Here is a 121,896-nt window from a genome sequence, read left to right as displayed (position 1 = left end):
ATAACACACACACACACACACATACACATATATAAAATTTAAGAAACATATTTCTTAAAACACGAGTGCTTTACTGGGAAATACACCACTCATGTTTTTCATATGAAATACATCCCGGACCTGAGTAACACATTTTCCAATATCTTCATTTGTGACAAAATCGATACATTTTGATTAACTTACATAGTTTGTGAATGTGGGCCCGTTTACACGAGGACGCTGTCGGGTAAAAACGACTAAATATTTTATCGGAAGTGTCTTTCGTCTACACGGGGACGGCGTTTCCAAGGCTGAAAAACGGAAAAAATTGAAAACGCCTTCCAGAGTGGATAAGTTAAAAACAGCCCCCGTTGCATATCCGTCTAAACTACCCAATACGTGAAACTCTGCTCGGATCTGCTCACGTCGGGTCCGCGTTTACGTCATACATATGTCATATACTGTACATGCCATCCCGGGAAGTAAGAAAGTAAGTAAAAAAGTAAGAACATGTCTGATTACATTGATCCAACGGACCTTCAAGCTGCTCTGGCAGCTTTAATAAACGTCCAGGAGTCCTTCGAACATCTACCGGTATACCGAATCTGCACATATACAGTTAATGAACAGAGGCGGGTATAGTATGCTCTTACTTTTTTACTTACTTTCTTACTTACCATAGCCAGAGTAGTCAAAGTTTTCGTGGCGCAGATGTGCAGATCAGACAAGATGGAAGACGTTGCGCATGCGTGCAGACATAGCGGAGGTCTTTCACAGCACCACCTAGCCGCCTGGCATGCACATCCAATTGAATTCCACACATTTATGCGTCACCGTATAGACACGGATTTCCACCTTGAAACCGGTCGTGTAGACGCGGAAAAAAAGTGAGAACGAAAACGGACTTTTGCGTTTTTGTTTCAGACCGTCCCCGTGTAAAGTGGGCCTGTGTCTAATAAAAAAAAATACACAGTGGCTTGAAGTTATGATGTTTATCTTCTCGTATTGAAAAACTTGTATTTTTGATACAAAATACATCGCAGGTACGAGTGAAACATTTTCCCGATATTTCACTCTGATGGCGTCACTCCTCCCAGTGTTTTCCTGCTGACTAGACACGTGTTGTCAAAATGGCAAACCGGTTCAAAATTAAAATTCTTTTGATTAACTTGTGTAGTTTTTTGTGGATGTCTATATAATAAGAACAATATTACACGGTAGCGTGAAGATATGAAGCTTATCTTCTCGTGTTGAAAAAATATTTCATGAGCGAGTGCAGCTCATCTGTGATGTTTGCCACTTGGAGACAAACTTTGTGTCTTTGTCCCACCATGTAATCTCTCTCTCTCTCTCTCTCTCTCTCTCTCTCTCTCTCTCTCTCTCTCCACTCAATTATATAATATTAGTTATTCCCTGAAATCAAGTCGTACGTGAGCTGATAGCCGACGAGGTGCGTAGCAGCAAGTTGGCTATAAGCCATGTACAATGAGATTGAGTGGAATGACTGTTTTATTCTATCCACATTTCACTGGATTTAGAGAAATGGAGCATTTTTATTTTTTGCAAATTTGATAAATAAAAGCTTTATACAAAATGGCCGACAAAATCATTTCCGCTTAGAATGTAAACAAACCAGCGAAATGACAGTAGCAATTTGTGAAAAATGCGATAATTCTTGAAAAATAAATATGTTCTTACCATCAAATACTTTTATTCCAAATTTTGCTTTTTTTTGTTTTAGTATTTTTTGGGGTTTTGTTTTCGAGTAGAGTTTTTATTTCATCCTCTGTTGGTTCAGCAACACACACTGCTGTTTTCTTCTTCTTTAGTTTTTTTATTTTTGCCGGTTGGCAAACCAACTTAAAGGTGCATTACTTCCACTGACTGGGCTGGAGTCTGGAACAGGAGATATGGGGGGGGGGACTATTTTTTCCAATTGTTTGTTTCTTTTAAATACTTAGTGAGATATCTGACTTGATGTGCTCTGCCATTCTGTTTTTCTCTACTCACGGTATATGAGCTGATATCCTAGTCGTAGAGTAGCCGATCAGAGTGCGCGATTGCTCATATCCAGTGAGTGTGGATAGAATATAAATTTTGTTTTTGTGGTTTTATATTTTGTTGAATGAGATTTGGAAGAAAGACCATTCCTGAAGCTCCACTTTCACTGTTTGTTTTAACCATTTATGTGCTGTTTTGGGATGTCTCCTTAGCTGTTGACGGTTCCACCTATGGCCTAAACCACCTGGCAGATGCAGCAAAATTTCTGCCCGAAATATGCAATCAGTCTCCTGAAGAGCCCCTGAATCAGCTATTAAACAAAACTAAAATATTTAAGCCCTTTCTTTTCCCCCTTCTTCACCGTCCTCTGCACTGTGGAGTGGCTGTGCGTGTACTCATGGGACCAATTCTTGGCAGTTCTGCTTCAAACGTAGAACTTTTTGTTATGGCACTAATTGTGTTTTCATTCTATTTATTTATTTTTTTGTGTGTGGGGGGGGGATTTTTTTTTTTACATCTACGACCTGATTTGTGCAGGTCAATAACGGTCTGTTTTGAATTGAATGTAAAAGAATTGAATGTCTAAAGGAGTTTACATGTGTGCAACTTCATATTTACAGCAACAACAAAGTGTTTTGGGACTGAAAGTAAATTAAAATATTTTTAAAAAATGCTTTTTAAGAACTGTCCTTTGTTCCTCTATTGGTTTTGAAATATTCCTTAAAGGTGCTATATGTAGGATTTGGCCATCTGTCAAATTCATTCTCAACACTCCAAACAAATGGGGGTAATAATAGATCACCAGAAAGTTGGGTTGTCCACCTCCATTATAAGAAAAGAGGAAATGCACAGCCCTCTGCAATGTTGTGGGTTTAGCATCAAACTCCATCCCTTTACTGGCCAAGAGCAGTCAGCAGTGGTGGGAAACATCATTGTTTTGCTTCCATTTCTGTCAATTTATTTTTATCACCAAACATGGGTTCTCGCTGGGAACAGATGCTGTTTGATCATGTTCACTTGAGCTATTATTGCATTTATTGACTAGCTGTCCTTAATAACTGGGGGTTGTACCTTCAACATGATTGAGAAGAGGCTAGAATCTCATCTCATTATCTCTAGCCGCTTTATCCTGTTCCACAGGGTCGCAGGCAAACTGGAGCCTATCCCAGCTGACTACGGGCGAAAGGCGGGGTACACCCTGGACAAGTCGCCAGGTCATCACAGGGCTGACACATAGACACAGACAACCATTCACACTCACATTCACACCTACGCTCAATTTAGAGTCACCAGTTAACCTAACCTGCATGTCTTTGGACTGTGGGGGAGACCGGAGCACCCGGAGGAAACCCACGCGGACACGGGGAGAACATGCAAACTCCGCACAGAAAGGCCCTCGCCGGCCACGGGGCTCGAACCCGGACCTTCTTGCTATGAGGCAACAGTGCTAACCACTACACCACCGTGCCGCCCCAGAGGCTAGAATATGAGACTTTATTTCAGAAGATTGTTGTTAACCAGTTCAGCTCACGTTAATCTTACACTGGCCCTTCAGTCTATCCGGGCTGAAGCACTAACTATGCAACAACAACACATTTATTCATCATACCTACACTTAAGCACAGTGAAATTAGTCCTCTGCATTTAACCCATCTGAAGCAGTGAACACGAACACGCACACATGCATACCCAGAGCGGTGGGCAGCGATGCTACAGCACCCAGGGAGCAGCTGGGGGGTTAGGTTAGGTGCCTTCAGCCCAAGGGTGAGGGGAAACCCACACAAACATGGGGAGAACATGCAAACTCCACACAGAAAGGCCCCTGTTGGCTGCTGGGCTCAAACCCAGAACCTTTTTGCTGGGAAGCAACAGTGCTAATCACTACACCACCGTGCCACCCAATATGCTCTTGGGGCAGTGCCATTTCACCATCTCATGTTGGACCTAAGTGAAGAATGAAAGCTAGAGTCAGTGACTATCACCTCTTCTAAAGTGGTATTATGAGATTGGACTGGCCAGGGCTAGCTAGTTAGCATGCTAACATCAGTAGATGTCATTGCAACACCGTACATCGATGTCTTTGGCATAACGTCAAAACTTATTTCTTCACGTCCTGTTGATAATTTTAGTTATGCTTTTAAACTGAAATTCATACATTTTAGCACCTTTTTAAATGTGGTAGTCCGATATTTTTGAGCACATATAGTTGAGATAATACAATAAAATGTTGAAGCATGATGGGAATTGTGTGTGTTATAATTCCTAATGGAGCAGAGTCCAAAATATTACAGATAGATAGATAGATAGATAGATAGATAAACTTTATTTCAATAGGGTGGTCCATTCAGCACAGCTGGTACCCATAGGGGCTGTGCAAAACCAACAACGCAATACAAAATTAGACTCATTCATTACAATTTCAAAAATATATTGCAACCATCTTGAAAGTCTCATTAACATGATCCATCTGTTAGCCATAGCTGCTTATTCTGTGCAGGGTTGTAGGCAAGCTGGAGCCTATCCCAGCTGATTATGGGCGAAAGGCGGGGTTCATCCTGGACAAGTCGCCAGATCATCACAGGGCTGACATATAAACAACCATTCACACACCTTCGGTCAATTTAGAGCCACCAATTAGCCTAACCTGCATGTCTTTGGACTGTGGGGGAAACCGGAGCACCTGGAGGAAACCCACGCGGACACCATGCAAACTCCACACAGAAAGGCCCCTGTCGGCCACTGGGCTCGAACCCAGAACCTTCTTGCTGTGAGGCAACAGTGCTAACCACTACACCACCGTTAATCATTAAAGGAGAACTGAAGGCAAATTTTTATCAAAATTGTATTTCTCTCATTTTATTAAATATAGGAATGCATTTTTGATCGCTATTTTGTCGCTGGGGCGGCACGGTGGTGTAGTGGTTAGCGCTGTCGCCTCACAGCAAGAAGGTCCTGGGTTCGAGCCCCGGGGTCGGCGAGGGCCTTTCTGTGCGGAGTTTGCATGTTCTCCCCGTGTCCGCGTGGGTTTCCTCCGGGTGCTCCGGTTTCCCCCACAGTCCAAAGACATGCAGGTTAGGTTAACTGGTGACTCTAAATTGACCGTAGGTGTGAATGTGAGTGTGAATGGTTGTCTGTGTCTATGTGTCAGCCCTGTGATGACCTGGCGACTTGTCCAGGGTGTACCCTGCCTTTCGCCTGTAGTCAGCTGGGATAGGCTCCAGCTTGCCTGCGACCCTGTAGAAGGATAAAGCGGCTAGAGATAATGAGATGAGATGAGATTTTGTCGCTGCTATAGCAAGTTATGAGTGTTTTGAAATATGCTCTGTAATATATCAGTCCATATGTCAAAGCAATGGCCGTAAACGCGATTCGTTGAGACCTGTGCGAGACATCGTAGGACGGAAGTAAAACATACAGCGGAAATCAAAGTGACCAACATCTGCCAACGTTGTCAAAAGACGCGCGTGCCCTCTTTCGAATGCTGATGTAATCAAGCCGGAAGTTTTGTTTGTTTTGATAGCAATCAGGAAAGTTTGAAAAAAGTAGGCAGTAATCGTCATTTAAACTCGTTTTTGTGCAATATTTCGTTTGGAAAACAGTTCATTTGGTGGAATAAATGTGACACGAGTATGTGTTTTGCACCTAGTTGTGGTCTGGCTGACACTTCACGTTTCGAAGTCTCGTGAAGATCGCGTGGATAAACGACGCCTACTGTGGACCAAACGAACTACATTCAACACGGCTAAAAACCGAATAGGCCGATAAGTATAATATTTAATTGCAATTAGTTGCCAATACAAGTCATGATATAAAGTTACTAGAACCGAAAACGTAATTGAATAACACGTTCTCATCTCATTATCTCATTATCTCTAGCCGCTTTATCCTGTTGTACAGGGTTGCAGGCAAGCTGGAGCCTATCCCAGCTGACTACGGGCGAAAGGCGGGGTACACCCTGGACAAGTCGCCAGGTCATCACAGGGCTGACACGTAGACACAGACAACCATTCACACTCACTTTAGAGTCACCAGTTAACCTAACCTGCATGTCTTTGGACTGTGGGGGAAACCGGAGCACCCGGAGGAAACCCACGCGGACACGGGGAGAACATGCAAACTCCACACAGAAAGGCCCTCGCCGGCCCCGGGGCTCGAACCCAGACCTTCTTGCTGTGAGGCGACAGCGCTAACCGCTACACCACCGTGCTGCCTGAATAACACGTTAATTAAGAAATAAAGCAAGTTTAAAAATGACTTCAGTTTCCCTTTAATCCAAAACTTCAATTAAAACTACCACCATGGTCTGAAAAGGAAGAAAAAAAACTACACATACACAACAAAAACCTCAAGAAAAATTTGTTTAGATGCCGCTAAACATACGAAAGTGTTTTTTTTTTTTTCTTCTTCTCTGAAGCACCTTTCCTAAAGTATCACATCATGTGTTAGAAAAGCTGCAGTGTTTGCATCCAGGCGTTGTGTGAGATTGATATGATCTACCGTACATGCCATCTTGCCAGTTTGTAAAGTAAAGCTGCTCGTTGTCCGGAGCGTTCTTTGAAATAAGCCCTGGATAAATATGGGCATCTGGGGTCAAACAGGAACCACCTTCATTTTGTGGCTCTGTATTCAGTTGAATCAGGTCAAGGTGCTGGTCAGTGATGAGGTCGTGAACAGGAGCTCACTGATGATGGTGATCAGGCAGCAGAGGGCAGTGTGTCATTTCAGTGTGTGAAAAGTGCACCGTGTGTGTGATCCCACTGATAGTAATTGTACAGAAACAAAAGGAACATGCTGGATTTGACTTTAATCGCAGGGAAAATCCATTTAGAGAAACGGCTATAAGAAAACAGCTGATTTTTACCCACATAAATAAGATGAAGCAAGAAATTGTGGGATAAAATTGTGCCATTAAGTCAAACAGAAAGCTGACATTTCAGATGAAACAGAAACTACACACAGGAATTAAAGTAAAAACCCCTGTAGGAAGCTAAGACTCCTGCATCCAGAGGATATGAGTGAGGAGATGTCAGGGCGGTGTGATGCAGCTACACACACATTGGCCAACGCTAACAGTTTATTTATTGAAATAAAATGTATATTTGATCCATTTCTACTGTGATGTTATTGAACGTCCATGAGACAAGGTAGTTCCTGTTAATTGTGTTTATTCACTCTTTTTGCATATCCCATAATCCACTGTGCAGTTAGGAACCTCCGGTGGCCACGCCCAGGCTGCTAATCACAGTACAAAAACCAATACTGGGCTACCTACAGTGGTGCTTGAAAGTTTGTGAACGCTTTAGAATTTTCTATATTTCTGCATAAATGTGACCTAAAACATCATCAGATTTTCACACAAGTCCTAAAAGTAGATAAAGAGAACCCAGTTAAACAAATGAGACAAAAAGATATTATACTTGGTCATTTATTTATTGAGGAAAATGATCCAATATTACGTATCTGTGAGTGGCAAAAGTATGTGAACCTCTAGGATTAGCAGTTAATTTGAAGGTGAAATTAGAGTCAGGTGTTTTCAATCAATGGGATGACAATCAGGTGTGAGTGGGCACCCGGTTTTATTTAAAGAACAGGGATCTATCAAAGTCTGATCTTCACAACACGTTTGTGGAAGTGTATCATGGCACGAACAAAGGAGATTTCTGAGGACCTCAGAAAAAGCATTGTTGATGCTCATCAGGCTGGAAAAGGTTACAAAACCATCTCTAAAGAGTTTGGACTCCACCAATCCACAGTCAGACAGATTGTGTACAAATGGAGGAAATTCAAGACCATTGTTCCCCTCCCCAGGAGTGGTCGACCAACAAAAATCACTCCAAGAGCAAGGCGTGTAATAGTCGGCGAGGTCACAAAGGACCCCAGGGTAACTTCTAAGCAATTGAAGGCCTCTCTCACATTGGCTAATGTTAATGTTCATGAGTCCACCATCAGGAGAACACTGAACAACAATGGTGTGCATGGCAGGGTTGCAAGGAGAAAGCCACTGCTCTCCAAAAAGAACATTGCTGCTCGTCTGTAGTTTGCTGAAGATCACATAGGTGGGGTTTACATTAGACCCTATCAGCGGATCATCAGATTAACGCTTTTAAAACGATTCGCGTGCACACAGCAACGCCAATACATGATTCGCGTGCACACAGCAACGCCAATACACGGATACGCTCGGCTCCGCAGGCATCCTGCGCTCCAAATCACTCCGCCCTGAACAGCGAGTGCCCTCTGGAGGGTGCGCACTCCGGCCCTGCGCAGCTCACAGAGCGCGCGAGTGAAGCGCACGAACAGTGATTCAGGACTGAGCCGCTGTGTGTGTGATCTCAGTGCATGTCGGGCATGCGCGTCACTTACCACTTGCAAGTGGAAGGATGGCAAGCCTAAAGACAATCATAACTACACAATGGGCAGTATTTGCATCAGTATTTGCAGTATTTTCATACTTTTATACTCTTTAATGAAAGGTGATACAAGGTGGAAGTCCGCGCCGTTTTTCAGCAGTCGCGTCACATGACCAACGCCAGCGAATCAGGAAGGTGGATGTCACAGTGACGTTGTCCAATGACGACGCCAGGTAGAGCTCAGCACAGCGTATCCGCGTATTCTCAATGTTTACACAGCACCGGACCAGACACGATCTGGATTGAATACGTGGACCCTGGCGGATTCCCGTTTCCGGGCGTTTCCAGGCGTTTTAATGTAAACGGACAGTGCATCCGCGAAGAAAACGAGACAGATACGGTCTAATGTAAACCTGGCCATAGACAAGCCAGAAGGCTATTGGAAAAATGTTTTGTGGACGGATGAGACCAAAATAGAACTTTTTGGTTTAAATGAGATGCGTTATGTTTGGAGAAAGGAAAACACTGCATTCCAGCATAAGAACCTTATCCCATCTGTGAAACATGGTGGTGGTAGTATCATGGTTTGGGCCTGTTTTGCTGCATCTGGGCCAGGCCGGCTTGCCATCATTGATGAAACAATGAATTCTGAATTATACCAGCGAATTCTAAAGGAAAATGTCAGGACATCTGTCCATGAACTGAATCTCAAGAGAAGGTGGGTCATGCAGCAAGACAATGACCCAAAGCACACAAGTCATTCTACCAAAGAATGGTTAAAGAAGAATGAAGTTAATGTTTTGGAATGGCCAAGTCAAAGTCCTGACCTTAATCCAATCAAAATGCTGTGGAAGGACCTGAAGCGAGCAGTTCATGTGAGGAAACCCACCAACATCCCAGAGTTGAAGCTGTTCTGTACGGAGGAACGGGCTAAAATTCCTCCAAGCCGGTGTGCAGGACTGATCAACAGTTACCGCAAACGTTTAGTTGCAGTTATTGCTGCACAAGGGGGTCACACCAGATACTGAAAGCAAAGGTTCACATACTTTTGCCACTCACAGATATGTAATATTGGATCATTTTCCTCAATAAATAAATGACCACGTATAATATTTTTGTCTCATTTGTTTAACTGGGTTCTCTTTATCTACTTTTAGGACTTGTGTGAAAATCTGATGATGTTTTAGGTCACATTTATGCAGAAATATAGAAAATTCTAAAGGGTTCACAAACTTTCAAGCACCACTGTATCACGATGACCACATTTCAGAGGGAATTAAATTTCACCAATTTTATGAAATCGAAAGGCCGTCTAGCTTTAATCTTATTTTCGAAGGGCACATGGGCTGCATGTTGATTTCTGCCATTACGACAAACTTGCAACATTATTCAGTTTTCATCGAAAGGTTGAATTGGCAGTTTCTGAACTACACACACACACACACACACACACGCACACCAAGATGTCTATCTGTCTCACCCAAATTTCAAGTAATGTAGAAAGGAAAGGCTGTATGAGCAAAATACGGTGCTTTTTTTTTCCCCAATTTTTATTTTAACATGACAAAAATGGAACATTTTAAAATAAAGTCACTTCTTTATTGTTAAACATTTGTTCATCCGTGTTTTGAGTGTGGGCTTATAGTTATATGGTATAGCCCTGATACTGATTCATAAATATTGTGTTCATAGTCCACATAGTTCCAAGAAAACTAACAAACATTCGTAGTAAAGAGCATTTTCACAATTTATTAAAATATATTTTGGCCATTCAGTGCATCTTTCTTTAGGAGAGATTATAAAAAAATTAGAAACTCAATTAAAAAAAATCATACTAGAAAATGGAAATAAATAAATACTTCTAGGGAATAGTCACAAGTTTTGCAGTGTACAAATATACTGAAATAACATGATTAAAGGAGGAGTAATTATTGATCTCATTCTTCCCATAAACTCCTAAATACAGAAAAGAGAGAGAGAGAGAGACTGTCTATTCTATGTGAGCATATTTTTTGTGCACGTGAACCTTAACCCATCTGTGTTTGTACAGTAATTGTGTGCTTCATCAGAAGTGCAAGCTTCATTAGTGACCACAGTGGTGGAAGTGACACGGCCCGCTCTGAATAAACCATCACCTGTCCTGTGACTCTCCGACAAACATGGGAAAATCCAGTCGAAAAGATTTTTGGTCTGGTAGCAGCTGTGTCTATGCCCATCGTTTGGAATAACTAACGAAAGGATTTTTTTTTAAATAAAGGCCGCTCTTGGATATTCACAACCAAATTGCTGTGTTTTCTGAAGCAGGCTTCTCCTGTGAACCAGAAAGCAATAACAGTCAGCACAAAGTCACGTTACGACACACAAAAGTTCTAAGGACGAGTCACTATACCCTTTGCTGCTGGATGTAGACAACAGCATCGTGGACTGTGACGAAGATGTGCTGCGGGTTCATGTAGCTCATCAGGCCACTCGCTGTAAGAATCTCCAGGACGCTCTCTAGAAAAACAGAAGATTAACCTGCTCTGTTAAATGCCTTCATTCGAGGTTCCAGGCTTACACTGGTGTAATTTGGCGTATATACGGTACAACGATAAATACTCATACATATTTATGACAATTAGAAATCAATAACATTTAAAAAATGAATCGGGATTTTATCAAACTGTGTAATCTTAGTTTTTCCTAGCTGTAAGTGCGCTGTTTGGACAGCAGAACCCGAGGCGGAAGTAACACAGCTCTAATATTGCGGAAACAGACACAAAAAAGATCTAAAAATATGACAAAGAGCTGTTCTGTGATTGTACAAACAAGATCAACTGTGAGCTACTGCTCACTTCCGTATCCCCCCGCTCTCGCTTATATCAGAACGCAAGCAATCGAAGGAATAGGACACTTATTATGAATGTTGACTTCAACAAATAATGAACCCTGAAACAAGTAAGTAAAGAGCCGTGTCTCTCCTCAGGGATTTCAAATAGCATCCTGGGAAACTGTCATTTTGAAATAGCATTTTGCTTTTTGAAATGGCGTCAAAATCCACCCTATAGGTTTCGTAAATACATTCAGTCGGTAAACAGGAAGTCGATGTGCGACAGACCTGAAAACGGTACACACGGTATGGACCCTTTTCACGTGACGTCACGACAAACGCGGCCGCCATTTTGGACATGTACTACCAGTAGTTTACCACAGCCAACATTGAGGAACGGCAGCAAAGAAAGTGTTCATTTTCAGCAAGACTTCCATCATGCCACTATATTGTTGTGCGCCTGGATGTAGTAACCATCAACAAACAAGGCAAGGGTTATCATTTTATCGGATCCCGGTAGATGCTGACCGACGGAGAAGATGGATAGCGGCATACCAACGCTTGTGTAGTGACCACTTTGTTGGAGGTAAAACGAATAAAATTAGCCAGAAAAGGCATTACATTGCTGTTAACATTCCATTCTAGTTTACTGTAATTATGATCTGGCAGCTATTTACACCGGATCCAGTGTAAATAGCTGCCGGAGCCAACGTCCGAGGTTCCGGAGCGCGCTAGCTCGCGGCCGGCCGGCGCGCGCTCCGGCAAGCTCAGACGTTGGCTCCGGCAGCCATTTACACTGGATCCGGTGTAAATAGCTGCCAGATCATAATTACAGTAAACTAGTCAATACAGTTTTCTGCATCTCGCTCCTTTTTCTTTTATGTTTGTCGCCTTCCTCGCATTCAAACCGATTCGAGCCGAAGTCCACTACATGTCCAAAATGGCGGTCGCGTTTACGAAGGTCACGTGACTGAAAAGGGTCTATAGAACCCCAAGCTGAAGTGGCTATGATTTGTGGTTGCTGAGAAAAAAGGGTGTTTCGGACAGACGGAGATACGGCTGGACGAACAGAGGTAAACCAGTATAACCCCTCCCTCGGAGCAGGGGTATAATAAATTTAACAAGAAATCGGAGCGCTCTCTTTTTACAGGCTGCCGAAAGCTAAAGAAAAGAGAAGAAAATTGAAGTAGAACAAATTTTCCTACAAAAAGTTTATTAAAAAAAGGCCTATTTGTTAACATTTTTCAATTTTAATAAAAGGAGTATTTTAGTCAATATGCTATTGTTAGCTCACCAGCCGTAGGGTGATGAGCTGTTGTCATCACACGGCGTTCGTCATCCAGCCACCATTCAACAATAATCGCTGCTCCTCTCTCCCGGAGTCTTCAGTGGATATTGATTCGGATTGTTTTGTTTGGAAGATCAAATTGTTTTTATGGTTCTCTTGAAGAGCAACTCAGCTAATTATAAACGAGTCCGGTTTCTCATGGTACGGCCGTGTGAGCGCCTGCGTCGCTGACGCTCTGGTATTTTACTCCAACTTTTACAAAATGTCTGTAAATAATTACTGTTGGTTATTAGGAACATTTTTTTTTAATTTAACAAAATGAATATTTAAGTTGAAAGAAGAGAAAAATAAATAAATATTGCAATTTTTGGTAATATTATTTTTCTCCCCAAAAAAATATCAGGAATCGAATCCTAAATAGAGTGAATTGTTATATACCTAATATACAGTAACTATACCACAGAAGTTGTTGATTAATTTTCTATAACAGCAGCTCAGACAACAGTGTGCTCACTGTAATATGCTATCGTTCCTTTCTCACAGTCAGAGGTATCGAGTCGTGCTGCAAGTTTTAAGTCTTTAGGACAGAGGACTTTTTTTAATACATTAAACATAATTAGTATAGATACAGAGATTATTATAGGAAAATCGCGCGCACTGATTGGTCGAGAAATTCAGACTATTTCTCGATAATCCCCTTGAGTGACTCAGCAAAAGGGCGGCTCATCGCTTCGTCACTGTAAGTGAGGCAAGGCAAGTTTATTTCTATAGCGCATTTCATACACAGTGGCAGTTCAATGTGCTTTACAGAGGTAAAGGCAAAACAGTAAACAATAGAAAATAAAATTACATAAAATAAAGGGGGAAGAAGAGAGAAAAATAAAAATAATATAAGAATTAAACAATAGTAGAAATAAAATAATAAAATGAAGTAAAAGTTCAGTAAAAAACAGCAGAATAAAAGTTAAGTAAAGTTTAAAACATGCAAGGACTGTAAAAGTTAAGTAAAGTTTAAAACGTAAAGATGACGATATTTATCAGTAGCAGAAAGCATCTGAGAACAGCTTGGTATTTAGTCTAGATTTGAAGCTGCCAACAGCAGGAGCATTTTTGATGTCCTCTGGGAATTGGTTCCATAGCTGTACTGCATAGTAGCTAAAAGCTGCTTCACCACAGTCAGTGCGTTTACATGCACATAGAGAGAATCGAATTTCTGCCGTTGCTCGACTGAAATCAAAGTTCAAAATGCCATGTATACACCTTAATTCGGCTGAAATTGAACCGAACTTGATTTCTCGGAATCGAGCTACGCGGCCTAGATTATGCGATTTCTGCCGAGCTACTTAGTGCATGTAAACCCTATTGAGCTACGTAGTCGAGCTACTTACTTCAGCACCGCCCCTTCAGGAAGTGACGAGTGACGAGACCACAAGCGGGAAACACAACAGCCTCGGTCGGCATGACAACGAATCATGACAACGGCATGAATCTTTTCTTTTTGTGGCATTGTTTGCACTGTTAAAATTTAGCTCACTTACTGTATCACCAAATACATCTGTACAGCTGTTGCATAGCTGTGAATTGTGTACATCTCATCTCATTATCTCTAGCCGCTTTATCCTTCTACAGGGTCACAGGCAAGCTGGAGCCTATCCCAGCTGACTACGGGCGAAAGGCGGGGTACACCCTGGACAAGTCGCCAGGTCATCACAGGGCTGACACATAGACACAGACAACCATTCACACTCACATTCACACCTACGGTCAATTTAGAGTCACCAGTTAACCTAACCTGCATGTCTTTGGACTGTGGGGGAAACCGGAGCACCCGGAGGAAACCCACACGGACACGGGGAGAACATGCAAACTCCACACAGAAAGGCCCTCGCCGGCCACGGGGCTCGAACCCGGACCTTCTTGCTGTGAGGCGACAGCGCTAACCACTACACCACCGTGCCGCCTGAATTGTGTACATAAACAAGTCATTGTATTTGTGTGTGTGTATATATGTCCAACATCTGAAGAATGTCAAAAACAAAACAATTGAACTTTTTGTGTGTTTATTAAGACATAAGTTAAATTGTAAGCAAAAAAAAACTTTTTTGTAAGCAAAAAATGGACTTTAGAAAAATATACAATTGTGCAAAATAAGTTGTCTTACAAAACAGTGGTCTGCGCAGGACAGTTTGTAGCCATACAGTCTGTTAGAGCAAGCCTAACAGCTTGAGCACGGAACTTGTGAACACGGAACTGCCAGTGTTGCCAGATTGAGCGGTTTTAAGTGCATTTTGGCGGGTTTGAACATGTTTTGGGCTGGAAAACATCAGCAGTATCTGGCAACACTGCTGATAACTTTGTTTATACTCTTGAATAGCTCTTCTTCATGACGACAACCGGAAGTGTACCAACACGATGGGGCATGTAGCGCCACCTGTGGCTCGGGTGCACAATGTACCTCACACAATAGCTCGATTTCCTTGTGTGCATGTAGGATTGGATTTCTCTGGCACCCCTGCTGGGACCCTTAGCTCGATTACCGACAGTAGCTCGATTTGGATGTGCATGTAAACGCACTGACTTTGTTTTAACAACAGGTTTTACCAGTAAATTTTGCTGCTGCGATCTGGTAGATCTGATTGGGTTATGCCGCTGCAACATATCAGAGAAGTAATTGGGCCCTGTACCATTTAGAGATTTGTACACCAGCAGCAATGCTTTAAAGTCAATTCTGTAGCTTACTGGAAGCCAGTGAAGGGACCTTAGAATTGGAGTAATGTGCTCTGTTCTTTTTGTTCGTGTGAGAACCCTAGCCGCTGCATTTTGAATCACCTGAAGTCGTTTGATGGTCTTTTTTGGCAGGCCTGTGAAAAGGCCATTGCAGTAGTCAACCCTACTAGAGATGAAGGCATGTATAAGTTTTTCCAGATCATTTTTTGACACAAGTCCTCTTAGTTTGGAAATATTTTTTAGGTGATAAAATGACGATTTAGTGATTGCTTTCATGTGACTGTCAAAGTTTAGCTCGCTGTCAATGAAAACACCAAGATTTTTAACCATATCTTTTGTTTTAATCCCCTTTGTGTCAAGAATAGTGGTAATCCTGAGTCTTTCATCTTTTTTCCCAAATAGAATTACTTCTGTTTTATCTGTGTTCAGCTGGAGAAAATTTTCTGACATCCAGTTGTTGATTTGGTTGATACACTGGTAGAGACATTCAAGGGGGGCATAATCATAAGGTGATAGAGCAAAATAAATTTGGGTGTCATCTGCATAGCAGTGATACAAAATTGAGTTGTTCTTGATAATTTGGAAGTGAGGATAGATAAGCGATAAGGAAGAATAAGATAAGTGAGGAAGAATTACACACGATGAAAGAAAACGCTGTTCCTAAAAGCACTAACGATGCTATGAAGTTTGGTCTAAAACTATTCAAAGGTAAGGTGGGATTGCGATTTATTTTATCCGTTTCAAAACAAAGGATTTTATGTGAGTCAGCATAGAAAAGTGACACAAGTCTGTATGCACCTTTATTACATTTGCATGCTGCTTTAGAGGTTTGAAATAAATAATTTAATACGATTTAAAAAAAAAAAATCAGCACCTGTGTATTTATACTAAAACAATTCTCCGTTTCAGGCTCAAGCTCAACTTTTTCCTCACTCATCGTTCACCAATATTCATATCACCTTCGGTGAATAATTGTTAATCATAAACAGGTAACAAGTGTGAAAAGTTTTACTTTAATTCATTAAAAAAAGCAATAGTTGACCAACTGCTGTGGAATAATACACTTAGAAATAATCAACTTTGGGGTCAGAAATGGGGTGATGAGGTGTTTTTTTAATAGATGGAACTTGGTATGGTTATGAAACACGATACAAACAGAACACACACACACACACACACACACACACACACACACACACACACACACACACACACACTTACCATTACAGTTAGCCAAGAATATCTGCACTCCCATCTTCTGACAATCAATGCATATCTATAACAAGCAACACACAGCATGAGCAACATGTACTCATAATTTAATTCACCAGCAATAACGAATAATCAGAACACGCCGGAGTGACCCGGTGTACCTGTATGAAGAGCTTGGCTCCAGCAACATCCACAAAAATAACACTGCTGCAATCGATGAGTATGGTCTGGACCTCATTCTCTGCTATTTCTGCAGTAATTCCAATCAAAATAAATAAATAAATAATATATATATATATATATATATATATGCATCAAAAATAACAAAATACACATCAAAGCCCAGCATTTCCCTGATGATCATTAATTACCTGATTTGTGGAAGTCATTCTCAGGGGAAAATGATGTGTTTGCTAGTCCCTGGTCCTGAAAAAAAAAAAAAAAAGGATGAAACTCGACACAACATTCACTACTGCATTAGTATAAATAATGCGTTGAAGTTGTAAAGTGGTTGTGTATGTGGTATTATTCTATCCACATTCACTGGATATGAGAAATCACGCCCTCTGATTGGCTACTCTACGACTAAGGCTACGTTCACACTGCAGGCTGAAGTGACTCAAATCCGATCTTTTCGCCCATATGTGACCTGTATCCGATCTTTTATTGACAATATGAACGACACAGATCCGATTTTTTCAAATCCGATCCAGGCCGTTTGGATATGTGGTCCTAATTCCGATTCCTATCCGCTCTTTTCATATGCGACTTCAGTCTGAACCGCCAGGTCGCATTCATCCGACTTACACGTCATCAACAAGCCACAAACGTCACTATTCTGCGCTGAAGTAGGCGGCGGGTCTCTCAAAAAAAAGTTACAACAACATGGCGCATAATCACGGGCGCAGATAGAGGGGGGGACTCGTCCCACGCAGATTTAAATTCACCTCGCTTGGTCCCCCCCACTTATAGGGAGGAAAAAACGTCTATGCTGTCTTTCTTTGTATAAGGCAAACCTCACGGAAAAATCAAAAGACTAATTACCATTCGGTTTATTGAGGTGCACAGCAGTGTATACATAGTTGCAACAATTCACATAAAACAAAACAAAGACTGATATTCGGTTGGTTGAGCTGCGCAGACTGCACAGGTTGCGAGCTCGAGCTTGGTTGCTATGGTAACCCACAACAAGTTTGACAGGCATATCGGGGTTGGGGTTGGTTTGCTGGCAGCTTTGTCCCCCCCCAGTTTTTTGTCCCCCCCAGTTCAAAAAACGTATCTGCGCCCCTGCGCATGACATCAATGCGAGGGACGCTTCGGGCTGTGAAGGTTCTGAATCTTCTCAATGGAAGGACGCAGAGGTTAGGGAGCTGATTTCCATTTGGGGGGGATGCAGCTATTCAAGCTAGATTGGATGGGTCATACCGCAACCGGGCGGTTTTACTTCCGTAAACACTGGCCATGCTCACTGCGTGTGACGTCGTCGTATCTTGCAATGCGCATGCGGAACACTTTTAGGTCGCTTTTCGTTCATACTGAGGATCACATACAAGTCGCATATATTTGTTAATGTGAACGACCTCACAAAAAAATCGGATTTCACAAAAAAATCGGAATTGAGCATTAAGCCTTGCAGTGTGAACGTAGCGCAAGATATCAGCTCGTATACTGTGAGTAGAGAAAAACAGAATGGCGGAGCGTGTTGCTGAACCAACCAAGGACGAAATAAAAACTCGATTCGAAAACAAAAAAAGCAACAAAATATGGAAGGACTATTTGATGGTAAGAACGTATATGTGTTTTGGGTTTTTTTTTTCAAAAATTATTATTATCGCACTTTTCACAAATTGCTCCTGTCATTTCGCTGGTTTGTTTACATTCTAAGCGGAAATTATTTTGTCGGACGTTTTGTGTAAAGTTTTTAATTTATCGAATTTGCAAAAAGGCGGCACGGTGGTGTAGTGGTTAGCGCTGTCGCCTCACAGCAAGAAGGTCCGGGTTCGAGCCCCGTGGCCGGCGAGGGCCTTTCTGTGTGGAGTTTGCATGTTCTCCCCGTGTCCGCGTGGGTTTCCTCCGGGTGCTCCGGTTTCCCCCACAGTCCAAAGACATGCAGGTTAGGTTAAAGGCCTCTGCATGCTCTTGCGACAAGGCTTTCGCAGATAGCTTTTCGCAGACAGTTGTAATTTATCGTCGAGCGGGGAGTAATAGGCGTGCGCGATGTTATTCACCACCACAACGCAAGGGGGCGCGAAGTCGCGAAATCGCTAGGAGTAGTTGGTGGGTGTGGTTAGTGGAGTGTTTATTCTCCGGTTACTTATAATGACTAGAACTGGAGTCGTATAGATGTACGTACTTCCTCATTTCCTCGATCAACCGCTCTTCGTGCTGCTCCATCTTCGCTCGTGTTTTTAAAAATGGCGGTCGTGAAAACAAACCAAACCGGGAAAGTAGGGAAGCGGAAGTGCGTGTACAGCGGATGTAGAGTGGACCAATCAGAGCCCTCTTGTCTGCGACGCTGTCTGCGAGGCTTCTGCAGTGGTCACAATTTTTGGGAGGTGCGCGCAGAGCGTCTGCGAAGGTGGGAGGGCTACGCAGACGCTATCTGCGACAACGTCTGCGAGGACTGCGTTGTCAGCATAAATTGGCCTTAACTGGTGACTCTAAATTGAGCGTAGGTGTGAGTGTGAATGGTTGTCTGTGTCTATGTGTCAGCCCTGTGATGACCTGGCGACTTGTCCAGGGTGTACCCCGCCTTTCGCCCGTAGTCAGCTGGGATAGGCTCCAGCTTGCCTGCGACCCTGTAGAAGGATAAAGCGGCTAGAGATAATGAGATGAGATGAGATGAATTTGAAAAAAAAAAAAAAAAAAAATGCTCGGTTTCTCCAAATCCAGTGAATGTGGATAGAATAAAACAGTTGTTCCACTCAATCTCATCATACACGGCTTATAGCTATCAGCTCATGTACGACTCGATTTTGTGGAATAACTGTTAAATGTAGATGAAAGCAGTGAGTGCTAACTGACCACAGTATTGATGGACTTTTTTTTCCTCTTTTCCAGCGCCTTCCTAGCCTTCTCACGTTTGCGGATACGCTCAGGTGTGAAACCAAGTAGCCGGTTTATATCTGCCTTAAAGAAACTGCGGTTTCCGTAGTAGATGGGTCCGTTATAGGTCAGAATCTTCACTCCGGGGACTTCATAGCACTATGATACCAAAAAAAAGAAAGATTAGTAGCAAAGAACTCTGACATGAATACAGAACTACCCGTGTCCTCTTAACAAACTGCTTTTATTCATTTGCCAATTTAATGGCCTTTCGATTTCATAAAACCGGTGAAATTTAGTTCCCTCTGAAATTTGGTCGTTATGATGTGTTTATTTCTGTAATAGCTAAAAAAAAAAAAAAAAAGGCCATTCTGTAGCTAGGAAGTTATTTAATTTGAGGGGATTCCCAAGCAAATAATGCACATGAAATCACTTGCTTCGCGCAGTCAAGCAGACAGAGGAAGTCTGTATGCGCATGCGCAGGTTTACCACCTTCTTCTTCTTTTGGGTTTTACTCTACAGCAGCTGGCATCCACAGTGTTGCATTACTGCCATCTACAGGTTTACCTTTGCACGTGCACTGACAGTTCCATCATTCTGTCACTAAACGAACAGCTGATCACACCGAGGTGCTCGCTGAGCGCCGATATTTATTAGTTTGGTCCTGCGTTTCCTTTCCTTCGTATATAACATAACGTCTTTTATTCTCGCTTTCTGTTACTGTAGTCGGTCTTTCACATTTCATTCGCACACTCACGTCCTCCATTTTTCTCTCCCGTTTCAAATTCATATCCCACAATGCCTTGCGCAAATGAGGAAAGCACACCACGTGATGTATCTTAAATTGGGTCATGGTGAAGCAGGAAAAAAAGAGCGGCGAATTTAGGGCCATGTGGAGATAAATTCATTAATTCTTCTATTTAAAAAAAAACAAGTCTGTGATTCGAATTCAGTAGCTTTCGGTCCACTAAACAAAAAGGTGTCGGGGAAAATTTTTTTTACGACCCACACTTGAAAAATCCAAAAGGCAGTACAGCTTTAACCAACATGATTTACAAAAGAAGCAAACAAGCGTAACTGGAGAAGCGTAAAGGGTATTGAACCCATGTCCAATAGTGGTGCACCTTTCTACAGATTTGACAAAACAAGCTGAAAATAATTACTTAACACAGAAAATGGAAAACAAAACGTCCAATCAGATTCTGAGAGTTGCAGTGTTTATATCACATGTTTTATCACAATATTTTACTGCATTATACGGAATGCTGCTGAATTCTCATATCTGATTGGTCAAAAACAATTCCGAGAGTGGTTTCAACACCAAAACAAGTTACAGGACTATTTTAAAGTGTTTGTAATATATCATTATAATCTAATATGTTATTATTTCTATACGAGCATCTCATTCACAGGGAACTGTATGGCAGACACTCCATATAATCCGATAAGAGGTTTTTTTTTTTAATTTAATCTTGTTAATTTCAATACCGAGAAAAAAAATTAGGCTGATGAGGGCGCGGAGGCGGCACGGCGGTGTAGTGGTTAGCGCTGTCACCTCACAGCAAGAAGGTCCTGGGTTCGAGCCCCGTGGCCGGCGAGGGCCTTTCTGTGTGGAGTTTGCATGTTCTCCCCATGTCCGCGTGGGTTTCCTCCGGGTGCTCCGGTTTCCCCCACAGTCCAAAGACATGCAGGTTAGTTTAACTGGTGACTCTAAATTGAGCGTAGGTGTGAATGTGAGTGTGAATGGTTGTCTGTGTCTATGTGTCAGCCCTGTGATGACCTGGCGACTTGTCCAGGGTGTACCCCGCCTTTCGCCCGTAGTCAGCTGGGATAGGCTCCAGCTTGCCTGCGACCCTGTAGAACAGGATAAAGCGGCTAGAGATGAGATGATGAGGGTGCAACTATTTATACCTACTATAACATAAGTAATAACATTAAGCAACTTGGCCTAATGGCTAGAGAAGCAGCTTTAGGACCAAAAGGTCACTGGTTCGATTCCCTGGACCAGCAGGAATGGCTGAAGTGCCCTTGAGCAAGGCACCCATGTTGTATGTATATTGCTCTTGATAAGAGCGTCTGCTAAAATGCTTGTAATGTAATTAACATTAAACACAGCAATAATAAAAAAAAAAAAGTATGGCATGTTATTCATTAACTAATAAAACCTGTAACTGCTGGCAAATTACCGTGGATGATAAATAAAATAAAACACTTCTCAACATGCTGTTATCAGAAAATGATCACCCTCGCTGTTGATTATTTTCCTATAACAGCATGCTCGTCGTGTTTTATTCCTTACCCATCATGTGGCCCAATTTAAATTTCTTTACCAAGAGTGTGAAGGCATGCAGTACAGTTTGCAGAAAAGACATTTGCTATGAGTTTGTCAGGTTAAATTACCTTACTGTGATGGTTGATGGACCGATAGATCTCTGTATTCGAGGCTCTTCCCAACACTGTGCAGTTAGTTCTGGAGAAAGAGTTGAGGAAGAGTTCAAGTGAATATTTATATCTTTACTTTATAAACTTCATCTCCTTATGGCTATGTAACTGTTTTTATTCTATCCACGTTCACTGGATATGAGCAATCGTGCGCTCTGATTGGCTACTCTACTACTAGGCTATCAGCTCATATTGCTGGGTTTCAGTCACGTGACTTTTCTTAGCGGTTTTACCGGAAGTGAAATAGCTGGTGGTCTAAACGGCTGCCGTAGTGCAAACAACCAGCGATAACTTATCAGAGTACGCTCGTAATCTAGAAGCCACTGCTGGCTTTAGATATATTCAGAAGATTGCTGTGTGCAATGGAATCGACCTCTACAGTCTGGGAAAGAAGGATTTGTCATACGATCTTGAAAACTACCCTTCAGTCGAGTTCCCCGACATCTCGAACTATATGGTGTTGCAGACGTCCTTCTACACCGCAAAACAGATGAAAGCGTGGAAGAGTATAGAGGCTTACGACTTTTTTGTATGTGGCTGGGTAAAGGACCTCGGGATCAAGTCACTGCCGAATGAATCCTGGATTGTTTTTGCCCGTGTAAGTATGGGTCATTTTTAAGCTTTTCGTTTGCGTCTTTACAACGAAGTGCTGCAAGTTGAAGTGTAAACAAACAGTTGGCTTGATTCTCACTTGTGTTGGCTCTTATCTCTCAGCTAAATCATTCACAAAGATCATCAGAAACCCCTTTAAAGACCTGGATCTGAGTTAAACAAGACGGAGAAGTGATCACGGTGCATTGTAACTGTACGGCTGGGGAAGAATTTTGTCGCGACCTTCATGCATATGGACTTTGTGAGGAGGAAACAAAGAAACAGCTGGGGATTTTAGCGCTTCATGACTTAAAAAAGTACCGTAAAATAACGACACATAGCAAGAAAAGTACTTGGAAAACACTAAGGACGTAGCTGAGAGGGAAATACAAACCTTTCACCAAGTGATCACTGCAAACTCGAGCACGCTTCGACTCGGCTCCCTTCGATTTCAGTGAGAGGTTCAAAAGCCACCTTTCTCCACATCTTTTTGTGAAATATTGTGTTCGTTCACCCTTTTTTATTAGTTCACGGGGAACCCTGAAGAAACTTTTATCAGTTTCACTCGTTTGATCGATTCGAACAACCTAAAACAACGGAAGGCATTTTTCATGCAAGCAATGCACCTTCTCTGTACAAACGCTTTGTCAGCTGAGCTTTGGTAGACCACCAGCTAAAGTTTTGAATAACTAATGAGGCAGATGTGACGTCATGTGAAACCCAAGAATACCGCAAGTAGAGAAAAACAGAATGGCGGAGCGTGTTGCTGAACCAACCGAGGACGAAATAAAAACTCGATTCGAAAACAAAACCCCAAAAAATTAAAAAGCAACAAAATATGGAATGAAGGTATTTCATCGTAAGAATGTTTGTTTTTTTTCCCCAAGAATTATTATTATTGTCACATTTTTCACAAATGACTCCTGTCATTTCGCCGGTTTGTTTACATTCTAAGCGGAAACGATTTTGTCAGATGTTTTGTATAAAGTTTTATTTACCGAATTTGGAAAAAATAAAAATAAAAATGCTCCGTTTCTCAAAATCCAGTGAATGTGGATAAAATAAAACAGTTATTCCACTCAGTCTCGTCATACGTGGCTTATAGCCAACTCGGTGCTACACACCTCGTCGGCTATCAGCTCATGTACGACTCGATTTTGTGGAATAACTTAAATATCCTTCGGGGGGGGGACATTTTGAATTAGGTTTGAATGAGGTTTGCAATGCATATTAATTCAGTTTTCCCAGACTGCTCCTGAGCTTTGGCATGCAAAAGTAGTTTAAATTAAAAATATAGTTAACACAATTATTATATGTGATAAATGCATAAATATAGTAGCGAAAGCTTCTTGTTACATTGGCAATATGACTGCGTGTGCTCAATATTTGCTTTCAATAGGGCTGCTCTAGTTGGAGAGCTGACGCGGTCGTTTCCTGATGCCAAGAAGGATAACAAATCAAGAAGTGTGAAGAAGCTCTTAGACAGAGCTAAAATGTATTTAATTTGTTGATAATACTTATAAAACTCAAATGTGAACACTACAAGTCCTCTCTAACTGGTCCTGTACATCTTACGAAAGTTTCTGAAATTAGCAGAATAATCCATGGGATTTTTCCACTGCTTATACAGGAATAGCAACTTAATTGTGAATAATAATAGAGGCTCACAGTCTGACTGAGCAAAATGGTCCTCTCATCTCATCTCATTATCTCTAGCCGCTTTATCCTGTTCTACAGGGTCGCAGGCAAGCTGGAGCCTATCCCAGCTGACTACGGGCGAAAGGCGGGGTACACCCTGGACAAGTCGCCAGGTCATCACAGGGCTGACACAGACACAGACAACCATTCACACTCACATTCACACCTACGCTCAATTTAGAGTCACCAGTTAACCTAACCTGCATGTCTTTGGACTGTGGGGGAAACTGGAGCACTCGGAGGAAACCCACGTGGACACGGGGAGAACATGCAAACTCCGCACAGAAAGGCCCTCGCCGGCCACAGGGCTCGAACCCGGACCTTCTTGCTGTGAGGCGACAGCGCTAACCACTACACCACTGTGCCGCCCGGTCCTTTCTTATGATTAGGAAAATTGCAAAAGAAAAAGTTTATAGTATTGTAGGAAACTCGACTGATTGTATTTGACATACCCTGGGGAGCAGTTGGGGGTTAGGTGCCTTGCTCAAGGGCACTTCAGCCATTCCTGCTGGTCCAGGGAATCAAACTGGTGACCTTTGGGCCCCAAAGCTGCTTCACTAACCATTCAGCCATGGCTTCCCCCAAGTATATATGGTACACAAGTATTTGTATCGAGTAGATCTGTACTAGTAGCTTGGCAGTTAAGGCATTGAATTACTACTCAAAAGGTGAGTTCAGATCCCAGCATCGCCAAGCTGCTGGGCCTTTGAGCAAAGCCCTTAAACCGTGAATAAACTTAGTATATTACATTTTCACTTCTGTAAGTCGCTCTGGATAAAGCCATCTGCCAAATGCCATAAATGTAAGAATGTGCTTTAGGTCAATCAACCAGAAGGGAACCGTCAGGGCCTTCAAGGCCTTCAGAGAAGCCCAAACACATCAGCATTTCAAATGTTATATTTAATTTCTTTCATTCTTTCATTATAATTATGCTCTTCTAATTCGGCCTCATTTTCTATCACATTTGCTTCGGAAATGAAAGGGTTACTGTCCTGAAAACATCAAAATCGAGTTATCCAATGAGATTTGTTTGTTTGTTGTCTCTAGGCTGAGAAGAGTTTCGAGCTGCTCACTCATTGGTTAGGACTTCATTGCCGGGACAGAACGCCATGGGAGTGTATGTTTATGTACAACCCCGATTCCAAAAAAGTTGGGACAAAGTAGAAATTGTAAATAAAAACGGAATGCAATGATGTGGAAGTTTCAAAATTCCATATTTTATTCAGAATAGAACATAGATGACATATCAAATGTTTAAACTGAGAAAATGTATCATTTAAAGAGAAAAATTAGGTGAGTTTACATTTCATGACAACAACACATCTCAAAAAAGTTGGGACAAGGCCATGTTTACCACTGTGAGACATCCCCTTTTCTCTTTACAACAGTCTGTAAACGTCTGGGGACTGAGGAGACAAGTTGCTCAAGTTTAGGGATAGGAATGTTAACCCATTCTTGTCTAATGTAGGATTCTAGTTGCTCAACTGTCTTAGGTCTTTTTTGTCGTATCTTCCGTTTTATGATGCGCCAAATGTTTTCTATGGGTGAAAGATCTGGACTGCAGGCTGGCCAGTTCAGTACCCGGACCCTTCTTCTATGCAGCCATGATGCTGTAATTGATGCAGTATGTGGTTTGGCATTGTCATGTTGGAAAATGCAAGGTCTTCCCTGAAAGAGACGTCGTCTGGATGGGAGCATATGTTGCTCTAGAACCTGGATATACCTTTCAGCATTGATGGTGTCTTTCCAGATGTGCAAGCTGCCCATGCCACACGCACGAATGCAAACCCATACCATCAGAGACGCAGGCTTCTGAACTGAGCGCCGATAACAACTCGGGTTGTCCTTCTCCTCTTTAGTCCGAATGACACGGCGTCTCTGATTTCCATAAAGAACTTCAAATTTTGATTCGTCTGACCACAGAACAGTTTTCCACTTTGCCACAGTCCATTTTAAATGAGCCTTGGCCCAGAGAAGACGTCTGCACTTCTGGATCATGTTTAGATACGGCTTCTTCTTTGAACTATAGAGTTTTAGCTGGCAACGGCGGATGGCACGGTGAATTGTGTTCACAGATAATGTTCTCTGGAAATATTCCTGAGCCCATTTTGTGATTTCCAATACAGAAGCATGCCTGTATGTGATGCAGTGCCATCTAAGGGCCCGAAGATCACGGGCACCCAGTATGGTTTTCCGTCCTTGACCCTTATGCACAGACATTCTTCCAGATTCTCTGAATCTTTTGATGACATTATGCACTGTAAATGATATGTTCAAACTCTTTGCAATTTTACACTGTCGAACTCCTTTCTGATATTGCTCCACTATTTGTCGGCGCAGAATTAGGGGGATTGGTGATCCTCTTCCCATCTTTACTTCTGAGAGCCGCTGCCACTCCAAGATGCTCTTTTTATACCCAGTCATGTTAATGACCTATTGCCAATTGACCTAATGAGTTGCAATTTGGTCCTCCAGCTGTTCCTTTTTTGTACCTTTAACTTTTCCAGCCTCTTATTGCCCCTGTCCCAACTTTTTTGAGATGTGTTGCTGTCATGAAATTTCAAATGAGCCAATATTTGGCATGAAATTTCAAAATGTCTCACTTTCGACATTTGATATGTTGTCTATGTTCTATTGTGAATACAATATCAGTTTTTGAGATTTGTAAAATTATTGCATTCTGTTTTTACTTACAATTTGCACTTTGTCCCAACTTTTTGGAATCGGGGTTGTAGGAAGTGACAGATTAATTAACCAATCAGATTTTGATTTATAGTGGGAGGGGCCAAAAATGTATCGCCCTAGACATTCTCAAAGGCCAACGCGAGCTTAACTGCAAGTCAACACCATCAGCGCAGCAGTGAAGTCACCTTCCAGCCGGTGTAGCGTTCATCAGTAGTGTTAGCGAATGCTAATAAAGCAGTCAAGCCAGTGGCACAGGCTAAAGACCGAGAAACTAAGATTTCTGTCTCCAGACTCTTCTTCCACACACGCACTTCACTCAGACTTAAGTATTCATTTCCCTGTGTAATTTACTTAATTACTTTTAAAATCAACATTGACAGCTACACACAACGGTGCGCCCTGGCAGCCTGCCGCTAATCCCTTACAAAATCCTTTACCCTGTTGCCTTTTGGTGTGTGGCTAAGTTTTGGCTGAGCTCAAGTCCCAGCTCTAATAGTAACGGTACTCACCTCTGTGTGCGACAAACGATCGTCATCATGGAAAAAACCACTCCGATGGCCAGACCCAAATCCACGTTTAGGACAACCACCGAAAGCCAGGTCACCATCCACACCACCTGCACACACATTCTGAGAGTTCATATATACTGTAGATACATGTTTACTGGCATGGACATCATCTCGTGGTGATGCAAGTCTTACAAAGTCGATCTTGCTAACCCGCCACAGATCTGGTAGGTCGTGAAACTGCAAGAACATTTGACGCAAACTGGTCAAGTTTATACACGCCAGGATGGCCTGCACAGAGAGACAGAGGAAAAAATGGTTATAAACAGATCTAGGACCAATTAAAGGAAAAACTGATAGCTCTATTAAGTTATGGGAGACTTTTTTTTTTCCCCCTGATATGGTTTGGGTCCACATGACCAATATGGAATTATTTGAGTTTCCTTTACATTCTCACCGTTTTATTCTCTTTATGCTGATTCTTATTATTTGTATGTGCTATCGCGGAGTGTTCTGACCTGATATGCGTCACCATATGATAAGTGGATGGAATGTACGTAAGGAGATGGAGCTCTTTCGATGATAAGGGCTTACAAATGCTATATCCTGGGTTTGTGGTCGTGTAGCATGAATGAGAATAAATAGAAATTCAAACCAAATGTATTTTTGTGCTCAATGGACGTCTGTTAGATAGCATTGATAAAATGAGCAAGGTATCTTGTTTGATTTAAAAAAAAATTTAAATGTCTTCATCAAATAATGCGCGGTTTTGGAGACCCGTTTTGTGACGAAATTGGTGCTGGTATTTCAATCCAGTGTCGCTCTAATGAGATAAAATTAAAATTTGACTCTAGTGTACTGATGGAAAGAAAGGCTTAAATTCAAATTTAAACATGGAAAAATATTTCCATTGTAACTCTTCCCAAATCCACGTGATCAAAAATCGCGTCACGCATGCAACATCCTCTGCCCATCTAAGTTACGATCGTTCAGATAGTGTTTAAAAGGCTATTTTTAAAATTAAATTTAAACAAGTGCTGCCAGGCAAAACAAACCTCGCCTATTTTATACCTATATGTTGATAATGGTAATATTTCTCAGTCATCAGCTGTCAGGCTATAGTCCTATGAAAATCCATGACCTTGATAATAGGTTCAATTTATATAGCGCCTTTCTGAAAGCCCAAGGTCGCTTTGCAATTATAGGCAGGAAAAAAAATAAAAATAAGTCCACCAAATAGAGGTCAGGATGTCATTCCAGTGGTGTAGCAGCCACAGTCCCACCAAAAGGCGCACGAAAACAAGCCCCACACCGCCAGCACAGCCACCGTGACGCCACCAGCAACATCGCTTGGAACACCACACCATGGATCCACAAAGCAAGCACAGAAGCACCGCCACGCAGAGCGCTGGTATGTCCCAAACCACCTGAACAGCCGCTGCGATGCCACCGAGCAACATCGCTCAGAATATCACACCAAGCACTAAAGCACAGAGCGCTGGGCAACCACGATGTTAAAATGAGCAACGAGCTCACTGCAGTCCACAGCTGGGAGCGCAGGCATCACCCACAGCGAACCAAGGCCTGGAGGGAACCGACGCCCAAAACTGGGTCTGGAGCTACACCACAACTGGCGGACAAAACACTCAAACAAACATCAAACAACACAAACACACAGAAAAAATAAAAAATAAAAAAGGAGAGAAAATAAAATAAAAAAGCTCCTTGAGTTTGATATTTCAGAATCATTCTAGGTCAAAGGTCATGGCAGCAACTGAAAGCCCATATGGGACTTCTTATATGTTGATAATGCTAAACATCTGGCTATCATGAACCATTTTAAAAGTTATAGCCCTTTGAAAACCCATGACCTTCAGTTTGACCTTTCAGGGTCACTCAAGGTCAAAGATCATGGTGCCAAATGAAAGCCCGTATGGCACTTCCTACCTGTACAAGTTGATAATGGTAAACATCTGTCTACCATCAACCGTTTAAGTTACAGCCCTCTGAAAATCCATGACCTTGAGTTTGACCTTTCAAGGTTGCTCAAGGTCAAAGATCATGGTGCCAAATGAAAGGTCATATGGGAGTTCCTATATGCTCATCATAGTAAACAGCTGTCTAACGGCAACCGTTTTTCAGCTATAATGGAAAATGTTATGTTGACCAAAAGGTTGACCTTTCCGTTCACCTTGGCCTGATTACCCCCCAAATTTAAATCAGGTAATCTATGGACCATTGCCCACCTACCGTGAAAATTTGAAGTCAATTGGTGTAACCGTCTAGACGCTAGATTATTAACAGACAGACGCACAAACAAACAAATGAAAGTTTGAAAGAAAACTACGAGAGATACCCCGTCACGTAGCACATCATTGGAAGCAGAATTGAAAAATGAACATTTTGGAATTGGTTTGAAGTAAATATGATGAATATGAATGAAGATATCTCATCTCATCTCATTATCTCTAGCCGCTTTATCCTTCTACAGGGTCGCAGGCAAGCTGGAGCCTATCCCAGCTGACTATGGGCGAAAGGCGGGGTACACCCTGGACAAGTCGCCAGGTCATCACAGGGCTGACACATAGACACAGACAAACATTCACACTTACATTCACACCTACGGTCAATTTAGAGTCACCAGTTAACCTAACCTGCATGTCTTTGGACTGTGGGGGAAACCGGAGCACCCGGAGGAAACCCACGCGGACACGGGGAGAACATGCAAACTCCACACAGAAAGGCCCTCGCCGGCCCCGGGGCTCGAACCCGGGACCTTCTTGCTGTGAGGCGACAGCGCTAACCACTACACCACCGTGCCGCCCTGAATGAAGATATCTCGAAAAAAAAAGATTTTGACCTTTTTGGTGACCTTGACCGGATGACCCTCAAAATGGTGGCGGTTCAATTTGAGACCAATGCCCATCTATCCTGAAAGTTTCATGAAAATTGGTCGTTTTCCCGTAATGTTGCTAACAAAAAAAAAAACCTCACCCCCGGTGGACTCTGTCCTGGGCGAGGTAATAAGCTGGGCACGTGTGTGTGTGTGTTAAATAGATATAAATCTGACTGCTATCGAGTTTTTGGGCAAAAAAAATTCTGATAAATTTCTTTCATTTGGATTTAAACGCATGGTTATAACCCTCCGTCTAGCAGTTACGCGAGAAACAGGTGTCCGCTAATTCCTACTTGGAAGTGTTAAGACTGAAGGTCATGCAGATCTCCAGACACACTCCTGCAATGTGATGTCACTGCTCAAGACATCCGGGATGCATGTAATGGTGGCGAGGCGGGTGAAAGTCGTAGTCTGTCCAACGAAATTACCACCATGTTAGACGCGTTATGCACCACTGACTCCTGTAGTTTCAATTCATAAATATTTTATGAATAGAATAAAATTCTTTTTTATTTCTCGGGTTAAACAACAACAACCTTACGAGGTACAGTTTAGTGTGTTATCAGGGTTATACTCCGGCTCCAATAGTTTTTCCTGGGTAACATGTAGATGAAATTTTGTTAAAACGGTTGAAGCCAATTTATGCATTTAAAATTTTTTTTTCTGCATGATATATGAAATTATTTTCTCTCTATTAAGAAGAGTTCCTTTATTATTATTTCCCTATGAGAAATCATGACTATGACCATACTTATAAGTCTTTTGGCTCAAAAATTAGTGTCCAGGTTACACGAGTGACACCAGATTTTCGCAGTTTTCAATGTGGTCAATATGGCACAGTGCAGTGAGAGAGTTATCTCCCCCTTATGATGTATATACCAGCGGACTATAACTATTAATTACAAGAGTGCTTGGAGAGCACAATATCCCCTGCTGGGAACTATGCCATAATCTGGTAAAATGTGACTGAACTGAATGAAACTGCAATATGCGGATTACCGAGATGTAACAAAGAATTCTGTCAAGTTTGGTGAAATTCCTCCAAAAATTGTGAAAGGAGTTGATTTCAGAAGGTGAGCGCCCTTCCCTGGATGGATGGACGGACATCGCCGCAACATAATCCCCATTCAAGTCGTTCAGCCAGCGGGGGATAAACTTGTGAGGGAAGCTGATTTTAGAAAGCAAGCACACCTTGATGAAATTAATAATCAAGGGCATAACTCTGGTAAAATTTGCCCAAATTAAACGAAATTTCAATATGTGTATAACTGTCATATAACAAAGCCTTTTGCCAAGTTTGGTGAAATTCCTCCACAAATTGTGAGAGGAGTTGATTTCAGAAGAACGTACACCCTCATGAAATTGTCAAAGTACAAGTTATTTAATCAAGGGTCACAACTCTGGGAAAATGTTCACAAATGAAATTAAATCGCAATAATAATAATAATAATAAGTTGAATTTATATAGCGCCTTTCAAGAAACCCAAGGACGCTTTACAATTATAAACAAAGGAAAAAAAAAGGAAAAAAATAAGAATAAAAAAAAATAAATTAATAAATAATAAAAAAAGTCCACCAAGTAGGGGTCAGGATGTAATTCCCATGGTGTAGCAGCCACAGTCCCACCAAAAGGCGCATGAAAACGAGTCCCACATCTCCAGCACAGCCGCCGTGACGCCACCAGCCACATCGCTCGAACACCACGCCGTGGATCCACAAAGCGAGCAGAGAAGCTCCACCACGCAGAGCGCTGGTGTGTCCCAAAACGCCTGCACAGCTGCTGCGACGCCACCGAGCATTATCACTCGGAACATCACGCCAAGCGTTAAAGCGCAGAGCGCTGAACAACCACGATGTAAAATGAGCAACGAGCTCACTGCGGTCTACAGCTGGGAGCACAGGCATCACCCACAGCGAACCAAGGCCTGGAGGGAACCGACGCCCAAAACTGGGTCCGGAGCTACACCACAACCGGTGGACAAACACTCAAACAAACATCAAACTACACAAACACACAGAAAAAAAATACATTGAAAAAGAAAGAAAATAAAAATAAAATTTAAAAAGCTCTGGTGAGAAGCGGCAACCAGAATGCGCACGACGTACTCTCAACCGGAAACGGAAACGAAAAAAAAAAATAGATCAAGGCCAAATTGAGGCCATATAACCATCATATAACAAGGCCTTTTGCCAAGCTTCGAGAAATTCATCCAAAAATTGTGAGAGAAGTTGATGTCAGAAGGCGAGCGCACCTTCATGAAATTATGAAAGTACAAGGTTGTTAATGGGCAATTCCATGTAAATGTCAACCTCACCATGCAAAAATAAAGCAACATGTAATACATCAAAACCACTCCCAGAGATATCACCTAGGCCTGTATTTTACAGATGTGAATAAGTTGAACCAATTTGTAACCAACCTAATGTGTCACTGTCAGTCTTTCTTTCTTATAATGTAAAACCCAAGCTAAAATCAACTTTGATCATGTACAATTCTATATTATTGCCACAAGCCACAGAAATGTATGCTAAAATCCACAAAACAGCAAAACAATAGCCATCCTAAATAATATTTAAGAACTTTGATAGTTTTAGCTGATATTTAGAGAGTTTTTCAAAGGGTTATGGTGGTTAAATTGCTGATTTTCTAAACATATGCCATGTCTATTTCAGACGCGTCACATCCATAACGGAATTTCGTCACATCCATAACGCTGACTTTTCCTTCCGAAACTCTGCATGAAATACAAAATATTTTAAACAAAGATTTTTTAATATTCACCTTGGACCCCTCTATCAAATGGATATCTCCATTTCGACATTAGGTTTACAATTTCACAGAGTTTGATAAAAATGTACAGTCACCCAAGAAAAGTGATACTTTTTCTGTCACATCCATAACGCATCTTTTATTGGCGTTTTCTGGCATGCCCTAGATGTACTATGGGAATTGTTCTTGTTCTATCACTTCTCCAGTATGGTACAGCCTTAAAATATGCAACACCTGTTTAAATACTGGGAGACAATAAAACATGCACTGGGTCATTTGTTGCCATTTTGAGTTCAAGTGTCACGTCCATAACGCTGGAATTGCTCTAATCAAGGGCCAGAACTCTGGTAAAATGTGACCGCACTGAACAAAATTACAATATGCGTACTACCGACATAGAACAAGGCCTTTTGTCAAGTTTAGTGAAATTCTTCCAAAAGTTGTGAGAGGAGTTGATTTCAGAAGGAAAACACACTCATGAAATTGTCAAAGTATAATTTTGTTAATCAAGGGCTGTAACTCTGGTAAAATGTGACCCAATTTAATGAAATTGCAATATACATATTACCGTCATCTAACAAAGAATCCTACCAAGTTTCGTGAAATTCCTCCAAAAATTGTGAGAGGAGTTGATTCCAGAAGGTGAGTACCCTTCCCGGGACGGACGGATGGACATTGCCACGGCATAATCCCCCTTCGGGCCTTTTGGCAAGCAGGGGATAATAACCCGTATATAAAGCTCTCCTTGCAGTTTTAAATTCTGAGTGGCATGTCACAAAGTAGTAACCCCTTATCATACATAAGTTGGACATGTTTTCATGTGAATAATCTTTTATCATACTATGAGCTACGCCTCTGAATATGTTATCACATTAATGTTCTAAAAACTTATGTATGCGTATAATTGGGAACGTTTTCACATATTTAGCCTGACAGTTGCATGACCAAGTTGCAAAGCCAAAACAGAACTCCAACTACACTCCTGTATTCTCCATCTGAAGAAGTTGTTCTGCAAATAAAACTGATCTCCTGTGAGGATAAAGAGCCCGTCTTCAGATTTATCCTTCCACACTTTGCATTTGACAGAAGCTTCATGATGGAAGAGGACTCTTCCAGGGTCACCCCACCCCCATCGACAAGGACAAATGGTTTAATGAAGATGCAAATGATGTTAATTCAATTCTATGGGCTTCATGGTCACATACCGTGTCTTGCAAAACTATTCATCCCCCTTGGTGTTTGTCCTGTTTTGTCGCATTACAAGCTGGAATTAAAATGGATTTTTGGAGGGTTAGCACCATTTGATTTACACAACATGCTGACCACTTTAAAGGTGCAAACTGTTGTTTTGTTGTGACACAAACAATAATTAAGATGAAAAAACGAATCTGGAGTGTGCATAGGTATTCACTCCCTTTCGTATGAAACCCCTAAATAAGAGCTGGTCCAACCAATTCACTTCATAAGTCACATAATTACTTGATTAAGATCCACCTGTGTGCAATCAAAGTGTCACATGATTTGTCACATGATGTCTGTATAAATCAACCTGTTCTGGAAGGACCCTGACTCTGCAGCACTACTAAGCAAGCAACATGAAAACCAAGGAGCCTCCAAACAGGTCAGAGACAAAGTTGTGGAGAAGTATAGATCAGGGTTGGGTTATAAAAAATATCCCAAACTTTGAATATCCCACGGAGCACCATTAAATCCATTATAGCAAAATGGAAAGAATATGACACCACTACAAACCTGACAAGAGAAGACCGTCCACCAAAACTCAGACTGGTCAAGAAGGGCATTAATCAGAGATGCAACAAAGACACCAAAGATAACACTGAAGGAGCTGCAAAGATCCACAGCGGAGATGGGAGTATCTGTCCGTAGGACCACTTTAAGCCGTACACTCCACAGAGCGGGGCTTTATGGAAGAGTGGCCAGAAAAAAAGCCATTGCTTAAAGAAAAAAATAATAAGAAAACACGTTTGGAGTTTGCCCAGCAGCATGTGGCAGACTCCCCAAACACATGGAAGATTCTCTGGTTAGATGAAACAAAAATTTAACTTTTTGGCCATTATGGGAAACGACATGTGTGGCGCAAACCCAACACCCTGAGAACACCATTCCTACAGTGAAGCATGGTGGTGGCAGCATCATGCTGTGGGGATGTTTTTCATCTGCAAGTACAGGAAAGCTGGTCAGGACTGAAAGAAAGACGGATGGCACCAAATACAGAGCAATTCTAGAGGAAAACCTGTTTGAGCCGGCCAGAGGTTTGAGACTGGGACGAAGGTTCACGTTCCAGCAGGACAATGACCCTAAACATACTGCTAAAGCTACGCTGGAGTGGTTTAAAGGGAAACATTTATGTGTCTTGGAATGGCCTCGTCAAAGTCCAGACCTCAATCCAATTGAGAGTCTGTGGCATAACTTGAAGATTGCTGAACACCAACGCAACCCATCTAACTTGAAGGAGTCAGAGCAGTTTTGCCTTGAGGAATGGGCAAAAAATCCCAGTAGCTAGATGTGCTAAGCTAATAGAGACATACCCCAAGAGACTTGCAGCTGTAATTGCAACAAAAGGTGGCTCTAAAAGTATTGACTTTGGGGGGGGGGGGGGGGGGGGGAATACCTATGCACACTCCAGATTTCTGTGGGTTTTTTTCCCCCCCATCTTAATTATTGTTTGTGTCACAATAAAAAAAAAAAAACAATTTGTACCTTTAAAGTGGTCGGCATGTTGTATAAATCAAATGGTGCTAACCCTTCAAAAATCAATTTTAATTCCAGCTTGTAATGCGACAAAACAGGCCAAACACCAAAGGGGATGAATACTTTTGCAAGACACTGTATGAACACCTATGTTACATGATGTGCTTTCTACGGTCATCAAAACACCAATCTGGGGAATATCTTTTGGAAGAACCGTACTCCATCCCTTCAGTGCTAAGTTGCAGTGAAGCCGGCCTCGTGGCTTGTTGTGGCTCAACACCTCAACACGTCGTGTTTTCCTTTAATTTGTCACCTGTCTGTAACTGCTGCCTTGTTGCTCACACCAACGTTTGCGATTTGCATGCATATTTTCGTGACCTTATGCTACCACTTACCTTCGGTAAGAAGTAGAACAGAGGGCCAATGAGAAGCAGCACAATCAGGACCACCAGACTTGTGAACAACCCTGAGAGCTAGCAAGTTAAATTAAACAAAGCAGCAAACTTACAGATCAGGATGTGAAAAATGAACAGAAGCAAGCGGTATGATATGTCTGGAGCGTGTAAGGTCTTACGAGTTACCTGTGTACAACCACCAGCACTTTCCAAGATGTGAGTAGTGGCCAGTGTACCTGAACTGGGAAAGCAAGTGAACAGGGAAGATACTGTATTGGAAATGCCATGTGCTAACAGCTCCTGGAAGAAAAGTAGAAAAGTAAAAAAGTAAGCCTTGTTTTGAGGATATAATATTATATACCCAACACTCAAAAATCTAGAACTACTTATGACTGTGGTAAGAAATATAATGAAAAGTTATTCAGCACTTCAAATACTTTGTTGGGCCACTAAAAGGTTATTGAATGATAGACAGTATACTCTAAATCGGGGGTCGGCAACCCTAGGCACGCGTGCCACAACTGGCACGCCGAGGAATTTCCAGTGGCACACTGACGATGATACACAAACCTAATTATTCAACACATTAAAAATGTTCAAACGTCATCTTGAACTGTCATTGGCTGTTGCATGGCGAGCCTGCTCTTTTAGCATGACTACACAACAATATAGCGCCCCCCTCCCAGTGTTGCCAGATACTGCTGACGTTTTCCAGCCCAAAATATGTTCAAAACCCACTAAAATGCACTTAAACCCACCCAATCTGGCAACACTTCCCCCTCCCCATATTTCTCACGAGATGGGCCCACTTGATCCAGCAGTTGCGCTAAGATGGCAAAGAAGCCGATAGTTCGGGCTTTCCTCTCCTCGTGGACCAAAGAATATGGGTTCGTTTCTCAGAGGGACCGTGTTGTGTGTCGAACATCCAGTGTTAAACGTCATTTCGAGGCAAAGCATGAAAAGACTTTCAAAGATCAGGCAGATCGGGACGAATCAATCAATCTCACGCGCAGTGTGCGGATATGGGAAGCAAGCCCACACTTTAAAAGTCTTTACCTCAGCTAAAAACAATGCCACTGAAGCTAGCTATATAATTTCTCACTGCATAGCTAAACATGGAAAGCCATTCACAGACGGTGAATACATTAAGGAGGCCTTTCTCTCCGGCTCGGATAGTCTTTGAGGGGCTGCCAAATAAAGAGACAGTAAAATCAAGAATAAAAGACATGCCCATATCAGCCAGAACTGTTGAACGGCGAATTGGTGAAATGGCAGAAAACGTAAGGGTGCAGCAAACAACTGGCATAAAAGATGCAGCGGTATTTGACGAAAGCGTAGATGTGAATGATGTGGCACGTTTGGCAGTGATGGCAAGATATTGTGATGTGACTGTGAGAGAGGAGCTCTGCTGTTTAAAGCCAATGAATCCTACTGGGCATCTTTACCCGAAAAGTTCAACTGTCTTCGCAATATCGCACTGGCTTTATTGTCAGTGTTCGGATCAACATATCTGTGTGACCAGATATTTTCGCACATGAAGAATGTACTTTGCCCCTCCCGAAGTCATCTGACAACGGGCCATTCGGAAGCATGCGTCCAACTCAAAGTGACCAATTACCATCCCCACATCTCGGAGCCAAGTAAGGGGTAGCAGGGCCAGAGATCACATTGACTGATAGGCAAAACATTTATTTTGTAACAAAGCTACTTCAAATTTGCAGTTTATTGTTAAGCCACTTTATGTAGGCTACTTGTCAATGTTGTCTGACACTCATTATTTAATTTTTTTTCTGTAGTTTTATTATTCATCAGTTCCATTTCCATTAGGCTGCTACGTCTTTATTGTGAATAACTTGGGCCTGTTACCTACTGAAAGATTTTAGATGTTATTTTGTGAATTTGTATAAGCTGCTTGCAATGTTGTTATCCAATGGGGGAGGGGGGTGTTCTTAAACCTTGTGTGTGAGGTTAATGGCATAAAACAAGTGCAATGGTGTTTTACATTTGCTCAGTGCATTAAATATCCATATCCGTCTAAAATGTGTGGTGTCTAATTACACATAGTTAACAACACCTATTTGAATGGCACGCTAACTAACAAGAAAATTTCTAATTGGCACTACATGGCAAAAAGGTTGCCGACCCCTGCTCTAAATCATACAATGAAAGTAATTTCTGTTCAAAGGATGCATGTTTTGGGGTCTTCATCGGCACCATTTGACGGTGGCTGTTGCTGCCTTTATGTGAAAGCGTCTCCAATTTACGAGTCCAAGTCATCAGTGCTCAAGTCCAAGTCAAGTCATGAGTCCTTAAAAGAGGAACTGGTGGAGGAACTAATGATGAGGTCAACGGTATGGGAACGCTGCCTCCAACAGTGGGGAACTGTGCCTGTGATAGTCCTAGCAAGTCATCACAGTATCCCTGCTCATCGAAAACATGAGTACAGATCAGTCTGGGTCTCTCCAATCAAGAAAGCAATAAAGGTTATTGTGGTGTGGAGAAGATAAATGCCCATACACCGGGTCCTCAGGTGGCGGACAGAGTAACGGCCTTCAGATATGAAGTTTAGCTGCGAATATATTGAATAAGCAGTTGCGGACCAAATCCCGGGTTGCCCTCTGGCAAGGCATAGTCCCCGGCAGCCACCTGTCCAGGGTTATGCGAAGATCCATTTAGGAAGCAGGAAGGGTGATTGTGCTGAGAACACCGACAAACAGATGTCTCAGTTTTCAGCAGTGTTGAAGTCAGGTCACTAAACCTCGAGTCCGAGTCCAGTCTCGAGTCCCCAGTGTTCAAGTCCGAGAACAAGACTCCATCAGCACCATTTGACGGTGGCTGTTGCTGCCTTTATATGAAAGCGTCTCTGCTACTGTGTTGGACTAACGTTACTGCTCGACTGCTCCATTTTAGTTAACAGGCTACAGATAAAAAAAAAAAACTTATTCATCGCTCAGCAAGCCCCGCCCACTATCAACAGGGCAAATAACATGAGAGAGGGTTAACACTAGCTAGTTCATCGCTCAGCAAGCCACGCTATCAACAGAGCAACGAACATAGCATGTCACTTCCTTCTCTGGGTGGAGTCTTGCCAAATGACAATTGAAGTTCGAGGTTGTCCCCGTCGTCTCCTCGATAGTTCTTCTACATATGGAACACATTGCAGTGCATTTTTTTCCCACTGCATGAGAAGTCTGTAGAAGCAAAGCAGACAATCCTAGGGGCGTCTCTCCAGGCATTTTAGCGCCATGAACGTTAGTTTGTTCCTGAACATGACGTATGAACAGGCGAATGTGCATTCTCTTGCACGAAATTAGTATAAAAATTAATGTAGATATAAATATCTTATACCAAATTATTATGGCATGTTACAAAAAATACAGAAAAAATCCGAGTCCTCGTCTCCAATTTATGAGTCAGAGTCATCAGTGCTCAAGTTCAAGTCAAGTCACGAGTCCTTAAAGTTAAGGCTCAAGTACTACAAGAGGAAACAGCAGAGGAACTAATCATGAGGTCAACGGTACGGGAACACTGCCTCCAACAGTGGGGAACTGCGCCTGTGATAGTCCTGGCAAGTCATCAGTATTCTTGCTCATCGAAAACATGATGAGTACAGATCAGTCTGGGTCTCTCCGATCAAGAAAGCAATGAAGATGAGACTATTCAAGGCGTCATTTGAGACCATTCTCCTCTACGGTTCCGAGTCATGGTCACCAAAAAACTTTCACGAAGAGAATCGACGGCACATACACTCGCATGCTGAGAAAAGTCCAAAAAGTTTCTTGGAAGGCGCATCACACAATCAGAGTGCTTTACGGGTTAAATCCTTGCCTTTCTGATACCATAAGGCGCCGGCGGTTTGCTTTAGTTGGGCATGTGTCAAGACAGAATGAACCTGCGAGTAGAGTCCTGCTACAGATTGGAGATGTGCTTAGACGAGTTGGGCGACCAAACATCACTTTGAAGAAAGTCCTTGAGAATGACACTGGTCTGGAGGGGAAAAGAACTTCATATGGCTATGTTGGACAGGGCGAGCTGGAGGAAGAACTTCATCATGTCACCGGCTTCCGTTGGATGCAGTTAAGTTTAAGCTGATTATTACTCTTAATAAATCCTGATTCTTTATGCATTCTATGATAGCATATTTTCTCTCTTTATATATATTGTTTTCTCTAAGACTTTACCTCAAATATTTACAGCAACATTTCTGATCCTGGAATAAAATTGTTTATCTAACGATGTTGTGCTGTGGTCTCATCAAATAAGAAGGATATTAGAAATCTAAAATCTAACACAAACCTGGTTTTAAAATGATTAAAGACAGTCATTCCAAAAGTTAATTAGATATTATTATACATATGGGACACTTTTTCCATGGAATAAAAACATGTTCTATTCCCTTCTAGTGAGTTTATTGATGGCATGCAATATTGTTAGTATATCGCTGATCCTCCATGTATTACGCCACTCTCCCCAATGGAGAATGAGCGTACAATATTGTTATAATATTGCGCATTGTCAAGACAACACATCACCACACACTGGAGCTGATGCGAAGATCCAACGACAAAACTTTTCTGCTGCGCAAGTGCACAATAATTTCTTTGTCGGCCAGGAAAGATCGAAGATCCAGTGCGAGGTTTAAGCACTAAATAAATGAACAGAAAGCTTAAACTAAAGACGCGTTGAACACCCAAAAGGCTACCAAAACTTCATTATATATTCTTCATGCATATTTACAAGAGAAAAACATACCAACGGACATCGAAAAACTGGAAAAGAGACACGTCGGAGATGTAAAACCTCTGTGCTAGTGAGTGACTGACAGTTTGTACACAAACATGGCTGCGAGGTTTACTTCATTAAAAGCGGAAGATTGAGATAATTTTGAAAGAGAAAGACACGCTGAACACCTGAAAGGCTATCAAACATTCACTGGATATTCTTCACGCATTTAATCTTCCACATTAAATATATGCAAAAGATGGAAAAGAGACACATCCGAGATGTAAAACTTATGCACTAGCGAGTGACTGTGACAGTTTGTACACAAACATGGCTGCGAGGTTTGCGTCATTAAAAGCGGAAGATTTAGAGAAAATTTTGAAAGCGAAAGACACGCCGAACACCCGAAAAGCTACCAAAACTTCACTATATATTCTTCACACATATTTACAAGAGAAAAACATACCAATGGACATCGAAAAACGGGAAAAGAGACACATCAGAGATGTAAAACTTCCATGCTAGTGAGTGACAGTTTGTACACAAACATGGCTGCGAGATTTGCTTCATTAAAAGCGGAAAATTAAAAGCGGAAGCTACACTACCGTTCCAAAGTTTGGGGTCACCCAGACAATTTTGTGTTTTCCATGAAAAGTCACACTTTTATTTACCAACATAAGTTGTAAAATGAATAGAAAGTATAGTCAAGACATTTTTCTGGCCAGTTTGAGCATTTAATCGACCCCACAAATGTGATGCTCCAGAAACTCAATCTGCTCAAAGGGAGGTCAGTTTTATAGCTTCTCTAAAGAGCTCAACTGTTTTCAGCTGTGCTAACATGATTGTACAAGGGTTTTCTAATCATCCATTAGCCTTCTGAGGCAATGAGCAAACACATTGTACCATTAGAACACTGGAGTGATAGTTGCTGGAAATGGGCCTCTATACACCTATGGAGATATTGCACCAAAAACCAGACATTTGCAGCTAGAATAGTCATTTAGCACATTAGCAATGTATAGAGTGGATTTCTGATTAGTTTAAAGTGATCTTCATTGAAAAGAACAGTGCTTTTCTTTCAAAAATAAGGACATTTCAAAGTGACCCCAAACTTTTGAACGGTAATGTATATTTTGAAAGAGAATTTTGAAAGAGAAAGGCGCGCTGAACACCTGAAAGGCGAACAAAACTTCAATAGATATTTTTCACGCAGATTTAAAAGAGAAAAACATACCAATGGACATCGAAAAACTGGAAGAGAGAGCAATAGAGGAAATATTGTCAAAGTTCTACTTGGAGGTGAGGAAAAGTGACGGAGACTTTTACAAGAGGACTTCACTTGTGGACTTCACTCAGCAAAGCCAAACAACTGCAATGTAACAATGAATTACGATCAAAAGTAACTCTGAACTTGAACTGTCTACCTGTATATAGCTTGTATACAAGTTGAGTTGTTGTTCAGGCTTTTTTGGACTTGTACCATTTTTATTGTTAGAACTTTGACTTTGTACACATGAACACTAGATTGACAAAACATTGAATTACATTCGATCAGAATCAGCATTTAATATTGGTCAGTAACCCCCCTGTTCTTAACTTTTTGTAAAATCTATAATTGCTCCATCGAATGTATTATCTCATCTCATTATCTGTAGCCGCTTCATCCTGTTCTACAGGGTTGCAGGCAAGCTGGAGCCTATCCCAGCTGATTACGGGCGAAAGGCGGGGTACACCCTGGACAAGTCGCCAGGTCATCACAGGGCTGACACATAGACACAGACAACCATTCACACTCACATTCACACCTACGGTCAATTTAGAGTCACCAGTTAACTTAACCTGCATGTCTTTGGACTGTGGGGGAAACCGGAGCACCCGGAGGAAACCCACGCGGACACGGGGAGAACATGCAAACTCCGCACAGAAAGGTCCTCGCCGGCCACGGGGCTCGAACCCGGACCTTCTTGCTGTGAGGCGACAGCGCTAACCACTACACCACCGTGCCGCCTCCGAATGTATTATAATAATAATGGCTGGCGTTGAGTCAGACATATTCAGAAATATCAGATATATTCCATTCAGCTAGCATGATACTGAACTGGTCGAAGATGAGTAGCTGAATGGAATATATCTGATATACCATGAAAAAAAGCCATTATTATTCTCATCTCATCTCATTATCTCTAGCCGCTTTATCCTTCTACAGGGTCGCAGGCAAGCTGGAGCCTATCCCAGCTGACTACGGGTGAAAGGCGGGGTACACCCTGGACAAGTCGCCAGGTCATCACAGGGCTGACACATAGACAACCATTCACACTCACATTCACACCTACGGTCAATTTAGAGTCACCAGTTAACCTAACCTGCATGTCTTTGGACTGTGGGGGAAACCGGAGCACCCGGAGGAAACCCACGCGGACACGGGGAGAACATGCAAACTCCACACAGAAAGGCCCTCGCCGGCCCCGGGGCTCGAACCCAGGACCTTCTTGCTGTGAGGTGACAGCGCTAACCACTACACCACCGTGCCGCCCCGCCATTATTATTATTATTATTATTATTATTATCACCTCATCTCATTATCTCTAGCCGCTTTATCCTGTTCTACAGGGTCGCAGGCAAGCTGGAGCCTATCCCAGCTGACTACGGGTGAAAGGCGGGGTACACCCTGGACAAGTCGCCAGGTCATCACAGGGCTGACACATAGACACAGACAACCATTCACACTCACATTCACACCTACGGTCAATTTAGAGTCACCAGTTAACCTAACCTGCATGTCTTTGGACTGTGGGGGAAACCGGAGCACCTGGAGGAAACCCACGCGGACACAGGGAGAACATGCAAACTCCGCACAGAAAGGCCCTCGCCGGCCACGGGGCTCGAACCCGGAACCTTCTTGCTGTGAGGCGACCGTGCTAACCACTACACCACCGTGCCGCCATTATTATTATTATTATACATGCACATTCTTTTCGGGTGTTCAATGCATCTTTCTCTTTCAAAATTCTCTCAAAATCTTCTGTATTTAATGAAGCAAACCTGGCGGCCATGTTTGTTTACAAATTGTCCCAGTCGCTCGCTAGCATGTTAGTTTTACATCTCCAACGAGTGACGTCATGTTGTCTTGACAGCCATGCAATATCATAAACCATATTCAATGCTCATTCTCCATTGGGTAGAGTGACATAATACATGCAAGATAAGCGATATGCTCACAATATTGCATGCTATCGAACCAAATGAACGAAACCCACTAGAAGGGAACAGAACACGTTTTTATTCCATCGAAAAAGTGTCCTGTATGGATAATACTATATGATATTTTATTTCAGGGCGATTAATGGAGCTTTACCTGATTAGGGTGAATAGAATAGCCGTGCTTATCGGCGTATATCATTGCCAGTGACATAGACAGAGCATAGCCTACAAATGTGATCGCAACCGTGTCACCGGCTATGTCTGGCACCGTGTGCAAAGCAGGCAGCCGAGGCCGAGGAAACCTACAAAACAGAACCAGAGGCAAGGAATTACCAAGGTCTCGTTATAGTAATCGATGTAAACTAGTTCATACAATAAATACTCCGATCTAATAGTCAAAAATAGGACTGACGGTTACCCTGCTGGAATATGACCCACTATCTGGACATCGTATCTGGAATCCAGAGAGGATGCATAAGTGACTCCTGTAGCAATGATCACCTGCGGAGAAACAGAATAAAGCACTGAAGAATAAAAGACAAATCTAAAACACATCGTCTTATCCATCATGTACAGTAGACTATGATGTTGTCTCAAAGCATACAGTGAGAATTTCCACAGGAATGGGAGTGCACAGACGCTGGCGAAACCGTGTGTTCACTTCCTTGATGGGAACGAGCACAGCTAGGCAGAGCAGCGAGATCAGCAGCTCGGCGAGGTTAGCATGGGGCAGGTTCTCCATCACCGAGGCCAGCGTCTGTGGGATAGAGTTAACAAGTCATACGTCACCAGGGTATAGAACATCACTGAAAACTGACATTTTCGCTACGTTCACACTGCAAGGCTTAATGCTCAATTCCGATTTTTTTGTGAAATCCGATTTTTTTGTGAGGTCGTTCACATTAACAAATATATGCGACTTGTATGTGATCCTCAGTATGAACGAAAAGCGACCTAAAAGTGTTCCGCATGCGCATTGCAGGATACGACGGCGTCACACGCAGTGAGCATGGCCAGTGTTTACGGAAGTAAAACCGCCCGGTTGCGGTATGACCCATCCAATCTAGCTTGAATACCTGTATCCCCCCAAATGGAAATCAGCTCCCTAACCTCTGCGTCCTTCCATTGAGAAGATTCAGAACCTTCACAGCCCGAAGCGTCCCTCGCATTGATGTCATGCGCAGGGGCGCAGATACGTTTTTTGAACTGGGGGGGACAAAAAACTGGGGGGGACAAAGCTGCCAGCAAACCAACCCCAACCCCGATATGCCTGTCAAACTTGTTGTGGGTTACCATAGCAACCAAGCTCGAGCTCGCAACCTGTGCAGTCTGTGCAGCTCAACCAACCAAATATCAGTCTTTGTTTTGTTTTATGTGAATTGTTGCAACTATGTATACACTGCTGTGCACCTCAATAAACCGAATGGTAATTAGTCTTTTGATTTTTCTGTGAGGTTTGCCTTATGCAAAGAAAGACAGCATAGACGTTTTTTCCTCCCTATAAGTGGGGGGGACCGAGCGAGGTGAATTTAAATCTGGGTGGGACGAATCCCACCCTCTATCTGCGCCTGTGATTATGCGCCATGTTGTTGTAACTTTTTTTGAGAGACCCGCCGCCTACTTCAGCGCAGAATAGTGACGTTTGTGGCTTGTTGATGACGTGTAAGTCGGATGAATGCGACCTGGCGGTTCAGACTGAAGTCGCATATGAAAAGATCGGATAGGAATCGGAATTAGGACCACATATCCAAACGGCCTGGGTCGGATTTGAAAAAATCGGATCTGTGTCGTTCATATTGTCAATAAAAGATCGGATACAGGTCACATATGGGCGAAAAGATCGGATTTGAGTCACTTCAGCCTGCAGTGTGAACGTAGCCTTTGTCATCAAGTCACTGAACTGGAATCAATTCACTTAGCGCCAATTTATTTCTTATTTCTTTCATACAAAGCAGGAGGCCGCTATCGCTGGGCTAACAGGGCATGGCACACATCGCTCAATTAAAGAAATAAAAACTGCAGAAAAGGACAGACGACAGAAGCACAAGGTTAGTGTTTTTCTGAAGCAGTTTCCCTTATTAGCTCATCCGGCTGACAAGTGATGAGTTTATACCATCATGTGTTGTCCATCGCCGTCCATATTTCACAAAAATCCCTTCTTCTCTCTCTCTCTGTTTTTCAAGTCTTCACTGATTTTTATTCTTTTGGGCAGGAAGGTAGGTATTCCTAGGGTGTATATTGCTTCTACCCAAATTTGCATAAATGCAATTAACAATCAATCCCTAACAAGCAGTTTCCACCCAAATCGCTTCCTCTCCCTCAATTCTTCACTGATTTTGATTCTTTCTGGCATGAACGTAGGAGTACCTAGGTTGCATATAACTTCTACCCAGATTTGCTTAATTACAATTATTAATTAAGTTATGGACTAATTAAGCCTTAATGAGTGAGCAGTTCAACAAAAATCGCTTCTTCTCCCCGTTTTGGATTCTTTCTGGCAAATAGGTCGGTATTCCTAGGGTGGATACCTAACAACCTGTGTTTTCTCTCTCGCTCTCAAATCTGTCCCTCTGAGTTACATGTCGGTCCTGGGATTGAGATGCTGACCTCTTCTGCTCCTCAGACCTGCCTGATCCATCCTGGTGCCATGTCTGGTTGGAGTCTCATCGCATCGCTCCTGTAGAGGACGACCCCATGTGGGCAGTTGAAAGTCACACCTGGAGGACGCTCTGGACTCTTACAGTAATGCTTTTATGGATGAGGACTACAGTTGACTTGCTAACTTTAGGACTGCAGTTGTCATGAACAGTTTTGCACTCAAGTTTCCATCAGTGAAGAGTTTATAACATCAACGAAACTGACTTCATGTTAAAACTGTTAATGTTATAGTCATGTTGTCTGTTGTTGCCCAAATGAGGATGGGTTCCCTTTTGAGTCTGGTTCCTCTCGAGGTTTCTTCCTCATGTCGTCTGAGGGAGTTTTTCCTTGCCACCGTCGCCACAGGCTCGCTCATTGGGGATAGACTAGGGATAAAATTTAGCTCGTGTTTTAAGTCGTTCAAATTGTGTAAAGCTGCTTTGCGACAATGTTTATTGTTAAAAGTGCTATACAAATAAACTTGACTTGAAATCGCGTCTATATATAGCTTGTATATACTGTATATAGCTTGCAACATTTATTGCGCAAGGTGGCCCACTTTAGATCGTTCCTTCTGGACTAGATGGGGCCGGAGTGAGCTACGCGGTCACTGACGGTCTCGTTTGTTATCCAGAATACCGTAAATACCTCATGATACAGTGCATTGCTCAACCCTCATAGTTTCATTGTTGACTGATTGATATATTAAACTTTAATCCTCCCTCATATTTAATATCACGACCTGCCATTACTGATAGTTATAATAAGTATTCTAATAACTCAACAGGCTTCACTGCCTCTCACAAACCTTGAAGAGGGAAAAGTTTCCCGTGTGGCGAGGAAGCCGCAATCCCAGAATGCTCTTCAGCTGGGAGACAGTCACATGAAATGCGGCTGCACTGGTGAACGCCTTAACAATGGGCTCGGATAGGTACGTGGCGAGGAAACCTAACTGCAGGCCAAACATACAAAGCTGGAAACGAAAGCCATCGAAACAGGCTGCGTTAGCGTTCCAGAACACGATCAAGCTCGGCAAAAACAAACATAATACACAACTTAAACCTGGTTTTAATACATACAGTGGATATAAAAAGTGTACACACCCTGTTAAAATGATTTTTTTTAATCAGAAAAGCCTATGAGACCACGATAAATAATTTCAAAACTCTTCTCACCTTTAATGTGACCTATAACCTGTACAATTCAACTGAAAAACAAACAAATCTGTCATGGGGGGGAACATAAAAAACATACAAAAAGCTGCTTGCATAAGTGTGCACACCCTTAAACTAATACTTTGTTGAAGCACCTTTTGATTTAATTACAGTATTCAGTCTTTTGGGTCGGAGTCTATCAGCCTGACACATCTAGACTTGGCAATATTTTTTTTGGATTTTTTTTTCACCTTTATTATTGGATAGGACAGCGTAGAGACAGGAAATGAGCGGGAGAGAGAGAGACGGGGAGGGATCGGGAAATGACCTCAGGCCGGAATCGAACCCAGGTCCCTGGATTTATGGTATGGCGCCTTATCCACCTGAGCCACGACGCCCCCAGACTTGCCACTCTTCCTTGCAAAAGCGCTCCAAATCTGTCAGATTGCGAGGGCATCTCTTGTGCACAGCCCTCTTCAGGTCACCCCACAGATCTTCAACTGGATTTCGGTCTGGGATCTGGCTTGGCCGTTCCAAAACTTTTTGGGGCTCATTGTCGTACTGAAAAATGAAATTCCTCTTCATCTTTCTAGCAGACACATGAAGGTTTTGGGCCAAATTTGACTGGTATTTAGAACTGTTCATAATTCCCTCCACCTTGACTAAAGCCCCTGTTCCAGCTGAAGAAAAACAACCCCAAAAAATGATGCTGCCACCACCATGCTTCACCGTGGGTATGGGGTTCTTTTGGTGATGTGCAGGGTTGTTTTTACACCTTTTGGAATTCTGGCCAAAAAGTTCAACCTTGGTTTCATCACACCATAATACATTTTCCCACATGCTTTTGGGAGAGTTGATTTTTTTTTTTTGCAAAATTTATCCGGGCCTGGATGTTTATCTTTAACCCTACCTCATAGTCCAGACATATGGAGAATACGGGAGATTGTTGTCACATGTAGTACACAACCAGTACTGGCCAGAAATTCCTGCAGCTCCTTCAGTGTTGCTGTAGGCCTCTCGGCAGCCTCCCTGACCAGTTTTCGTCTTGTCTTCTCATCAATTTTGGAGGGACGTCCAGTTCTCGGTAATGTCACTGTTGTCCCATATTTTCTCCACTTCTTGATGACTGTCTTCACTGCGCTCCATGGTATACTGTATATAATGCTGTGGAAATGTTTTTGTCCCCTTCTCCTGACTGATACCTTTCAACAGTGAGATCCCTTTGATGCTTTGTAAGCTCTCTGTGAACCCTGGCTTTTGCTGGAGGATGCAACTGAGTAAATATCTGAACTTTATTTGGGGTTAATCCGAGTCGTTTTAATTGATGGCAGGTGTGAACCCAAAAAGACTGAATGCTGTAATTAAATCAAAAGCTGCTCCAACAAAGTATTAGTTTAAGGGTGCGCACACTTATGCAACCAGCTTGTTGTACATTTTCTTCCCCCCTAACAGATTTGTTTGCTTTTCAGTTGACTCGTACAGGTTATAGGTCACATTAAAGTGGGAACAGTTTTGAAATTATTTATCGCGGTCTCAATTTTTTTTTTTTTTTTTTGCATCAGAAAAACCTATCATTTTAACGGGGTGTGTACACTTTTTACATCCACTGTATTTAATATATTACTAAAGTGCCAGGTGTATAAATTGTTCTCAGATATGTACATCGGATATTTTCATACCATCATCACTCCTGACAGGAATGCTATAGCCGAAGCCACCGCAATCCTCTGATTTTCGAGCTCTGCGACCTCTGGGCCACTGCAGTTCAGATCAGGAGGAGTCGGCACCAGCTGCTCTACCACCGTGCCAGTCATCAGACTCACGACTGCGAAAGTACCTGGACAGGTCCATACATCGTGAACATTAGAACAGAGTATATACACAAAGAAGAATATAGGAAACATACATGGAAAAAAAAAATATACAAAAGTATACCGGGAATATATTTTATACACACCGATACTAATTTGGCTTTTGAATAGCTACTATGACGAGACATGACTAAACTTCACACTTAGTTTTATATGTTCAGTTTAGCCCGTATATCCATCTCAATACAGCATATACGTCTACAAGTCACAAGTTGTTTTTTTCTTTTCTTGATTTGTGCAAAGAAATTTATCGTGCAAATTATTTTCCTCTGCACTGTACTGAGAGTCATACATTTGTAATAAGCACAGTTAGCCTTAAACACATAATATACATTTATTAAATATGTTGGTTCAACCATCGTTATTCTGAGGCACTACAGGAAAACTCTCAGTATCATGGTGACCATATAGTTAAAGGTTACCTTATAAATTCCATATCGTGTCATATTGTACCGTATTAAAACTACAGCGATTGGCAATTAACGTTAGTGAAACATTCCTAAAGGATGTCTTACTCAAAGTTGATCATTTTATTTATTTTTTTTACCTGTTGAGACATGACGCCCCGTCCCGAACAGCATGTAGATGACTACAGGGAAGAACGACGTATACAGGCCATAGATTGGAGCCACCGATGTCAATAATGCAAAAGCCATTCCTGTTACACAGAACCACTGGAGTGAGTAGTGCTCGGTCGTTTTGCTTTACATACAGTACTGTGCAAAAGTCTTAGACGCTGTATGTTTTTTTCCATACAAACTTTGTGACAGATTTCTAATTTTATGACTTCGACATTATCGAGTCAAAACATTACGAAAATATTTTAAAGTTCCAAACGTTCGGTTCGTTGTTGTTGGTTTTTTCCACCACAAAATTAAATGTTGCTGAAAAAAAAAAAAAAGCTTGTAATATATTTGAGCAGCATATTACATAAGAGACCACTTTTCAGATTAAAAAAGAAAACATAATGAAGGCTGCTTTTTTTTTTTTGTGCAAAATGAAGAAGCGAGTGTGACAAAGTGTCCAGAAGAACTGTGGCTGGTTCTGGAAGATGCTCAGTAAAACCTACAGCTCATTTCCGCATAAAACTGCACTCGTTGGACCTGAGACTATTAACAAAAGGGTCAGGACATCAAATACTGACTATTTCATTTATTATAGCTTACCGATTACTGTTTAACGTTGAAACATTTCGTTTCATTTTTCGTCTACAGCACTTCTTTACATGTGCCTAAGACTTCTGCACAACACTGTAGATCAAATGACTTTCCAGACCGACAGGAGCATTCAAGCTATAAAAGATCATATAGCCTCATGTAAGACAAGAGCTCTTTTAAAACAAAAAAGGTACATGAAATGAAACAATGAGGTCTGTGATGATTTTTTTTTTAACAGTTATGGAAGTCACAAATCCACCATTATTAAAGTATCAAAGTGTAGTTATTATTGTTTTTTTTTTTATTGTAGTTTGACTGGTCGGTTGAATTCGACCCTCAAAAACAGCCTCGATGAGGCTGGAACTCATACTGTTACTGTGTGCGAGTTTGAAATTTCAGACGCCCGTGAAAATCGTAAATATGACAGGTGGCGCCACCATCTTGACAACTTTTACGCACACCCACCTGGGGAACGTTGCATGATTGAAATCTGATCAGTCGTGTCGGAGGAGTAGTGATTTTTGTAAACTGTGGATGGATTACAAAGACGGACGACAGACAGATGACACGTGTTTGCTAATAATAATAATAATAATTCAAAAATAAGTACACCTATAAATCCTGGCCTGAACACGTTCTGCTGGTGTAAAATCCTAGGAATAAAAAGGCTCCATGCCAATTTGAACAGACTGACTGATTTATTTCACTATGTATAACGATTCGTGAAATAATACTAATCAGTGTTGTATAATGTTATTAGTGTGTAATGTAACGAGCACCTCAGTACCACACTCTCAGAAAATAAAGTACGTTATTGTACCTTTAGGGGTACAATGGCTTGTCACTGGGGCAGTTCCCTCCCTCTAAGGTACTCACTTGTACTCTTTGTACGGTATACTGCATGGGAATATATATGGACCTTTTTGGCCTTTAGGTACACATAGTTACCTTGAGGTCCAATAATGAGCCCTAGGGGGTACATTAGTGTATTAGTTGTACCTTGTGGGACAGAAATGGACTCCTGAGCTATGTCCGAACTCACTCACTCACTCATTCACTACTCCCTAGTCACTATCTAGGGAATTCTGTATAGAGGACTATATAGTGAGCTCATTGGTAAAATGAAAAAGGAAAAAAAGTAAATAAATTAAAAAAAAAAAAACAACACTTTGACACTACTCCGCCGCGCTGTTATTTAAATCATTACTGTCACACAATTAAAACGTGCCGGATCAGTCGGCCGGTGGGTTTTCGTTCAAAATAATAACTCCATATTATACCCAGCATATTTCCCACATTAATAAATACAAAGTACTTTGTGTCTGCTCCATCTTTCAGTGCTTTTAAATCAAGGCTGAATACTTTTTCTTCTCCTAAATCAAATTTGAGGCTTTTGATTAATTCCTCACTCTGCACTCTAACTTTTATTCTTGTATCTTCAAGTCAAAGTCCCTCTCACGCCAGGATCTGGTCTTCTCCTGTCCACAACTCTTTAAGTCATATACAGTAGGTGCGGTGCCAATCTCCGTTTCCATAGCCCTCAGCCTCTCTGGTAACCTCAAGGGTTTGATTCTCCACTCACATCTGTATTGCAGTGTGCCTTGCCAGATGGTAGTAGGTACCATTTTTATGATGGTCTTTGGTATGACCCAATGGCAAGCAGAACTCGCGATCTCCCAGTCAAGAGTCGGACACGCTAACTATTTTTTAATTGTACTTGAACGTGTTTCTTCCTCCATCCATTCATCTCAACACACTGTTTTATTTTCTCTTTCAGCATGACCGCAATGCATGATGGTGTGTATACTTTTCACAGTGCATTGTGGAATACTACGAGTCCGCTATCATGTGGCACGTCACTACAGCTTCAGCCATCAAAATATCTAGGGAACATTACAGTAGTGGTTTCCCGTTGCCTTCTACTGGATTATTATAGAGGATTATATTAATCCTCTCAACCATTTACACACACGGTCAATTTAGAGCCACCAATTAGTCTAACCCGCATGGCTTTGGGGGAAACTGGAGCACCAGACAACATGCAAACTCCACACAAAAAGGCCCCTGTCAGCCCTGGGACTCGAACCCAGAACCTTCTTGCTGTGAAGTGACAGTGCTAACCATTACACCACCATGCCGCCTAATATCTATAGAGGGTGTAATAATTCTCAGGATACATTCAGACCGCACTACAAAATGGAGAACTCACTAGACCAGTTGTTCTTAACCTTTTTTGAGTCACGGACCCGTTTAAGAATCCGATGAAAGCTCTGGACCCCCTTCCCCAGAAATATTCACATAAACACAAGTTTGCATGCAATTTGTATAACATACTTTATTAATTGAGATTTTGTTGTCTCATACATATGACATACACAAAGTACTACTACTACTACAACATCTACTCTCTCGTTATCGACTTTATTTCAACGAGAAGGTTGTTGTTGCTTGCCTTGAATAAGAATATAAAACTGCGGAGCGGTCTTTGACAAGGTGTCATCTTTGACATCCAGTTTATTTCGACTTTTCGTTTTGATAGAAACAAGTAAAAGTGAAAACGCTGATTCACAAAAGGTAGCAAAGGGAATCAGGGCACTCATAGCTCGCTTTACCAGACCATCAATGCACACGAGCATTCTCCAAGACTGTTCGAGTTGAATTCATTTCGTAACTTTTTATTTGTCCTCAGGTCAATGAGGTCATCTTTGATTCAAGATTCAAAGTTTTTTTTTTCTCATCTCATTATCTGTAGCCGCTTTATCCTGTTCTACAGGGTCGCAGGCAAGCTGGAGCCTATCCCAGCTGACTACGGGCGAAAGGCGGGGTACACCCTGGACAAGTCACCAGGTCATCGCAGGGCTGACACATAGACACAGACAACCATTCACACTCACATTCACACCTACGGTCAATTTAGAGTCACCAGTTAACCTAACCTGCATGTCTTTGGACTGTGGGGGAAACCGGAGCACCCGGAGGAAACCCACGCGGACACGGGGAGAACATGCAAACTCCGTACAGAAAGGCCCTCGCCGGCGACAGGGCTCGAACCCGGACCTTCTTGGTGTGAGGCGACAGCGCTAACCACTACACCACCGTGCTGCCTATATATACACACACTACCGTTCAAAAGTTTGGGGTCACTTTGAAATGTCCTTATTTTTGAAAGAAAAGCACTGTTCTTTTCAATGAAGATCACTTTAAACTAATCAGAAATCCACTCTATACATTGCTAATGTGGTAAATGACTATCCTAGCTAAATTCTACTAAATGTCTGGTTTTTGGTGCAATATCTCCATAGGTGTATAGAGGCCCATTTCCAGCAACTATCACTCCAGCACTGCAAAACCCGATAAGGTCACTGAGCTCAAAAATTTTTATTGAAACCGATTACGTAAAAATTTTTGAGGTAAGTTACTTACCTCAAAAATTTTTACGCAATCGGTTTCAATAAAATTTTTGAGCTCAGTGACCTTATCGGGTTTTGCAGTGAGTGTTCTAATGGTACAATGTGTTTGCTCATTGCCTCAGAAGGCTAATGGATGATTAGAAAACCCTTGTACAATCATGTTAGCACAGCTGAAAACAGTTTAGCTCTTTAGAGAAGCTATAAAACTGACCTTCCTTTGAGCAGATTGAGTTTCTGGAGCATCACATTTGTGGGGTCGATTAAATGCTCCAGAAAAACGTCTTGACTATATTTTCTATTCATTTTTACAACTTATGGTGGTAAATAAAAGTGTGACTTTTCATGGAAAACACAAAATTGTGGGGCAGCACTGTGGTGTAGTGGTTAGCGCTGTCGCCTCACAGCAAGAAGGTCCGGGTTCGAGCCCTGTAGCCGGTGAGGGCCTTTCTGTGCGGAGTTTGCATGTTCTCCCCGTGTCCGCGTGGGTTTCCTCCGGGTGCTCCGGTTTCCCCCACAGTCCAAAGACATGCAGGTTAGGTTAACTGGTGACTCTAAATTGAGCGTAGGTGTGAATGTGAGTGTGAATGGTTGTCTGTGTCTATGTGTCAGCCCTGTGATGACCTGGCGACTTGTCCAGGGTGTACCCCGCCTTTCGCCCGTAGTCAGCTGGGATAGGCTCCAGCTTGCCTGCGACCCTGTAGAAGGATGAGGAGATGAGACACAAAATTGTCTGGGTGACCCCAAACTTTGGAACGGTAGTGTATAGTATATCCACTACCTGTTTCTGACAGTGCACGTGACAACTTGACGTCGCTTTATTTTGACGTAAATTAACACCTGATAATTGGCTACTAATGACGTCACGAGTTGATAAACATGCAAACTGGGGAATTTTGAGTTGAACGAGTCCTGCCAGGTAACCGGGAGGGGGGAAACGAGAAGAAGAAGAAAAAGAAGAGGAGAAAAAGAAGATGTTGCATATTTCTAGTCTCATCACCATGACGTCATCTTATTAATAAACACTGAGTTGTTGTTATTTATCCGAAACTCAGGTGTTCTGTCAGAGGAACTCTACCTTGGGGAATGTGTAGAATCCCGACGGTCAGTCCCGCCACCGTGTCTCCTAAAATCCATTTCCGGAGTCGGTATCTGGGCAGCCAGTTGAAAATGGGCACGCGCTGTTTGAGCAGGTGCAGGCAGTGGAGCTGAGCGCACCGGCAGCGCGCGCACACTTTGTCCCGGAGGCGCTCGCGCGGTTTGGCCTCGGTAGTACCGTACGTCTGTCTGAACCGGTCCTCGGTATAAACGGTCCTGTACACCGCTACGGACGCGCTCATCCTGTCCTGTCAGTCTCCGCAGGTCCCTACATCCACGGTGCCGGTGCGCGCGAGCCGTTAGGATGCGCTACCTGTCCGAGAGCATCCTTATATAGTCTGACAGCTCTGACAGCAGGAACCATTGTGTTTTCCTGTCAAGTGTTTTGTTTGAGCCAATTGACAGGCTCAAAGCGGAAGGGGATTTTTTTTTCCCCTCCTCAAGCTGAGAAGAATTACTTTGTGGCGACTTTTTCTTTCTTTCTTTTTTTTTTTCTCTTCCACAACCTGATTTGTTGCACTCACATAAAGGTGTGCTTGTCCAACTTCAGTGATGAAGGATCCTCTGGGTCCTACTGCGAAACCTGCACAAAGCAAGCCATGAGTCTCCTTATCTCCAGCCAGAGCATTAAGGCCCGGTCACACAGCGCGTTACGGCTTTATCATGGCCAAAACCCGTCAAAAAGTGCTCTCCCGTGAAGCAGACGATGTTGTTCGTGTTGATGTCGAAGTTAAGACGTGTTACAGTCGATATACAGACGTGACAGGACGCAGGGGAAAATCGGAACGGCGTCGGACGCGGCAAAAAGTTTTGGACTGCTCAAAACTTTAGACCGCGGACAACCACGGCCGGCACACGTGGTAAAGACGTGCAACACATGTGAAAAACACGTGATAATCAGTGTCCCGGCCGTTATTAAAACTTGGTGAGACGTGGTAAGACGCGAAAGTTTGGCGGTCTATCACGGGCAGAGCACGGTCATCGGACGGGTGTTACGCGTTGGTATCACGGGATATAGCGTGTGTTTGGCGGCTTATCACTGAGAAATGGATTTTTCCACGTACATAGCACTGTCTGAGCCCGTTAAGCGACGTCTCAAACAAGTTCTAAATTCGATTGATCACTGTCTAATCACTTCTGCATCACTTCTGATTTGCGGCATGTAAATACCGTAATTTTCTGAGACCTCGGCACTTGCAGTCTAGATGTCAAGGGGTGAACATGAACCCTCAACGCTGTGATGTCCTCATCTTAATGCTCCAGCACCAACAGAACCAACTGATACAGGCTCAACATATCCTACCGCTTTTATATGCGCAGCAAGCCGCTCTTCCAACGACGCTGAGCCGCGGTTACCCGTGATTTGGCAGTGCTATGGCAGTGAAACAGCCGCCGACGGCCATACCCCGTACAAAGCACGGCAAAGCCAAAATTGACCAAAAATTACCACTTACGACCACGTCCACCTGATTTTTGTATCTTTTTGTACGTGATATAGACGCGGAGTGCTGTGTGACCGGGCCTTAAAGGCCCGGTCACACAGCGCGTTACGGCTTTATCACGGCCAAAACCCGTCAAAAAGTGCTCTCCCGTGAAGCAGACGATGTTGTTCGTGTTGATGTCGAAGTTAAGACGTGTTACAGTCGATATACAGACGTGACAGGACGCAGGGGAAAATCGGAACGGCGTCGGACGCGGCAAAAAGTTTTGGACTGCTCAAAACTTTAAGGCCCGGTCACACAGCACTCCGCGTCTATATCACGTACAAAAAGATACAAAAATCAGGTGGACGTGGTCGTAAGTGGTAATTTTTGGTCAATTTTGGCTTTGCCGTGCTTTGTACGGGGTATGGCCGTCAGCGGCTGTTTCACTGCCATAGCACTGCCAAATCACGGGTAACCGCGGCTCAGCATCGTTGGAAGAGCGGCTTGCTGCGCATATAAAAGCGGTAGGATATGTTGAGCCTGTATCAGTTGGTTCTGTTGGTGCTGGAGCATTAAGATGAGGACATCACAGCGTTGAGGGTTCATGTTCACCCCTTGACATCTAGACTGCAAGTGCCGAGGTCTCAGAAAATTACGGTATTTACATGCCGCAAATCAGAAGTGATGCAGAAGTGATTAGACAGTGATCAATCGAATTTAGAACTTGTTTGAGACGTCGTTTAACGGGCTCAGACAGTGCTATGTACGCGGAAAAATCCATTTCTCAGTGATAAGCCGCTAAACACACGCTATATCCCGTGATACCAACGCGTAACACCCGTCCGATGACCGTGCTCTGCCCGTGATAGACCGCCAAACTTTCGCGTCTTACCACATCTCCCCAAGTTTTAATAACGGCCGGGACACTGATTATCACGTGTTTTTCACCTGTGTTGCACGTCTTTACCACGTGTGCCGGCCGTGGTTGTCCGCGGTCTAAAGTTTTGAGCAGTCCAAAACTTTTTGCCGCGTCCGACGCCGTTCCGATTTTCCCCTGCGTCCTGTCACGTCTGTATATCGACTGTAACACGTCTTAACTTCGACATCAACACGAACAATATCGTCTGCTTCACGGGAGAGCACTTTTTGACGGGTTTTGGCCGTGATAAAGCCGTAAAGCACTGTGTGACCGGGTCTTTAGACCGCGGACAACCACGGCCGGCACACGTGGTAAAGACGTGCAACACAGGTGAAAAACACGTGATAATCAGTGTCCCGGCCGTTATTAAAACTTGGTGAGACGTGGTAAGACGCGAAAGTTTGGCGGTCTATCACGGGCAGAGCACAGTCATCGGACGGGTGTTACGCGTTGGTATCACGGGATATAGCGTGTGTTTGGCGGCTTATCACTGAGAAATGGATTTTTCCGCGTACATAGCACTGTCTGAGCCCGTTAAACGACGTCTCAAACAAGTTCTAAATTCGATTGATCACTGTCTAATCACTTCTGCATCACTTCTGATTTGCGGCATGTATAAATACCGTAATTTTCTGAGACCTCAGCACTTGCAGTCTAGATGTCAAGGGGTGAACTTGAACCCTCAACGCTGTGATGTCCTCATCTTAATGCTCCAGCACCAACAGAACCAACTGATACAGGCTCAACATATCCTACCGCTTTTATATGCGCAGCAAGCCGCTCTTCCAACGACGCTGAGCCGCGGTTACCCGTGATTTGGCAGTGCTATGGCAGTGAAACAGCCGCCGACGGCCATACCCTGTACAAAGCACGGCAAAGCCAAAATTGACCAAAAATTACCACTTACGACCACGTCCACCAGATTTTTGTATCTTTTTGTACGTGATATAGACGCGGAGTGCTGTGTGACCGGGCCTTTAAGGCCCGGTCACACAGCGCTTTACGGCTTTATCACGGCCAAAACCCGTCAAAAAGTGCTCTCCCGTGAAGCAGACGATGTTGTTCGGGGTTTTTTTTTTTATTATTTTATTGTCAGATAGCATTGCATACATTTTGTATAAAAAACATATATAACAGTCTGCCAGGGGTTATGGCATGGAAATAATAGTAAAAAAAAAAACAGGAAAATAAATAAATTTACATGAATGCATTGTCTCATCTCATCTCATTATCTCAAGCCGCTTTATCCTTCTACAGGGTCGCAGGCAAGCTGGAGCCTATCCCAGCTGACTACGGGCGAAAGGCGGGGTACACCCTGGACAAGTCGCCAGGTCATCACAGGGCTGACACATAGACACAGACAACCATTCACACTCACATTCACACCTACGGTCAATTTAGAGTCACCAGTTAACCTAACCTGCATGTCTTTGGACTGTGGGGGAAACCGGAGCACCCGGAGGAAACCCACGCGGACACGGGGAGAACATGCAAACTCCACACAGAAGGGCCCTCGCCAGCCCCGGGGCTCGAACCCAGGACCTTCTTGCTGTGAGGCGACAGTGCTAACCACTACACCACCGTGCCGCCCTGAATGCATTGTACAGCACAAAAAGGGAATAAGACTTCACAGCTTTCTTATTAAGAGAGCAAGAGATGGACGCTATATAATGATTTACATAAATGGAGAATTCAATAAAGGTTGGCTTTACATTTTGAAATTTTGACTTGTGTATATAATGTTTGGCTAAAATGATAATGAGGTTAATTAAGTAAAACTCAGAAGTGGCATTTCTGTCTTGAGTAACAAAACCAAAGAGTACATTTTCCCACTTCAAAGCAAAATCAGGGTAGACAGAATCTATAATATATCTTGATAGTTTAGACCAAAATGTCTTTGTATGAGAGCATGACCAAAATAAGTGTACAAGTGTTTCTCTGTGATCCCTACAAAAGGTGCAGTTTACATCAATATCTTTTTTAAGTTTCTGTAAATAGTGGTTGGTTGGGTAAAACCTATGTATCAACTTAAAAGAAATCTCTCTGACCTTATTAGTCAAGCAGAATTTATGTGGTAGCAGCCACACTTTATCCCAGCAAATGTCCCCTACATAACTAGACCAGAATGATAAAGAAGGTGGCGCAGTGGTGATTTCTTGTTGGAAAAGTTGACGGATTGTTTTGTTTGAATTCTTATGATTTGAAAAGCAACTTCTTCCAACCTTAGTCTCAGCAACGATGTTGTTCGTGTTGATGTCGAAGTTAAGACGTGTTACAGTCGATATACAGACGTGACAGGACGCAGGGGAAAATCGGAACGGCGTCGGACGCGGCAAAAAGTTTTGGACTGCTCAAAACTTTAGACCGCGGACAACCACGGCCGGCACACGTGGTAAAGACGTGCAACACACGTGAAAAACACGTGATAATCAGTGTCCCGGCCGTTATTAAAACTTGGTGAGACGTGGTAAGACGCGAAAGTTTGGCGGTCTATCACGGGCAGAGCACAGTCATCGGACGGGTGTTACGCATTGGTATCACGGGATATAGCGTGTGTTTAGCGGCTTATCACTGAGAAATGGATTTTTCCGCGTATATAGCACTGTCTGAGCCCGTTAAACGACGTCTCAAACAAGTTCTAAATTCGATTGATCACTGTCTAATCACTTCTGATTTGCGGCATGTATAAATACCGTAATTTTCTGAGACCTCGGCACTTGCAGTCTAGATGTCAAGGGGTGAACATGAACCCTCAACGCTGTGATGTCCTCATCTTAATGCTCCAGCACCAACAGAACCAACTGATACAGGCTCAACATATCCTTGCTGAGAGAAGAAGAAGAAGGAGGAGGAGGGTGGTACGGAACATCTGGGTGCGTGGCTGGACTTGGTTAGCTGTGCTTAGGCAGTGCTGCAGCAGTGAAACAGCCGTCGACGGCCATACCCCGTACAAAGCACGGCAAAGCCAAAATTGACCAAAAATTAGCACTTACGACCACGTCCACCAGATTTTTGTATCTTTTTGTACGTGATATAGACGCGGAGTGCTGTGTGACCGCCCCTTTAAGGCCCGGTCACACAGCGCTTTACGGCTTTATCACGGCCAAAACCCGTCAAAAAGTGCTCTCCCGTGAAGCAGACGATGTTGTTCGTGTTGATGTCGAAGTTAAGACGTGTTACAGTCGATATACAGACGTGACAGGACGCAGGGGAAAATCGGAACGGCGTCGGACGCGGCAAAAAGTTTTGGACTGCTCAAAACTTTAGACCGCGGACAACCACGGCCGGCACACGTGGTAAAGACGTGCAACACACGTGAAAAACACGTGATAATCAGTGTCCCGGCCGTTATTAAAACTTGGTGAGATGTGGTAAGACGCGAAAGTTTGGCGGTCTATCACGGGCAGAGCACAGTCATCGGACGGGTGTTACGCGTTGGTATCACGGGATATAGCGTGTGTTTAGCGGCTTATCACTGAGAAATGGATTTTTCCGCGTACATAGCACTGTCTAAGCCCGTTAAACGACGTCTCAAACAAGTTCTAAATTCGATTGATCACTGTCTAATCACTTCTGATTTGCGGCATGTATAAATACCGTAATTTTCTGAGACCTCGGCACTTGCAGTCTAGATGTCAAGGGGTGAACATGAACCCTCAACGCTGTGATGTCCTCATCTTAATGCTCCAGCACCAACAGAACCAACTGATACAGGCTCAACATATCCTTGCTGAGAGAAGAAGAAGAAGGAGGAGGAGGGTGGTACGGAACATCTGGGTGCGTGACTGGATTGCGAGGAGACCTCAGCTTGGGCTTTACGACCGTCTCATGGTCGAGCTGCGTAACGAAGATCCAAGAGCCTTTCAGAACTTTATGAGGATGCCTCCTGCGATGTACGATGAAATTGTGCAGAGACTGAAACCAGCCCTGCACACAGCCGTGCGCGACCGCTTTTATATGCGCAGCAAGCCGCTCTTCCAACGACGCTGAGCCGCGGTTACCCGTGATTTGGCAGTGCTATGGCAGTGGAGTGCCCGTTTTACGTCCGCGCTCAACACGTGATCGGCAGTGCTACAGACGCGATGAGGCCGCGGTTATCCGTGGTAAATTGTCGCTTTTTTCCCTGCGTTCGAACACGTGCGAACCTATTTTTAGCCTTACACGTGGCTGGACTTGGTTAGCTGTGCTTAGGCAGTGCTGCAGCAGTGAAACAGCCGCCGACGGCCATACCCCGTACAAAGCACGGCAAAGCCAAAATTGACCAAAATTACCACTTACGACCACGTCCACCAGATTTTTGTATCTTTTTGTACGTGATATAGACGCGGAGTGCTGTGTGACTGGGCGTTTAGTTACTGGGAGACCAAATGCATACATGTCAACCTATACGGAATGTCCGTATTTTATACGGATTTGATTCAATAAACGTAGTATACGGGCGTATAAATAAAGTTATACGGATTCTTTAAAAAAACTTCAATATTTATTTAGAGCTATAATCAATTCCCACGATGATAAAAGAGCGCATAACATTTACAAACGTACTGTACACCACAGACAGCCAGTAAAGAGTCTTATGAAATCGTGCGTTATCTTGTGGTAGCGAGACTTCGTTCCACTTTTGATCATGCGCACACCACATTGCGAGAATCCCGCCAACCCGGAAGTCATAGACATATAAACATAGACGCCGCCTTCTGCGTAGAATCATACGTCATCCTCGCCGCCATATTGGATGTGGCAAAGTGGAGATTCTGAGAATAAAGATGCCTCATTCATGTGCTGCGTTTAACTGTACCAACAGGTTTACTGTCCAAACGAGATCACATGGGATTACCTTTCACAGGTGAGACTGGAAAAATACTTTTCATTGTATTTGGTCATTATAACGTAATTTTACCAACAGATTTTCCTGACTTTGTGGCTAATATGAAGTCTCGCGCATAATAGCCGCTCGGTGAAACCTGTCTCCAAACAACGAAGTATTTCCTTCGTAACTACGCTGATAACACTTTGTGTTTTTGTCAAACATTGGAGCTTTGTATTCATTCTGAAGGTTTATTGTTATTAATATTGAATAAAAAGTAACTGGGATATATCATTGTTAATTATCATTCAAATTTTAGGTAAATTATTTTAATTTGCATCTTATACGGATTTTATAAGGGAAATACGGATTTTGGAGGTTGGTTATACAGGTTTGATTGACCAAAGGTTGACATGTATGCAAATGGTCTCCCAGTATGGAATCAATTTTGTGCCAAAATGTTCATACAATACTTTTGAAATATCAAACAAAAACGACAAATCAAAATACAAAAAAAAAAAATCAATTTTTTTAGACTGGCAAACAAATTATTCATGTAATCGTGCAAAATATCAGTCTATTACTCTTCAGAAACCTTTTATTTTTGTTCCACATCTTTCTCAGTTTTGTTTGACGTAATTTATTTTGGTTGCGATTCCAGCTTTCTCGTTTGCGCTCCCTGACTTTTTGCTTGCAGTTTTGGCACAAACTTCACGTATGGGTGGGCTGTCCAGGAATGCATTCCCATTGGCTAACTTGTGTTTGACTGACAGCTACGCTCAGCGATTCCCCGGAGGCTGTTGCGGCCATTTCCTACTCGGATTCTGGCGGACTGTTTGACGAGTGATCGATCCATTGACGGTAAACAAGGATCGAGTGGACTTCAGTGGCGACTATGATATTGAATTAATTCAACAAAGTGTAAGTACGGGACAAATGTGTTGTATGTGTTGCAGTAGTGCACATTATGCAGACGTGTTTAATGTTAGCAAGACAGCTATTATATTGGGTAGTGGAGCTAAGGCTAACATTTGACTTGCCACGAAACACCTGCATAATGTGCACTACTGCAACACATACAACACATTTGTCCCGCACTTACACTTTGTTGAATTAATTCAATATCATAGTTGCCGGGGCGGCACGGTGGTGTAGTGGTTAGCGCTGTCGCCTCACAGCAAGAAGGTCCTGGGTTCGAGCCCCGTGGCCGGCGAGGGCCTTTCTGTGTGGAGTTTGCATGTTCTCCCCGTGTCCACGTGGGTTTCCTCCGGGTGCTCCGGTTTCCCCCACAGTCCAAAGACATGCAGGTTAGGTTAACTGGTGACTCTAAATTGACCGTAGGTGTGAATGTGAGTGTGAATGGTTGTCTGTGTCTATGTGTCAGCCCTGTGATGACCTGGCGACTTGTCCAGGGTGTACCCCGCCTTTCACCCGTAGTCAGCTGGGATAGGCTCCAGCTTGCCTGTGACCCTGTAGAAGGATAAAGTGGCTAGAGATAATGAGATGAGATGAGATCATAGTCGCCACTGAAGTCCACTCGATCCTTGTTTACCGTCAATGGATCGGTCACTCGTCAAACAGTCCGCCAGAATCCGAGTAGGAAATGGCCGCAACAGCCTCCGGGGGAATGGCTGAGCGTAGCTGTCAGTCAAACACAAGTTAGCTAATGGGAATGCATTCCTGGACAGCCCACCCACACGTGAAGTTTGTGCCAAAACTGCAAGCAAAAAGTCAGGGAGCGCAAACGAGAAAGCTGGAATCGCAACCAAAATAAATTCCGTCAAACAAAACTGAGAAAGATGTGGAACAAAAATAAAAGGTTTCTGAAGAGTAATAGACTGATATTTTGCACGATTACACGAATAATTTGTTTGCCAGTCTAAAAAAATTGATTTTTTTTTTGTATTTTGATTTGTCGTTTTTGTTTGATATTTCAAAAGTATTGTATGAACATTTTGGCACAAAATTGATTCCATATTTTTTAACATAGTTACTGGGAGACCAAATGGTCTCCCAGTGGCCAGATTTGGTCTCCTAGTCAATGCCAAACCAGCTTCACTGGGAGACCAAATTTTAAACCAAGGTACACTACCGTTCAAAAGTTTGGGGTCAATTTTGTGTTTTCCATGAAAAGTCTCACTTTTATTTACCACCGTAAGTTGTAAAATGAATAGAAAATATAGTCGAGACATTTTTCTGGCCATTTTGAGCATTTAATCGACCCCACAAATGTGATGCTCCAGAAACTCAATCTGCTCAAAGGAAGGTCAGTTTTATAGCTTCTCTAAAGAGCTCAACTGTTTTCAGCTGTGCTAACATGATTGTACAAGGGTTTTCTAATCATCCATTAGCCTTCTGAGGCAATGAGCAAACACATTGTACCATTAGAACACTGGAGTGAGAGTTGCTGGAAATGGGCCTCTATACACCTATGGAGATATTGCACCAAAAACCAGACATTTGCAGCTAGAATAGTCATTTAGCACATTAGCAATGTATAGAGTGGATTTCTGATTAGTTTAAAGTGATCTTCATTGAAAAGAACAGTGCTTTTCTTTCAAAAATAAGGACATTTCAAAGTGACCCCAAACTTTTGAACGGTAGTGTAAGTATACATTTAACAAGGAAAACGAAGATCTATGTTATAAGATATACACACAAGATCATGTTGGTTAAGAAAAACAAAACTACTGAGATGGCTGATGTCAGAATCCGATGTCATTACTGTGTAACTTTGAGTGTCTTTGACATAACATTATTGTGCTTGGTAATTGCTCTTGATAGCTGTGTAGTCACTGTAGTGTGTTTGTCTGTATGGTGACTGGTGAACCATTTTGATCACAGAATATGCCGCAGCGGTGCAGCCGCATGGACTCTGGGGCCTGTGATTGTATTGCCCAGACCAGTTGGTCTCCTAGTGGAAAATCCTTAAAAAATGCTCTGTCTCCAACAGTGAAAAGCACACGCGCTGGTCTCTCTCTCACATACACACACACACACACACACACACACACACGTGTAATCTAATCATATGCCTTACTTCTTTACGGGTTGTTTTACAATCAGGGTACGCAAGCTAAAAATCACATTTAACACTTATTATCTTCAATATCAAAAGGCTTGACTAAATAAACTTGGTTGTTTATTGTAGCCCTGTGATAGCTCTATTTACCATGCAAAAAAAATTTGGTGATAATGTTATTTTTGGTGAATGTATGGCAATATATGTCATATTTAGAAAAATTACTCGTTTCATTTAGAAAAAGTGCTTTTTTGACCACAGGTAGCTCCAAAAGGGATGCACTTAAATCATTCTTTATACCATAAAACAAATATTTGGTTCCATATCATTGGAAACATAGTTAAGTTTTAATGTTGAATGCCAGTAAGTTTTCAGACTATTTTGATCAAATTAGTATGGAATTGTGTCAAAAAAAATGTCCTCGCCAAGACAGCTAATTTTTCAATATAAAATAACATGTCTAAAATGATTATTTTCATCCTAAAATGTGGTCAAGATATTGGGACATAAATATTAGAGACAACTAACATAAAGCTTACAGCCTTATATTTAAAAGCACTATGGAAGTAGTGGATTCTGAATAGTCAAAAAAAAGTCCTCTCCGAGAATCACTTCATTTGTTTCTCCCATCTTATAGCAGATTACACAAAACTACCATACACACACGTCAAAAAATTACCTGAAATCTGTTCTTTAACTTGTCCTTCACTTAAAAACTGGTACGTTTGAATCAATTTGAATTTTGGACCCCTGTGACACAAACTTTGTACCCTGATTGTAAAACAACCCTTACCAAAGCTGTACCTACAACAAGCTACACAAAACTAGACTAGTACTAGGGGAAGCCATGGTCTAATGAAGAAAGAAGAAGAAGAAGAAACCTTTATTTGTCACATGCACACTTCAAGCACAGTGAAATTCATCCTCTGCATTTAACCCATCTGAAGCAGTGAACACACGCACACACTCAGAGCAGTGGGCAGCCACACTATGGACCCTTTTCACGTGACGTCACGACAAACGTGGCCGCCATTTTGGACGTGTACTACCAGTAGTTTACCACAGCCAGCATTGAGGAACGGCAGCAAAGAAAGTGTTTATTTTCAGCAAGACTTCCATCATGCCACTATATTGTTGTGCACCTGGATGTAGTAACCATCAACAAACAAGGCAAGGGTTATCATTTTATCGGATCCCGGGAGATGCTGACCGACGGAGAAGACGGATAGCGGCATACCAACGCTTGTGTAGTGACCACTTTGTTGGAGGTAAGACGAATAAAATTAGCCAGAAAAGGCATTACATTGCTGTTAACATTCCATTCTAGTTTACTGTAATTATGATCTGGCAGCTATTTACACCGGATCCAGTGTAAATAGCTGCCGGAGCCAACGTCCGAGGTTCCGGAGCGCGCTCGCTCGTGGCCCGGCTGGAGCCGGTGGCCGCGGGGCCGGCGCACGCTCGCTCGCGGCCTGGCCGGAGCCGGCGGCCGCGGAGTCGGCGCACGCTCGCTCGCGGCCCGGCCGGAGCCGGCGGCCGCGGAGCCGGCGCGCGCTCGCTCGCGGCCCGGCCGGACGTTGGCTCCGGCAGCTATTTACACTGGATCTGGTGTAAATAGCTGCCAGATCATAATTACAGTAAACTAGTAAATACAGTTTTCTGCATCTCGCTCCTTTTTCTTTTATGTTTGTCGCCTTCCTCGCATTCAAACCGATTTGAGCCGAAGTCCACTACATGTCCAAAATGGCGGTCGCGTTTACGAAGGTCACGTGACTGAAAAGGGTCCATAGCGCCCAGCAGGGGCGTCACTAGGCCTTTATTTACTGGGGCACGTGCCCCAGTAAAAATCAGCTGTGCCCCAGTAAAAATCAGCTGTGCCCCAGTAAGAAAATGTTGAAAGATTTCCGTAACAAACTAGTTTCTTTGGCAGATCATTTATCTACTGTAAGTTGTAGGACAGAGTGTGTTTCAAACTTCTATCGCCTTTTCTTTCTAACTAATTTTCTGATTGGTCTGGGAAATTCTCACTGTAAACATAGCGTGCGTGCGATGAGTCCATTTAGCCTACTGGAGAGATGAGTCTACTCTTTGGATGAGTCAGAGAACGGGCTCTGGATGAGTTAAGGTAGCGCGAAGTTCTCATCTCATCTCATTATCTCTAGCCGCTTTATCCTGTTCTACAGGGTCGCAGGCAAGCTGGAGCCTATCCCAGCTGACTACGGGCGAAAGGCGGGGTACACCCTGGACAAGTCGCCAGGTCATCACAGGGCTGACACAGAGAACCATTCACACCTACGGTCAATTTAGAGTCACCAGTTAACCTACCCTGCATGTCTTTGGACTGTGGGGGAAACCGGAGCACCCGGAGGAAACCCACGCGGACACGGGGAGAACATGCAAACTCCACACAGAAAGGCCCTCGCCGGCCCCAGGGCTCGAACCCAGGACCTTCTTGCTGTGAGGCGACAGCGCTAACCACTACACCACCGTGCCGCCTAGCGCGAAGTTTTTGCAACAAAACTAAGCAAACCATATTCTAACAAACCCATTAAACTACATCGAATTAAACGATATTAAATTACTTTTCCAGATGGATATCAGACTGTTCTTCTCACGAAGCAGAGACAGGGGCAGGGAAACAGTGGCAGATGAGGATCAGGGTGAGAGAGGTAAGATTAAGGTTGTAGGCTATGTGCTAGTCAGTCATAACTAACCAGCTAAGTTCGTGAATCGTGAGAGTTGAGGTGACACATTTAGCATCAGCATGCATTAAAAGCCCAAATGCCAACAATAAATTTTTTGGGGACTGGGATGTGTTTTCCGTCTCGCTGAACTATTCCTCGCATAACTTCATCCACGAGAGCATGAGAATTATCCACTTTGCATAGGTTGGGGACAGGAACGTTAAGGTGCATTGTGCGAGAGGGGAGGGGGCATTTTGTGTGTGTGTGTTGGGGGGGGGCAGTGCCCCAGGAAAGCTTAATTCCTAGTGACTCCCCTGGCGCCCGGGGAGCAGTCCAGGCGCGGTTTTAAGGGGTGGCAAAAGGTGGCAGTTGCCACTGTAAAAATATGTCTTGCCACCCCAGTTGCCCCCCTATTTTAAAAAGAATTATTTATTAAAACACATTTTTGAAATTCAATTATCTATCTACAGAGATACTAAGCCCTCATCTCATTTCTACACGGGAGCAGATAGAAGGTGGGATGGGTGGGATTCGTCCCACCCAGATTTAAATTCACCTCGTTCGGTCCCCCCCACTTATAGGGAGGAAAAAACGTCTATGCTGTCTTTCTTTGCATAAGGCAAACCTCACGGAAAAATCAAAAGACTAATTACCATTCGGTTTATTGAGGTGCACAGCAGTACATACATAGTTGCAACAACTCACATAAAACAAAACAAAGACTGATAATCGGTTGATTGAGCTGCGCAGACTGCACAGGTTGCGAGCTCGAGCTTGGTTGCTATGGTTACCCACAACAAGTTTGACAGGCATATCGGGGACAGCTCCTAGTTCAGGACCCCAACACGGCATGATGAAGGGTGCCAAACCGAAAAGGCAGAAAACGATTGCATCGTTTTTTCAAAAAACAACGACTGTAAGTAAACTGTGCCTTACTTTATCATATCACCTTGCAATTTTTTGATAGTCTGTTCAAAGTAATGTCGTAGTGAAAGTAAAATCGTACGGAGTAGAGATGCCTTTCTGGTAGCCTCCTTCTTTCGGTGGTAGCCTGTAGATACCGTACAGTGCTCAGAAGGCAGTTTTAATGTTTAATCTGGCGTTCCCTGCCATAATTTCAGCGAGCATATTGTTTCATAAGGAAACTTTGCGAAGAGTTGTTGACTGACTGCCGCTCACGCAACACACAGGCATAGTTAGAAAGTCAGGATGCACTGGTTTACACTTTACACACACACACACATCACCCAGCCTCTCGCTATGTTTAACAGTTGGAACTTAGCGGTTTTAAAACTAGTTTTGCAGTTTTGCAATTTCTGTGTGTGATGATAATGTGTAAACTTTGGATTTCCCTGAGGGCATCAGAGTATATTCCTCGCACAACACATGGTGGGGGTGGGGTTGGGGTTGGTTTGCTGGCAGCTTTGTCCCCCCCAGTTCAAAAAACATATCTGCGCCCCTGCATTTCTACCTACCGTTTACGTTATTTCACACCCCATCCCACCCCTGGAATTTTGAAATGGTTTCACCCAGAGAGAGACGTTCTGTTAGCATTACTAGCAGGTCAGCCTAGCTCGCGTTTTCGCCTGTGTGCTATTCAGTTTAGTGATATACTTAATTTGTTTCTTTTAGTTTTACGGAAATCGAAGATGAACACATCTGTATAAGTTTGAAGTCTTCAGTAAAGATCCACAATCTAAACCGTTCGCTATCTGTCTATTTTTTGATACATCGCTAGGGCAGAATAGTTCCATTCATTGCTTGGGAACATACTTTCAGAAAAGACGGTTTAGATGGTTGAATCCATTTTCCTTGATGGTACAATAGCTCAATACATATTTGAAAAGATGACTTGATTGTGAGTCTTTCTTGAGCGTAAGTAAAAATGATTTCTACGATTTGCATAAACTGCTGCATCGACAACCTATGCCCCCCTCCTGGAGCCTATGCCCCTCCTTTGCCACCAGAAGGAAAAATCTCTGGAGCTGCCACTGAAGCAGTCAGGGGTTAGATACCTTGCTCAAGGTCACTTCAGTCCAAGGCTGCCCCATGTTAACCTAAAATGCATGTCTTTGGGGGAAACCAGAGCACCCAGAGGAAACCCACGCAGACAACATGCAAACTCCACACAGAAAGGCCCTCGCCAGCAGGGTTTGAACTCAGAACCCTCTTGCTAGGAGGCGACAGTGCTAACCACTACACTACCGTGTAATAGTGTTGCACTTTATATATGTTACTAGGTTTGTAGTCCTGTGATGTTTAAAGTGCACATCTTGGGTATATTTAGGAGCAAGATCAATGTAATTCTCTTATTTTATATTAAACTTTGATCAAAAATCTGTCACATTTTGCATTTTGTGCAATTTTTTTTTACCTTGCGCAAGACCAGAAAAATTCAGTTGAAATCAAGTCAAGTTAAGTTTATTTGTACAGCGCTTTTAACAATAAGCATTGTCACAAAGCAGCTTTACAGAATTTGAACAACTTAAATCACAAGCTAATTTTATCCCTAATCTATCCCCAATGAGCAAGTCTGTGGCGATGGTGGCAAGGAAAAACTCCCTCAGACGACATGAGGAAGAAACCTCGAGAGGAACCAGACTCAAAAGGGAGCCCGTCCTCATTTGGGCAACAACAGACAACATGACTATAACATTAACAGTTTTAACATGAAGTCAGTTTCGTTGATGTTATAAACTCTTCATTGATGGAATCTTGAGCGCAAAACTGTTCATGACAACTGCAGTCCTAAAGTTAGCAAGTCAACTGTAGTCCTCAGCCATAAAAGCGTTACTGTAAGAGTCCAGAGCGTCCTCCAGGTGTGACTTTCAACTGTCCACGTGGGGCCATCCTCTACAGGAGCGATGCGATGAGACTCCAACCAGACACAGGGCACCAGGATGGATCAGGCAGGTCTGAGGAGCAGAAGAGGTCAGCATCTCGATCCCAGGACCGACATGTAACTCAGAGGGACAGATTGGGGGGAGAAAACACAGGTTGTTAGGTATGCCCAATGTCACCTCAATAAGTAGGAACAGTATGCATATTGCACCGAGTACAAGCAGGGACTCCGGCAACTAACTATGACAGCATAACTAAAAGGGGAGAGCCAGAAGGTAACACAGGCATGAGGGAGCCCCGGGACATAAAGCAGCAGCCACTACACCGTCAACAAACTTGAGTGAGTGAGCGAGTGGGGGACTGACAGCATCCGTACATCCCAGTTTACCAAAACACTATGTCTGCGGACCCTTCAGATCTATACCAAGCCATTTGAGGCGAATTGGTCCGCCTCTGAAAAAACTTGCCATTTGGATTTCCTGGCAAACATTGATTTTCATGACATCACATGTGGGACGCCTCCTTCTGAATCCCATGTCAGTGTTGGTTTGTTTATGAGAATATGACCTGGTGGTTTTCTGCAAATTTCTTCAATGTTATCACATAATTATTAAAATGGTTAACAGATGTATCGTAGGAGGGTGTAGCAACACCAATCTTGATGGGATTAGTACTCCTCATTTTCCAAAAGACCGGACAATGAAAGAGAAATGGGAACAGTTCGTGCGAGGCACCCAGAAAAACTGGCAACATGCAACAGACCACAGCATCATATGCAGGGCTCACTTCATAAAGCCCAATGACTTTGAGAAGTATTTGCAGTGGGAAATGGGCTTCAAGAAGCAACTTGATCTGAAAAAAGACGCAGTTCCATCTGTTAGAATGCCCAAAGCAGCACCGTCTCCATTTGTGTCAGCATCACCAAAGGAGCCAGCCGTGTTCGTCTCCCCTGACAGAAGGCAAAGTGCTCCTGACATCTCATTATATTCTTCATCCAAAGGTGAAGTAACATTGCGCTCAGGCGACAATTCCATATTTCAATGCAAAATCGCGAGCTGCTAAACTTGGTCTACACAGACTGTGCACTGAACCCATGCAGGGTCTCTCAGCCTGCTGGCGGATCCACACGTGACGTCACGAATCTGCATCAATATGGCTCCAGACTCCCTTGGGATTTTTCCAGACGTGTTTTGTTATTTTATTTTTTTCTGCTGTAGACAGATGGTCCTGTGCAAAATTACCCTTCTGGATGAGTGTGTAAAGGGACATCTCATCTCCTCTAGCCACTTTATCCTGTTCTACAGGGTCGCAGGCAAGCTGGAGCCTATCCCAGTTGACTACGGGCGAAAGGCGGGGTACACCTTGGACAAGTCGCCAGGTCATCACAGGGCTGACACATAGACACAGACAACCATTCACACTCACATTCACACCTACGGTCAATTTAGAGTCACCAGTTAACCTAACCTGCATGTCTTTGGACTGTGGGGGAAACCGGAGCATCCGGAGGAAACCCACGCGGACACGGGGAGAACATGCAAACTCCGCACAGAAAGGCCCTCGCCGGCCACGGGGCTCAAACCCGGACCTTCTTGCTGTGAGGCGACAGCACTAACCACTACACCACCGTGCCGCCCATAAAGGGACATACTTTCATATAAAAAAACACTAAATTGGTCCAGGATATGCCCTTTAATGTCGCACCATGGTCCTGGAGAAACGTCATTTCATTTTATCTGTGTACTGTACAAACTGTATATGGTTGACGTGACAAATAAAAGAACCTTAACCTTAGAAGCAGCTTTGAGACCAAAAGGTCGCTGGCAGGTACAACTCGTGTCCTAATTTTAAGGACTCATGACTCGGACTTGTATGTTAACTGCATTCGGACTCATAAATTAGAGACGAGGACTCGGATTTTTTCTTTATTTTTTTGTAACATGCCATAATAATTTGGCATAAGATATTTATATCTGTGTTAATTTTTGTACTAATTTCATGCAAGAATGTCACAACTGCCCACCTTGGTGCGTGCATCAGATAGACTCTCGGGTGCGCTCTGGACAGCCAAGCGGACTCTCACATGCACGCCGTAAATGACTCGCACCTGCACGGGATTAAGGCGCAAACAGTGCACCAATATAAAAACTCTGAAAACACACTTACTTTGCAAAGTATTGAGTTGCATTGCTGATACACAGTGATGGGAATAATGGCGTTAGAAATAAACAGCGTTACTAACGGCGTTACTTTTTTAGTAACGAGTAATCTAACTAATTACTTTTTACATCGTTATAACGCCATTCCTGTTACTTACAATAAAATGCTATGCGTTACTTTACTAAAGCTGTTTTCATCTGGCATGCTGCTCGTTCAGCCTTTCTTTACTCTGCTTTAGCGTGGGGCGGGGAGACGCGAGACAATGGCACAGTAAGCCAATCAGAGTAGATTTGGACAACATACGTAGGTAGGCCACGCCTACTGCACTACTGTGCACACTTTCAATCAGAAGACACAGCGATGGCGAGCGGTCAGCCCAAGACTGGGCTTTCAAACTGGAAATACAGCCATTGCTTTTCATTACTTGAAATAAAAGGCAAAAATATGTACATGCAATGCACATTATGTCGAGGAACAAAGCGTTTGTCTTCGTCAGTGGCCAGTAATTAGTAACAATTTTAATAACTACAAAAATATATTAAATTTGATAGATGTCTTCTCTCATTGTCCCACAAAAATATTAATATAGTGTAGATAATGTTACTGATTGGTTCTGTTAAGTGTCCATTTCAGTCATTAAACACATTTAACATTCACTTTTATTATGATTACACTAATTGAATTTGATTTATTTTTTTTGGGGGGGTAACAAAATGTAACGTAATAATTACTTTCCCTGGTAATTAGTTACTTTAATGACAAAGTAACTCCGTTACTAACTCAGTTACTTTTTGGGAAAAGTAACTAGTAACTATAACTAATTACTTTTTGAAAGTAACGTGCCCAACACTGCTGATACATTACTGAGCCTTATTTCCTTGTTTGGTTTCCTGATCCCTGATTTCCTGTTTTTCGTCTTTGATTCTGCCGAGTCTACAATAACCTGTTTGTGTCTCACTCGACCTATCGCTTGTTTCACCATTTTATGATTTCGCCTGCCGTTCTGGATTGTTTACCGTCTTCACTTGTATTAATAAACACACCTTCTGCACTTACATCCGTCTCCCAACCATCTCTGACAAAATACTTCACACTCCCTGATAAAGAGAAGCACATTCACCTGTTCATACATCATGTTCAGGAACAAACTCATGTTAATGATGCTGAAACAGCCACCATCACATGGTGCAGCTGGAGTGTTGGACTCGGATCAGTAGTGGACTCAACTCAGACTACATCCACATGACAACGGCAACAAGATGTTATTAAAAAAATATCGCGTCCACATGGGCAACGGATCAGTAAAATATCAGGTCCATATGACAACGCAACGCTTGCTGAAAACGATGCAATACACATGCCACACCTCTAGGGGCGCTGTAAGACGGTCCCTTCGGAGACACCAGAACAATAGAAGTAGTAAGGACGCATGCGCATAAACTATTATCCGCGAGACTTCATATTAGCCACAAAGTCAGAAAAATCTGTTCGTAAAATTACATTATAATGACCAAATACAATGAAAAGTATTTTTCCAGTCTCACCTGTGAAAGGTAATCCCATGTGATCTCGTTTGGACGGCAAACCTGTTGGTACAGTTAAACGCAGCACATGAATGAGGCATCTTTATTCTCCGCTTTGACCCATCCAATATGGCGGCGAGGATGACGTATGATTCTACGCGGAAGGCGGCGTCTTTAATGGTCCGGAATAAATTGAATGCTACACGTTGATGGATTAATTTGCTCTTCTACGCCCTTTTTGAGGAATGTATTGTAGGACTTAAACCAACATCTGAAGAGGTGAGATCGCTCCTTTTTTTCCCTATTTTTGCTGGCGGGATTGACTCTGCCGTAAGGGCTATTCTCTCTCTCTCTCTCTCACTTTGCACCATTACACAATAAATATTCACAGTGAAAACATTTTGTAAGCGTGTTTCATGAACCAAGTTATAGGATTTGTTGACAACTCGCATCGAGTTCGTTACACTTCTACCCGGCATGAAGCACGTGTGGCTGTGATGTCATCATAAACAAATCCGTTCTACTCATCCAGACGACTTCGCAACGGCGCTGTTGCCAGATCTTTCCACTCTGGAACCCGTTCTCAAAAGATTTCGTTTTGGGGCACCCAAAACGCCGGTGCCGTGTGGACGCCAGGCCGAAACGATAAACAATTTTATCGGATTCACCTGAATCCGTTACCGTGTGGACAGAGCCTCAGTCTTGGCTCAAAATTTTCTTTCATAAAAATTTACTTGAAACTTGACTCGGACTTGAACACTGGGGACTCGAGACTGGACTTAAGGTTTAGTGACTCGACTACAAAGCCAGTCACCAAAGAGAATCCATAATTACTGGTGCCTCTCAGTACATGGTACATTTTATTTTATATCAAATATGCTCTTCAACAAGTGTTGCCAGGCAAAACAAACCTCGCCCGGCAGCACTTATTTTATACCTATATGTTAACAATAGTAATATTTCTCAGTCATCAACTGTCAGGTTATAGTCCTATGAAAATCCATGACCTTGAGTTTGACATTTCAAAGTCATTCAAGGTCAAAGATCATGGTGCCAAATGAAAGCCCGTATGGCACTTCCTATAAGTTGATAATCGTAAACATCTGTCTACCATCAACTGTTTTCAGGTTCCAACCCTCTGAAAATCCGTGACCTTGAGTTTGACCTTTCAGGATCACACAAGGTCAAAGATCATGGTGCCAAATGAAAGCCCATATGGGAGTTCCTATATGCTCATCATAGTAAACATCTGTCAATCGGCAACCGTTTTTGAGTTATAATGGAAAATATGTTATTTTGACCGTAAGGTTGACCTTTCCAGTGACCTTGACTTTCACCTTGACCCAATTAGCCCCAAAATTTTATCGGGTAATCTACGGACCATTGCCCACCTACGCTGAAAATTTGAAGTCAATCGGTGCAACCGTCTAGACACGAGATTGTTAACAGACACACACATAAACAAACAAACAAACAAACAGGCCACACTGATTACAATACCTCACTCTGCTTACTCAGTCACGGGCGAGGTAATAATTCCATCTTTAAAACATTCCAAACTAAAAGTGTGAAGACTGAATTGCGGTATAAACTCACTGCAGGCAGCCATGTTTGTTGTTTACAACGGAGCAACCTTCGACCTGCGCATGTGCTCACCTGCCTCGTTAGGCATGATCATAATACGTAGATCTACACACACAGAAATGCTCGCGGAGCCACAGCTGTGACTCGAGTCGGCCTTATAGCTTGAATTCATGACGTTAGTTCATGGTATATCCAGGATATACCATGACTGACTCACACCATATCCTTTTTTTTTTTGACATCACAAGATACGGGCGAAAGGCGGGGTACACCCTGGACAAGTCGCCAGGTCATCACAGGGCTGACACATAGACACAGACAACCATTCACACTCACATTCACACCTACGGTCAATTTAGAGCCACCAGTTAACCTAACCTGCATGTCTTTGGACTGTGGGGGAAACCGGAGCACCCGGAGGAAACCCACGCGGACACGGGGAGAACATGCAAACTCCGCACAGAAAGGCCCTCGCCGGCCACGGGGCTCGAACCCGGACCTTCTTGCTGTGAGGCGACAGCACTAACCACTACACCACCGTGCTGCCCTATTATATTAATATATATTATATTATAATTATATTACTATAATGCATTGAACATCAAATACCCAATAGTCACTCTGGAAATAAATGTAATAATGCTATAATAATACTGTACATACATACATATAAACACACACACATAACCATCGAAATCTTCACTGACCTTAACTCTTGAGTGCCCCGTCCTTCTTGCTTGTGTGACATACAGGAAAAGAAGTGTACAATGTGTACCTGTGTTTGAGACCCACACTGGGATCAAAGTGCTATTGTTTACAGACTAAAGGTGTAACTTCAAACCATGTGCATTTAGCAGTTATTAGAGTCACTCGTTTCCTCAGGGGGATAGATTTCTCTCTCCGACCCCCTTTTTTCAGTATGCTGCTCAGAAGCAAAGCAGGTTTTAGAGATGTAATCATATAGGTTGTTTTTGCCTCGCTGATCAAACTGCAACTTGACTCTGATGAGTCTGTATTGTCTTATTATTATTTTTTTCACATTGACCGTCATTGAAAAGGCAGCACAAATGGTTGCTTTACGACGTGTGTGTGTGTGTGTGTGTGTGTGTGTGTGTGTGGTAAGAAATTGCCCTTGTCTAATTTTGAACTTCTCGGAAACATATGAAACATAGAAATGAAACACACACTCTCTCTCTCTCTCTCTCTCTCTCTCTCTCTCTCTATATATATATATATATATATATATATATATATATATATGTATTAGGGTGCATCAGTTGCCCTCACTTTCATAAAATCTGATGCATTTTTGTTTGGGTGTTCCTTTTCACCAATAAAGACATCCTGTAAAATTTTTTGACCATATTCAAAAGTCTAATGGTGGCACCATGAGGTTCATTTTTTTTGCCAAAAAACGCTTATTTTATGTTTTCGCGTAAGGTTTGAATCACAATGTTGGACTCCATTTATTGATTTCTTGTGAGCCAGAGATCATGTTAAGAACCTTTGCAAGGGACTGAGAAGCATTAATGTGATTCATAATACATTTGTATTGTTTAAAAGTAGTTGAACAATGATTCAATGAACAGCTAAAACTCAAACTGTGCTTGATAATATATTTAGAAAATGTACTAAAAATGTGTATCTAAGATATTTGGTATACTCTATAAGGTGCCATAATGTTTCATGAAAAGTGATCGAAATTTTGTCATACTGTAAAAGTCATAAAATAGCAGCTTTTTCCATAACTTTGAGCTCCTGGTGCCACCATTAAACTCTTGAATTTTGTCAAAATATTTCACCCAGTGTGTTTTCTTACCAAAAGGAACATAAAAACCAAAATGCATCATGATCGGAGGAACTTTTCATTTTTAGGGGGCAACTGATGCACCCTAATATAAATATATATATATATATATATATATATATATATATATATATATATATATATATATATATATATATATATATATACACCTTGTCCTACAGTGTTTTATTTCTTCTTGTACCACAGCAAGGTGCCAATGATTACAAGTTAATTGATTACTAAATGACACGTCATACTTTTTCACCATTCATATTTACATTTAATGTTGTGTACAGGCCGTGAAACAACTTACTTATATTACTTATGTTCCAGCAGTTATAAACAATTATTATAAATACATGACACGTTTTCAATGGAACAAACGTGTTCTATTCCCTTAGCAACTTTCATTCATTTGGTTCAACAGCATGCAATACTGTTAGCATATCGCTTATCCTACATGTATTATATCACTCTACGCAATGGAGAATGAGCGTGCAATATTGTTAGGATATTGCACTTTGTCAAGACAACACGACATCGATGCGAATATCCAATGAGAGAGTTTTCTGCTGCGCATGCACACAATCATTTCTGTGTTCGCCGGGAAACAGAAAGGCGCGTTGAATACCCGAAAGGCTACAAAAACTTCATTAGATAGTCTTCATGCATATTTGCAGGAGAAAAACATACCAACGGACATCGAAAAACAGGAAAAGAGACACATCGGAGATGTAAAAACATCCATGCTAGCGAGCGACTGTGACAATAAGCAAACATGGCCGTGGAAGATAAATACGGAAGATTTTGAGAGAATTTTCGCTGCCAGGTCGCTCTGTTGTGTGTAGCTGTCGATATTGATTTGAAAAGTAGCAAAGTAAATTACAGAGGCAAATGAATATTTAAGTGCATATCCTGGACCAAATTCGTTTTTTTTTTACATGAAAGTATGTCCCTTTACACACTCATCCAGAAGGGTAATTTTGCACAAGGCCATCTGTCTACAGCAGAAAAAAATAAAATAACAAAACGCGTCTGGAAAAATCCCAAGGGAGTCTGGAGCCATATTGATCCAGATTCGTGACGTCACCTGTGGAAGCACCAGCAGGCTGCACGAGCTTGCACGGTTTCAGTGCACAGCCTGTGTAGACCAAGTTTAGCAGCTAGCGATTTTGCATTGAAATATGGAATTGTCACCTGAGCGCAATGTGGGAAACGATGAGTACTAATCCCATCATGATTGGTGTTGCTACACCCTCCTACGATACATCTGTTAACCATTTTAATAATTACGTGATAACATTGAAGAAATTTGCAGAAAACCACCAGGTCGTTTTCTCATAAACAAACCAGCGCTGACGTAGGATTCAAAAGGAGGCGTCCCACATGTGACATCACGAAAATCAACGTCTGCCGGGAAATCCAAATGCCAAGTTTTTCAGAGGCGGACCAATTCGCCTCAAATGGCTTGATTTCAACTGAATTGTTCTGGTATTGCGCAAGGTAAAAAAATTGCACAAAATGCAAAATGTGACAGATATTTGACCAAAGTTTAATATAAAATAGGATAATTACATTGATCTTGCTCCTGAATTTACCCGTGATATGCACTTTAAGTCTGAGTGAAAAATACTGTACCAAGCGTGCAAGAAGAGTCCAAAGACAGAAATCTTAGTTTCTCGGTCGTTAACCTGTGCTACTTGCTCTTGATAGATAGCACTGGTTTGACTGCTTTATTAGCATTCGCTAACACTACTGATGAGCACTACACCGGCTGGAAAGTGACTTTACTTCGGTGCTGACAGCACCGAATTGTGGGTAAGCTAGCGTTGGCCTTCAAGAATGCTGATATGAAGAGAGTGTGTATGTATAATAATAATAATAATAATATGGGGTGGCATAGTGGTTAGCGCTGTTGCCTCACAGCAAGAAGGTCCGGGTTCGAGCCCCGTGGCCGACGAGGGCCTTTCTGCGCGGAGTTTGCATGTTCTCCCCGTGTCCGCATGGGTTTCCTCCGGGTGCTCCGGTTTCCCCCACAGTCCAAAGACATGCAGGTTAGGTTAACTGGTGACTCTAAATTGACCGTAGGTGTGAATGGGAGTGTGAATGGTTGTCTGTGTCTATGTGTCAGCCCTGTGATGACCTGGCGACTTGTCCAGGGTGTACCCCGCCTTTCGCCCGTAGTCAGCTGGGATAGGCTCCAGCTTGCCTGTGACCCTGTAGAACAGGATAAAGCGGCTACAGATAATGAGATGAGATGAATATTGGCTGGCTTTTTTTGTGGTCTCTCAGATATATTCCATTCAGCTACTCATCTTTGACTCGTTCAATATCAAGCTAGCTGAATGGAATATACTGTATCTGATATATCACTCAACACCAGCTAATATTATTCAATTATTCCTTGACCAGCTTTTTTTCCTCGTTCTTGAAGTTAAAAAGATGCACCTTGCCACAGCTTGTTCCTGACCGTGAGTTACAGAGCACTGACACTGGAGATTTGCTCCAAACATGTGAAATAAATCATACGTTTAACCAAAAGCTTCACCAAATCAATGACGATACATTTTTCCTTGCAAAATAACTTTCAATTAATCTGGCTTGTTAGCATTAGCATTAGCATTAGATTATTTGGAGTGTTTGCCAGACAAGTCCATGTTACATGTTATAGAAATGAGTGTTGTTGTTGTTGTTGTTGTTTTTTTAAAATCAGTGTGTTAATATAACTATCGTGGTCAGAGCTGCTGTTATAGAAAATTAATCAATACCCTTCGACCTCTGGTATAAACAGGTGTCATTTTTGTGGCCTATTCAAAGCCATTTTGACATGTCGTCGTATTATCGAGGGCCTTGATGTTCCACTCTTGGTCCAAATGCCATGAAACTGAAGTTTCTGTTCACGTCATTTTGAAAGGAGTGCGAACGTGATGGAGTTCACTCGACTTCGTCTCGGCCAACAAATCCAGCGGCCGGTAGAATCTACACTGAAACAATGTGTGCTGGAGATCACAATCTCAGATGTACACCAACCTGGTATGAAACAAAGAGTGAACACATAAAGTATTTTGGTGAAAGCTGAATGTTATGCTTCATGAATGAACTCCTCCCAATTATTGTTATCGTGTGCTCCGTGCTCCGTGCAGAAGGCCATGCTTTCAAGATGAAAAAGTCACGACTGGTATCTCGGGCACGGTCCATCAGAACAACCCGAAAGGCCTGGCTGATGTATTGAGAGAATACTGTTATTGCAATATGAAGTCATTATTATTATTGATGATGATGATATCTAATAAATACCAGGTTTGGAGGAACATCGGTATAGATTTGGGTTAGGTTAAGCTGAAGTTCTTCTACCAACAAACGTTGCTTTGTCAGGCAGATGTAAAGGAGTGTAATAAGGCAAACTAGCAAGCAAATCCAAATCATTCGGCTAAAGGCAGAGTCAAAAACAGGAAATGGTCGGGCCATTAACAAACAGGATCTCAAAGGCAGAGGCAAAAGAGCAAGATCCAAAAATACAAACAAAGTGAAAACCAGAATAACAGAGCAGGGGAAAGGCAGACCAACAGTCACTGAGCATTTACTGCACAATGAACCAGTGCAGTGAGTGTGTGCAAGTAGTGTGCTGGGGCGACTGAGTCCAGGTGTGTGAAGTCCGGAGTTGGGAGACTCTGTGTGTGTGTGTAAGTGGAAGGTGGGCGATGTAGGCCAAGTTTACATTAGACCGTATCTGTCTCGTTTTCTTCGCGGATGCACTGTCCGTTTACATTAAAACGCCTGGAAACACCGGGAAACGGGAATCTGCCAGGGTCCACGTATTCAATCTAGATCGTGTCTGGTCCGGTGCTGTGTAAACATTGAGAATACGCGGATACGCTGTGCTGAGCTCTAGCTGGCATCGTCATTGGACAACGTCACTGTGACATCCACCTTCCTGATTCGCTGGCGTTGGTCATGTGACGCGACTGCTGAAAAACGGCGCGGACTTCCGCCTTGTATCACCTTTCATTAAAGAGTATAAAAGTATGAAAATACTGCAAATACTGATGCAAATACTGCCCATTGTGTAGTTATGATTGTCTTTAGGCTTGCCATCCTTCCACTTGCAAGTGGTAAGTGATATGCGCTGGGATCTCACACACAGCGGCTCAGTCCCGAATCACTGCTCGTGCGCTTCACTCGCGCGCTCTGTGAGCTGCGCAAGGCCGGAGTGCGCACCCTCCAGAGGGCACTCGCTGTTCAGGGCGGAGTGATTTGGAGAGCAGGATGCCTGCGGAGCCGAGCATATCCGTGTATTGGTGTTGCTGTGTGCACACTAATCGTTTTAAAAACGTTAATCTGATGATCTGCTGATACGGTCTAATGTAAACCCCACCGTAGTCCGTGGCAGCCAAGTGGAGCCTTGAGTGCAAGCTGCTGCAGACATGACAGGCTTTTCATGTGCTTGTTAGCTCACCGGCCGTAAGGTGACGAGCTGTTGCCATCACGCAGCTTCCGGCATCCGTCCGTCCGTCCATCCGTCCACAATTCACAAAAATCGCTCCTCCTCCTTCCCTGAGTCTTCAATGGATTTTGATTCGGATTGTTTTGTTTGAAAGATCTAATCAGTCTACACAAAAGTTACTCCCTGGTCTTGTGATTCCTCATTAACGAGTTCCTAATTAGGCCGGTTAACAAACTTTCAGGAAAATCGCTCCTCCTCTTCCCTGAGTCTTCAATGGATTTTGATTCGGATTGTTTTGTTTCAAAGATCTTTTCTAATCTCATGAAGAGCAACTTAGCTAATTATAAGCGAGTCTGGTTTCTCATGATACCGGTACGGCCTGCGTCACTGACGCTCTGGTTTCTGCACCTAAAATCCCAGAAAGGCTTTATAATAAGAATAATTATTCATTTTTATATACTATATATTATTCATTATTTAAAAAATACGATATTTAACATAGGCAGCTCGGTGGTGTAATGGTTAGTACTGTTTAGTACCATCTTTGAGTTTGTTGCGGGCCATATTTTGTGTTGGAGCCCAGTCTGGATCCGTAAAATTGTAGCGAGAATCTGGTTTCCCTAATGGAAAGACAAAGCAAAATAAAAGCAGCAGCATCAAAAATTATAGCCAGCTCTTTTTAAAATGAAATAATTTGATTGTTGGCTCACACATGCGATGATCGTGGATTTGTCACGTTTGACAGCGGCGAGTTTCTACACAACCAGGCTATTAAACAGTCCAATGTGTCTTATATATTGCAATCTTTCAGGGCGGCACGGTGATGTAGTGGTTAGCACTGTTGCCTCACAGCAAGAAGGTTCTGGGTTCGAGCCTAGTGGCTGACGGAGGCCTTTCTGTGTGGAGTTTGCATTTTCTCCCCGTGTCTGTATGGGTTTCCTCCAGGTGCTCCGGTTTCCCCTACAGTCTAAAGACATGCGGTTAGGTTAACATGGGGCAGTCATGGCCTGAAGGTCAGACTGAAGTGCCCTTGAGCAAGGCACCGAACCCCCAACTGCTCCCCAGGCGCTGTAGCAGAGCTGCCCACTGGTGTGTGTGAGTGTACATGTGATAAATAAAGGCTTCTTTTTCATCTTAAATTTTTTGGAAAATAAAATGTGTTTGCTTGTTTTTTTTAGCAAACACCAATGTATATTAATATAGATTTTTAGAACAATTTATCTGAATAATAATTATTTTAATATCATCACTTCTTTAATATCATTAATTTTATGCAGTATCCTAATATACGGACACAAGTGTTCTACTGGGAAATACACCACTCGTTTTTTCATCTGAGCTCCATCCAGGACATGGAGAACCAAAACCATGACATAAATCTCTTTATTTTTTTCGCGGTGTAGTTTTCATCAAATCCTGCGCTCTGATTGGCTGGCAAGTGGGTCCATATCCTATGGTATGGACCCCAGTTACGGACCCCGGTTACGGACCTCTGGCGACTCGCTTGTTTACAACAACAAACATAGTCGCATTTTTTGTCAACATTTTTTTATAAGATTATCAAAAATCTTATCAATTTTTGCCAGGATTTCTCAGGAGAATAGCATTAATTTTACAGCATGGATAGCGATAACGACAGTGTTCACAGCGAAAGCGAGTTTTACTACCCTGAGGAAGAAGAAATAAAAGAAAACATTTCAGGAGAAAGCTAAAAACCTGTAACTGCTGCTAACGCCGAGCAAAAACATGGCTGAATCCTGAATGACTCAATTTTGTATAAATAGGGGACTACATAGGCGGCAAAATGTAGTTTTTTTCCTGCCATGGAAGTGCACTTGTATACCGAGGAGGAAACAATTTGCATTACAGCCGTGAATGAGGATTCAAAATAGCATTAATTTTACATCATGGATAGCGATAACGACAGTGTTCACAGCGAAAGCGAGTTTTACTACCCTGAGGAAGAAGAAATAAAATAAAACATTTCAGGAGAAAGCTAAAAACCTCTAACTGCTGCTAATGCTGAGCAAAAACATGGCTGAATCCTGAATGACTCAATTTTGTATAAATGGGGGACTACATAGGCAGCAAAATGTAGTTTTTTCCCTGCCATGGAAGTGCGCTTGTATACCGAGGAGGAAGCAATTTGCATTACAGCCGTGAATGAGGATTCAAAATGGCGGCTCGGCTCGGTTCTCCCTTTCGGGCGCTCTCGTTTTCTGTTAGAATTTGGTAAAGAAAAAATAAATATTTTATTTACCAGCTTAAGGTCAGTCCGTATGGTGAAATACCGTGACCTCGGCCTTGAATACTGACCTCAGCCCAGAGGGCCTCGCTCAGTACTTTCAAGACCTCGGTCACGGTATTTCACCATACGGACCTCCCAGCTGGTAAATAACATAGATATATGTCACTCGTGAGGAAATTGATGAATTGTTTTGATAAATTTGGGTACGTTTTGTTTGTGAATGTGTCGATATAATAAAAAGAAAATCACACGTTGGCTTGAAGATATGAAGTTTATCATCTTGTGCTGAAAAAATCTTATTTTTCATACAAAATACGTCACGGATCTGAGTGACATATTTCCCGATATTTCCCTCTGATGATGTCACTCCCAGTGTTTTCCCACTGACTAGATGTGCGTTGTCAAAATGGTGAACTGGTTCAAAATTAAAATTCTTTTGATTAACTTGTATTTTTTTTTGTGGATGTGTCCATATAATATGATATTACACGGCCGTGCAAATATATGAAGTTTATCTTCTTGTTTTGAAAAATATTTTCACTTGTTTGCTTCACTCATGAAATATACATTTACTACTTGAACATAAACTTCATATCTTCACGCAACCGTGTCATATACAATACATTTACAGATACACTCACCGGCCACTTTAATAGGAACTTGTTCATGATTCTAAAGGCCTCTGCATGCTCTTGCGACAAGGCTTTCGCAGATAGCTTTTCGCAGACAGTTGTAAGTTATCGTTGAGCGGGGAGTAATAGGCGTGCGCGATGTTATTCACCGCCACAACGCAAGGGGGCGCGAAGTTGCGAAATCGCTAGGAGTAGTTGGTGGGTGTGGTTAGTGGAGTGTTTATCCTCTGGTTACTTATAATGACTAGAACTGGAGTCGTATAGATGTACGTACTTCCTCACTTCCTCGATCAACTGCTCTTCGTGCTGCTCCATCTTCGCTCGTGTTTTTAAAAATGGCGGTCGTGAAAACAAACCAAACCGGGAAAGTAGGGAAGCGGAAGTGCGTGTACAGCGGATGTAGAGTGGACCAATCAGAGCCCTCTTGTCTGCGACACTGTCTGCGAGGCTTCTACGGTGGTCACAATTTTTGGGAGGTGTGCGCAGAGCGTCTGCGAAGGTGGGGGGGCTACACAGACACTATCTGCGGCGCCGTCTGCGAGGACTGGGTTGTCAGCATAAATTGGCCTTAAGATTCCTGTTCTTGGCTGCAGGAGCGGAACCAACCAGCATGCTTTTCTGCTCACCACGGTTGTAAAGAGTGATTATATTATGAGTTACTATATCCTTCCTGGCAGCTCTGGTCATTTTTCCACCCACAGAACTGTCACTCAACTCAACTCAACTCACTGTTTTTTGTTTTTCGCACCATTCTGTGTCAACTCTAGAGACTGTTGTGTGTGAAAACCCCAGGAGATCAGCAGTTTCTGAAATACTCAAACCAGCAGTCCATCTGGCTCAAACCAACACCCATACCACAGTGAAAGAAAGAAAGTCACACTTTGAGATCACAATATTTTTTCCCATTCTGGTGTTTGAACATTGCGAACGTTAACTGAAGCTCTTGATTTCTGTCTGCATGATTTGATGCATTGTGCTGAGGTCAAGGGATCAGCTGATTAGAGAACTACATAAAACTTCAGGTGGATGGGTGTTAGGGGAAGCCATGGCCTAATGGTTCGAGAAGCAGCTTTGGGACCAAAAGGTTGCTGGTTTGATTCCCTGGACCAGCAGGACTGGCTGAATTGCCCTTGAGCAAGGCACCTAACCCCAAACTGCTCTGGCAAGAGTGGTAGTATACGTTGTGTCTTTAGTCTCCGCATTATTCTCATTACATTTTAAAACCACAGTCTAACATTATATTTGTTAACAATGAGTTGTATAAGTGTTAAATGTCTTCATAAAAAGGTAATTCTATATATCTCTTTCTTTCTGGCAGTCGTTTAATTTCTCAGTGCACTGATTTAATGTGCCGATTTTGTTTGAAGCTTCCCCATCCAGAATCTCCAGATGTGGAGTGTTATGGAGATGTTGTGCGATGTGAAGCTCTGTGTTTAAGAATGCAGCTATTGTGTTGATCAGCTCTAGAGAATTTATGGACACGCTGGTGGCGTGTTGCGTCTGGTGACTGTTTAAACAAGATATTAATCAGCGGTGAAACGAACAATGCGCTGAGTAGAAGAGGATATGCAGCGTTAAGTCAGGCTCGGCAGACAAAGTCCAAGCATTCCAGTATGGGTTACTAAAACTTGAACAAAAACAATATCAACACACTGACAGCCAGATTTGCTTCGGCTGGTGTTTATCCACCGTCTACTCTCCATCTGTCTGTTTGCACTTCACATGTTTTTGAATATATATATATATATATATATATATATATATATATATATATATATATATATATATATTATTCCAGGGCTTTATACTTGTTTTTGAATCTATTTTTTAAAATATGACGCACATTTTTTTTTTTTTTTTTTTTTGCACACGGTGAATATTTTTGCATTTTTTTTTTCAGCCACAATACATAACCACATATACAGTTGTGGTCAGAAGTTTACATACAGCGACATGAATGTCATCTTGGATATGAATGTCATGGCAATATTTGGGCTTTCAGTCATTTCTTTGAACAGTTCTGTTTCTGTGGCGGAATGATTGTACAGCATACAGCTTTAATTTAAAAAAAACAACAACAGAACTTGGTGCACAAGTTTTAATTTTCTTTGGGTTTTCTGAAATCAACACAGGGTCAAAAATATACATACAGCACACCTAATATTTGGGTAAAATATATCTTCGCAAGATTCACCTTGACCAAACATTTTAGTTTACCATGAGCAAGCTTCTGGCAGAATTCTGGTTGGATATTTCATGACTCTTCATGGTAGAATTGGTAGAGTTCAATTAATTTTTTTCCCTTGGCATGGACTCGACTTAAAAGCACGGTCCATATATTTTCAATAGGGTTGAAGTCAGGACTTGTTTTAAGCTTAATATTAGCCTGCTTTATCCTCCACAACCAGCTCTGATGCATGTTTGGGTTCATTGTCCTGTTGTAACTCCCAAGTCGTGTTCAAGTTTCTGATGGTTTATGCTGAAGAATTCTGAGGTAGTCCTCCTCCTTCATTATTCCATCCACTTTGTGCAATGAACCAGTTCCACTGGCAGCAAAACAGCCCCAGAACATGATGATGATCCTACCACCACCACCAGCTGGTACAGTGTCCCTCTGTACATGGTGGTCATTGTGGCCAAACAACTCAATCTTTGCCTCATCTGACCATACAGCTTTCCTCCAGAAGGCTTTTTCTTTGTCCGTGTGGTCAGCTTCAAACTTTAGTTAAGCTTGAAGGTGTCAATTTTAGAGCAGGGGGTTATTTCTTGGATAGCAGTCTCTTAGTCCATGGTGATCTGAACTGTAGACAGTGATCCATCAGCTTCCAGTTCATGGCAGGGCTGTGCCATGGTAGTTCCCAGTTTGAGCCTGACCATCTGAACCAATTTCCTTTCAGCTGAGGGTGACAGTTTGGGTTTTCTTGAAGTAAAGTGGCTTGGCAAAGTGACTACACTTCACAATAACTGTTTGAACTGATCTTGGAATTTGCAGTTGTTTAGAAATGGCTCCAAGAGACATTCCGGAGTTGTGTATATGTGCATTCCTCTTTCTCAGATCTGCACTGAGCTTCTTGGACTTTCCCATTTTACTGTGTGTTAGTCAATCCAATGAGTGCTATAAACAAACCCTTTTTATGAAGGCACAGAGAAGCTACCAGCTGTAGTCAATCATGATCACGAACAGGAAGTTAAGAGACCTCGGCCTTGGCAAGATAAGAGACATTTTGGAAGTTTCAGCACCTCTGAATTAATCATCTAAGTGAGCGTATGTAAATTTTTGACCCTGTGTTGATTTCAGAAAACCTAAAGAAAATTTAAATTTGCGTACCAAATTCTAGCCTTTTTTTTTTAATTAAATTGTATGCTGTACAATCATTCTGCCACAGAAAAAGAACCGTTCAAAGAAATGACTGAAAGCCCAAATATTGCCATGACATTCATATCCAAGATGACATTCAAGTCACTGTATGTAAACTTCTGACCACAACTGTACACCTTCGTGTGTGTTTATACACTTCAAGAAATGATGATGTGTGCAAAGTTAATGATGAGCATCTCCATGCTTTTGTGTCTTATCACTCTCCTTCTTCCATAAACATTTAATTCTTGACAAAAATATCTAGTTGGCTTCAGTGTCTGCCTCATGCTGAGCGTGTGTCCTGGTCCCCTGGGTCACGAGTCTCCGTTTGCTTCATCACTCCATTCTTCTCAATGAGGGAGGGGTCATAGGGATCTTTTAATACTGTAGTTCCTCTCATTGTTCTTAATCTTTTTTTATGGGCTGCTGGTGCTGACCAACCGTGGTATGTCCTTTAGATCTGACCTCGTCTGGGAGATCCGTGCTCGCCTTCTCCCGCTGTCTCCATCTCAACCACCTCTCCCTTCCTATTCCGTCAAGTGTGTGTCTCTCCATCTCTTTTTATGGTTGCTCAAGATTAATTATTTTTCTCAGGAATTCATTAGTTTTCACTTTATCTTTTCATGCTAGGGTATTGTTATGAGCATAAACATTTCCTTAACGGTGCTCCTGTCTATTCTATTGTGGATTTTTTTTTCCAGTTGTGCTGCTGAGTACACTTCACCATCCCAGTGGCTGTTGGCTGTTATATCTCTGATTTTATGCAAATTACAGCCTTGTTATGCTGTAATACTTATAAATGAGAGAAGACTCGTGTACACAAATCTCAGTTCATGCCCAAGAACTTTTTTTTAAATTTCATTTTGACATTTGAAAGCTTGAACAAGTTTACGTGTATTTATTCTGTTCACATTCACTGGATATGAGCAATCATGTGCTCTGATTGGCTACTCTACTACTAGGATATCAGCTCATATACCATGAGGAGAGGAAAACAAAATGGCGGTACGTGTAGCTGAACCAACCGAGGACGAAATAAAAACTCTACTCGAAAATAAAACCTCAAAAAAAAAAACAAGCAACAAAAATATGGAATGAAAGTATTTCCTGGTAAAAACGCAACTTTTTTTTTTTACATGTTTCGATAATAATTATTATTATAGGGCGGCACGGTGGTGTAGTGGTTAGCGCTGTCGCCTCACAGCAAGAAGGTCCGGGTTCGAGCCCCATGGCCGGCGAGGGCCTTTCTGTGTGGAGTTTGCATGGTGTCCGCGTGGGTTTCCTCCGGGTGCTCCGGTTTCCCCCACAGTCCAAAGACATGCAGGTTAGGTTAACTGGTGACTCTAAATTGAGCGTAGGTGTGAATGTGAGTGTGAATGGTTGTCTGTGTCTATGTGTCAGCCCTGTGATGACCTGGCGACTTGTCCAGGGTGTACCCCGCCTTTCGCCCGTAGTCAGCTGGGATAGGCTCCAGCTTGCCTGCGACCCTGTAGAACAGGATAAAGCGGCTAGAGATAATGAGATGAGATTATTATTATTATTATAGCATTGTTCACAAATTGCTCCTGTCATTTCGCTGGTTTCTTTACATTCTAAGCGGAAATGATTTTGTCGGACATTTTGGATAAAGTTTTTATTGATCAAATTTGCAAAAAAAAAAAAAAGCTTCATTTCTCAAAATCCAGTGAATATGGATCGAATAAAACAGTTATTCCACTCAATTTTGTCGTATATGGCTTATAGACAACTTGGTGCTATGTGCCTCGTTGGTTTTCAGCTCATGTACGACTCGATTTTGTGGAATAACTGATAGATAGATAGATAGATAGATAGATAGATAGATAGATAGATAGATAGATAGATAGATAGATAGATAGATAGATAGATAGATAGATAGATGTTTGAGAAAAACTTATCGACTTGAAGTATTCAGTGAATTACTGAGGGAACTTGCTCGGTAAGTGGATCCCTTCATTTGAACTTTAAAACAGGGGACCATTTGATTAGATAAGAGATGGATATTTTCTGTGACTTCGTATTTTCTTGTTAGCAATGTTGGCATCTTGGTATTAGTACAATGTTTTATTCATTATCTAGTGTTTTCACTGGTGTTTTAGTAGATTACGCTATAATTTTGAATTTGAGCTTAGAAAAAGTAGTAATATACCGAATATTAAAGGAGCCAGCTGACACATCCCAGAAGCCCCTGCTGAGTGGCGAATTACCATTTCTGATGCCACTGATATTCCACAACAACGCAAAATAAATAAATAATAAATAAATAAATAAATAAATCCACAACAATGTACCAACATGCCAGGCCAAAGATCATAAGTTGTAACGTGAAATTGAAGATATTTTATGGTTGGAATATTTGAAGTTCTTTTGACGGATGCATTCCGTTTTTTGTATTTGCCATGAATTCCTGATTCGGTTCGGTTCGATTCACAATCTTGGGTTCACAATTAGATTTTCCCCAAGATATTTTTTGGGGGAAAAAAAGAAGAAGAGGAAGAAGAAGAAGAAGAAATTTCACCACCAAAAAATGCAACATTTATTTTCCTATTCTTTATAAACTAAATATTCAACTATATATTTATACACATATATAGACACGAGTGTTTTATTTGGAAATACACCACTAATATTTTTCATACGAGCTCCATCCGGGACATGGAGAACCAAAACCGTGACATAAATCTCTATATGTCACTCGTGAGGAAATCGATAAATTGTTTTGATAAATCTGGGTACTTTTTGTTTGTGAATGTATCGATATAATGTTATGTATTGGGATGCCATTCAGTTGTTTTTGTTTTGATTGTTTACGTGTGAATCAGTTTGTTATGGCAATGATCGACCTGTTGTTCACGATTGCACATCTAGAATATAGCAGAATAACTTGGACTGTTCGGGATATTACAGTGGATTGCTGGCTGCGCCGAATTGTGTAGGATGTAATGCCGCTCTTTCGAGTTCCGTCTGGGAAGTTTGGCAGACTATATAAATATAGCGAGTTGACATCTGGGGGGTGCCACGTCTTTGTGTTTCAAGGTCGAGGGGAGGAGCTGGGATGTCATCTTGGGTGTGGTCCTCGCGCTGGCATTTTTGAAAATTCAGAAGTCATCCTGATAACCACATCTTTGTGACCCCTGCGGACTTGAAACCTGTTGTCAACAAAATGCATCAGGGATCTCATTTCATTATCTCTAGCCACTTTATCCTGTTCTACAGGGTCGCAGGCAAGCTGGAGCCTATCCCAGCTGACTACGGGAGAAAGGCGGGGTACACCCTGGACAAGTCGCCAGGTCATCACAGGGCTGACACATAGACACAGACAACCATTCACACCTACGGTCAATTTAGAGTCACCAGTTAACCTAACCTGCATGTCTTTGGACTGTGGGGGAAACCGGAGCACCCGGAGGAAACCCATGCGGACACGGGGAGAACATGCAAACTCCACACAGAAAGGCCCTCGCCGGCCACAGGGCTTGAACCCAGACCTTCTTGCTGTGAGGCAACAGCGCTAACCACTACACCACCATGCCACCCCACATCAGGGATCATTTTTCAGATTCTTTGCTTCAGGATATTATCCTTTTTGTGGTATTTTCCTTTATTATTATTGGTTTTTTTTTTTGGAAGCTTTATTTTTATTTAATAAATCCACAAGCTGTATTCCGGTCTTTTCTGTTGTATGTCTATGAGCCAAAATACATAACAATAATAAAAAGAAAACCACACGTTGGCTTGAAGATATGAAGTTTATCTTCTCGTGTTGAAAATCTCACGTTTTTCATATGAAATACATCACGGGTCTGAGTGACATATTTCTCGATATTTCACTCCGATGACGTCACTCCCAGTGTTTTCCCGCTGACTAGACGTGCGTTGTCAAACTGGCGAACTGGATCAGAATTAAAATTCTTTTGATTAACTAACATTTTAGATCTGCTTTTTTGTGTGTTTTCGCCGCATTCGAGCTGTGTTACTTCCGCCTAGGGTGACGTCATGTGCATTCCTACTATTTTATGTTATTAAACAACACAATTACAGCTTGGAAAACCAAGAGATTATGCAGCCTAATAATAACCACAGTTCATTATTTGTTTCCTCGATTCGAATCATTATATATTTGATTTATCATCACACGATATTTTGTTACATGGTTATTCAAATCAAATCAAATCAAGTTTATTTGTACAGCGCTTTTAACAATAAACATTGTCGCAAAGCAGCTTTACAGATTTTGAACGACTTAAAAGATGAGCTAATTTTATCCCTAATCTATCCCCAATGAGCAAGCCTGTGGCGACGGTGGCAAGGAAAAACTCCCTCAGACGACATGAGGAAGAAACCTCGAGAGGAACCAGACTCAAAAGGGAACCCATCCTCATTTGGGCAACAACAGACAGCCTGACTATAATATTAACAGTTTTAACAGGTATAACCATCAACTGTCCTCATGGGGCCGTCCTTCACAGGAGTGGGGCGATAAAACTCCGACCAGACACAGGGCACCAGGATGGATCAAGCAGGTCCGAGGGGCAGAAGAGGCCAGCATCTCATTGAGTTATTGAGGCCAGCATCTCATTGAGCATCTCATTGGTTATTCTGTTGGAAAGCACTAGAACTAGCCTTGGCTATCTACTGGGCAGCCACAAAGGGGAAAAAAAAAATACCAGGCGTATTGTGTTCTAAACTTCCACATATGAAGCGTGGATAAAGAAAAAGTTTGAGATGGGCTACCATAGGAACCACTACCAGTGAATTAGCAGAGGTTTTGCTGCAGTGTGGGTGAGGAGAGCTAGTAGAGCCCGTATGTAAACAAAAACAATGAATTGGATTCTGGGACGGCTGAGCTGGCCCCTTTAAATGGAATGTGTTTGAATGGGGTCCTTGTTTGAATTCTGAAAAGTCCAAGTCTGCAGCCATGTCTGTGGATTAATTTCCTTTTCACAAGTCTGTTTACACAGTACTGTTAGGGAATGTGCAAATCAGTGAGGTCAAGTGGAACTCGGTTACCATATTCTCACTCACTAAGATAAAAAAAAAAAGTCCTACAAACCAAAAATACAGTGTTTGATAGTCCAATTCAGTAAATGACTCAGCATATCTCAGTTAAGACATTAAGGGAAAGAATACAGATGGATAAGACACCGTGCTGAGGTCATACTTTATTCATGCTTTAAAGGAAAAAAAAAAAAACTTGGTAGAGGTCAAGATGTGGTCCATCAACATTTATCCTCCTTGCAGAACAAAAGGTCACGCCACACGCCCTCCCTCCTCTTCCTGTCCATGCTGCTGCTTCGACGCCAGTGTCACGCTTATTACTGTCACACCGTTTTAACAAAAAGGCTGTAACTATTGACACAACAATGGCTGTTTAAGTGCTTGTTCGTTCACAGATGTGTGATTTCAAACAAGGACAGCAATAAAATGTCTGGCTCAGTGTAATGCTAATGCTGATTCCATTTATTGGGTCGCATTCTGAGAGAAGAGACAATCTTGGGTTGTTGGTTTTGTAAACAAGAAGGTATAATGTAGGGAAAACATGTATGGATAAAAATATTCTAGGAAGTTACAGAGCAGTCAGTCATTCACATTAAAGGCTCTCAGTATGCCACTTCAAAAAAAAAAGTATATCATGCACAAATGTACGGTAAGCACCAGGTAGACTGGGTTAGAACCAAAAATGTTCTGCCAAAATGAGAGTTATGGTCATAAACTCACCACTGGCGACCGTTAGAGAATGATTAACACACATTGTCCTTGGGTTGTAGCCCAAGATGAGTTGTACACTTGCACTAACTAGTGAACACTCTTAGGCTACGTTTACATTAGACCGTATCTGTCTCATTTTCTTCGCGGATGCACTGTCCGTTTACATTAAACCGCCTGGAAACGCCCGGAAACGGGAATCCGCCAGCGTCCACGTATTCAATCCAGATCGTGTCAGCTCCGGTGCTGTGTAAACATTCAGAATACGCGGATACGCTGTGCTGAGCTCTAGCTGGCGTCTCATTGGACAACGTCACTGTGACATCCACCTTCCCGATTCGCTGGCATTGGTCATGTGACGCGACTGCTGAAAAACGGCGCAGACTTCCGCCTTGTATCACCTTTCATTAAAGAGTATAAAAGTATGAAAATACTGCAAACACTGATGCAAATACTGCCCATTGTGTATTTATGATTGTCTTTAGGCTTGCCATCCTTCCACTTGCAAGTGGTAAGTGATATGCGCTGGGATCACACACACAGCGGCTCAGTCCCGAATCATAGCTTGTGCGCTTCACTCGCGCGCTGTGTGAGCTGCGCAAGGCCGGAGTGCGCACCCTCCAGAGGGCACTCGCTGTTCAGGGCGGAGTGATTTGGAGCGCAGGATGCCTGCGGAGCCGAGCGTATCCGTGTATTGGTGTTGCTGTGTGCACGTGAATCGTGTATTGGTGTTGCTGTGTGCACACTAATCGTTTTAAAAACGTTAATCTGATGATCCGCTGATACGGTCTAATGCAAACATGGGCTTACAGTTAACAATAATAGTATAACAGACATTGACGGAACAATTCTTCGTTTGCAACGACGTGACCAAAACTGCTTGCGTCACTGACCGCTGCCATGTTCAGGATATACTTACTTACTTACTATCTATCCATCCATCCAGTGGTAAGACACACAGGGGTAAGAGTACAGACTGGAAGGTAAAGAGGAGTTATATTTAGAAGCGTGTAGTCATTTCTCAAATCTATTTTAAAAACAATCATTTTGACGGCTTCAAAAGACAGGTATCTAACACACTATATAACATATTTAGTTATAAAAGAGCCCTCACCGGGCGAGGAGGCTGCCGTATTTGAGGTAATGGATTGACATGAATCTTGTTCGATTGACTCTGTGATGGTTTGGGAAGATTCTTCAAAAATTTTGCGTTTCTTTCTGCGCTCTGTAAGCCTAGCATTTCGAGCTACCGCTTTAGTCCCATCGGTGATTTTGTTGCAAATCATATTTTGTTTTGGAGCCTAGTCTGGATCCGTAAAATTGTAGAGATCAGCTGGTTTCCCTACTGGAAAGAAAAAGCAAAATCATCAAAAATTATATCCAGGTCTTTTTAAAATGAAATAACCGTAGAAGTCTTTGATCGTCGGCTCACGCAGGTGATGATTGCGGCTTTGTCACTTTTGAGAGTTTCTACACGACCAGGCTATTAAACAATCCAATATTTCTTATATATTGCAATCTTTCAGGGCGGCATGGTGGTGTAGTGGTTAGCACTGTTGCCTCACAGCAAGAGGTAACCCCTGTCCGCGTGGGTTTCCTCCGGGTGCTCCAGTTTCCCCCACAGTCCAAAGACATGCAGGTTAGGTTAACTGGTGACTCTAAATTGACCGTAGGTGTGAATGGTTGTTTGTCTCTATGTGTCAGCCTTGTGATTATCTGGCAACTTGTCCAGGGTGTACCCCGCCTCTCGCCCATAGTCAGCTGGGATAGGCTCCAGTTTGCCTGCGACCCTGTACAGGATAAGCGGTTACGGATTATGGATGGAGCACCAGAAGGTAACACAGTCATGAGGGAGCCCTGGGACATGTCACTTCCTTCTCTGGGTGGAGTCTTGCCAAATGACGATTGAAGTTCGAGGTTGTCCCCGTCGTCTCCTCGATAGTTCTTCTACATATGGAACACATCGCAGTGCATTTTTTCCCACTGCACGAGAAGTCTGTATCAACAAAGCGGACAATCCTAGGGGCGTCTCTCCAGGCATTTTAGCGCCATTGACGTTAGTTTGTTCCTGAACATGACGTATGAACAGGTGAATGTGCATTCTCTTGCACAAAATTAGTATAAAAATGAATGTAGATATAAATATCTTATGCCAAATTATTATGGCATGTTACAAAAAATAAAGAAAAAATCAGAGTCCTCGTCTCCAACTTACGAGTCCGAATACAGTTAATGCACGAGTCGAATAATGGTCATTATGATATATATATATATATATATATATATATATATATATATATATGAGGGACTATGGCAGAAATTTTTTGGGTTGCAGTGGGATCACTTTTTGGCATTTAGCTCAGCATTGTGAGACACTTAAGCACCGCAGCCTTGAACAACACTGGGAAAAAAAAAACCTGCTTCATTGTCTGTGTCTCCCTCGTTTGTGCCCTCCACCCATGTAGCCTTGACACTCCACACTGCCTTTCAGCTCCACCCCAGAGACTCTTGGTGAAGAATGATGATGGCCATCTGCAGTATGGTGCCCAAAACACACACACACACACACAAAGAAAGGGAGGGAGGGAGAATGTGACACACACACACCTTTTGAGTGTGGCCAAAGTGCCTGAAGGACTCTTGGCTCGAAATGACTCTAGTGCTGACACTAGTGATTTCTAAATGTGCTGATACACAAAAACAGACATCTGACTATTCAGCGAGCGCTGGCGTACAAACTGTGATGTAATTGATGATATTGTGTTTTACAGTAAGACGAACAGCTACAATCTCTACGAATGTAGTCAGAAGTCATGAAGGTTCATGAAGGGTAGACTTGAATTCTTTCATAGCTAAGGTCAGGTCAGGCCATGTTTGGTTATTAAAGACAGAGTTTGTCATTGTTTTTAAAGTGTGCCTAAATCTAAAATAATTAACAATTATTCACAGACGGTGAAGTGAATATCGGTGAATAATAACCGTCACGAAGTCAAGGTTATTATTTCACTGATATGCACTGAGCCTGAGGTAGATAATTGTTTTATTATAAATACACAAGTGATTATTACAAATTTTTTTTAAATCATATTTTAAAAAAAAATAGGTACCCTAAAAAATGCGTACATGTGGCTACTGCTTATAAATAAAATTGTTTTCTGATACCGTGGCCATACAGTAAATATAGCATATACTGTATATTTACTCTGTGTCCAAAATCGCTCACTCGTTCACTACTCCCTATATAGCGAATTACTGTATAGAGGACTATATAGTGAGCTCATTGGTAAAATGAAAAAAAAAAAAAAACGCTTTCGGACACTAGTCCATTGTGCTGGTATTTACGTCATTACTGTCGCACAATTAAAACGTGCCAGATCAGTCGGCTGGTGGGTTTTCAAAATAATAAACACATGCATGTATTTTTGTGATAAATCCATATTATTCGGAGCACATTTCCCACATTAATCAATACCTGCATCTTTCAGTTTCTTTTTAAATCAAGGCTGAATACTTTCTTCTTTGCAGCTGCCTTTTATTAAATCAAATTTGAGACTCTTAATTTGATTTCTTTCAGCGTGACCCCAATGCATGATGGGATATATTGCTTTGGTTCGTGACAATCAGTTGTATGCTACTTTTCATGATGCATTGTGGGATACTTTGAGTGCACTATAAAGGGTGTAAATAATCCTCACTAAGGTTTCGGACAGCACTACAAAATAGCGTCCCCACTATATAGTGAGTAGGAAGTGATTTCGGACACAGGGTTAGTCTATGAGGCAGTGGCCACAAAAATGAAGCCTAATCCAAAAATGGGCAATTTAAAAATCACAGAAATAAAAAATATACCAAGTGTCTGTACTTTATATTATTCTACTCTTACCTCTTACAGTTTTTGAAACTGAAACCTCCGAATCAAGGCTGACATACACATGCTGTCACCATGACCCAAACTCTTATTTCCCGAAAAAGGCCCGGCGCTAGAGCTCAGTGGTCTCAATACTCTTTTCAATAACTTCCTGTAACAACTCTGTGGCAGCGGGGGCGTGGCCAAGTGTTAGTCTGTGAATGGAGGGCGGAGTCAGGGAAGGTAAGTGGTGGAATCATTGCACCTGATGGGAATTAACCTGTGTTTGTGTGTCTTCCCCAGTGATCGTGCCCTTTAAAAGGAGAGAGAGAGCAGAGAAAGGGAGCTCTCTCCCCACCCAGAACACTTGTGTGTGCGTGTGTGGCTGGGAGAGTGTGGAAAGCTGAAAAGCGAAAAATAAAAAGAGTTTTTGTTTTCTCAGTTCTAGCCTGCCATGCTTCTGTGCTCCACCCACCTGGTCAGATACCACAGTGGTGCTGAAACCCAGGATGAGTGCATAAGGGAATGGCCACATGGAGTCCTCCCCTTTCAAGGACCTGGTCCATGCCCTCACCACGGCCCAACAGAGCCAGCACCAGGTGCCGATTGCCCTCCGGAAGGAGCAGGAACAATGGTTCGAAGCCCTGGTGCTGGCGCAACAGGAAGATCGCAAGGTGTTCCGGCACCTGCTCGCGTCGGTGGGGTCCACCACCGCCGAGGACCCTCCCCACCTCACCCTAATGAAGATGGGTCCACATGACGACCCTGAAGCCTTCCTTGCTCTTTTTGAGCAGGCAGCAGAGGCGTGGGGTTGGCTGGTGGAACAGCGCGCGGTGCGCCTCCTCCCCCTGCTAATGGGCGAGGCGCAGCTGGCCGTGCTACAGCTCCCTGCCGACAGCCGGCTGGTCTACACAGACCTCCGCAGGGCTGTCCTCCAATGCGTGGGGCGCACCCCGGAACAACAACGGCAGCACTTCCGCGCGCTGCACCTGGAGGAGGTCAGCCAGCCGTTCGCGTTTGGCCAGCAACTCCGGGACGCCTGCTGGCAGTGGCTGAGGGCCGACAACTGTGACGCCGAGGGAATCATCAATCTGGTGGCGCTGGAACAATTCGTCACCCGACTTCCGGAAGGAACAGTGGAGTGGGTCCAGTGCCATCGCCCGGCGTCACTGGATCAGGCCATCAAGCTGGCGGAAGACCATATGGTGGCCGTTCCTACAGCAGAACAGCATGTCTCCCCTTCTCCCCTCTCTTCTCTCTCTCCCTCTCCCTCTGTTCCTTGTCCTCGCCCCATTCCCCCACCGCAGAGGCGGGGGCCGGCTCCACCCCAGCCGGCCCGCCGCACCCATGGTACCCTACCATTTCCTACTTCCTTTTCTGTGTCTCCCCCCCCCCCCCCCCCCAGGTGAGTGATCTCCAGAACACTGGTGCAGAGAGAGAGCCTGGGCCGGTATGCTGGTGCTGCGGGGAACCGGGGCACCTCCAGCATCAGTGCTCGGTGATGGAGGTGGGCGCGGTGGTCCGGATCCCCGACGTGCTAGGGACCGCCCTCGATCGGGCCGGAGCGTATCACATACCGGTGAGTATCCAAGGGGATACGTATCAGGCTTTGGTGGACTCCGGCTGAAATCAAACCTCAATCCACCAAAGCCTGGTGCAAGACAAGGCATTGGGAAGAGCACAATTGGTGAAGGTGTTGTGTGTGCACGGGGATGTTCACAACTACCTTTTAGTGTCAGTCCACATTCTATTTCGAGGGGAAAAATTTAAAGTAAAGGCGACGGTTAATCCTCGCCTTACCCACTCGATAATTTTGGGGACTGATTGGCTGGGATTTCGGGAATTAATGATGCATTTAGTGAAGAGTGGGGCCTGCCATAGTTCAGCGGGGGGAGGTCCTGGAGTGGCATTGGCGGGAGCAGCTGTCACAGAGCCGTCCACACCATCACCACGTCAGAGTGAGGAGCAGCATGCTCCTCCTCCCTCTCTTGGGGAATCCCTCGCGGATTTCCCATTAGAGCAGTCGCGAGACTCTGCGGCACGCATTTGACCAAGTGAGAGTAATCGATGGTCAAACTCTAGCCAAACGCCACCCCATCCTTCCCCTATTTTTCCATTATTAAGGATAGATTACACCGAGTGATGCAGGACACTCAAACTAAGGAACAAATAACACAGCTTTTAATCCCAAAGAGCCGCCGGGAATTTATATTCCAGGCGGTTCACTTTAATCCCATGGCCGGACACTTGGGGCAGGATAAGACACTAGCCCGAATAATGGCCCAGTTCTGCTGGCCAGGGATTCGTGGCGATGTCCATAGGTGGTGTATGGCGTGCCGCGAATGCCAGTTAGTAAATCCCGCGGCCATTCCAAAAGCGCCTTTGCGCCCTCTGCAATTAATCGAGACCCCGTTCAACAGAATTAGGATGGATCTCGTCGGGCCATTAGATCGGTCAACACGAGGATATTGCTTTATTTTAGTTCTGGTGGACTATGCAACACGATATCCGGAAGCAGTGCCTCTTTGCAATATCTCAGCATGTAGTATTGCAGAAGCGCTCTTCCACATCATCTCCTGAGTCGGAATCCCCAAAGAGATTCTGACTGATCAAGGCACTACGTTTATGTCATGCACACTGTGCGAACTGTATGGGTTACTGGGAATTAAGCCTATCCGCACCAGCGTTTATCACCTACAAACGGATGGCTTAGTCGAACAGTTTAATCGCACCTTCAAAAACATAATTCGGAAATTTGTAAGCGAGGACACACGCAACTGGGATAAATGACTCGAGCCCCTGTTACTCGCAGTGCGAGAGGTCCCACAAGCCTCCACGGGGTTCTCCCCGTTCGAATTATTATATGGGCATAAGCCGCATGGCATTCTGGATGTGCTATGGGAAAATTGGGAGGAGGGACCTTCGACCAGTAAAAACAAAATTCGATACATTATCAACCTGCACGCAAAACTCCACACCCTCATGCACCTAACCCAGGAGAATTTGCGGCAGGCCCAAGAACGTCAATTCCATGTGTACGACAGGGGCATGCGCCTTAGGGATTTCACACCAGGAGATAAAGTACTCGTGTTGTTGTCCAGATCGAGCTCCAAATTGATCGCCAGGTGGCAAGGACCCTTTGAGGTCACACGGCGAGTCGGGGACGTCGACTATGAGGTGAGGCGAATGGACAGGGGTGGGGCATTACAGATATACCATCTCAATCTACTAAAACTTTGGAATGAGGAGGTCCCCGTGGCGTTGGTGTAGGTGGTTCCAGAGAAGGTGGAGCTGGGGCCAGAGGTTCAAAAAAGAAAATTGACATCGCCCACCGCTCCGGTCCCCTGTGGAGACCACCTCTCCCCGACCCAGCTCACAGAGGTCACCCAGTTGCAAACAGAATTTTCCAACGTGTTCTCGCCACTGCCTGGCCGCACCCACCTCATAGAACACCACATTGAGATGCCCCTGGGGGTAGTAGTGCGCAGCCACCCTTACAGACTGCCCGAACACAAAAAAAAGGTGGTTTGGGAAGAACTTGAGGCCATGCGCGAAATGGGCATCGTCGAGGAGTCCCACAGTGACTAGAGCAGCCCGGTGGCCTTGGTTCCCAAAGCTGATGGGTCGGTCCGGTTCTGTGTGGACTATAGAAAAGTCAACACAGTGTCTAAATTCGACGCTTACCCAATGCTTCGTATTGACGAGTTGCTCGATTGACTAGGCATGGCTCGTTTTTATTCGACACTGGATTTGACAAAGGGATATTGGCAGATCCCCTTGACTCCGCTATCCCGAGAGAAAATGGCCTTTTCCACACCATTTGGCTTACACCAGTTTGTCACACTTCCTTTTGGGCTGTTTGGGGCACCCGCTACGTTCCAGCAGCTCATGGATAGGGTCCTCCGCCCCCACACCACCTACGCGGCCGCCTACTTGGATGACATTATTATTTATAGTAATGACTGGCCGCGGCACTTGGAACACCTAAGGGCCGTCCTTAGGTCACTGAGGCGAGCGGGTCTCACAGCCAACCCGAAGAAGTGTGCGATTGGGCGGGTGGAAGTACGGTATCTGGGTTTCCACTTGGGCAATGGGCAGGTGCGTCCCCAAATTAATAAGACAGCAGCGATTGCGGCCTGCCCGAGGCCCAAGACCAAAAAGGGGGTGAGACAGTTCCTGGGGCTGGCTAGCTACTATCGTAGGTTTATACCTAATTATTCGGACGTCACCAGCCCGCTGACTGATCTCACTAAAAAGGGAGCACCAGATCCGGTCCAATGGACGGCGCAATGCCAGCAGGCTTTCTCAGAGGTAAAGGCTGCAGTGTGTGGGAGGCCACTGTTACACTCCCCTGACTTTTCTCTCTCCTTTATTTTGCAGACGGACACATCAGACAGAGGGCTGGGGGCTGTTCTGTCCCAGGAGGTGGAGGCAGAGGACCGTCCAGTGCTGTACATCAGCCGGAAGCTGTTGGTGCGTGAGGGCAGGTACAGCACAATCGAAAAGGAGTGCATCGCCATCAAGTGGGCAGTCCTCACCCTCCGCTACTATCTGCTGGGGCACCCTTTCACCCTCTGTTCGGACCACGCGCCCCTGCAGTGGCTCCACCGCATGAAGGATGCCAACGCGCAGATCACCCGTTGGTATCTGACACTCCAGCCGTTTAAATTCGAGGTGGTCCACAGGCCGGGGGCGCAGATGGTCGTGGTGGATTTCCTCTCCCATCAAGGGGGGTGGGGAGTCGGCTACAGGCTGGACGGCTCCCCGGCCTGAGTCGGGCGGTGGGGGTATGTGGCAGCGGGGGTGTGGCCAAGCGTCGGTCTGTGAATGGAGGGCGGAGTCAGGGAAGGTAAGTGGTGGAATCATTGCACCTGATGGGAATTAACCTGTGTTTGTGTGTCTTCCCCAGTGACCGCGCCCTTTAAAATGAGAGAGAGAGCAGAGAAAGGGAGCTCTCTCCCCAACCAGAACACTTGTGTGTGTGCGTGTGTGGCTGGGAGAGTGTGGAAAGCTGAAAAGCGAAAAATAAAGAGGTTTTGTGATCTCAGTTCTAGCCTGCCATGCTTCTGTGCTCCACCCACCTGGTCAGATACCACAAACTCCGAAGTGCGTCACATCTACAATCACACATGGGACCACTGGCCGAAGAAGGCGAGGAAAGGGGGACGACCTGGAGTATATTTTAAAATAGGAACGCACTTTCCCTCGGTAATAAGCATAAATACTGTATGTCTGAAAGCGATTTCTTTAGTCTAGTCCATTTATTTCGAACAGTGAACCGAATTGTATACACTCACCTGCCATTTTAATAGGAACATCTGTAAGTGCATGCACAGTGCGTGATTGTTACACTCATTCTTACAACAAAATGACATAGTGGTTACAGCCTCTGAGGCAGTAGCCACAAAAAAATAATTTATTTCAAACTTCAAAAGCAGCATGTAAATATAATAACGGTGCGGCGCAGACTTGTCACTTATCTATGCCGAGTCACATAAAATACTTTGTTTTGAAACGGATAAAATAAATCACCATCCCACCTTACCTTTGAATAGTTTTAGACCAAACTTCATAGCATCTTTAGTGCTTTTAGGAACAGCGTTTTCTTTCATCATGTGTAATTCTCTCTCACTTACGGTGACGAAGCGATTAGCCGCCATTTTGCCGAGTCGCTCAAGGGGATTATTGAGAAATAGTCCGAATCTCTTGACTAATCAGTGCAGGCGATTTTCTATAATAATCAACGTATTTATACTAATAGGCATTAAAACATATGAAGAAAATGCTGAATGTTTTTAAATCTGTCGAATATTTAAAGCTGCAGGATCAGGATTTGGGGATTGGAAGCCATTCTGGAGTTTCATGCTACCCGAAGAATGTTTTCATAACTTGTGTTGCCCTTCTTCACAGATCTGGTGGCTAACAAGATCTTAGCTAACTAACTTTAGCATGGAGAACAAATCACACCGATTTGCTTTTGATGGTTGTATTTTTATAATCTCGTCTGTGTTGTGTGTGTACTTGGGGATCTGATCCTAACGTGTTCTCCAGCTTTCCTCTAACTAGCCAATGTGTGATGCTGATTGGCTACGTGTAAAGACTTCCATCTAAAGTTGGGATGATGTATGCATCCGAGAACACCTGCCATGTCAGGGATATCATATTTTATTCTATCCACGTTCACTGGATATGAGCAAATCGTGCACTCTGATTGGCTACCAGCTAATATACCATGAGTACAGAAAAACAAAATGGCAGAATGTGTTGCTGAACCAACCGAGGATGAAATAAAAACTCTACTTGAAAACAAAACATCAAAAAATATAAAAAAGCAACAAAATATGGAATAAAAGTATTTGATGGTAAGAACGTATCTTTTTTTATTTTCAAGAATGATTATTTTCGCATTTCTCACAAATTGCTCCTGTCATTTCACCGGTTTGTTTACATTCTAAGCGGAAATGATTTTGTCGGACGTTTTGTATGAAGTTTTTATTTATCGAATTTGCAAAAAATAAAAATGCTCCGTTTCTCAAAATCCAGTGAATGTGGATAGAATAAAACAGTTATGCCACTCAATCTCGTCGTACATGGATTATAGCCAACTCAGCGCTACGCTCCTCGTCGGCTATCAGCTCATGTACGACTCGATTTCATGGAATAACTGTTAAATATAGTATTTTCTTTCCTCTAGACTCAATATTTTTCAGTGAACAAAAGAAAAAAAATATATCAATTGCACAACAGCTGTAAAAGCAATGCTCACGAGTCTTGTTATTACTAAGTCTTGTTGTGCTTGAGTGACCTCAAGGGCGTCCCAGAGCATCAAAACAGGTTCAAAGTTTCAGATATTTTAGCTATTAGTTAATAGTTTACAAGAGAATTTGTACCTACGATTTGCTGATGTAATCATAAAGTCTGTCCTGTGTTTGTCTGAGAACTCATAACATACTGTTAACATTTTAGTATACAGTTTATATTATATTATCATGTACAGTTGGGCGGCACAGTGATGTAGTGTTTAGCACTGAAAGAAAGAAAGCACAACTTTATTCATCACACACTTGTGAAATTTCCTCTCTGCATTTAACCCATCTGAAGCAGTGAACACACACATGAGCGATGAGCACACACACATACCCAGAGCAGTGGGCAGCCATGCTAACAGCATCCGGGGAGCAGTTGGGAGTTAGGTGCCTCGCTCAAGGGCACCTCAGCCCAAGGTCGTCCCATATTAACCTAACCTGCATGTCTTTGGACTGTAGGGGAACCCGGAGCACCCGGAGGAAACCCACGCAGACATGGGGAGAACATGCAAACTCCACACAGAAAGGCTCTTGCCGGCCGCTGGGTTCGAACCCAGAATCTTCTTGCTGTGAGGCAACCGTGCTAACCACTACACCACCATAGCAAGAAGGTTCTGGGTTCGAGCCCAGTGGCTGATGAGGGCTTTTCTGTGTGTGGAGTTTGCATGTTCTCCCCATGTCTGCGTGGGTTTCCTCCGGGTGCTCTGGTTTCCCTCACAGTCCAAAGACATGCAGTTAACTGGCTACTCTAAATTGCCCCTAGGTGTGAGTGTAAGTCTGAACGTGTGTGAATGGTTGAGAGGAGAAAACCTCTATAATAATCCAATACAAGGCAACGGGAAACCACTACTGTAATTCTTCCCTAGAAACTTTGATGGTTGAAGCTGTCAGAGCGGACCTGCCATCAGGCAGAACACTGAAGAAGAAGCATGTACAGTTCTAAGAAATAAAAAAGACAGAAAATGATTAAGGCCCCGGTCCCACAACACCGATATCTATACCTACACCTATAACTCCACCTCTGACTATCCATCTGCCTGGATTTAGTTCCAGTCTGGAGCAGAAACACCACAACTACAATCCCGACTATAGTATCGTCTGGTCCTGACACTCAGGAGAAATAAATGCATGCAACTTAGGAACGGTCATGGAAGATTTTTCTAAGTCGTAGCACATTATTCTGGGTCATACTGTACAGCTTGGGCTTCAAAACAACCCATTCGCAGACTCCGGTGGTTGATATAAATTATAATACAGATAGGTCACAGACTATGGAAATATACAGTAATTTTTTAAAAAGGATCCAAAATACAGAGTGGTTACGGATTTTAATACAGACGCGTCATGGATGCTAATAATTTATTTATTTTGGTCACGGATGTTTCAGTATTGGTTACGGATGATGCATCACGGATTTAAAAAAAAAAAAGAAGTCGTCTAAAACCATGAAATGCTTGGACTGCCGAAATCTCATCTCATCTCATTATCTCTAGCCGCTTTATCCTTCTACAGGGTCGCAGGCAAGCTGGAGCCTATCCCAGCTGACTACGGGCGAAAGGCAGGGTACACCCTGGACAAGTCGCCAGGTCATCACAGGGCTGACACATAGACACAGACAACCATTCACACTCACATTCACACCTATGGTCAATTTAGAGTCACCAGTTAACCTAACCTGCATGTCTTTGGGGGAAACCGGAGCACCCGGAGGAAACCCACGCAGACACGGGCAGAACATGCAAACTCCGCACAGAAAGGCCCTCGCCGGCCACGGGGCTCGAACCCAGGACCTTCTTGCTGTGAGGCGACAGTGCTAACCACTACACCACCGTGCCGCCCTAGGACTGCCGAAATTCATAATTAAAATATCTTACCTGCATTAATATGTTTATTAATTTACTATTGATATTTCATGGAAAATAATCACATATCCATGAAAAAAAGATCTGTACTTTGTATTATATTTTTTATTTAACTTGAATCCGTATCCTGTGACTTCATGACGCAACCAGGATGTACAAAGATGTTCAGGAAAAATAGCACGTTCTCAGACAACGTCACATGGAAACAATTACCTGATTGGTCAAATGTTTTATCGGATCAGGTCCAGGTCTGGAAAAAATGGCTCCAGAAGCAGTCTCACTGATATGTAAACCCAGGCCTGGGCTATACTGTAGGTATCGTTATCGGTCTGGTCTGAGCATCAACCACATAAACTGCAGGGGATCGATTTTGATATAGTTATAGGTATTGTGGGAGCAGGCCTTAAGGTTCTGGGTTACTGATCAGAAGGTCAGAGGTTCAAGCCACAACACTGCCAAGCTGCCACTGTAGGGTCCTTGAGTAAACCTTATAGACTCCAGACACACCACATCATGGCTGACTCTGTGCTCTCACCCCAACGTCCTGGGATACAGTATGTGAAGGAAAGAATTCCACTGTACAGTACTGTATATGTGACAAAGATTTATTTGTTCTAGATCCAATATAACCCAGAAGATGATGGGTCCTATTCATCTTGAGTCTGGTTCTTCTCAAGGTTTCTTCTTGATCATCTCAGTAAGATTTTCTTTGCTACTCTCACCTCTAGCCTGCTCATCAGGGATCGAAATACACATCCAGCTGTTTTATGACAATATCTACTCTGAAAAGTACGATACAAATAAAAATGAATTAAAATTAGTGATCAGGAAATATGACAACGGAGCAAGTAAAAGGTAAACTGAGGGACTAAAAAATGATTAACCAGCTGTCATCAAATATTAATGACAGCCTATTAGTGGTACGGTTTACGTGTTTATCTCTCCCTCTGTGTAGAAATACAGTACATGTCAAACATCTGTAACATGTACTTATTGACTGAGTGGGAAGGCTGGATGGGAAAATATTTGGCTCAAGGTCATGCCGTACGGACCAAGCGCAGCAAGGTCCGTAGAAATAATCAATTATATGCTGAATCACTTTGGTACAAGTTTGAAATAACAATTTGAATTCTATAAAATACAACTGACTTTACCGTTCTCGCGAAATAAAAACGACTTTTAAGCTAGACCGCCTTTCAGATTTTTCAAGTGTAGGTCATAAAACAAATTTTCCCCGACACCCAAATGTTTTTGTTTAGTGGAACGAAAGCTACTGAATTCGAATCACAGACTTCTAATTTTATTAGTTTGTTTTTTTTTAAATAGAACAATTAATGAATTTATCTCCGCATGGCCCTATAATTCTCTGCTATTTTTTCCTGCTTCACCATGACGCAATTCAAGATACTACGTCATGCATCACATCACGTGGTGGGCTTTCCCCGTTCACGCAAGGCATTGTGGGATACAAATTTGAAACAGGAGAGAAAAATGGAGGATGTGAGTGTGCGAATGAAATGTGAAAGACCGACTACAGTAACGGAAAGAAAGCGAGAAGAAAAGACGTTATGTTATATACGAAGGAAAGGAAACGCAGGACCAAACTAATAAATATCGGCGCTCAGCGAGCACCTCGGTGTGATCAGCTGTTCGTTTAGCGACAGAATGATGGAACTGTCAGTGCACGCTCAAAGGTGAACCTGTAGATGGCAGTAATGCAACACTGTGGATGCCAGCTGCTGTAAAACCCAAAAGAAGAAGAAGGTAAACCTGCGCATGCGCACACGGACTTCCTCTGTCTGCTTGACTGCGCGAAGCGAATGATTTCATGCACATTATTTGCTTTAATCTGCTCAAATTAAATAACTTCCCAGCCACAGAATGGCCTGATATTTTGTGAGATATTACAGAAATAAACATATATCACAATCACCACATTTCAGCGGGAACTAAATTTCACTGATTTTATGAAATTGAAAGACCGTCTAGGCGGCACGGTGGTGTAGTGGTTAGCGCTGTCGCCTCACAGCAAGAAGGTCCGGGTTCGAGCCCCGTGGCCGGCGAGGGCCTTTCTGTGTGGAGTTTGCATGTTCTCCCCGTGTCCGCGTGGGTTTCCTCCGGGTGCTCCGGTTTCCCCCACAGTCCAAAGACATGCAGGTTAGGTTAACTGGTGACTCTAAATTGAGCGTAGGTGTGAATGTGAGTGTGAATGGTTGTCTGTGTCTATGTGTCAGCCCTGTGATGACCTGGCGACTTGTCCAGGGTGTACCCCGCCTTTCACCCGTAGTCAGCTGGGATAGGCTGCAGCTCGCCTGCGACCCTGTAGAACAGGATAAAGCGGCTAGAGATGATGAGATGAGATGAAAGGCCGTCTAGCTTTAAGATAACTTTGTTCGTAAAAGTCGGTTCAAACTCGGGTCAGCTCATGGACACACCATCAATACAAGCCAGTTAAGTCGACACAAAAGAACTTTGATTTGAAAACCAAATAGAGTCGAGTCGGCAGTCGAGTCAGTTCAATCTTCTTCATCTGATGATGACTCGATAACAAAATGTCATTTTTTTAAATAATGGATGCGACACTAGCACCTGGAAGAATAAGACTTTGCATATAAAGGTAGCGTTGAATACTTTGTGAAAAGAAAGACTTCTCTTTTTCTTCACTTGTATATAGAAACTACACAGCAAGCTACCGGTATCAAGCTCCTTAGAGGCGATAACTGTGATGTCTCTTTCCTCCTTAACTTCAGCAGGAAATCTTTTGAAAACATTCATGTTGTACTTTGATTTTTTTTTTTTTGTCCTTGTAAACAAGTGAATTTCTTCACTCGAAAGTACCTTTTTTCATTTTCTTCAACAATTCCAGCTGTTCTAAATCATCTGGATTAGAAAATTCACTTTCACTGTGCTCTCTGTCTGTGCCACTCATTTTTCAAAGTAACAATTCAGAGCAAAATGAAAATGACGGAAGGAAGTGAGGGAAACGGGTCCAGGGCCGCATACAGCTTTTTCTGGACCGGATTCAAAAATCCGTATCTGAACAGTCATGTGACTCTTCCCAATGGTTTTATTAAGAGTGTGTGTGCGGGTCCGTACGGGTCGTATGATAATGTAACATACAGTATAGTATCACTCTGCTGCAGTTCTTACTCCTGGCATTAATCTGTAAACAATACTGTATTTTGCACTTCTGCTTAGATGCGAACTGCATTTCACTGGCTTTGTACCTGGACTCTGCACAGTGACAAAGTTGAATCGAATCTTATCGAAAAAATGTTTGGAGACACTGACTCATTACTCACTGATAGGTTTTTCATTCTGTGTTGCGACTATTTTCTACATTGTAGAACAATACTGAAGACGTCAAAACCGAAATAACATCGGGGACACGTACGGAATTAAAGGTAAACAAAAAGTGTGACAAAAAATATTCCATATTTTAGATTCTTCAAAGTATCCAGCGTTTACCTTGATGACGCTTTGCACACTATTAGCATTATCTTAACCAGCTTCATGAAGTAGTCACCTAGAACGCTTTTCAATTAACAGGTGTGTCTCGTCAAAAGTTCATTAGCGGACGAGTTTCTTGCCTTATTAATGCGTTTGAGATCAAACAGTAAATAGTAAATAATAAAAATACAGTAAACAGCCCTATTCAACACCACAACTGTAGTAATCCATGTTATTCTATCCACATTCACTGGATATGAGTAATCGCGTGCTCTGATTGGCTATTATGCTACTAGGATATCAGCTCATATACCATGAGTGGAGAAAAATAAAATGGCGGCTTTGTTTTCAAGTATTTAAAAGAAACAGAAATAGCTAAAAGAATATAGTTTTTCCCCCCTCCAATATCATCTGTTCCACACTTCAGCCCAGTCGGTGGCAGTAATGCACCTTTAAGTTGGTTTGTCGTCAAGCAAAAAAAAAAAAAAAAAACCTAAAGAAAAAGAAGAAGAAAATAACGGAGTGGGTTACTGAACCAACTGTGGACAAAAGAAATACAAACTTTACTCGAAAACAAAAAAAAAACCAAAATAAAAAAAGCAACAAAATATGGAATGAAAGTATTTGATGGTAAGAACATATCTTTTTTTTTTTTTTAGTTTGCAAGAATTATAATTACTATAGCATTTTTCACAAATCGCTCCTGGCATTTCGCCGGTTTGTTTACATTCCAAGCAGAAATGATTTTGTCGGACGTTTTGTATAAAGTTTTTATCTATCGAATTTGCTAAAAGCAAAAATTCTCTGTTTCTCAAAATCCAGTGCTACTCGGTGCTATGCGCCTCGTCGGCTATCAGCTCATGTACGACTCGGTTTTGTGGAATAACTGTTAAATATATCAAGAACTGCTTAATAACTAAATCAAGTGGAACGACATCCATCATTACTTTAAGACATGAAGTGTCTTTTAATCTCATCTCATCTCATTATCTCTAGCCGCTTTATCCTGTCCTACAGGGTCGCAGGCAAGCTGGAGCCTATCCCAGCTGACTACGGGCGAAAGGCAGGGTACACCCTGGACAAGTCGCCAGGTCATCACAGGGCCGACACATAGACACAGACAACCATTCACACTCACATTCACACCTACGGTCAATTTAGAGCCACCAGTTAACCTAACCTGCATGTCTTTGGACTGTGGGGGAAACCGGAGCACCCGGAGGAAACCCACGCGGACACGGGGAGAACATGCAAACTCCACACAGAAAGGCCCTCACCGGCCACGGGGCTCGAACCCGGACCTTCTTGCTGTGAGGCGACAGCGCTAGCCGCTACACCACCGTGCAGCCCACGTGTCTTTTAATTATTAAAAATAAAGATAAAACATTGAATTAGAAAGTGGAACTGGTCCTGTAGGCAATGGATGTTGTAAAAACTTGCCCAAATTATAAATACCGACTTGTCCATTTAGAATTGTCATGATGTTATATGCGTTCAACTGATTCATAGGAAGTCCACGGCTTATTTTGTTCATACAGCCTCTGCAAGATAGATAGATAGATAGATAGATAGATAGATAGATAGATAGATAGATAGATAGATAGATATTGAAAGACAGAGAGAGCGAGATAAACAGAGAGAGAGAGAGCAACAATATGAAAGGATGCACAATAGGACCTAGTAACCGGGCCGGACACAGAAATCTCCCTTCTCCTGTCTTCCATCGTCTCCCCCTGCGCCTGTCCTCAAAATTCACCCCTCTGATTCCAGCATCAAAGGGCACTTGTGGCTCCGGCTGGGTGGCCACTAGTCTCTCATTTCCTCCCCATGTGCACTGCAGCCATTCAGGTTGGACAGGCCCCATCAGGGCTGAGTGGGCCCCAGAGAGCCAGCCAGCAGGGCCGCTCATGAGAGCTTCCTGGTCATTTAAGAAGCAGAGCACAGAATGGAGCACCATTGTCCCACTCTGTTATCTGATGGCCTAGGCCAAAGGTAGACAAAGCCAAGCGCCTTGGGACTCCTCCTCCCGCCTTTCTGACTGCAATGAGGCTTTTTCTTTTTGGAAGCACGTCTATGGTTGATGTAAGCAAGTCAAGCGGATTAACACAGATAGGTACGAAGCGATTCTACATCAAACGAATCAAACATTTCTGGAAAACAGGAGCTTAAACTGCATTATATGTACCGGTAGTTATGCACTTATTTGTGTGCTTGTTTAAATGTCTGATAAATGAACACAGGACTCTATTAATGCAAAAGTAATCGCGGAAAAAATCCTGCGACGTTGACCAACTGACTCACTTCATAAGCGGCAACTTTCTTTCAACTCCAAAACTGATCTTTAGTTGAATTAAATTTTATTTTGTATCGCATTTTTAACAAAAATACATCATCACAACCAGCAATCCAGATGTACAGTACTGCGCAAAAGTCTTCGGCGTACTATTTTTTTTTTCTCATACAAACTTTGTTACAAATGTCTATTTTATGATTTCTACATTATCGAGTCAAAACATTACAAAAACATTTTAGAGTTCCAAACGTTCACTGTTTTTTTTTCCCCCCCAGCACAAAATTAAACGTTACAGAAAAAATGTTTGTAATGTATCTGAGCAGCATATTCCATAAGATCGCACTTTCAGATCAAAAAAGAAAACATAATGAAGGCTACTTTTTTTTTGGGTGCAAAATTAAGAAGCGAGTGTGACAAAGTGTCTAGAAGGTTCTGTAAGATGCTCAGTAAAACCTACAGTTCATTTCCTTATAAAACTGCACTCATTGTACCTGAGACTACTATAGATGTCTTACAACCACGTGATCAAAATGTGCTACGTCATGAGCGTCCGCCATGATGGTGGATATACAAAGCAACTAGGATGGCAGCTGCTGAAAGCGTGTCTGTAAACGATGCTGAAATTTCTCAGTATTACCACGATTTGAACGCTCGAGCGAAGATTTGATACAAAGAAAAGATAGATATGTGTGGTTTTGACCCATATTATTTTAAAAAGTCAGACTTTTCTGAAGATAAGACGCTTCTACCGACCATCGAGTACCCAGAGATATCGTGTTCAGGGGCGGTCCTGGGGGCGGTCCGACCGGGCAGCCACCCGGGGGGGGCGGCACGAGCGCGGGCGCGAAAAAAAAAAAAAACGGTCCCCAAAAAAAACAACAGGTCCCCCCCAAAAAAAACCCGAAAAAAAACGGGGGGGGGGGGGGGGGGGGGGACACATTTTGGATGGGGAAGCCCAATACCAAAGTTGCACAGGTGACGTCATCAGTGTGTGTGTGCCGAACTTGTCGTAGCCCCATAATATGCACAATCCCGCCAGCGGAACGTTGTACTAGTCATCAAAAAGACTTTACTACCATAGTACTGCACTGCTATGACAGTACACAGAGTCTTAAGTAATACATTACGACTTGATCATTGCCATTCTGGTAACAGCAAATTTATAACGGGCCGTGTCCACGACGTACAACACACGACGAGAAATGTTTAAACGACCATGTAAAGCTGTTAACATTCTGTTGGCTAATACAGAGCCCAACGCAGGGGGGGGGGGGGCACGAGCGCGGGCGCAAAAAAAAAAAGGTCCCAAAGAAAAAAAAAGTGGTCCCCCCAAAAAAAACCCCGAAAAAAAAAACAGGACGGGGGGGGGGCAGCAGGGGGTTTCGCCCGGGGAGTAAATCACTCTAGGATCGCCACTGATCGCGTTCTATCTGGTTTGGCTGCCGAAGAATCAAGCCCGACCTTGGACGAAACATAGCCCACTTTCTGAGTGGGTGCCCAGTCTGGATTGTTTCTATCGTATAATTTTGCTGGCGCTCCTAGAAGCGAAATGGTAATACACGTTAAAATTATAACAACAACAGACTGAACCACAACAAGAGAACGCTCATTTTATAGCAAAATTCTACCAACACGAAATACAATTCTTCCATGATATTATCGAGAAAGATTTTGAATCTCACCGGAGATAAAATGATCACTGCAAACACGAGCTGTTTTGGTTTTAGCCTCTGTTAGATCAGCCCTGCCGATGTTGTTCAGCCGTGCTCGTCTCCTCTCCGTACTAAGCCTCAGAGTTTCCTCGCCCTCTTTCCGAATCACGGGCGGAATTCTAAAAAATCGGAACGTGCCACGGTCACGAGTACTGTTGTGACCACAACCATATACAGCACAAAGATATGGCAGAACTAAAAGAACGCTTAAAGCAGTGGAAAAACAGAGAGAGTTGCGCACGCGTGACTGTGTTTTGTATGGAATGTCGCTTGACCCCGCATTTGTATCTCCACCAACATGGCCGACATCCAGGTTTCTATTTTGCTTTGATGTCGCTTGTAAGTCAAGGATATAATTTTTTTTTTTTAAAGCAAAGGGTTGTCTCACACCAAATATTGACTTTGTTTCATTTATTATGGCTCCCTGATTACTGTTTATAGTAATTTTTATGTTGAAACATTTCATTTCATTACTTTTAAGCCATTTTTGTTCTCCATTTTTGTTTCTTTACTGTACATGTGCCAAAGACGTTTGCACAGGACTGCAGATTTAGATCCAAAATGACCAAGCCAGAGGTGACAATGTCAAGGAAAAAGTCCTTGAGATAACATAAGGTACAGTAGAAACCTTGAAAGGAACCAGATTCAAAAGGAAACCCATCCTCTTCTGCCACTGGTGACACTGGATAGTGGGATTAGAACTCATTATCTTTCTAGAACTGTATACTCCAATCCAGTATAAAGTCAAACAGAAAAAAAGTAAATGTGTTGAAAGGATGTTTGGTGTGAACGTGCTGTGAGTCCTGGGATGAGCACAGGAAAGGTGTTATGATTACAGCAGCAGTATCCAGGTGAGATTTGGATATTAACTGTCTTTAGGAAGTGTAAATCTTTAGGCTGTGTACGTGGGACCATCGACAGTACAAGGTGAATCAATAAAATAAACAAAATAACCAAATACATTGTATTGTCTCATCTCATCTCATTATCTGTAGCCGCTTTATCCTGTTCTACAGGGTCGCAGGCAAGCTGGAGCCTATCCCAGCTGACTACGGGCGAAAGGCGGGGTACACCCTGGACAAGTCGCCAGGTCATCACAGGGCTGACACATAGACACAGACAACCATTCACACTCACATTCACACCTACGCTCAATTTAGAGTCACCAGTTAACCTAACCTGCATGTCTTTGGACTGTGGGGGAAACCGGAGCACCCGGAGGAAACCCACGCGGACACGGGGAGAACATGCAAACTCCGCACAGAAAGGCCCTCGCCGGCCACGGGGCTCGAACCCGGACCTTCTTGCTATGAGGCGACAGCGCTAACCACTATACCACCGTGCCACCCCTAATATTATTATTATTATTATTATTATTATTATTATAATACATACAGGACGCTTTTTCAATGGAATAAAAACGTGTTCTATTCCCTTCTAGCGGGTTTTATTCATTTGGTTTGATAGCATGCAATATTGTTATCATATCACTTATCCTACGTGTATTACGTCACACTACCCAATGGAGAATGAGCGTGCAATATTGTTACAATATTGCACTTTGTCAAGACAACACGACATCACACATCAGAGACGTAAAACTTCCGTGTTAGCGAGCGACAGTGACAATTTGTAAACAAACATGGCCACCAGGTTTGCTTCATTAAATACGGGAGATTTTGAGAGAATTTTGGCTGCCAAGTCACTCCGTTGTGTGTAGCTGTCGATGTTGATTTTAAAAGTAACCAGAGGTGGAAAAACTGGATTGACAAAGTAAAAGTCCTGCTTAGGTTTTCCTTCTGCCTGTGCTCTCAACACAGGTGATTTCACCAATTAGCTCATCAACCTGGCTTAGGGGATGTGGTAATTAGGATCAGCTGGTTCATTGAATTGGCTGGAGCAAAAATGTGGCAGGGTTTTTACTTTCTGCACCCGGGTTTTTCCACCTCTGAAAGTAACTAAGTAAATTACGCAGGGGAAATAATAATAATAATAATAATAATAATAATAATAATATTCGGCTTGACTGCAATAGTGTTGGTTTTCGCTAACAATATACCAGCTGGAAGGTGATTAGACTGCCGCACGAACAGCACCGAGTCACCGGTAAGCTAATGTCAGCCTTCGCTAACGCTACTGCTACACCAGCTGGAAGGTAACTGGACTGCCATGCTAACAGCACTGAGTTGTGGGTAAGTTAGCGTTGGCCTTCACTAATGCTACTTCTACGCTGGCTGGAAGATAACTGGACTGTCACGCTAACAGCACTGAGTCGCGGATAAGCTAGTGTCAGCCTTCGCTAATGCTACTGCTACACCAGCTGGAAGGTAACTGGACTGCCATGCTAACAGCACTGAGTCGCGGGTAAGTTAGCGTCGGCCTTCACTAATGCTACTTCTACGCTGGCTGGAAGATAACTGGACTGTCACGCTAACAGCACTGAGTCGCGGATAAGCTAGTGTCAGCCTTCGCTAATGCTACTGCTACACCAGGTGGAAGGTAACTGGACTGCCATGCTAACAGCACTGAGTCGCGGGTAAGTTAGCGTCGGCCTTCACTAATGCTACTTCTACGCTGGCTGGAAGATAACTGGACTGTCACGCTAACAGCACTGAGTCGCGGGTAAGCTAGTGTCAGCCTTCGCTAACGCTACTGCTACACCAGCTGGAAGGTAGCTGGACTGCCATTCTAACAGCACTGAGTCGCGGGTAAGTTAGCGTCAGCCTTCACTAATGCTACTTCTACGCCGGCTGGAAGATAACTGGACTGTCATGCTAACAGCACTGAGTCACGGGTAAGCTAGCGTCAGCCTTCGCTAATGATACTGCTACGCCGGCCGGAAGGTAACTGGACTGCCGCGCTAACAGCACTGAGTCGCGGGTAAGTTAGCGTCGGCCTTCACTAATGCTACTTCTACGCTGGCTGGAAGATAACTGGACTGTCACGCTAACAGCACTGAGTCGCGGATAAGCTAGTGTCAGCCTTCGCTAATGCTACTGCTACACCAGCTGGAAGGTAAGTGGACTGCCATGCTAACAGCACTGAGTCGCGGGTTAGTTAGCGTCGGCCTTCACTAATGCTACTTCTACGCTGGCTGGAAGATAACTGGACTGTCATGCTAACAGCACTGAGTCACGGGTAAGCTAGTGTCAGCCTTCGCTAACGCTACTGCTACACCAGCTGGAAGGTAACTGGACTGCCATGCTAACAGCACTGAGTTGCGGGTAAGTTAGCGTCGGCCTTCACTAATGCTGCTTCTACGCTGGCTGGAAGATAACTGGACTGTCACGCTAACAGCACTGAGTCGCGGGTAAGCTAGTGTCAGCCTTCGCTAACGCTACTGCTACACCAGCTGGAAGGTAGCTGGACTGCCATGCTAACAGCACTGAGTCGTGGGTAAGTTAGCGTCGGCCTTCACTAATGCTACTTCTACGCCGGCTGGAAGATAACTGGACTGTCATGCTAACAGCACCGAGTCACGGGTAAGCTAGCGTCAGCCTTCGCTAATGATACTGCTACGCCGGCCGGAAGGTAACTGGACTGCCGCGCTAACAGCACTGAGTCGCGGGTAAGCTAGCATCGGCCTTCGTTAATGCTACTGCTATGCCGACTGGACGGTAACTGGACTGCCGCGCTAACAGCTCTGAGTCACAGGTAAGCTAGCATCGGCCTTCGCTAATGCTACTTCTACGCTGACTGGAAGGTAACTGGACTGCTGCGCTGACAGCACCGAGTCGCAGGTAAGCTAGCGTTGGCCTTCAAGAATGCTGATATGAAGAGCATGTATAATAATAATAATAATAATATTGGCTGGCTTTTTTTCGTAGTATGTCAGATATATTCCATTCAGCTACTCGTCTTCGACTCGTTCAGTATCATGCTAGCTGAATGGAATCTATCTGATATACCACTCAACGCCAGCCATCTCATCTCATCTCGTTATCTCTAGCCGCTTTATCCTTCTACAGGGTCGCAGGCAAGCTGGAGCCTATCCCAGCTGACTACGGGTGAAAGGCAACGCCAGCCAATATTATTTAAATATTTTTGTGCCTGCCTTGTGTGTACGTAACTTTTATTATTAAAGTATACTTGGAAGATTCCTGTCCATTTTTCGGATACGTACTGACCTCCAGTGAATCCGGCGCAGTACAGATGTTCCCTTATGCTTGATACTCATTTTAACATTCTCAAAAAAAAGTGCCTCTAAATCATTACAGTGTACTAAATAACTCGGATGTCAACTTCCAGCATTCATGTAAAACAGCTGACTTGTTCACAAACGACACATGACGAATAAAACTTGCGGTTGATGTGTCTGACGTAGATACACGGCTCCAATTTGATGATCACACAAGAGCATGTGAGTTAATGGAGCCATGGAGTACTGACACTGCTATCCTGCTCAAACTGAGCCGGCTGAATAGGTTTTAAGAGTTATGGCTGACTGATAGCCCTTTTCCACCGACACTGTGCCTTTTAAAGAACCTTTAAAGAAAAAAAAAAACTGCATAAACTTTACATGCTCAAATTTTCAAAGCCAGCTGCAAGACAGAGCTTGAGCTTTTAGACAGTCCTTAAGAAACAGTTCAGTTTCTAAATTTGTGCTACTAATGTTACATCACATACAAGTTAGAGTTAAGAAACCACAGAACAGTCCTCAGTACTCACTTTATCCAGGTCAGGGTCACTGTGGATCAAATTTGCTTCAGAAATGAAAGGGTTACTGTCCTGAAAACATTAAAATCGAGTTATCCAATGAGATTGTTTTGTTTGTTGTGTCTAGACTGAGAAGAGTTTCGAGCTGCTCACTCATTGGTTAGGACTTCATTGCCGGGATAGAAGGCCATGGGAGTGTATGTTTACGTAGGAAGTGACAGATGAATTAACCAATCAGATTTTGATTTATGAGCTTTGGGTAATGACCGAAAGGACAAGATCGCGGATACAAGCGGCCGAAATGAGTTTCCTTCGCAGGGTGGCTGGGCGCTCCCTTAGAGATAGGGTGAGAAGCACAGTCACTCGGGAGGAGCTCGGAGTAGAGCCGCTGCTGCTCCACATCGAGAGGAATCAGCTGAGGTGGCTCGGGCATCTTTTTCGGATGCCTCCTGGACGCCTCCCTGGGGAGGTGTTCCAGGCATGTCCCCCTGGGAGGAGGCCCCGGGGAAGACCCAGGACACGCTGGAGGGACTATGTCTCTCGGCTGGCCTGGGAACGCCTCGGTGTTCTTCCCGAGGAGCTGGCCGAGGTGTCTGGGGAAAGGGAAGTTTGGGCTTCCCTGCTTAGACTGCTGCCTCCGCGACCCGGTCCCGGATAAAGCGGAAGAAGACGAGACGAGACGAGATTTTGATTTATAGTGGGCGGGACCAAAAATGTATCACCCTAGGCCTTCTCAAAGGCCAACGCAAGCTTACCGCAAGTTGTTCATCAGCAGTGTTATCGATATACCAGGAACACTGGGCGCAAGCTTGGGATACAGCCTGGATGGGACTCCAGTCTATCACAGAGCACTACGCGCACACACACACATTGACAGTTTAGCTTTGTCAGTCCACTTTCTGGCATGTTTTCAAAGGGAGGAAACCAGGCGATCTGGAGTAATGCTGCATTCAACTTGAATAGAGGATTTCGACGTGACGTCACAGGTCACGTGACGCCCCGGTGTCCGCCATTTTGAAGGTCAAGCTAGCTAATGTCAACAACATAGTAGCTGGTATGTTACTGTAGCAATGTTTACATTCAGTCATTTGGATGACTGTTAAAACCTTTCAGTCTCAAGTTTTTCCTTTACTGTATTTACTAGTTTACTGAGCTAGCGCGCTCGGGCAGGCTGGGAGCTAGTGCGCTCGGGCAGGCTGGGAGCGAGCACGCTAGCTCGGGCAGGCTGGGAGCGAGCGCGCTAGCTCGGGCAGGCTGGGAGCGAGCGCGCTCGCTCGGGCAGGCTGGGAGCGAGCGCGCTCGCTCGGGCAGGCTGGGAGTGAGTGCGCTAGCTCCCAGCCTGCCCGAGCGCGCTCGCTCCCAGCCTGCCCAAGCGCGCTAGCTCAGTAAACTAGTAAATACAGTAAAGGAAAAACTTGAGACTGAAAGGTTTTAACAGTCATCCAAATGACTGAACGTAAACATTGCTACAGTAACATACCAGCTACTATGTTGTTGACATTAGCTAGTGCTAACAGCTAGCTGCTAGTGCACTGCTACAACTACACCGACCCTAATAATACAGTTCTTGGTCATTGCCTGGTAACAGCAAATTTATAACGGGCCATGTCTCAACAGACTAAGAAGTTATTTCAATGACATTTAATAACATTTTGTTTATCCTGAGGACCGAAAGTAAATGAAAATGTGAACAAACCTTAGCTGTAATAAGATGGCGACCACCGGCTCCAGGGACGACCCGCTGATGTAGGCATGTTACCCAGCCTGGTTTTTAACGACATAGGTATACAGATCATGTGGGCCGAAGTCAGGTAAAGACGAGGGCTTCGTGTACTTCCGTACGCCAGTGAACAATCCTGGTGGAAGCAGGTAAACGTCGTTCTCTAAGCCTGCTAACCTCAATTTTTGCAAATACCTCTCCCTCTGCTCGCCCTGTAAATGCCCTACGTCGCTGGGTAGTGAAGGTGTTTTCTGCATCTCGCTCCTTTTTCTTTTATGTTTTTTCCCTGGTATTTCCCACACGCCTGACTGCAGGTCAGGAAGATCACCCGTGCTGCAGCTCTGCAAAGCCAGAAAAAGATAGCCTGGTAACGTGTACGGATCACGTACACCAGCATCATTGATTTTCTGGTGATATCGCTTCTTACTCGCGTCATCTAGGCCGGATAAAATACTCGACAATGAGACTTCGTCATGATCAACAGTGTATCGCTACCAGTAGTCGCCATATTTGTGACCGTCAAAATGGCGGCATAAATATTGTCGCTATGGAAACAATGACGTAGGCCGAAATCCTCTATACAGACTCGAAAGTCTGAGATTAGAATTACATCATTTTTTATCTCTGTGGATTTGAGTTACAAAGTGAGGGGGGAAAACAAGGAACAAGGAAACCTCCATGTTTGTCTGGTATTAGCAACAAGCGAGCCAGTTAACTGTTATAAATGATGGATATTTCCTCCTCAAAACAGCAAACTGTATAGTCAGTGTTATAGTTTTAACAAGCTATTCTGGCTATATGTTTATTGCAGTGGCAAAACATGACTATTAGAGCTGGGACTTGAGCTCAGCCAAAACTTAGCCAGACACACCAAAACACCAATAGGCAAAGGTTCTTATAAGGGATTAGCGGCAGGCTGCCAGGTCGCTCTGTTGTGTGTAGCTGTCGATGTTGATTTTAAAAATAACTAAGTAAATTACACAGTGAAATGAATACTTAAGTAAGAGTGAAAAATACTGT

The 121,896-nt window shown here is 43.1% G+C and overlaps 1 protein-coding gene across 1 annotated transcript; it reads right to left on the bottom strand.

Annotated features, from left to right (window-relative positions):
* Positions 1 to 10,247: 10,247 nt before the first annotated feature.
* On the bottom strand, positions 10,248 to 55,621 carry slc26a10 (solute carrier family 26 member 10). Its single transcript, XM_060936998.1, has 18 exons — positions 55,334 to 55,621; positions 50,239 to 50,349; positions 49,500 to 49,657; positions 47,475 to 47,639; positions 44,634 to 44,786; positions 44,448 to 44,530; positions 44,184 to 44,331; positions 36,293 to 36,406; positions 36,107 to 36,184; positions 27,529 to 27,624; positions 27,337 to 27,443; positions 21,812 to 21,881; positions 19,391 to 19,570; positions 16,738 to 16,792; positions 16,528 to 16,616; positions 16,376 to 16,430; positions 10,720 to 10,826; positions 10,248 to 10,641 (listed from the first exon to the last, which is right to left on the bottom strand). The coding sequence occupies exons 1-18, from the start codon at positions 55,593 to 55,595 to the stop codon at positions 10,603 to 10,605; spliced, it is 2,070 nt and encodes a 689-aa protein (XP_060792981.1). The 5' UTR covers positions 55,596 to 55,621; the 3' UTR covers positions 10,248 to 10,602.
* Positions 55,622 to 121,896: the final 66,275 nt, after the last annotated feature.

The sequence above is a fragment of the Neoarius graeffei genome, chromosome 13 (assembly GCF_027579695.1).
Source record: "Neoarius graeffei isolate fNeoGra1 chromosome 13, fNeoGra1.pri, whole genome shotgun sequence".
In the NCBI taxonomy this organism is placed as follows: domain Eukaryota; kingdom Metazoa; phylum Chordata; class Actinopteri; order Siluriformes; family Ariidae; genus Neoarius; species Neoarius graeffei.
Note: the sequence above shows the minus strand (reverse complement) of the source record. Positions and strands in the feature narration are given on the sequence as shown.

Coding starts and splice junctions, on each gene's coding strand:
- slc26a10 (XM_060936998.1), bottom strand. CDS start 55,595: ATGAGCGCGTCCGTAGCGGTGTACAGGACCGTTTATACCGAGGACCGG. Junction 21,882..27,336: donor ATCGTTTGTCGCACACAGAG/GTGAGTACCGTT, acceptor CTCTTTCTCCAG/AACTAACTGCACAGTGTTGG. Junction 16,793..19,390: donor AAAAGTCCATCAATACTGTG/GTCAGTTAGCAC, acceptor TTTTTTTTTCAG/GACCAGGGACTAGCAAACAC.